Raw genomic sequence first — 144,179 nt, 5'->3', positions numbered from 1 at the left:
TTGGTCCCTTGAAAAAGAGGCAGCTACATTTTAAAGAGCTGTAATTCCTAAACCCTTCCTCAAATTAGGGTGTGAATACCCTCAAATGAAAGCTGAAAGTCTGCACTTTAAGCCAAATAATTTTGGACCTACCTGTAGATAGTGACACACACCCCTGTAGATAGCGCCACACACACACATCCTTCTTTTAGATAGCGCCATTGGGGCTCCCATTAGGAGTGAAATCCCCAACCAGAGCGTTTTTGACACTCTGGCTAGGGATTCCTCTCCTGGAGTAGCCCCTGGCGCACTGTCCATATATGGATAGTGACAACAGGGGCTCCCTCTAGGAGCGGAATCCCCAGCAAGACCATCGTCAACGCTCTAGCCCGGGATTCCGCTCTTGGAGGAGCCCATGACGTCACTGTCCATGTATGGATAGTGATTTCAGGGGCTTCTCCAGGAGCAGAATCCTCAGGCAGAGAGCATCGGCAGCGCTCTGGCTGGGGATTCCGGTCCTAGAGGAGCCCCTGACATCACTGTCTATAAATGGACAGGGACGTCAGGGGCTCCCTCTAGGAACGCTCTGGCAGGGGATTCTGCACCTGGAGGAGCCATGACAGCAGCATAAGCACCCGGCGGCTGAGTGGGACCCCCCATGTTCAATGGGCCCCGGCACTTGCCCAGGTTCTCCGGGTGCTGACACCGGCCCTGCATAACACTATCCTATAATGAGTCCATAGTACTATCCTCTAATGAGTCTATAGCATTATCCTATAATGAGTTCATAGCATTATCCTATAATAGGTCCACAGCTTTATTGCCTAATAAGAATCCATAGTACCATCTCCAGTATTACCAGAGATTCCATAAGATAAGCCTAGCCAGTTGGCAATGATAATTCTGAGTGTAGCTTTAATACCAAATGGCCAGGCCAAGATAATATTGCTTTGGGCAGCATGAATACAAGCTCTAAAATAGTATTGTCTGCTTGAATGACAATATAGTTTAATTGGCAGCAGAAGATATACAGCTATAATAGCATATTCTAAAAAAAAAGAAATAAAAACCACTATATATTATATTTCACCGGGAACCAGAATTGACATGTAACATTTGGAATAAGTACATGAATCTTCCTTTATAACACCTAAAATGCCATAAGGTATAACGTATATCACATGTAATAAAGTAATGATGACATTTCTCATGGTCACGAGCAGTCACACACAACAATTGACAAGATTTACAGTTTGTGTGGTCCTGTGCACTAAGGCGAGGACTGTGCCATAAATATTCAGCAGATGCTGTGACTTAAGAAGTCTGGTTACTTCATTCCTATGCCAGATGAGAGTTACTTTGTTTATACATATAGAATATCCTCCACATTTAAAAGGAAATGCTGGAAAACAAAAATCTTTCATATTTGTTTAATGATTTTGAAGGGTCTTGCATAATCCCTAATACACTGCAGTACACAGGTGATGCTCCCAGATCTCTGTGCTAGTCAGCATAATGTATTAACTTTTTAAAGGCAGTGGAATATCTGCCATAGATGTAGGGCAACATCTTTGCCCCCACATCCCTTTTATTGCCCAGTTTAGGAGAAAACATTAGGTAAAATTAAATTCTTTGTGTTGCCACTATGGGCACTCATTGCATACTGATGCATTATTGAGTTCAATGGAAGCAGTATAAATCCCTATGCAATGAGCTCCCTCTAGTGGCATCTGCAAGCAGACAGAATTTTATCATTGCAAGGGTTATTCACATCTCAGGCATTTATGGTATGTCCAAAGGATATGCCATAAATGTCTGATCGGTGGCATTTCTCCACATATGCACAGTCTGGAATCAGAGGCCAGCAGCCACCTCACCTGGTGGGACGGATGTCGGGTGAGGTATATAGGTTCAATATAGGAGCGGGTCCCAGAGCTGGAAACCGCATCTAGCAGATATTTATGGCATATCTGTGGATATGCCATAAATGTCTGAGATGGGATTAACCCTTTAACTAAATGTTTGTGTGAATGGAAGCAGGGGATTTGGAACTATGTATCAGCTAAATAGAGCCAGGACTCCTATAAAAATTATAGACCCATTTCGATTAAATAAAGAAGAACTTTTGCCGTCTTAGTCAGCACATTTGGAATCCGCCCTTAAAACAAATCCCTGCATCTGCCCTTGTCCTTCGTATATGTGAGGTCATATCGGTAGATTTATATGAAGACAATAACCCTCACACAGTGAAGAATATATTTATTACATCATTCTATAGTGCTGTTTGTCAAGCATGTAATTACACGCCTATGCCCAAAACCTGCTCGCCATGCAGTATGATACTATTATCAGAAACTATTTTGACTAGTTTGAAAAAAAGTATTGAGATATCGACAGACAGCAGCTGTCAGTAGTGACAGCTTTATTATAGAAAATAGTACAGCCTCCTATAGAAGATAAGTGGATTGAATTTTAAATACCTATATCGAGTCTCACAAACTGAAATATTATACACCCGAGTTGAGTGAGAAGACATAGAAATTGATGCAATGACCATATCTTATTCCAGCTCTTAAACATACAGATAATAGGTATTACTGAGACAGGCCCCTTGTAATTGGAGCAACTGTAAAATGCCCTAAAAAATACTAAATAAACTAGTGCAATTGCACCCAGAAAAGTACTAAATGTGAACTGGAATGAGGCACACCATAGTTATGTGGGTGTAAAGTGGGCATAGGTCAGCCGCACTTAAGTTTCTAGTGTCACTGTGTTATGCTGCCACCTGCTGGCAGCACTGATTGTCTCCTCCAAAACAAAGGTGACTTACACTCCTCAACATTGACACTGCAACATCAAGATGGGCAAGTCGTAAGGTTACGCAAATCGAGGAAGCAGCAGGTGTCGTTAAGATCTGCAAATGATCACATTTTAAAGCACCTATTTCCAAACCTGTGGCATGTAAGAGGGACATAAAAGCCAGATTGAAAGCAACGTTTTTCTATCCACATGAAACCTCAAAAATCGGATCAAGTGGTGTGGGATGATTGCGCGATGTCTCCTGTTCCTCGATTTGCTAGCTATCACCACTTGTCGCAAACTGAGAGGGACAGAATCATTGAACTACGCGCCTAGGCCGAGATGTCAGCACTGTTCAACGCTGAGTGGTCTCTCTGGTCTCAGAGCATGCTGCCACACCTGCTCTGCTAAGGTACCTCCCGTATTCCTCACTTGCCTCCTGTGTTCTGCAACACATCCTTACACTCCGTGGGATCTATTGGTCTCTACTTCTCCCCTCTCCCTCCCCGGGAAACCCACCATTGGACCCTCTCCTCCAGATGGGGCTAGGTGAGTTGTCCGTAACAGGCATGCTGGCTCTGGCATCCTGCCCCTGCCCTGGCTGTCATAGTGCTCACCCTGGGCTACAGGGTAGTCTAAGGGAGGCCTTCTTGCGGTTAAGGGGCCCACCAGGGTATAAGCGGGCTCTTCAGTGGGTCAGTCTGAGTCTGGGTGTTTCAAGTCAACACGAGAGCTATCAAGCTGCTAGGTTCTAGGCCCAGAGGAAGAGGAGAGGTGGAATTTGGGATCTGAACGCATCTGCATTTCTGATAATGCACAAACTCATTCACAGTATATAGTAAACGCCATACAGGACTACTGTATTTGTCAAGGATGTCAGGAAGAGAGAAAGCAAAGGGGACTCAGTTCAAAGCCCGCTCCTTGTCCCCGGCGCCCGGTTGGAAAGTACTCATGTGTGAACAGCAGGCTGGTGGGATGTATGGGGCTCACCCTCCTGTCCCCTTACAGCCTGGAAGCTGAGAGACAGTGGCGTAACTACCGCCGTAGCAGCAGTAGCGGCTGCTACGGGGCCCGCGGCATGAGGGGGCCCGTGTCGCCCGCCGGCACGGGCCCCCACCATGGCCGGAGGCTCCGCTAGCAGCCGCTATGGCTGCTACAGCGGGACGCCACTGAACACTACGGCAGAGCAGGGAGGTATCTCCCCGCTCTGCCATTAACTGGTTCCCGACCGCTGGCTGTATTTTTACGGCCAGCGGTCAGGGACTGGTCCTTAAAACCCGAGCCATAGACTTTCTACGGCTCGGGTTTTAACTTGCTGCCCGCGCGATCGGGCAGCTGAATGTCGGGTCTCCGGCTGTCAGTGACTGCCGGGGACCCTGAGGAGAGGATAGAAGCAGCTTTCGCTGCTTCTGTCTTCTCTGATCACTTGTACACAGCGCTGAATGCGCGCTGTGTACAGGAATAGAGACAGCAGCAGCGGTGCTGTCTCTATTGCTCCCGGTGATCATGTGACTGGTCACATGATCGCCGGGTGCCGTTAGTGGCAGGCTGCTGCTGGGTCTTACTAGACCCAGCACAGCCTTATTAGTGACAATCGTCACTATGAGAGGGCTGATTTCCCCTGTAACTGGGGCTGCTGTGCAACCCCAGTTACAGTGGAAAAACATGGTGTAAAATAAAGAAAAAAAATATATAAAGTTCCCCAAAGGTCTTCTTTGACCTTTGGGGGACAGACCATAGTAATAAGAAAAGAATAAAGTAAAGTGCAAAAAAATGTAAATAATAAATACACATAAAATACCCACCCCCCAAAAAATACCGTTCCCCCCCGCCAATCATTGTTGTAACGCTAACGCTGACCCAATTACCCTAATATAGACATGTAATATATAAAAATTTACGGTAGACAATGACGATCACAAATAAAAGGTCTATTTTAGGGTAAGACTATGTTATTACCAAAAAAAATAGCTGAAATGTAAAAAAGCTTATTTTTTTACTATTATTTTCAAACTTTATGAATAAAAATTCTAAAATAGCAAAAAAGGTGCGTATAAAAACGATAAAAAATTAAACCTGCATTGTCTATGGAAAAAACGTCGCAAAAATCACGTCGTTAGCCCAACAAATAAAAAAGTTAGAGCCATTTAACTAACACGTGCTAAAAATGGCTAAACGGTGTCTGGTCCTGAAGGCGCAAAATAGAGCAAAAGACATGTATCCCCACCCCCTCTCCACAGGACATGTATCCCCCCCCCCCTCTCCACAGGACATGTATCCCCTCTCCACAGGACATGTATCCCCTCTCCACAGGACATGTATAGGGGATAGTCAGAGGTTTGTCATGGAGAAGTTCAGGGGACTTTCAGTCCCCCGTTCTCCCTATCGCTGCCAGAGATCACACATGTATCCCCTGTCCTGTGGAGAGGGGATACATGTATTTTGTAGGACACACTGTAGGTCGCATTTTTTTGGGAGGGGGGACGCTGTATGGCGTTCCCTACAGGGGGGCTGTATGGCGTTCTCTACAGGGGGGGGCTGTATGGCGTTCTCTACAGGGGGGCTGTATGGCGTTCTCTACAGGGGGGCTGTATGGCGTTCTCTACAGGGGGGGGCTGTAAAAAAGGCACTATCTACAAGGGGGGGGGGTTGTGTGACACCCAGGGGAAGGGGGGCCCCAGTCAAAAGTTTGCTATGGGGCCCAGTCTTTCCTAGTTACGCCCCTGCTGAGAGAGGAGGGGGCTGTATGGGCGATACATCCCACTGTAATGTGATACAGTGGGATACGTTGAAGCCTTCTGTCAAAAGTATAGGTAACGTATTAGCGCAGTTCAGTTACATGTTATTAGGCAGCTACCAAGTTGCTTCGGTGGTAAATCCATGTAACTACCTGCACATTCTTAAAATCAAATCTAAAATGCTGGACTATGCATCCTGCCATTAATAATTTGTCTATTAATATCATTACTTTTGTGGCTCATGTAGTATACTTTAATAGGTCTGTTTACACAGCTGTAATATACTTCTGTCCTGCCAGAAATACGTGTGAATGCGGTGCGGTCTCATCTCAGTGATCTATACGATAATACATTTCTTTACCCTCTATGCCCCCCTTTCCACCTTGCTGCTATGCTGCGTTGCGACCTAACAAATTTATACCTTGTATCCTTTGCATAATTTACATGACAAATAGTCCGATAGTTCACGTTTATTACTTCAATTCATGATCTTACTGGGAAAAGGCCCCGTAAAGTGGGAGATTTAGAGGGTACTTTTGTCAGCATATTTTAGTGTGTCGTCTGCTTCTGTCGCTATACAATGACTATAGAGAGGGAATCTAATTCTGCAGCAGATAACACCCGGCTGTACGCACCGCTCCACAATCTCATATCACTGTTTATCTTTAATAAGGATACGTTGTATCTCTTCTGCCTTCATTATGTAGATTATTACTTTTATTAAAATCACTCTACAGCGATTCGCAGCTTTCATTACTTTTCCTATATTTAAAACCCAGTCTCCAGGCCTGTAAAGTTACCATGTCTGTAATGTGGAAACAAGATCTTTATATAAATATGAAGCTTCCGCCATAGACTGCAATCTGATCTCTCGTCATGTTTCAGCTTCTGGTTGTTTTCTCCAGAAATATCTCAATACATTTTATAGAAATGGTAAAAGGTGTGTGCATTATTTCATACCTTGTGGTAGTGTGCTGTTCAGTGTGTAGGCAGTATGTCCCGAACACTGAACTTGTAATATATCCCCTCTCCCTGTAGTGTACGGGATGTCACAGATCACATGCTTCTTATCTCCCTACTGTCTCTAGAGGGATGATGTATCACATGCTAGGCAGCACATAGTTAGTGGCGTAATGATCCTGGTCGTAGGGGGTGGAACCGCAAACCGGCCATGAGGGGAAGGGGACCTCCTTTTGAACCCCACAGTCTGCCACATTAGGCCCTGGCACACAAAGTATGTGCTGCTGCGCATACAAGGTCCTGACACAGGGCAGTCTGAGGGGATTTTGGCCGGGCACACTGCGGACAAGAAAAGACAGCGGCGGTACATAAATGCCCCTTTGTTTTTTATGTCTCATCGTGGGTCTGATAGGAGGGAGAGAATTGGGCTCAGCAATCTCGTTACACCCCTGCAAAAAGCACAGATTATAGCGGCAGAACAACAGATATATACTATATGGACAAAAGTATTGGGACATACCTCTTAACCCCTTACCACACCAGTACGCGCCAGTACGCCCTGTATTGCAGTGCTTTAAGGCACCGGGACGTACCGATGCCTCCTGGCTAAAAACTGCCACCTTGTCAAAGGTTATCGGCTGTCTGACACCCCGCTGTAACGGCCAGGACTGGAGCTAGGCTCCGATCTGTCCGATTAACTCCTTAGATGCAGCGATCAAAGCAAATGCTGCCTCTAAGCATCTTCTAGCCTGTCGGCAACTATGACGGTTGCCACGGGCGCGAGTGTCAGCTGTTTGTCACAGCTGACATCCTGCTCTAACGGCCAGAACCGGAGCTAGGCTCCGATCCAGCCGATTAACCCCTTAGATGCAGCTATTGCTGCATCTAGGTGGTTAGCTTGCGCCATATGATTGCTATGGCAACCGTAGCCTAACGATCTCTTCCTAGTACAGAAGCACATTAGGCCCCGCCGGGAGGCGAAGCCTAATAGGCTTGCTGTCAGTGAACAGCTGACAGCTCTAATACACTGCACTATGTAGGTAGTGCAGTGTATTAGAATAGCGATCAGGGCTTCATGCCTGTCCCCTAGTGGGACAAAAAAAAGTTAAAACAAGTTAATAAAAATGTTGTAAAAAGTTAAAAAAATCAAAGTTTCATGTTAAAAAAAACTATAACAGCCTTTTTTCCCATAATAAGACTTTTATTATAGGAAAAAAACATATCTGGTATCACCACGTCCGTAACAACCCAAACTATAAAAATATCATGCTATTTTACCCGCACGGTGAACACCGTAAAAAAATAAAATAAACAACTATTCCAGAATTGAAGTTTTTTTGTCACTACGCCTCCCTAAAACTGAATAAAAAAAGGGATCCAAAAGTTGCATGTACCCGAAAATTATACCATTAAAAACTACAGCCCGTCCCGCAAAAAACAAGCCCTCCCACAGCTTTTTTGACGGAAAAATAAAAAAGTTATGGCTCTCAGAATATGGTGACACAAAAAATAAATTATTTGAAACAAAAGTGATTTTATTGTGCAGACGCTGCAAAGCATAAAAAAACTATATACATCTGGTATCACCGTAATCGTACCGACCCGCAGAGTAAAGTAAAATTGTCATTCATAGCGCATGGCGAATGTCGTAAAAAAAAAAACTGAATAAAAAACATCAGAATTGCAGGTTTTTGGTGACTTGCAGGTTTTTGGTAAAACTGAATAAAAAAAGTGATCAAAAAATCGCATGTACCCCAAAATGGTACCAAAAATAAAAAAGTTCTGGCTCTCAGAATATGGCAATTCAAAATGTGCAGTGTTCCAAAAGCAAATAAGATTGGGCACCATTTATCAGTGCGACACCGGCCGGCCACATATCTATGAATTATTATTTATTTAGCCCATTATTATACCCTCTTATTATGCCCTGATGTTCTCCACACAGATTACATATGCCCCCACATCATAAACTGAAATACCAGCAAAACCCCAAACAAAACTACTATCAAGCAAAATCTGCGCTCCACAAGCAAAATGGTGCTCCCTCCCTTCTGAGCCCGGCAGCGTGCCCAAACTGCAGTTTACGTCCACATATATGGCATCGCCATAACCAAGAGAAGCTGCTTAACAGTTTGAGGGATTTGTCTTAAGTGGCACGAACTGGGCACAACATATTGGGCACAAAAATGGCATATCAGTGGAAAATTGCAATTTTCACTTTGCACCATCCACTGAGCATTCATTTCTAATAAAAAATTTAAAAAAAACCTGTGTGGTCAAAATGTTCACTACACCCCTTAAAAAAATGCCTTGAGGGGTGCAGTTTCCAAAATGGGGGTCACTACTTGGGGTTTGTTTAACTATTTGACCCCAAACCCCATGCCCACTTCAGTTTTTTCCTTCAGGGTGCTAGCCGTTTTTCTGACGGTTAGCACACTGACCCATTCATTTCAATGGGGCCATGCACACTTCAGTTTTTTTGAGGGTCCCGTTGCTCCGTTCCGATCCAAAGTAGAGCATGTCCTACTTTGGTCCGAGATTCCGTGACCGTTAAGCCCATGCAAGTCAATGGGGCCGTCAAAAAAACTGAAGGCACACGGAAGACATCCGTGTGCCGTCCGTGTGTGATGGAGCTATTGCCTAGCAACGGCCGGGCGGGCAGAAAAACATTACAGAAATATTACACTAATCGGCAGCCACTTGTCTCTATCAATCACTGATAGAGAAAAGAGGCTGCTGATTAAAAATAAAATAAAAAGAGGTTCATACGTACCCGGTCGTTGTCTTGGTGACGAGTCCCTCTTCTTCCTCCAGTCCGACCTTCCTGAATGACGCGGCAGCCTGTGATTGGCTGCAGAGGCCGCTGCAGCCTGTGATTGGCTGCAGAGGCGGTCACGTGGGATGAGGCGCCATCCCTGGAGGCCGGCCTTCTGACATCATCCTGACGTGCGTGACCGCCACTACAGCCTGTGATTGGCTGCAGCGGCGACATGGATGAAATGTCATCGCTGTAGGTCGGACAGGAGGAAAGTAAGTATGAACTTTTTTTTTTTTTATTACATTAAAATTGTATTTTCCGAGCGCCGAGCATGGTACTGTCCAGGGTGCTGAAAGAGTTACCGCCGATCAGTGCAGCCCATTAACTCTTTCAGCACTCTGGACAGTACCATGCTCGGCGCTCGGAAACGGAAACACGGAGTGCACACGGCCGCTAAACCGGGCACATGGATCCGTCAAAAACGGCCGTGTAAACGGTGTCGGAAGTGTGCACGAGGCCTAATGCTGCGAAAATCACCAAAATAGGCCTCACATGTGCCTTTCACTCCTAAGCCCTGTCATATGTTCAGGCAAATGATAAATGCCTTGAGGGGTGTAGTTTACAAAATGGGGTCACTTCTCAGGGTTTTCCCACTCTATTCTGGTACCTAAGGGAGCTCTGCAAATGCGACATGGCGCCTGTACACCAGTCCAGCAAAATTTGCGCTCTAGAAGCCAAATGGCTATCCTTCCATTTTGAGCTCTGCCATGAGCTCAAACAGCAGTTTAGGGCCACACATGGGGTATTGCTGTACTCGGGAGAAATTGGGTAACAAACTGTGTGTTGTTTTTTCTCCTATTACCCCTTGTGGGAAAAAACAATTGGGTGCAAATCTATATATTTTTGGAAAAAAAAATTGTTTTCATTTTCACTGCCTCATTCTAATGCAATATATGAAACACCTGTGGGATCCAAATGCTCACTACACCCCTAGATGATTATCCTGAGGGGTATAGTTTCCAAAATGGAGTCACTTCTCAAGGGTTTTTACTGTACTGGTAGCTCAGGGGCTCCGCAAATGCGACATGGCGCCAAAAAACAACCAAAATCTACATGCCAAGTACCAGTCCTGCCATTCTGAGCCCTGCTGTGTGTCCAAGCAGCAGTTTATTACCACATATGGGATATTGTTGTACTCAGGAGAAATTGCTTTACAATTGTTGGGGCGCTTTTCTCCTTTATTCCTTGTGAAAATGAAAAAAATGCAACATTTTATTGGAAAGAATGTAGATTTTTATTTTCACTGCCTAATTCCAATTAATTCAGCAAAAAAACAGTGGGGTCAAAATGCTCACTATACCGCTAGATAAATTGCACGAGGGGTGTAGTTTCCCAAATGGGGTCACTTTTGTGGTGTTTGCACTATTTTGGCCCCTTAGTGGCTTTGCAAATGGGACATGGCGCTGCAAACCATTCCAGCAAAACTTGAGTTCCAAAAGTCAAATGGCTCTCTGTCCTTTCTCCGCCCTGCTGTGTGTCCACACAGCAGTTTATTACCACATATGGGCTATTGCTGTGCTTAGAAGAGTTTGCTTTACAAATGTTGGGGGTGCTTTTTCTCCTTTATCAATTGTAAAAATGAAAAAATATGAGTTAAAACGACATTTTATTAGAAAAAAATTTGATTTTCAATATCACTGCATAATTCCCATAAATTCTGCAAAAAACGTGTGGGGTCAAATGCTAACTATACCCCAAGACCTCTTCAAACCTGACATGGTGCCTAAAATATATTCTAAAAAAAACGGCGGCCCCAAAATCCACTAGGTGCTCCTTTGTTTCTGAGGCCTGTGTTTCGGTCCATTAGGACACTAGGGCCACATGTGGGATATTTCTAAAAACTGCAGAATCTGGGCAATAAATATTGAGTTGCATTTCTCTGGTAAAACTTTCTGTGTTAAAGATTTTTTTTTATTACCAATGAATTTTGCCCAAAAAAATGAAAATTGAAAATTTCCCCTCTACTTTGCTTTAATTCCTGTGAAACGCCTAAAGGGTTAAAACACTTTCTGAATGCTGTTTTGAATGCTTTGAGAGGTCTAGTTTTTAAAATGGGGTGATTTATGGGGACTTTCTAATATATAAGGCCCTCAAAGCCACTTCCGAATTGAACTGGTCTCTGAAAAAATGGCCTTTTGAATTCTTCTTGAAAATGTGAGAAATTGCTGCTAAAGTTCTAAGCCTCGTAACGTCCTAGAAAAATAAAAAGACTTTTAAAAACGATGCAAACAAAGTAGACATATGGGAAATGTTGACTAGTAACTATTTTGTGTGGTATTACTATCTGTCTTACAAGCAAATACATTTAAATTTAGAAAAATGCTAATTTTTGCACATTTTCTCAGAATTTTGGGGTTTTTCAAAAATAAACACTGAATATATCGACCAAATTTTACCACTAACATAAAGTACATTGTGACATGAGAAAACAATCTCAGAGTCGCTTGGATACATAAAAGCATTCCAAAGTTATTACCACATAAAGTGACACGTCAGATTTGAAAAAATTGGCTGTTTCCTTAAGGCCAAAGCAGGATGCGTCCTTAAAGGGTTAATAATTGAATTCAGTCCTATTACTACAGGTGTATAAAATCCAGCACCTAGCCATGCAGTTTGACTTTACAAACATTTGTGTAAGAATGGGTCGTTCTAAAGACCTCAATGCATTCCAGTGTGTTACTGTAATAGGCAGGGCCGCACCTGCCATGAGGCGAGGTGAGGCTGCCACTTCAGGCGGCACCACTGGGATAAAAACAGGGGGTGGCATCTTGTGGATACGGGCAGGGCCAGGGGGGACGTGTGAGGATAGCAGGAGAGAGTACTTTACCTAGCAGACGTGCGGCACTACAGGCGCACGTCTGCTAGTACACTCCCCCTCTCTGACGCTGCATGAGCCGCCAGGGAGGAGCGTAGAGAAGCTGGAGGTCTGCAGGAGGAGCGGCCGAACACTCTCCCCTGAAGAAAAGAAGAGAGCGGCTGGTAAGTAATGAGGTGAGGACAGGAGGCTGAGTCGCTGTTAAAGACAAGAGAGGCAGAGTGCCGCTTACTGCGCTCAGCCTCCTGCCCCCACTAATTTACAAGTAATGGGCCGACGCTGTGTGTGTGCGCCCCCCCTCGTGCCCCCCCCCCCACTCGCCCCCTCTCGTGGGCCCCCCTCCTGGGCCCCCTGCAGACCTGCTGCAACCTCTCCCTCTCCTGGCAGGCTGTCAGGAGAGTGAGAACAGTAATAAAACATTTTTATTCCCCAAATTATCTATCTATCTATCTGTCAATTATCTATCTATCTGTCAATTATCTATCTATCTATCTATCTCATATCTATCTATCTATCTCATATCTATCTATCTATCTATCTCATGTCTGTCTGTCTCATATATATTGATATATAGTTAGTACTAGGCTGGGGCTACACAACGACTTTGGGCACGACACAGGTCCCATGGCCAAAAATCGCTTTGTCCAGTAGCCTACATCGCAAGTTAATGACTGCTGCCATTCACTGTCATTACTTGCCATGTAGGCTATGGAACATAGTGATCTTTGGCTGTGTGAACTGTGTTGTGGCCAAAGTCGTCGTGTAGCCTCAGCCTAGTACTAACTATATATGAGAGAGATGGATGGATGGATGGATGGATGGATGGATGGATGGATAGATAGATATGAGATAGATAGATAGATAGATAGATAGATAGATAGATAGATAGATAGATAGATAGATAGATAGATAGATAGATAGATAGATAGATAGATAGATATGAGATAGATAGATAGATATGAGATAGATAGATAGATATGAGATAGATAGATATGAGATAGATAGATAGATAGATAGATAGATAGTGTAATGGCAGGAAGGAGGTGAAGGGAAAGTGAGCCCTAATCTACCCACCGCCCTGTCCCTGCCTACTTGCAACGACCCGCCCTAGGCGACGGGGTACAACTGGGCGGCGGTCCCTACGCTGTCTAAGTGCACGGGAGAACAAACAGGGAACACGCAAGGGAAGGGGCAGTAGCCCACGGAACGCCGCGAGGAAACGGAGCGGTGAATGAGTTGTCAGGACCAGGATGAAGTGGAGTATACCCAAGAGAGCACGGAGGAGGAAGCAAGCCGGAGGCAAAGCAAAGCGGGTTAAGCAGAACAGCAGCAAGGCAGAAGCACGGCAGAAGCAGGCTGGAGCAAGCAGCAGTGGGGCCAGGAATCCAAAAGAATTACAAGCACTGAGGAGGAGAACACAGCAGGTAATAAAGGACAGGGGGCGGAGCTAACTCCGACTGACCAGGCCGCGATAGGCTCTCCCACTCCTGAGCCTGCCACCCTGGTTGGTGGGAGATGGTGTCAGTCGAACAGGTCTGGCCTCAGGTGTGGATTGATTAATCCCAGGAGTATACCTAGATGTAGTACCTGGCAGATCCCTAACAGTACTCCCCCTTTTATGAGGGGCCACCGGACCCTTACTAAGAGGACCCGGTTTAGTAGGGAAGAGAAGGTGGAACCTCCTGATCAATACCCCAGCGTGAACATCACGGGCAGGTACCCAAGTCCTCTCCTCCGGCCTGTACCCTCTCCAATGGACCAGGTACTGGAGGGAGCCCTGGACCATCCTACTGTCCATAATCTTGGCCACCTCGAATTCCACCCCCTCAGGGGTGAGAACGGGATCAGGAGGTTTCCTCGAGGGGGACCAGGACGGGGAGCAGCGTTTAAGGAGGGAGGCATGGAAGACGTCATGTATGCGAAAGGATGGGGGCAGCTCCAGACGGAAGGATACAGGGTTGAGGACTTCAATGATCTTATAAGGCCCAATAAATCGGGGAGAAAACTTCCTGGACGGGACCTTAAGGCGCAAGTTCCTGGACGACAACCAGACCAAATCCCCGACGACAAACCGGGGGTTAGCAGAACGTCTACTATCCGCCTGAATCTTTTGTGCGCTTTGGGACGCCTCTAGGTTCTTCTGAACCTGGGCCCAGACAGTGCACAGTTCCCGATGAACATCCTCTACCTCAGGATTATTGGAACAACCAGGGGAAACGGAGGAGAACCTTGGGTTAAACCCGAAATTACAGAAAAACGGGGAGACCCCTGACGAGTTACTGACCCGGTTATTCAGGGAAAATTCAGCAAGCGGAAGGAATGAGACCCAATCGAATTGACAGTCAGAGATGAAACACCTTAAATATTGTTCCAGGGACTGGTTAGTCCTCTCCGTTTGGCCATTAGTTTCGGGATGGAAGGCGGAGGAGAAGGACAGATCAATCTCCAACTTTTTACAAAAGGCTCTCCAAAATAAGGAAACAAATTGAACCCCTCTGTCAGAAACGATATTGACTGGGGCCCCATGGAGACGCAGGATGTGTTTCACAAACAAAGAAGCTAACGTCTTGGCGTTAGGTAGCTTCTTAAGGGGCACAAAGTGGCACATCTTGCTGAAGCGGTCTACTACCACCCACACCACCGACTTGCCCTGAGATGGAGGCAAATCGGTGATAAAATCCATGGAGATATGGGTCCAAGGTCTCTGGGGAATGGGCAAGGAACGTAGTAGGCCCGCAGGTCGGGACCTAGGGGTTTTGGACCTAGCGCAAACCTCACAAGCGGCGACGTAAGCCCTAACGTCTTTAGGCAACCCAGGCCACCAATAGTTTCTGGTAATGAGGTGTTTGGTGCCCAAGATGCCAGGATGACCAGATAGAGCGGAGTCATGGTTTTCCCTGAGTACCCTTAGCCGGTATTGCAGGGGAACAAACAGTTTGTCCCCAGGGACGTTCCCGGGAGCTGCACCCTGATCAGCCGCGATATCAGAAGCTAAATCAGAATCCGTGGCAGAAACGATTATACCAGGGGGTAAAATACAAGCAGGATCCTTCTCGGAAGGAGGATTGGCCATGAAACTACGTGACAGGGCATCAGCCTTAATATTCTTGGACCCAGCCCTATAGGTAACCAAGAAATTAAATCTGGTAAAGAATAGTGCCCACCGAGCTTGTCTAGGATTAAACCTCCGGGCCGATTCTAGGAAAACCAGATTCTTGTGATCCGTAAGGACCGTTACCTGGTGTCTGGCCCCCTCCAGGAAGTGCCGCCACTCTTCAAAAGCCCATTTAATGGCTAGAAGTTCGCGGTTGCCAATATCATAGTTACTCTCCGTTGGCGAAAACTTCCTAGAGAAGTAAGCACAGGGGCGGAGATGGGTGAGGGAGCTGGTACCCTGGGACAAGACGGCCCCCACTCCCACTTCGGATGCGTCAACCTCCACAATAAATGGCTCCTCTTGGTTGGGCTGAATCAGCACGGGGGCCGAGATAAAGCACTTCTTGAGGGTCTCAAAGGCCTCAGGGGGCCAATGGAGGACATCAGCACCCTTGCGAGTAAGGTCCGTAAGAGGCTTAGCGACGACCGAGAAGTTGGCAATAAATCTCCTGTAATAGTTGGCGAACCCTAAAAAACACTGTAACGCCTTAAGGGAGGCAGGTTGGACCCATTCCGCCACAGCCTGAACCTTGGCAGGGTCCATGCGGAATTCATGAGGAGTGAGGATTTGCCCTAAAAATGGTATCTCCTGTACCCCAAAGACACATTTTTCAGTCTTAGCAAACAGATTATTCTCCCGAAGGACCTGGAGCACCTTCCTGACATGCTCCACGTGGGAGGACCAGTCCTTGGAAAACACCAGTATGTCATCAAGGTTCACAACAAGAAAATTACCCAGGTAATCTCTCAGGATTTCATTAATAAAATTCTGGAAGACAGCAGGGGCATTACACAACCCAAAGAGCATGACCAGGTATTCGAAATGACCCTCGGGTGTGTTGAACGCAGTCTTCCACTCATCCCCCTCTTTGATGCGGATAAGGTTATATGCCCCCCGTAGATCGAACTTAGAAAACCATTGGGCTCCCTGAACCTGATTAAAAAGATCCGGAATCAAAGGAAGTGGGTACTGGTTCCTTACGGTGACCTTATTCAGGTTACGATAATCAATGCACGGCCTAAGACCACCATCCTTCTTCCCCACAAAGAAGAAGCCAGCACCTACAGGAGAAGTCGAGGGGCGAATGAAACCCTTGGCCAGGCATTCTTGGATATACACCCTCATAGCTTCATGTTCAGGACATGAAAGATTAAATATCCTACCCTTAGGAAGCTTGGCACCAGGCACCAAATCGATGGCGCAATCGTAATCTCTATGGGGGGGCAACACCTCGGAGGCCTCCTTGGAAAACACATCGGCGAAGTCCTGAACAAACTCAGGAAGCGTGTTTACCTCCTCCCGGGGAGAAATAGAGTTAACAGAAAGACATGACATAAGACATTCACTACCCCATTTGGTGAGATCCCCAGTATTCCAATCAAACGTGGGATTATGCAACTGCAACCAGGGAAGACCTAATACCAGATCAGACGATAATCCCTGCATCACCAGTACAGAGCACTGCTCCAAATGCATGGAGCCAACCAGGAGTTCAAAAACAGGAGTATGCTGAGTAAAATAACCATTAGCAAGGGGAGTTGAGTCGATACCTACTACAGGGATAGGATAAGGTAAATCAATAAAAGGCATTTTTAGAGACATAGCAAATTCCACAGACATGATATTAGCAGATGAGCCAGAATCCACGAAGGCACTGCCCGTGGCAGACCGGCCAGCAAACGAGACCTGAAAGGGAAGCAAAATTTTATTGCGTTTCACATTAACGGGAAATACCTGTGCGCCCAAGTGACCTCCCCGATGATCACTTAGGCGCGGAAGTTTTCCGGCTTTTTATTCTTGCGCCTGGGACAGGTGTTCAGAAGATGCTTGTCGTCCCCACAGTAGAAGCAGAGACCATTCATTCTGCGAAACTCCCTACGTTGTCGAGGGGACATGGAGGCCCCGAGTTGCATAGGTACCTCCGAGTCCTCCGTGGAGGGGCGAGGAGACGGGACCTCGGGGGGAATCGCAGAAAAGTCAGAGGGGAGCACATTGAAGCGTTCAAGCTGACGTTCCCTGAGACGTCGGTCAAGTCGTACTGCTAGGGCCATAACCTGGTCAAGGGAGTCAGAAGAGGGGTAACTAACCAGCAGATCCTTCAGGGCGTCAGATAATCCTAACCTAAACTGGCACCTTAGGGCCGGATCGTTCCACCGAGAAGCTACGCACCATTTTCTAAAATCAGAACAGTACTCCTCAACCGGTCTGCTACCCTGACGTAAGGTCACCAGCTGACTCTCGGCTAAAGCAGTCCTGTCAGTCTCGTCGTAAATGAGTCCGAGGGCAGAGAAAAAGCGATCAACAGAGGAAAGTTCAGGGGCGTCAGGAGCCAAGGAGAAGGCCATATCTTGGGGCCCTTCCTGGAGTCGGGATATGATGATACCCACCCGCTGGTTCTCGGAACCTGAGGAGTGGGGTTTAAGGCGGAAATACAGTCTGCAACTCTCCCGGAAGGAGAGAAACGTCTTACGGTCCCCTGAGAACCGGTCAGGTAACTTGAGGTCGGGTTCTAGAGGTGAGGTGAGGGGAACTACTACGGCAGCGTCACCCTGGTTGACCCTCTGGGCCAGGGCCTGGACCTGTAGGGAGAGGCCCTGCATCTGCTGGGTCAGGGTCTCAAGGGGGTCCATGATAGCGTCAGCGTAGGGGAAATGGTAGACTAGGTAAGGGGCTTGTAATTATGTAATGGCAGGAAGGAGGTGAAGGGAAAGTGAGCCCTAATCTACCCACCGCCCTGTCCCTGCCTACTTGCAACGACCCGCCCTAGGCGACGGGGTACAACTGGGCGGCGGTCCCTACGCTGTCTAAGTGCACGGGAGAACAAACAGGGAACACGCAAGGGAAGGGGCAGTAGCCCACGGAACGCCGCGAGGAAACGGAGCGGTGAATGAGTTGTCAGGACCAGGATGAAGTGGAGTATACCCAAGAGAGCACGGAGGAGGAAGCAAGCCGGAGGCAAAGCAAAGCGGGTTAAGCAGAACAGCAGCAAGGCAGAAGCACGGCAGAAGCAGGCTGGAGCAAGCAGCAGTGGGGCCAGGAATCCAAAAGAATTACAAGCACTGAGGAGGAGAACACAGCAGGTAATAAAGGACAGGGGGCGGAGCTAACTCCGACTGACCAGGCCGCGATAGGCTCTCCCACTCCTGAGCCTGCCACCCTGGTTGGTGGGAGATGGTGTCAGTCGAACAGGTCTGGCCTCAGGTGTGGATTGATTAATCCCAGGAGTATACCTAGATGTAGTACCTGGCAGATCCCTAACAGATAGATAGATAGATAGATAGATAGATAGATAGATAGATAGATAGATAGATAGATAGATAGATAGATAGATAGATAGATAGATAGATAGATAGATAGATAGATAGATAGATAACGGAAAGTCAAACTGAAACCACAGCTTCCATTTCCGATGCCATGAAACAGAAGAAGAAGAATTCACACTCTTCTTCTCCTCTTCTGTTCCTTAGTGGTGGCGCAGCTGCGCGCTCGCGAGCACGTGATCTCTCTTCAGCTCTTGCTGTAACGCTGTCCGTAGCTGATTGGGAGGCCATTACATGCTGCACTCAGCTGCACATGTATGGGGAGGTAAAAGGTTCTCTTTAAAAGAAAGGTGTCATCATTTTTTTTTTTCATTTGATGTTTTATTTTATGGGCCTAATTTTTCTAATTATTTTAATATGTTCCCGAAGGTAGCTATTTATTCATATGTTTGTTCGTCTGTGGGGGCAGCCAACTTTATTTTTATTTTTCATACTGCTAATTTTTGTTTTGCAGGTTCCGCTGGACCATTTGGACTACGTCGTAGATTCGTTGGACTACTTCGCTGATTTAAGCTTTTTTTTTTTTTTTTTAATAAAATGGTTAAAGTGGATTGTGTGGAAGAGTTGTCATTTCAATAAAATAAATTTCTTTATGTCTCTGTTTTTTAATACTTCATTACCGACTTAGTAATGGCTGCTGTCTGATTGAGAACGTCCATTACTAAGAAGGGGCTTAGTGTTAGCCAGTAATAAGGCTTTCACTAACCCCTATTATTACCCTGGTACCCACCGCCACCAGGAGTACCGAGAAGAGCTGGGTACAATCCAGCACCCGACCGTCTGAAGAGAAGGGCGGGTACTGGCGTGGCTGCAGGCTGGTACTATCAGGCTTGAAATGGCCAAAAACCATGGCCCTTCCCACCCTGGTAATGCTAGGCTGCTGCTGCTTTATTGTATCTGGCTGGTTATGAAAAATGGAAGGGATCTCACGTATTTTTTTTTCTATTATTTTATTTTTTTAAATGACGTTGGGTTCCCGCTATTTTTCATAACCAGCCAGATACAATAAAGCAGCTGCAGCCTAGCATCCCCATGGTGGGAAGGGCCACGGTTTTTATCCCTTCCCAGCCTGGTAAAACCAGCCTGTGGCCGCCCTGCTGCCTTACCGTCGCTTCAGATGGTCGGGTACTGGATCGTACACCCCTCGCGGCAGTGAGAACCGGGGTAATAATAGGGGTTAGTGATAGCCTTTTTACTGGCTAACACGAAGCCCCTTCTTAGTAATGGACACTCTCAATCAGACAACAGCCATTACTAAGGCCATAATAAAGTATTAAAAAAAACAGACATAAGAAAAACTTTTTTGTTGAAATCTAAACTCCCCCATGCAACCATCTTTCACCATTTTATTTTTTTTTTTAAAAAGTAGATCATCAGAGTAGTCCAATGAAGCTACGACGTTTAGTCCAAACGCTCCAGCGGAATCTACCAAAAAAAAGCAGTATAAAAATGTAAAAAACTTAAATTTGCCACAATAGAAACTAGAGGTCAAGGAAAAATAATTCCCCTTCATGTAACTCTGCTTCCTGTCAACTGAAAAGTCATCCGCCAGAGGGAAAAATGTTTCCCCATGGCGGAGCACAAAAAATTCAAATTCCCAGGTGAGGCTTTCTTGTACTCCGCCATCAAGAAACATTTTTCCTACTGGCGGATGATTTTTCCGTTGACAGGTAGCAGAGTTCTTCTGCAGCCTTGTTAGGGGGGCAAACTCGCCAATTGCCCAGTGCCCCCAGAATGGGCCTCTAGTCTTTGGCCAGTGCTGTGTGCTTGCCCCGCAGACTAAAAATTGCCAGCCAACCCCTGGCAATTGGCTCCCTGCTCCACCGTTTGCTCTTGTAGGCCACAGCCTGATTTAGACCTGCGGCCTACAAGAGATCGGGAGCACGCTGATGACGTCAACTGCCCGCCACGATGACGTCACTGCATCATGCCGTCCACGCCGGGCCACTGAACTCAGTTAAAATTCATAAGTCTATTAGGTAATAAAAAGGGGGCATAAAAAGTGGCATACAAAAGGGGGCATCCTTATTGTGGGGGCATAAAGCAGGCATTTGAGTGTGGCAGAAAAAATGGCATTAGTACTGAATGGGGGCATAAAAGGCCGCATTACTACTGAGTGGAGACATTATTTCTGTGGGGACATAAAGGGGTATTAGTACTGAGTGGGAATTCTATTACTGGGTGAGGGCCCTAAAAGTGGCTCTATCACTGAGTAAGGTATAAAGGGGACACTAAAACTGTGTAGGAGAACAAAAGTAGCCTTTACTGTGTGGCGCTTTTGGGGGAACAAAAGGGTGTGTGTACTATTACTGTGTGGGGCACCTAGTATAGTATGTATAGAGACTTTGTGTAGAGGTAGGTAATAATTAGGGAGTGCGCTAGAAAAGCAAGGAGTCAAAGTTATCTGTGTCATATTCTGCAGGGCTTAGGAAATCGTGTCCGGGAGAAGTTGTCATTGCGGTCTTGGCTGGATGAAGAAGAAAAGGTGAAGGTGAGCGACTTCAATCTGGGAAGACGTCACCTGGGAGTCACTCAATATAACTATACTGCAATCACTTATATGGTCTGCGGATTTCCTGTGTATAACTGGCATCTACCTCTATATGGTCACTGTATGGTGGTAATATTGGTCTATATATAGTGGGTTTTATTCACTAACAGTTTCGTGGTTTTTTTCTGACACTGTGTTGTAGTAATATGTGATCTTGGCTTTTTCCAGTATCAATATAGGGGTATTATTCAGTCACTATATGGTTATGGTGTGGCGGTATTATTCAGTAACAGTATGCTGGTATTATTCAGTCACTATGTGGTAGTAATATGTTCTCATGGAGTGGAGGTATTATTCATTAACACTATGGTGGTATTATTCAGACACTATGCGGTTATGGTGTGGTGGTAATATACAGTCATGGTGTGGAAGTATTATTAAGCCACTATGTGGTTATGGTGTGGTGGTATTATTATTCAGTAACAGTATGGTGATATTATTCAGTCACTGTGGTTATGGTATGGCTGTATTATTCAGTAACAGTATGGGGTATTATTGGTAATGTTGGTCTTACAATCTATGTCAATTACTGTGGTGTGGGCTGTGGGGAAGTGTGAGTGTGGCAGCAGATGATCAGGCTAAGAGACAGTAGTGGAATGTGATGTACTTTGACATGCAGGTGATACTTACGTGTGGGATGTGGGCCCATAACTTGTGTACAGCCCAGGGCCTAAGATCATATTAATCCACCACTGGCATCAAGTCAGCAGAAGCAGACCACAACAATACAGAAGATAGAGCAAAGAAACCATCCCAGGACGTGCCGCTTCAAAACAGCGCTAAGCGCGATCCGTCCTGGACTGGCTTGAATGTAATTGTAGAGAGTGACGCCGCAAATTAAACTGGCTGCCGAAGAAAGATATGGGGCTGTGCATTGTAGACTGTACTATTTGCACTGCACTGATTGGTAGTAAGAAGAATTCTTTAAATCATTTCTTTACTTCAAACATCACTTTAACAAATAAACATCAAATGTTTTCCTATTTTAAAAGTGTATATATTGCGTGTTTGATGTGTAAAGCTAGTAATGAGAAAACTCTGATAGCTTTGGGGGGGGGGCGCCTTTTTATAGTTCGCCTCAGGCAGTAGAGGGGCTAGGTTCACCCCTGGTAATAGGATACCACCGTTGTAACAAGTCAGTTCATGAAATTTCTTTCCTTCTAGATATTCTAGATATACTGTGCATGATATTATTACAAAGTGGAAGCGTTTGGAACCACAGCAATACAGCCATGAAGTGGCAGACCACGTAAATTTACAAAGCGGGGTCGCCGAGTGCTGAGGCGCATAGTACATATAAGTCTGCAACACTCTGCTGACTCAATAACTGCAGAGCTCCAAACCACCTCTGACATTAACATCCGCACAACTGTGCTTCCATGCCGAGACACAAAGAATGCCGTCACTGTACTTTGCAGCAGAGGAAACGTGTTCTGTGGAGTGACGAATTGCGCTTCCCTATCAGGCAGACTGATGGATGAGTCTGGTTTGACGAAGGCCAGGAGAACGTTACTTGCTTAACTGCATTGTGTCAAATGTAAGGTTTGGTGGAGAAGGGATAATGCTATGGGGTTGTTTCTCAGGGGTTGGCCTAGGCCCCTTAGTTCCAGTCAGTGCCGCACCTGCCATGAGGCGAGGTGAGCCGACAGCCCCAGGCGGCTCCACCTACCCAAAAATGGAGGGCGGCATTTTCAGCCAGGGACGGACGGATGGACTGGACCGGGGGGAGGGGGCATGCAGACTTAGCAGACGTTCTGCATGATGGACACGTCTGTAACACTCCTCCTCCCCTCAGACGCTGTACCCAGCACGCGCCGCCAGAGAGGAGCAGGTCTGCAGGCGGAACGGTCGAGTGAAGAGGAGAGGTGACAAGATGCACGAGGTACGTTCCTGCCTTAACTCGGTCGACCGAAGCTGCTTGGACCGGGACCCGGGAGTATACGGCAAGGGGGGTCTGGGCATTTTACTGACAGCAAAGGGCTCTATGGGGCTGGAATAATCCACTCCATAGAGCCCTCACATCACTATAATGGAAGAATGGGGGGGTCTGAGCATCTGACTTACTGCAGAGGGCTATTCTGCCCCCCCTTTAGAGCAATCAGTCAGGTGCTCAGACCCCCGTAATCTTGCAGTATAGTAACTAGTCAGAGCTCTATGGGGGGGGGATAATTCCCCCCTATAGAGCCCTCTGCTGTCAGTAAAACGCCCAGACCCCCCCCCTTGCAGTATACTCCCGGCCCCCCAGCGTTGGCCGACCCCTTTTAAATTAGTAGGGGCAGGAGGCTGAGCGCAGTATAATCCTTCCCCATAAACCTGCCCCGCTAATTCAAAAGTGATCGGCCGACGCTGAAGGGCGGGGGATTCTACAAGGGGCGGTCTGAGCATCTTACTGACAGCCGACGGCTCTATAGGGGGGAATAATCTTCCCCATAGGGTCCTCACTAGCTACCATACTGCAAGGTTAGCGGGGTCTGAGCGTCTGACTGACTGCTGAGGACTCTAAAGGGAATCCGCCCCCTTAGCAGGGGGAGCAACAGGCAGTGGCACGGCAACAGCTTCAGGGGGAAGAACCGGGGGTGGAACAGCGAGTAGATCCAGGCGGACCAGGATAGAATTCACCGCCTCAAGGAGTTGATCCTGACGTGTGCGGAGGTCCTGCATCTCTGTCTGAATCTTCTGTACTGGGGTCTTGGGCTGGCCAGCGGGTTCCATGGCCTGAGCGTACTGTCACGGGCACAGGGTATGTGGACCCACTAGGCCGCTCCGCCGTAGCAGGGAGGCAGCTGACCAGGTCACAGTCTAAGCAGAAGTAAATGACAGACAGTATGCTTGGGTACCTGAAATAGTCCGGGCGGTGGCTGTGGCTTCAGCACGGATGGAGGCAGGTGCGGCAAGTGGCGCCAGACGTGGCGGGCAGTATCCGATGACACTTGACGTGGCAGATGGCACTTGACGTGGCAGAAGACACTTGAACGCGGGTAGGCACAGGAACAACACGGAATACAGGAACGGTAACAGGGCACGGGTAACAGCTGGAACGGGAGACACTACGGAACCATTTGCGAGACAGACTGGGAAAGACTAACAACGCTCAGGCAAGGATTAGAAGGCCAGGGGCCTTCTTATAGACCAGGAAATCGTGGCAGTTGATGGTGATGACGATTTCCTAATTGCGCGCGCTGGCCCTTTATGGCCGGGCGCGAGCGCACCCTACGGGATCCAGCCGAACTGAGCGGAAGTGAGCGCTGGCATCTCCTAGGAGGGAGACGGAGGCCAGCGCTCACAGATCCATGGCTGCGGGCGTCGGGAGGTGAGTAAACCCGACGGCCCGCGGCCATGGGCGCTACACTCAGTACATAAATAAAACACCAGAACCAAGCTCAGTACATATATACAGTACTAAAACTAAGCTCTCTACTTATATACAGCACTAGAACAAAGCTAATAACATAAATACACCAGCACAAATACAGCTCAATTTAGTGCAACCCATGCCATAGGACTGGGCAATTAATCGAAAAATAATCAAAATTTAAATTCACAGCAATTTATCGACGTAATCTTGCGAATTTCTGTTCTATCAATTATTTTCTCCCGGTTTCAACTTTATCTGCATCTTCAGGATGTATATACAGTTGAATCCAATGGTAGAGCAGGGACCATAAGGTCCCTGCTCTATCATTCACTATGTATCGCTGGACGCGAGGCAGTGACATCATCGCACCTGTCTGCACCGAGCTGAACAGACCAGAGGAGCAGATGGACCTCCTCCACTGGTCATTGAAACAGTTTTAGGTGAGTATGAATATTATTTTCATCATGCACTATTGAGGAAGCTGTGGAGTCATTATACAGCATGGGGGCAGCTATGGGGAACTTTATACTGTCTGGGATGCAGCTATGGTGCCAGTTATGGGGACATTATACTGTGTGAGGGCAGCTATAGGGGCATTATACTTAGTGGAAGTCAGTTATGGGGGCATTATACTATGTAGAGGCAGCTACAGTGAAGGAAATAAGTATTTGATCCCTTGCTGATTTTGTAAGTTTGCCCACTGTCAAAGACATGAACAGTCTAGAATTTTTAGGCTAGGTTAATTTTACCAGTGAGAGATAGGTTATATAAAAAAAAAAAAAAAAAGAAAATCACACAGTCAAAATTATATATATTTACTTGCATTGTGCACAGAGAAATAAGTATTTGATCCCTTTGGCAAACAAGACTTAATACTTGGTGGCAAAACCCTTGTTGGCAAGCACAGCAGTCAGACATTTTTTGTAGTTGATGATGAGGTTTGCACACATGTTAGATGGAATTTTGGCCCACTCCTCTTTGCAGATCATCTGTAAATCATTAAGATTTCGAGGCTGTCGCTTGGCAACTCGGATCTTCAGCTCCCTCCATAAGTTTTCGATGGGATTAAGGTCTGGAGACTGGCTAGGCCACTCCATGACCTTAATGTGCTTCTTTTTGAGCCACTCCTTTGTTGCCTTGGCTGTATGTTTCGGGTCATTGTCGTGCTGGAAGACCCAGCCACGAGCCATTTTTAATGTCCTGGTGGAGGGAAGGAGGTTGTCACTCAGGATTTGACGGTACATGGCTCCATCCATTCTCCCATTGATGCGGTGAAGTAGTCCTGTGCCCTTAGCAGAGAAACACCCCCAAAACATAATGTTTCCACCTCCATGCTTGACAGTGGGGATGGTGTTCTTTGGGTCATAGGCAGCATTTCTCTTCCTCCAAACACGGCGAGTAGAGTTAATGCCAAAGAGCTCAATTTTAGTCTCATCTGACCACAGCACCTTCTCCCAATCACTTTCAGAATCATCCAGATGTTCATTTGCAAACTTCAGACGGGCCTGTACATGTGGCTTCTTGAGCAGGGGGACCTTGCGGGCACTGCAGGATTTTAATCCATTATGGCGTAATGTGTTACCAATGGTTTTCTTGGTGACTGTGGTCCCAGCTGCCTTGAGATCATTAACAAGTTCCCCCCATATAGTTTTCGGCTGAGCTCTCACCTTCCTCAGGATCAAGGATACCCCACGAGGTGAGATTTTGCATGGAGCCCCAGATCGATGTCGATTCACAGTCATTTTGTATGTCTTCCATTTTCTTACTATTGCACCAACAGTTGTCTCCTTCTCACCCAGCGTCTTACTTATGGTTTTGTAGCCCATTCCAGCCTTGTGCAGGTCTATGATCTTGTCCCTGACATCCTTAGAAAGCTCTTTGGTCTTGCCCATGTTGTAGAGGTTAGAGCCAGACTGATTAATTGAGTCTGTGGACAGGAGTCTTTTATACAGGTGACCATGTAAGACAGCTGTCTTTAATGCAGGCACCAAGTTGATTTGGAGCGTGTAACTGGTCTGGAGGAGGCTGAACTCTTAATGGTTGGTAGGGGATCAAATACTTATTTCTCTGTGCACAATGCAAATAAATATATATAATTTTGACAATGTGATTTTCTTTTTTTTTTTATATATATATATATATATATATATATATATATATAATCTATCTCTCACTGGTAAAATTAACCTAGCCTAAAAATTCTAGACTGTTCATGTCTTTGACAGAGGGCAAACTTACAAAATCAGCAAGGGATCAAATACTTATTTCCTTCACTGTATGTGAGCATTATCCTGTGGGGAGGGCAGTTATGGGGGGCATTATACGGTGTGGAGGACAGTTATGGGGGGCATTATACTTTGTGGGGGCAGCTATGGGGGCATTATACTGTGTGGAGGGCAACTATAGGGGCATTATACTGTGTGTGGGCAGTGTCAGGTGGTATGTTATACACAGTAGTAAAAGACCAGGCTCGAGGGATTGCGTAGCATTCAAATAGGGGTGTGGCATGCAAAAAAGGGTGGGGCCTAAATAATCGTTCAATAATCGTAATTGAGGTTACATGTTCATTTAATCGTGATTTTGATCTAGGTCATAATTTCCCAGCCCTACTCTGCCATATAGGTTTGTACAGCGTAAAACTACAGCTCCCAGCATGACCCGAACAATGGTAAGGATATGCTGGGAGTTGCAAAATTATACCACCAGTCATCTCGCTGCAGATCATACAGTGACTACAGTGCTGATTAGAGGCAGAATAAACATTTACATGTGACATCTTCTCAGATTCTAGTTGTTCTTTTTCTCTTTTCTTCTCCATCCGATGCAGACACAATGATGACTTCTCCCGGCCACAGCCCATTTCTGCAGTTTGCCGCTCAGATGTCTTCAGCTTCTCACTTTTCAAACATTTCTGCACCTATAAACAAAGATAAAATTCTCATGGTGCCACACACTACGTCCCAAAATATAATAGCGCCATACACTGCACCTCTAATTACAATAGCACCATACACTGTGTCCCTAATTATAATAGCACCATACACTGTCCTACAGTAGATATTGCCCCCCACAGAGCGCCCTGTAGATAGTGCCCCCCATAGAGCCCCCTGTAGATAGTGCCCCACATAGATCCCCCTGTAGATAGTGTCCCATATATAGCCCCCCCATAGTTAGTGCCCCACATATTTCCCCCCTGTACATAGTGCCCCACATATAGCCACACCTGTAGATAGTACCCCACATAATTTTAACAGAAAAAAAAAACTTTACATACTCACCTGATCCCGTTCCTGTGGCAATGCAGGCCTGCTCTCTTCTGAGCAGGTCTGCTGGGGCTTAATGACGTAAGCGAGTCGTTCTGCCCTGCCAATCTACACGTAATACGCATCGTGTGCATTTTCCCTAACGCCTTTTTATCACAGTGCAAATTTGATGTCGTTTCGTGTAATTTCATGTAATTTTTAAGCTAAAATCAGAAACGGAACCTAAACAGAAGAAATATATAAAGGAAGGCCTCTAAGTATATCCTCACCTGGATCCAATTCTGGTTTGGGCTTAAAGAAATATATGCAAAATCTGCAGCACACAAGCTGGATTTGCTGCAGAGAATTTCCTCATAAATCTGCAGGGAAATGCGAAATTTTCCTGCGGTTTCTGAAAAGCAGAAAAAAAAGTCAATGGGGCAGTTTTTTTTTTTGTCTTTGTGCATCAGTTCTGGCGTTTTTTTGTGCCTATTGCCTTGCGCATATATTGAAGGCAAAAATGTACTAATGCAAGCGGCAAAAAGAACATTGATTTGCAACATGACCGGTCGCATACTTAGAATATGGGCGTGGATTTGTAGAATCCGCCAGATTTAACACTTGCATGCGCCAGGATTGTGACGCAGAATATTGGCCTAAAGTATACCGCCCAATAGGTGGTGTAGAGAAGGGAAAGGAGTCTAGCCAGTGTCAAGATCCGCCAAATCTTTTAAACAGGGGGCACTTAATTGAAATATTTGGCGTAAGCACCTCTAGCTTTAGGCTATGTTTAAGCAATTATTAAAAAATCTGTCCCAATGGGTTTAAAATCCACAATTGTGGATTTTGCTGCAGATTCGCAGATAATCCTCTGCAAAATCTGCAACAATACATTTCATTGCGGATTCATTGTGTTTTTTTTACTTCATTCATTGAAGTCAATAGTGAAAATCCGCAACAAATCTGCGACATAAATTGACACCAGGGCTGGCGTCAGCGCCCGGCAAACCCGGGCAAGTGCTAACGCTGCCGTCTGGCTCCTCCAGGAGTGGAATCCCCAGCCAGAGCGTTGCCGACACTCTTGCCTGGGATTACGCTCCTAGAGGGAGCCCCTGTCTAGAAGCGGAATCTCCCCAGAGCATTGCCGACACTCTGGCCGGGTATTTCTCTCCTGGAGAAGCCCCTGACGTCACTATCCATATATGGAAAGTGAGACGTGCTGTGGATAATTTTAACGTCACACAGTTGCTCCAGATTAATGTATATTTATTTGCTCAAACAAGAAGGTTTACAGAAAAATTACATGCGTGTCATTTTGCATGTAAGTAAAATGGCCCATGCTCCTCCCCATACAATAGGAGGAAGTTTATATAGTATATTAATAGTAATATTAAGACGCACCCAGGTTTTAGACAACAGAAAATAGGAAAAAAATTATTTAGCCAAAACTTTTTTTTATATTTTTTTTCATGGATTGAGAAGTGTGAGGGCTTATTTTTTGCGGGACGAGCTGTAGTTTTATTGGCACCATTTTTTGGTACATACGATTTTTTAATTTCATTTTGTAAGCGCTAAGGTGACCAAAAAACTATTTTGATGCTTTACATTTTTAAACTCACCGTGCGAGTTAAATAACACTATATTGTAAAAGAGCTGACTTTTACGGATGCACCGATACCAAATTATTTAATTTTTTACATTGTGCTTGGGGAAAAAAATGGGAAAAGGTTTTTTTTTTAAACTTTTAATATTTTTACACTCCTGAAAATTGATATAACATTTATTTTTTTTACACATTTTATTAGCTCCCCCAGGGGACTTGAACCAGCGGCCACTTGGTTGCATGGGGAGTTACTGAAACAGAGTAACTCGCTGAGCTACGCTGTTTCCCTAACTCCCATAGTAGTGAATGGCAGTTACGGAAGCAGCATAGCATGCGAGCTACGCTGTTTCTGTAACTACTGTTCAGTTCTATGGGAGTTACTGAAACAGCGTAGCTCAGCGAGTTACGCTGTTTCAGTAACTCCACATGCAATCAAGTGGCTGGGAGAGCACAGAAAGCTAAAACGGGGTTTAGGGGGCCCCGTTCTAGAGATAGGTGCGGGTCCCAGAGGTGGGACCTGCATCTATGTGACATTTATGACATATCCTGTGGATATGTCATAAATGTCCTTCATAGAAAAACCCCTATAAATGCCACGGTCGCTATTGACAACGGCATTTAACTAGTTAGACACATGTATCCCCTATCCACAGGATAGGGGCTACATGGGAAATCGCTGTCGGTCCGACCGCTGGGACCCCCAGCGATAAGGAGGACATGGGACCGAAAGTCACCCAGAGCGCTACATGAGAAGCCTGGACTTCCGGGTTCTGTGTCCGTCTTATCTGTTCCGCAGCTCCATAGAGATCAATGGGGAGCCGCTCGTGCATTTGCAGAAGAATCCCTTTGATCTCTATGAAGTTGCCGGACACAGAACGCGGAACTCAAAGCTTCTCATGCAGCGCTCTTGGTAAATTTCGGTCCCCGTTCTCCTTATCGATCACACATGTATCCCCTATCACGTGGATAGGGGATACATGTGTTTTATGGCACAATCCCTTTAAACTGCTAGGAACAGCGAAATCGCTGTTCCTGGCCATTAGAGCAGCGTATCAGAGCTGACACCTGCAGTGTATGGAGTGGGCTCAGCGCGTGAGCCTGCTCCCCAAATCATCCCCCCCCCCTCCAGCTCCATAATGTGCCGGCACGTCATGGGGTCGGGAAGGGGTTAAGTAATGAAGCAGTCATGGGCCCGACAATGCCGGGTCCCTTGACTGCGGAAGACGCAGGGATTTTTTAGCAAAATTTATTCTTGCTAAAAACTGCGTCTTATAGTCCAAAAAATACAGTACATTTCATTTACAATATTTTCTCTTGAGCTTGCAAAAACAAAATGATATTACATTCACAATATTTTCTTGGCATTGCAATATTTTCTAGTAATTCATTATCTAGGATTAATTTTATTTAGTCATTCTTCTTCTCATCATTTGTCTTGTGTAACAGGAAGGTGTGATCTTGAGTCCTATGTTTTCCCTTATTCATTGTAAAGGTATGTTCACACAACCTATTTTGAGGCGTAATTCGGGCGTTTTACGCCTCAAATTACGCCTGAAAAGACGGCTCCATTACGCCTGCAAACATCTGCCAATTGCTTGCAATGGGTTTTACGATGTTCTGTTCAGACGCGGTGTAATTTTATGCGTCGCTGTCAAAAGTCTGCGCGTAAAACGACGCCCGCGTCAAAGAAGTGCATGTCACTTCTTTGGACGTTTTGGAGCCGTTTTTCATTGACTCCATTGAAAAACAGCTCCAATTACGTCCGTAATGGACGCCGCGAAAAACGCTAGTACTTGCAGAAACGTCTGAAATTCAGGAGCTGTTTTCGCCTGAAAACAGCTCCGTAATTTCAGACATATTTTGCGTTTGCGTGTGAGCATACCCTAATAGTTTCTTATTCTTGTCGAGTCATTTTTGGGTTATTCAACAAAGATTTCTCTTACACACAGCAGAAACAAAATTCTCCAAGCATTAATTTTATATTGAAGTCAAAGTGTAATAAAAATCAAGCAGACAAAACGGTGGAGTTAGCTAATTTCTTTCACAGATGTCACTATCAATATAAGGGTAAGGGTATGTCCACACAGAGTGTTTTCAGATGTTTTTCTGGCCATAAACGTCCCGAAAAACGGCTGAAAAATCGGAAGCAGAACGCCTCCAAACATCTGCCCATTGATTTAAAATGGGAAAAACGTCGGGGCCTTTAAAACGGCCGCGAAAAGAAGTGCATGTCACTTCTTCAGACGATTTTGGAGCCGTTTTTCACAGACTCTGCGAAAAACGCGAGATTGCTTTAAAGACGGCTGAAAGTCAGGAGCTGTTTTTCCTTGAAAACAGTTCCGTATTTTCAGATGTTTTTTGCTAAGCGTGTGCACATACCCTAAGGCCACACGGTGCGGACAAGTTGCGTTTATGTTGCGTTTTTAAACCTCAGCAAGTCATTTTTCAATGGTGAAATGTTTGTTATGGACAGACGGCTGCTATTATATTACAATGTGTTTTTTGTGCGGTTGACCGCATCTTCATAATGTCCGACCGCATGCGGTTAATGACCGCGCTACCAATGTTGTTGCCCAACTGCTTGCGTTTATGATAACAGTTCTGCAATGCCTTGTAATGAACTACATACAGGAAGCACCTAACAAACGTCAACACGGGTGAAAACTATGTCCATAAACTATGTGCGGAAAAAAACGCAACAGAACTGCAGCATTAGGGGGGATTCACACGAGCGTGTATTCGGTCCATGCGGGCCGCGTGGTTTTCACGCGCCACGCATCGACCAATACAAGTCTATGGGGCAGTACAGACAGTCCGTGCTTTTTGCGCAGCGTTTGTCAGCTGCACAAAAAGCGTGACAGGTTCAATAACTCTGCGTATTTCGCGCATCACGCACCCATTGAAGTCAATGGGTGCGTGAAAACCACGCAGGTCGCACGGAAGCACTTCCGTGCGAACCGACTGAAACAGCGCACCAGCTGTCAAAAGGATGAATGTAACCAGAAAAGCACCACGTGCTTTTCTGTTTCCAAACATCCAAATGGAGTGTCTTTGAGATGAGCGAACCCGGACAATCGAACCGAACCCGGCAAAAAAAATTCCAGTACGCGACGTCCGGAGATAGTCACTGTCCAGGGTGCTGAAAGAGTTAAACTGTTTCAGCACCATGGACAGTGACTACCGATCCCAATAAACATGAACCTGTAAAAAAAAAACGAAGTTCTGACTTACCGATAACTCCCAGCTTCTTCCTCCAGTCTGACCTCCCGGGATGACAATTCAGTCCAAGTGACAGCTCCAGCCAATCACAGGCCAAGCACAGGCTGCAGCGGTCACATGGACTGCCGCGTCATCCAGGGAGGTGGGGCCCGATGTCAAGAGAGGCGCGTCACCAAGGACGCGTCACCAAGGACGCGTCACCAAGGCAACGGCCGGGAAGTTCTCGGTAAGTACGAACTTTTTCTTTTTTTTTAACAGGTTGCTGTATATTGTGTTCGCATTCACTGTCGAGGGTGCTGAAAGAGTTACTGCCGATCAGTTAGCTCTTTCAGCACCTTGGACAGTGACGGGCGTCGACTAGCCTCATCTCTATGATGGCGGCTGCGCGAAAATCACGCAGCCGCGCATCATACACGGATGACACACGCAGCTGTCAAATGGTTTTTGCGCGCGCAAAACGCTGCGTTGTTTGCGCGCGCAAAAACGCAACGTCCGTCTGTATCTGCCCTTACAGACACAAACAACGCATGCAGTTGACCACATGCGGTTTTCAAACACAACAAAACCGCGTCAACGATGCACCGTGATGTAGCAGTGCTGTGTCATTTAATGGTTTTGTTTGCATATTGTCAGAACTTTCTAAGTGAAGATGGTTTACCTGAAGTCCACACCGGGTTGGGGAAATGATGAGTGCCAAAAGGGAAAATCAGCTGTGAACAATATTATAATAGCCTTTATCGGTTACTCCATAGACTTCAGCAGCCTGCATACTGCCTTACACATATCCATGGTACTAGCTACCTTTCTCCGCAGCATAATTTCTCCTATTTTTTCTATTGACCAGCGGCAATAGAGTTTGGCAAAGGCCAGATTGTGGCCGAAACGTTACTTTACTTTTTCTCTAAACATTGCCTAAGGCCTTATTCACACGAACGTGTCCGTTTTGCGTATAAAAACGCAGCGTTTTTCCTGCGTTGCAGTTCCGTGTGACCTCCATGTACAGTGCGTGTCTGCATTTTTTACGCGCGTATGTCATTCGTATGTCACGCGATTCACGTCAGCAAAATAAACGGAAGCAGGTGTTTTTCTTTTTCTCATCATTTCTTTAGCAACAGTTGCGTGAATCACGCACAGCACACGGATGTGCGTCCGTGTGCGGTCCGTGATTTTCACGCACCCATTGACTTCAATGGGTGCGTGATGCGCAAAAAACGCACAAGTATAGAACATGTAGTAACTTTCACACAGCGGACACACGCGTGAAAAACATTGAATGTCTGAATCGCCCCATTGACTTGCATAGGTCCGTGCGACGTGCATTGTTTTCACGCGCGTATCACGGAGGTGAAATACTCTCGTGTAAATTAGGCCATATTCAAAGAAATCACTTTTGCATATTCATCTAAAGGGGGGCTTGAGTTTATCTTTCAAAATACATTCTGTCTTAGGCTGGTTTCACACGGACGTATTCGGTCTGCACAACACGGTCCGTATTTCCCAGACCAAACACAGTTCAGGGAGCCGGGCTCCTAGCATCATAGTTATCGATGATGCTGGGAGTTCCTGCCACCCCTCGGGAATACTGTCCTAAACTGAAAACATGATTACAGTACAGGACAGTATTCCCACGGGGCAGTGCCGCACCTGCCATGGGGCGAGGTGAGCCGACAGCCTTAGGTGGGGCGACCACCTACCCAAAAATGACAGGCGGCATTTTCAGCCAGGACGGACTGGACCAAGGGGAGGGGGCACGTGCTTAGCAGACGTGCCGCATGATGGGCACGTGTGTAACACTCCTCCTCCTCTTCCTCTCTGACGCTGTATGGAGCACGAGCCGCCAGAGAGGAGCAGGTCTGCAGGAGGAGCACTCGAGCGAAGAGGAGAAGTCACCAGGTACGTTCCTGCCTTAGCTCAATCGGCCGAAGCTGCTGGGACAGGGACCCGGAAATATACTGCAAGGGGGATCTGGGCTATGTGACTGGAATAATCCACCCCATAGAGCCTTCACATCACCATAATTGAAGGATAGCGGGGGGGGGGGGGGGTCTGAGCATGACTTACTGCAGAGGGCTCTATAGGGAGGGATTCTGCCGCCCCCTTTTAGAGCAGTCAGTCAGATGTACAGACCCCCCTAACCTTGCAGTTTAGTAACTAGTGAGGGCTCTATGGGGGGATAATTCCCCCCCTATAGAGCCCTCTGCTGTCAGTAAAATTCCCAGACTCCCCCTTGCAGTATACTCCCGGGCCGCCCAGCGTTGGCCGACCCCTTTTAAATTAGCGGGGGCAGGAAGCTGAGCACTTTATAGCTCCCACACAGCAGTCAGAGTCAGTACCCTCCTTGCAGTATAATCCCCCCATAGCACCCTCAGTAGTTAGTAGTTATTACACTGCAAGGGGGGGGGGGGGGTTCAGTGTGATTGGTGCTACTTTCTAATTACTTTTTGAGATACAGCTGCTTTGTATCCTGTATACAGAGCAGCTGTATATAGCGCTGAATCTTGTATCCGTCAGGTCAGCGGATCGAGCTGTTACCGATCACATCTCATAACTTAGATGTGATCGATAATAGGCTACCTAATGGATTCAGGTCTGAGCGCTATATACAGCTGCTCTGTAAACAGGATACAAAGCAGCTGTATCTCAAAAAGTAACAATAATTTCCAATAAAAAGTAATTAAAACTTGCACCAATCACATTGATAGATATAGGTATATAAAGTTTTTAATGGTGTACATAGCCTTTAAACTGTAACTAAACTTTTATCATGTCATAGTGACATGTCAGAAGTTTTCATCGGTGGGGGACCGAGCTGAGACCCCCACCGATCGCTAAAACAAAGCAGCAGAAGTGCTCGGGTGAGCACTGTGCCGCCTCATTTATGATGGACTTTCAGCCGAGTGAGCGGTGTACGGACTCATAGGCTTTCTATTGAGCCTGTACACTACTCCAAGGAAAGCCAAACAGAATCGAAGCGGCACACCGCTCACCCGAGCACTTCTGCTGCTTCGTTTTAGCGACTAGTGGGGGTCTCAGTGCTTGGATCCCACTGATCAAAACTTCTGACATGTCAAAAGTTTTTTAAAAAGTTGTTACACTTTAAAGAGAACTTTTCACCTCCTTTTTTCCTACCCGCGCCCGATATTTAAATAACCCCCTGTCAATGGGGCGGTAATTGGCAAGGGGGAATGTAACATTGCTGTGACACTGTCCAATCAGCTACGGACAGTGTCAACAGCATGAACTGGAGAGAGGAGTGCGTATGCACTCGCGCACTCTTTAGCTCTCGGCAGGCAAGTACAAAACTGTGTGATCTCTTGCGAGAGATAAGTCTCGTCGTCCTTGTCTGCTGAGAGCTAAAGAGTGAGAGTGTGCGCACGCACAGCTCCGATAACATGGAACAGAAGAAGAAGAGTTCACACTCTTCTTCTCCTCTTCTGTAGTGGTGCCGGAGCTGCGCGCACACGCTCTCCTCTCTCCAGATCTTGCTGTGACACTGTCCGTAGCTGATTGGACAGTGTCACAGCGATTTTACACGCCCCCTTGCCAATTACCTCCCCATTGACTGTTCGTGGGGTTATTTAAGTAATGGACACCAAATATTACAGCACCGATATCTAAATAATGAAGGAGGCTAGCATTTTTTTTTAAAGTGCCCCAGGGTTTGTGCAGCTCAGCTGCACATGTACGGGGAGGTGAAAGGTTCTCTTTAAAGGAAAGGTGTTATAATTTTTCATTTTCTTTTATATGTTTTACGTTATGGACCTATTTTTTCTAGTTATTTTAATATGTTCCTTAAAGTAACTATTTATTCATAGGTTTGTACTTCTGTGGGGGCAGCCATCTTTATTTTTATTTTTCATACTGCTAATTTTTGTTTTGCAGTATCCGCTGGACCATTTAGACTACGTCGTAGATTCGTTAAACTACTTCACTGATTTTTTTCTTTTTTTATAAAATGGTTAAAGTGGATTGTGTGGAAGAGTTGTTATTTCAATAAAATAAAGTTTTTTTTAATGTCTATTTTTTAATACTTCATTACCGCCTTAGTAATGGCAGCTGTCTGATTGAGAGCGTCCATTACTAAGAAGGGGCTTAGTATTCGCCAGTAATAAGGCTATCACTAACCCCCTATTACTACCCCAGTACCCACCACCACCAGGAGTAACGGGCTGGGTACGATCCAGCAAGTGACCGTCTGAAGTGAAGGGCGTGTACTGGGGTGGCCGCAGGCTGGTAATATCTGGCTCGGAATGGCCAAAAACCGTGTCCCTTCCCACCCTGGTAATGCTAGGCTGCTGCTGCTTTAGGGTATGTTCACACGCACTAATTACGGACGTAATTCGGGCGTTTTTGCCCCGAATTACATCCGAAAATAGCGCCTCAATAGCGCTGACAAACATCTGCTCATTGAAAGCAATGGGCAGACGTTTGTCTGTTCACACGAGGCTTATTTTACGCGCCGCTGTCAAATGACGGCACGTAAATAGACGCCCGCGTCAAAGAAGTGACCTGTCACTTCTTTGGCCGTAATTGGAGCCGTTATTCATTGACTCCAATGAATAGCAGCGCCAATTACGTCCGTAATGGACGCGGCGTTCAAGCGCCTGCACATGCCGTTACGGCTGAAATTACGGGAATGTTTTCAGGCTGAAACATCCCCGTAATTTCAGCCGTTACGGACGCCCTCGTGTGAACATACCCTTATTGTATCGGGCTGGTTATGAAAAATGGAGGGGATCACACGTAATTTTTTTTCAATTATTTTTTTAAAATGACGTGGGGTTCCCGCTATTTTTCAGGACCAGCCAGATACAGTAAAGCAGCTGCGGCCTAGCATTACCAGGGTGGGAAGGGCCAGCCTGCGGCCGCCCCGCTACCAAGCCGTCGCTTCAGATGGTCGGGTACTGGATCGTACTCCCCTCTCGGCAGTGAGAACTGGGGTAATAATAGGGGTTAGTGATAGCCTTTTTACTGGCTAAGGCCTTATTCACACGGACGTGTCCGTTTTGCGCGTGGAAAAACGCTGCGTTTTGCGCGCGCAAAACGTCCATGTGGCATCAGCATATGGTGCGTGGCTGCGTGATTTTTCACGCAGCCGGCATCATTATGACACTCTGTTTTTATGTTTACAAACAGAAAAGCATGAGGTGCTTTTCTGTTTTCATTCATTCTTTTTACTATTGTTGCGCGAATCACGCGCGGCACCCGGAAGTGCTTCTGTGTGCCGAGCGCGATTTGCACGCACCCATTGACTTCAATGGATGCGTGCTGCGCGAAACACGTTCAAGTATAGGACATGTCGTGAGTTTTACGCAGCGCACATACGCTGCGTGAAAATCACTGACAGTCTGAACGGTCCCATTCACTTACATAGGTCCGTGCGACGCGCGTGAAAATCACACGCGTAGCATTGACGTATAACACGTTCGTGTGAATAAGGCCTAACACTAAGCCCTTTCTTAGTAATGGATGCTCTCAGACAGCAGCCATTACTAAGGCCATACTAAAGTATTAAAAAAACCACATAAGAATTTTTTTTTTATTGAAATCTAAACTCCCTCATGCAACCCTCTTTCACCATTTTTTTTTTAAAAAAAGTAGATCATCGCAGTAGTCCAAAAAAAAGTTAGCAGTATAAAAATTTAAAAAATTTAAATTTGCCACAATAGAAACTATAGGTCAAGGAAAAATAATTCCCCTTCATGTAACTCTGCTTCCTTTCAACTGAAAAGTAATCCGCCAGAGGGAAAAATGTTTCCCCATGGTGGAGTACAAGAAAGTCTAATTCCCAGGTGAGGCTTTCTTGTACTCCGCCATCAAAAAACGTTTTTCCACCTGGCGGATGATTTTTCCGTTGACAGGTAGCAGAGTTCTTCCGCAGCGGTGTTAGGGGGCAAACTCGCCAATTGCCCAGTGCCCCCAGAATGGGCCACTACTCTTGGGCCAGTGCTGTGAGCTTGCCCCGCAGACTAAAATTTGCTAGCTAACCCCTGGCAATTGGCTCCGTGCTCCGCCTTTTGCTCTTGTAGGCAACAGCCTGGTTTGGACCAGAGGTCTACAAGAGATGGGGAGCACGCTGATGACGTCAACAGCCCGGCACGATGACGTCACTGCATCATGCCGTCCACTCCGGGCCACTGAATTCAGTTAAATTTCATAAGTCTATTAGGTAATAAAAAGGGGGCATAAAAAAGTGGCATACAAAACCCCCAGTAACATCCTTATTGTGGGGGCATAAAGCAGGCATTTTTACTGAGTGGGGGTATAAAGAGGCAAAACTACTGTAGGGGCATTATTACTGAGTGTGGCAGAAAAAGTGGCATTAGTACTGAATGGGGGCATAAAAGGCTGCATTACTACTGAGTGGAGACATTATTTCTGTGGGGACATAAAGGGGTATTAGTACTGAGTGGGAATTCTATTACTGGGTGAGGGCCCTAATAGTGGCTCTATCACTGAGTAAGGTATAAATGGGACACTAACACTGTGTAGGGGAACAAAATTAGCACGTACTGTGTGGGGCCTTTGGGGGGAACAAAAGGGTGTGTGTACTATTACTGTGTGGGGCACCTAGTATAGTATGTATAGGGAGTTTGTATAGAGGTAGGGAATAGTTAGGGAGTGCGCTAGAAAAGCAAGGAGCCAAAGATATCTGTGTCATATTCTGCAGGGCTTAGGAAATCGTGTCCGGGAGAAGTTGTCATTGCAGTCTTGGCTGGATGACGAAGAAAAGGTGAAAGTGAGCGACTTCAATCTGAGAAGACGTCACCTGTGAGTCACTCGGTATAACTATACTGTAATCACTTATATGGTCTGCAGATATCTTGTGTATAACTGGCATCTACCTCTATAAAGGTCACTGTATGGTGGTAATATTGGTCTATATATAGTGTGTTTTATTCACTAACAGTATAGTGTTTTTTTTCTGACACTATGTTGTAGTAATATGTGATTTTTGTTTGGTAGTTTTATTCAGTAACAGTATGGAGGTATTATTCAGTAACAGTATAAAGGTATTATTCAGTAACAGTATGGAGGTATTATTCAGTAACAATATGGAGGTATTATTCAGTAACAGTATGGAGGTATTATTCAGTAACAGTATAAAGGTATTATCCAGTAACAGTATGGAGGTATTATTCAGTAACAATATGGAGGTATTATTCAGTAACAGTATAAAGGTATTATTCAGTAACAGTATGGAGGTATTATTCAGTAACAATATGGGAGGTATTATTCAGTAACAGTATAAAGGTATTATTCAGTAATACTATGGAGGTATTATTCAGTAACAGTATAAAGGTATTATCCAGTAACAGTATGGAGGTATTATTCAGTAACAATATGGAGGTATTATTCAGTAACAGTATAAAGGTATTATTCAGTAATACTATGGAGGTATTATTCAGTAACAGTATAAAGGTATTATCCAGTAACAGTATGGGGGTATTATTCAGTAACAGTATGGAGGTATTATTCAGTAACAGTATGGAGGTATTATTCAGTAACAGTATAAAGGTATTATCCAGTAACAGTATGGGGGTATTATTCAGTAACAGTATGGAGGTATTATTCAGTAACAGTATAAAGGTATTATCCAGTAACACTATGGAGGTATTATTCAGTAACAATATGGAGGTATTATTCAGTAACAGTATGGAGGAATTATTCAGTAACAGTATGGAGGTATTATTCAGTAACAGTATGGGTGTATTATTCAGTAACCGTATGGGGGTATTATTCAGTAACAGTATGGGGGTATTATTCAGTAACAGTATGGGGATATTTTCCAGTAACAGCATATGGGTATTATTCAGTAACAGTATGGAGGTATTATTCAGTAACAGTATGGGTGTATTATTCAGTAACAGTATGGAGGTATTATTCAGTAACAATATGGAGGTATTATTCAGTAACAGTATGGGGGTATTATTCAGTAACAGTATGGGGGTATTATTCAGTAACAGTATGCCGGTATTATTCAGTAACAGTATGGGGGTATTATTCAGTAACAGTATGGGTGTATTATTCAGTAACAGTATGGAGGTATTATTCAGTAGCAGTATGGGGGTATTATTCAGTAACAGTATGGGGTATTATTCAGTAACAGTATAAATGTATTATTCAGTAACTGTATGGGGGTATTATTCAGTAACAGTATGGAGGTATTATTCAGTAACAGTATGGGGTATTATTCAGTAACAGTATGGAGGTATTATTCAGTAACAATATGGAGGTATTATTCAGTAGCAGTATGGAGGTATTATTCAGTAACATTATGGAGGTATTATTCAGTAGCAGTATGGGGGTATTATTCAGTAACAGTATGGGAGTATTATTCAGTAACAGTATGGAGGTATTATTCAGTAACAGTATGGGTGTATTATTCAGTAACAGTATGGGGGTATTATTCAGTAACAGTATGGAGGTATTATTCAGTAGCAGTATGGCGGTATTATTTGTAATGTTGGTCTTACAATCTATGTACATTACTGTGGTGGGGGCTGTGGGGAAGTGTGAGTGTGGCAGCAGATGATCAGGCTAAGAGAGTCTGCAGAGTGGCATGTGATGTACTTTGACATGTAGGTGAGACTGACGTGTAGGATGTGGGCCTTAACTGGTTTCCCACTGTATTTATACGGCCGGTGGTCCATAGTATATCTACGGTGCATGCTTTAGCTGGCTGGCTGACCGACCGACCGACCGACCGACCGACCGGGCAGCTGCAACCTGGCGAGGAGACAGAAGCAGTTTTCACTGCTTTTGTTTTCTCTGATCTCTTGTACACAGCACCGCTGCCTCTAATGGTCTCGTTGATCACGTGACTGGTCACATGATTGCCGGGATGCCATTAGTGGAAGACTGCTTCTAACTAGACCCAGCACAGCCCTAACCGTGACAAAAGTCACTTTAAGTCCACACATAGCGTAAGCACTGCAGATTATATGCAACGGATTTCAATCGAGGAAAATCCACAGCGTTAGGCCTTATTCACACGAACGTGTTATACGTCCGTGCTACGCGCGTGATTTTCACACGCGTCGCACGGACCTATGTTAATGAATGGGGCCGTTCAGACTGTCAGTGAATTTCCTGCAGCGTATGTGCGCTGCGTAAAACTCACGACATGTCCTATATTTGGCCGTGTTTCGCGCAGCACGCACGGCACACGGAAGCACTTCCGGGTGCCGCGCGTGATGCGCGCTACAGTAGTAAAATAAACGAATGAAAACAGAAAAGCAGCACGTGCTTTTCTGTTTGTCAACATAAAACCAGAGTGTCATAATGATGCCGGCTGCGCGAAAATCACGCAGCCACGCACCATATGCTGATGCGACACGGTCCTTTTGCGTGCGCAAAACGCAGCATTTTTTGCGCGCGCAAAACAGACATGTCCTTGTGAATAATGCCTTAGACAGTAGCAGCTGAGTGGATGGCATTTGAAGAAATCTCATCCTCACACTGCATAAAAAAATCTGTCTAAAAAACTTTCATAAATTTACCTGCGGTGCGTTTTTTTAAATCTGCAGCATGTAAACTTATGCTATGGAATCGCTGCTCTCCTGCTGCAGATTTTCGCAACTGAAAAAAAAATAATCTTATACTTACCTTGTTCTCTATACTTAGCCCGGCCTTCTTGGATGACGTTTCATCCCAAGGTGACTGCTGTAGTGGTTACATGGGATGAAACATCATCCCAAAAGGCCAGGCTGCCCGAACTCGTGACTACAGAGACCAGGGTATAAGTTTTGTTTTTTTTCTTTTAACTGCTGCGGACATTCCGCCCGAAAAAACTGCACCACAATTTTGTGCAGTTTTTCAGCCCGAAATTCCTGGGAGTTCCAAGGCGGATATGCTGTGTACTTTTAGGCAACGTATCCGTCCTGTGTGAACATGGCCTAACAGGGCCATGTAACTGGGACTGCACAGCATATTTTTTGTTACTATTATTTTCAAACTAGAAGCCTAAAAATTCTAAAATAGCAAAAAGGATGTGTATAAAAATGATGAAAAAAGAAACAAGCATTGTGTACGAAAACAGTGATTTCAGGTCCCTCCCTAAAGATGTTTGATTGGGTTCAAGTCAGGGCCACTCAAGGACATTCAGCGTTGTCCCTAAGCCACTCCTGTGTTGTCTTGGCTGTGTGCTTACGGTAATTGTCATGTTGAAAAGTAAACCTTCGGCCCAGTCTGAGGTCCACAGCACTCTGGATCAGGTTTTCAGTAAGAATATCTCTGTACTTTGCTCCGTTCATCTTTTCCTCAACCCTGACCAGTCTCTCTGTCCCAGCTGCTGAAAAACACCCCCACAACATGATGCTGCCAGAATCATACTTTACTATAGGAATGGTATTGTACAGGGGATGAGCAGTGCCTGGTTTCCTCCAGACATGACGCTTAGAATGGAGGCCAAAAAGTTCAGTCTTGGGTTCATCAGACACATAATCTTGTTTCTCACAGTCGGAGAGTCATTTAGGTGCTTTTTTTTTTTTTTGCAAACCCCAGGTGGGCTTTTACTGAGGAGGGGCTTATTTCTAGCCACTCTGCCATAAAGCCCAGATTGGAGTACCGCAGTGATGATTGACATTCTGGAAGTTTCTCCCATCTGCACACATGATCTTTGCAGCTCAGCCAGTGACCATTGGGTTCTTGGTCCCCTCTCTTACCAAGGCCCTTCTCCCCCGATTACTTAAGTTTGGTGGGACGGCCAGCTCTAGGAAGAGTCCTGGTTATACGTAACATCTTCTATTTAAGAATTATGGAAAACTCTGTGCACTTGAGAACTTTCAGTGAGGCAAAAAAAATGTTGTACCCCTCTCCAGATCTGTTCCTCCACCGAATCCTGTCTCTGAGTGCTACAGTCAATACATTCTTCCTCATGGCTTGGTTTTTGCTCTGATATACATTGTCAACTGTGAGACCTTATATAGACAGGGGTGTGTCTTTCCAAATCATGTCCAGTCAAATGAATTTACCACAGGTGGACTCCAATACAGGTGTAGAAACATTTCAAAGATGATCTAGAGAAATGGGAGGCCCCCAGAGCTAAATTTCAAGTGTCATAGCAAAGGGTCTGAGTACTTATGTCCATTCGAAATTTGAGTTTTTCATTTTGAATAAATTTGCAAGGATGGTGGAAAAACCTGATTTTTTTTATTTTTATTTTAGCACAATGCCTCAACATAACAAAATGTTAAAATAGTGAAAAAGGGTCTGAAGACTTTCCGAACGTGCTGTAAAAGTGACTGTATTTGGAATGTACTGGCTACAACTGTACGGACCGAGCATAGCGTGACTCGCAGTCCGTGACTTCCCTATGTAAGCTGTCATGTTCAGAGCAGTGGATCACAGCGTGCCATACCCAGCTATCCTGATGTCACTTTTTGTGAGCGGAATGTGATTTTAATATAAAGCTTTCATTTCAACTGCATTCCCTCTGCAGTTAGATCAGAAATATTACAATTATGCGTGCAGATTATATATAGTTACAGCGGGTCTGTCATCTTGTGAAAGGTGAAATATATAAAATTATAGCGCAATCTCAGAAAGCTGGAACATTTTGTATTTAGAAGGCAATGCTAAACTATCAGGTGAATAACCCAGTGTGCCCTCCTTTATAAAAGTTCTCATATTTAGCAGACACTTCTTTTTTTAACTTATGAAATGAAATACTTTTATAAGGTAAATAAAAGTGTCACTTCCAAAATTAATTACAATAGGCCAAATAAAGTATCTTAGAGTAGAAAATGGTGCAAGCACGGGCACAGTAATTATATAAATATGGCCGTCACATTTTTATTCTTTTCTCGTGCCCCATAATGGATTCATGTTGTACCCGAATACCCTTAGAGGTGCATAAGGCCTTACTGTTCAGCTCTTTGCGTCTGATTTCATTTGGATCGTACGTCATATTACAGCGGTACTTTTCTCCAGAAGCATTGCTTCACGGCACCTGACTGAGCATCTTACTCAGGGGACTCTACGTGCTGATGCACAAGTTTATCTTGCTTTGAAGAAATGGTCACACATAATTAATGCAATCCTCCAGTCCAAATAAACAAAATTTGAATATACATTGAAATTGAATAGTCAACCTACCTGCTACCACGCTCCTCAATAACCCAGCCTCCATTCTTGTCCCGTTTTCAGCACTCCAAAATGGCTATCGCACTTCCCTAAGGAAGTCTGGGACAAGCCCCTACCACATCTACTTCCCTCCAAATCGACGCACTGGTCCATTGGAAGACATATAACATCTATATGAAGTCTTGTACGTCACTACTCTCTATGCTCTGTACCTTTAAGACTTTGGCAGGCGTATGCCAATAGTGCCATATTCTCCTAGGCCAAGCTCAATTCTTAAGCATATGAAGCATGTCTGAAATTCTGCATCATTTCTGCTGGTAGAAAATTAATATGCTCAGATGTGGCAAAAAGAAATTGTGATGTAGACATGCCTGCAATAAAAACGGCAGATTTTACTTATTCCATTATATTGGGTACCCTAGGCTATAATCTACACCGTTTTGTCTTTTTTTCCATTGCATTTGGAAGGGGATTTTGTATAAATTGAATTCACATTTGAATTGTGCTCAGATAAACCCATAATGTGTGAACATGGTGAATACCAACAGGTTTTCACCTTTTTTTTTTTTTTTTATGTTTTATATTTGGGGTTCAGTAGAAAAGGTCCAAATATTGGAGGAGCATATATTAGATTAGGTGAGTCATTCACCAAAATAAAATCTAGCAGGGATCAGCCCATGAACATTGGTCTTCTGTCGGTTTGCTGAAACGGCAGAATGTGCCTTTATTACAAATCTCCTGAATCACGCTCACAGGTATACACAAGCACCTTTAAAAAATATCTTTATTCCTTCTTTTAACACTTTGGGTTATTTTGCAGTTTCTTTTCCAATGTAGAAAAGAAAAAAAAAAAAAAACCTGTCAACAAGTTGCGGTTATCTAATCTATCAGTTTCCATAATTTTTTCTTTAAACGTCCCATTAAAATTAATAGGTTCCATTAACTAATCCGACATTAGTTTCCTTTTTTGTTTTTGTATGAACCTACCCTTCATGAGTATATCTGGTATTTATAGGTCCGTTACCCAGGTTGTCTTCAGAATTCACTAAATCTTTTAGAATAAATCTAGGCCACAATAGGATTTATCAACAGCAGATAGTACGCACATAGAAAGACGATATTTTCTCTACAAACACTACATGCCATGCAGGGTTGCCAACCATCCGCTAATTCACGGACAGTCTGTGAAATTAGAGGACTTTTGGCAACTGTCTGTTGGGTCCAGAATAAAAAGAATGTGTCCTTGATTTGTATATTTATTTTTTTTCCAAAGAGCTGCGTATGTGCACATTGCGTTGGTTAGAGGAAGGAGAAGCGTTACACGCAGGCTGCGTGATTTCTCCTGAAGTACCTGGTTATAGTGAGCCTTCCCAGCCTCCGCGCACTACGTCTTGTGTGTAGTACTAGTTCAGTGTGTTATTATAGCAGAAAGGCTGGCACCCAATTCTCCTACTTGTCAGCACAAGCGAGACGCCAAATGTTCTGCTCAGCAATAAATCTCCCCCGCCTTCCCTGGACACAATGTGGAGGTGCAACGCCTGGCCCTGCACAGTAGTCTGCTTCGCTCTTCAAAATCCTGTTAAAGGTCTGTGAGTGGTTTTATACATACACTGCATAGCTGTAAAAAAGGATAGGGGTTCAAGAACCAAGCACATGGCAGAAGTAGAGAGGGTATGGGCACATGGGCAAACTGGATAAAAGTAAGAATTAGAAAGGAAAGGAAATTGTCAGGAAAGGATTGGGATTATAGAATATAAACATTATATTATAGAATACTATATAGTATAATATTATGGGTATATACTCTTTACTATAGAATAGATACAGTCAGCCCCCCCCCCCCTCTTTTTGTTCTCAGCCATCACCTTCTTCTATAACCATTATACTCCGGAGCTGTGGTAAGAAAGTGATGGCAGAGAACAAAAAGAGGGGCGGATGGGGGATGGGTAGGACATAAGCAGGACATCAAGGATATAAAGCTTGAAGACAACTTGAAATGAAAACTTGAAGAGAGGACGCACCAAGCTCTAGGGAGATCGGTGCAATTTATAACGATAGTGTGGCATGGATCACAGGAGATTAGATAGATCGATATCAAAAACATTACAAATAGTAAAAATGCAGACTGAGTTGACCTAACCCTATTATTATGCTTTTTAACCATCATCACTTTCTAACATTATTGTTTTAAGTCAGAAAAACAGGTTATTCTTAATTTTCTAAACAGTCTGTAAACATTTCTGGCAGTCCGTGATTTTGGGCCAACTTGTCCAGAAAAAAAGAAATTGGTGGTTGATAACCCTGATGCCATGCAATAAGTGAAAACAGAAAAAGTAATAATGATATATTATAGTATGCTTTATTAAACTTTTGACCTTGCAGAAGTCACTTTTTAATCAGTCTTCAAATCCATACAGCAGACTAGTTCTTTAGTCTGGATCTCCTCCTATAACAGCATTCTGGCTGTGTAGTCTGACCCTCCCCGTATGACAGCATTCTGGCTGTGTAGTCTGACCCTCCCCGTAGGACAGCATTCTGGCTTTGTAGTCTAACCCTCCCCGTAGGACAGCATTCTGGCTGTGTAGTCTGGACCTCCCCCTATAACCGCAATCTGGCAAGCCGCCTGTAACTTCAGTGTGGTGGTGTAGTGTGCAGCGGTCCCATCCAGTTGACACGAAAAATGTACGACACTGGAAACAGCTTGTGCAGAGTGTTGAGGTTTCTCTTTAAAAATATGACCTAATTATGTTCTGTCAAATTTAACTCAATTATGCACAAGATATTTTCACTTCTTTGTGACGAGACAAAATGTCATAATTTCATTCAATCCTCAACCGAAATGTGATTACGATTTTTCCAGATGACAAAAGGCTATTTGTAATACAAATATAATGGTAGTTTTACCTGGCTCAAATACCCACAATATCTCTCTCAGACCGGAGCAGGTAACACTAAATTGGGTATGATCCAACAAATAGCCTAAATAACATATATAAAGTACAGTGAAGTTTACCGCTCAGACGGCACTGATAACAGTCCAATATCGTTCAGTATGGACTTTCTCTCAGAAAAATGCAGTGGACAGTCCGCAATCCAATGAGGGTGTGGATGATGATTCTTATCCTTGTAGTTCCACCGAGCTCCTTATCGTCTCTCTCCACATTCAAAGAACTCCTGGTAGGAAAAGGATTTTATGTCTCTAATAGATGGAAAAAGGAAGACACATAGTGCAACACCCTCTGCAAAAAGATTGCTCCACGCCAAGTTTAATCCATACTCACAGAAGTAACAAGAAATAAAAGCATCAAGGTAAGTAAAAATCTTTAAAAATTCTAGGCGACACGCCAAACACTCTCGCTCTGTGGGACTACAGGGATAAGAATTATCATCCACACCCTCATCGGATTGCGGATTGTCCACTGCATTTTTTCAGGGAGAGCGTGTCCATACTGAATGATATTGGACTGTTACCAGTGCCATCTGAGCGGTAAACTTAACTGTACTTTATATAGGTTATTTGTAATAGTTTTTACAGTGTCCTCACGTACCACAGATGGCAAATCTGTAAGTTGGGAGAGTCTCCGTGTGAGGGCATCCTGGATATCAGACTGCTAGTGTCAAGGTGTCCAGATGAACAGATGTCACATTATTTATCAGTGCCAATATGGTGCCATATCTTTCTATAGAACCAGCTTACTTACAATCATATCAGGAATGGCCTCTTCAATAACACCATCTATTATGATGTCATCAGTGATGTAGCCCTCAGTCTTCTGTGATTGGTTAAATCTACTACAGTAAAATAATGGATATATTGTGCCCTAGACACAAAAGGCATTGATGATCGGTTAAAATACTCTCCATGAAACAAGGGTGAAAATACGATTTACTTGTTGCCACGTCCTGTGCTGGTGATGCCTACAGCATACTGTAATAATGTGTGGTGAATGTGCGGCCTGTTACTGTACCTTTTATATACAAGTCATGAAGCACGTGCCATAAAGTAAATTTTCTTCCAGAAATCAAATAAATTAGTTTATTGGAAAATTGTACATTTTGAAATGTAACAGATCTAGTGATTACGATATGAACAGGCAAAAACAACAGAAAAAAAAAAAAAAGTCGAAGTATTGGCAAAAGGGGGTAGACATACATGTCTGTAGTAGCAAAAGTATTATTAGTTAAAAGTGGCCTTGTGTATGTTACAACATGTACAAATCTCTTGTAGCAGAGAAACAAAAATGCGAGTTCGAGCGATGAGGGGCCCCAATGCAGATACTAGTCGTCCGGGCAGTGCGAGAGGTTTATGGCATACAGTACATTTTAGCAATACCCATGGTGTTAATTTTGAGCTATGAAAATGCATGTGTGTTTGTAACAATAGGAACCATAAACGCTACTAGTTGTTTGCACATCTGCATGCTAAAGTAGTCAGTGGGTCAGCCCGAGATACAGTAAATACCTCCGACTCCAACGCAGTAGAAAGGATAGCAAATCCAGTCACCCTTTGCCTGTAAACAATCCTCGGCTTATTGGTTAATAGCACTTAAAGCACCAATCTAAGTGCATTAACGCCTGTAACGATCCACAATCATCGCTTGCATAAAAGATCAAGAAGTGCGCCCTCTTGTTCTAGAATATCTACATATATCATACAGCTTGCAGCTCTGTGAAATCACAGTGAAAGCCCTGGAGAAACCAACACTCTTTACAGCAGGACGTCAATCTGGACCAGTAAGAGGAGGTGAATTTAAGCCTCCCATACAAAAATGTATGAGTGTCTTCTCCTTCTTCGTGTCTATTAGAAACTCTAGGCTCGACTTAAAAACCCAGTTGATTTAAAAAGTGAAAACCGACCCTCTTATCTGTCATTTTACAAATCTTTAACTATTTCACTTGCAAATTTGCGGGTTTTTTTTTTTTTCAGCCTGGAAAAAAAAAAAAACCTGAACAAACTGTAGTGCAATTAGTTACTTAGTCCGTAATGTAAAATGTCATAGCTCTGTGGAAAGATAAGAAGATGCTCCAGTAAACAAGAGATTGGGTAAGTCTTGAGAAGTCTGTTAGCGCTGGGTAGTCCGAAGTGGCTTCTTAAAAATGTAGAACTAAAAACTTAAAAGCAGAAATAAATAGATAAAAAGTGACTGTAAACAGATCCACTTTCCATTGAACTTCAGTGAGAAGAGTTCGCATGACCTTCACAGTCGGTAAAATAGTAAGACGAACCTCGGAGCTTCACACCCAGAACATCCAGTCTTGAAAAACTCCACAAGGAGTTACATTCTTAAAACGTTAAGACGCTTCATCCATTGTCTTTAATCCCATCAAGTCATTTACTTTGAGATTTTCTTCAGCAGAACTTTAATTTTCGATTGCTTTTTTTTCTCGCCATTCTGAGATATGTCATGTGGCGTGGTCTTTAGTACAGGAATTCCATGAACTTCTTGAACTGGCTTGCTGTCGTTAGGAGACGTAGGAAAGGAAGTATGGGTTGGTTTGGAGACTGGTAAAACACTGGAGAGTTGGTGTAAGCTGCAGGATTTCTCCAAAATACCATTGTACACTTTACTGGCTGGACTAAAGACCATGCTTTGGCTTTCTGTCAACCCTGTGGTGTCAGGGGAGGAGGCTTTAGAAGCATCTGTGGTCACAGGAGAGTCTGTAGATAAAGACTCCTCACAGGAGGTTTCCTCTTTTGAGATCTTCCGTTTAGGCTGCTGCTGAACCTCCAGACTTGAGGGGGGTGACTGCCTTCTTCCAATTGAAGAGTTTAAAGAATCACATTCCGAGCTCGTATCTTGAGCTTCCCTGACGACACAAAACAAATAAAAATTCAGAAAATTGCTGCGTTTGCAAAAATTTTTTGAAAAAAAAAAAAATCGACATTTTCGTGGAGAGGAGGCCAGCATTTCAGAAAACGATATCTCTACTATGGGTCTCAATATGACATTTTAGGGCAGAGTGGAGTCTCTTGATGGGACTCTGGGTCGGCCAGGTAGGTTTATGCATTACCATGATGCCCACTCATCAGTTCTATGGTTTTCCTTCGCTGTGGGGGTGAAGGGGTTGAGGGCTGTTGTCTAATGGATGCACTAAAGTAAAAGTGTAAGACTTCAGTGCAGCCTTTCCTAAATAGCAACCGCCAAAAATAGTCAGCAAAGACTGATTTATAGAATGATCTTGTGAAGCCGTTGGCGTCTAGACTTGAGTGGGTAATAAAATCTACACTATGCCCAATTATAGCACACAAGTGTTGGTTATTAGTATACATAAGATAGAGACTATATATTAAATAGAGAGAGGTTATAAGGGCAGTTTGATAGAGAGAAGTTTGGTTAATGTCCTGGATTATAATAGAAAGACATTTTTTTCCCCCAGAAACAGCGCCACTCTTGTCTATGGACTGTGCCTGGTATGGCAGCTATACAAAAGCTCATGGAGAAGAGAGGCGTTGTTTCAGGAAAACATAGAAGACCCTTTTTGTTCTTAATCTGGACAGCACAATTATGTTTTGCCAAGCATTTATGCCCCTTCGCTGCCCTAATTTCACTGGCATTCACTTAAGATGAATATCTAAGAAGTCTGCCACTGGTTGCTACAAGCTGCCTGCCTGGAAAAAAAAACCATGGTTGTTAGGCAGAAGAACCCTTCTATATAGCTCATACACAGTCGAGTCACATTATTATGAACACCTACTTTCGACGTCGGCAGCGCGTAGCCCATAAAGGAAGTGATGTGTTGTGGGCCGGCTTGGTGGGTATAATATGTGTGATAGGCTGTCTGAACACATATCGCTCGTTGTTGCTGTGGGTGAAAGGTGTGATTTATCAGAGTTGCAAAAAGGAATGATTATTGGATTTAGGGCACAGGGTGGCAGTATTTCTCAGACAGCGCAGATTGTGAACTGTTCGCGTGCTGCTGTGGTGAAAGTGTATCGTGTCGACAAATGGCACTATTGGGAACAACCGATGTGGAAACTGCGGAGCACCACGTGCCATTGATGTGAGAGGTCAACGCCGGCTACGAAGGTGCGCGAGGGCCAAACGACACATTACGGCGGAGCAGCTCACCGTGAAAATTAACCAGGGGGCTACCATATGAGAGACTAAACCAGTTCAGCAAACACTACTGCATATGGGGCTCTGAAGCGGACGGATGGTCACTGCTCCACTGCTAACAAAGGTGCATCGGGGAAAAAAGGCTTCAATTTGCACGGCCATATTGGAATTGGACTACCGATGATTGGCAAAGGGTTGCCTTCACCGATGAGCCACATTTTCTGTTTCATTGAATGGATGGACGTTGGCGTGTCAGGCGAGAAACAGAGAACAAACAGCCTGCAACCATTCCTGGAAGAGCACAAGCTGGTGGCGGCAGCGCTCTGGTCTGGGGATGTTTTTCATTATATTCTCTGGGCCAATCGCCCATGTGGAAGGCACTCTGAACCGATTTGGGTATGAATCCATCGTTTCAGATCATGTCCACCCATACATGCTGTTTGTCTTCACTGGGGCAGATGGAATCTTCCAGCAAGACAATGCGACATGTCACACGGCTAGAAATGTTCGACAGTGGTTAGAAGAGCACGACCAAGACTTCCAAGTACTTCCCTGGCCCCCTAATTTGCCAGACTTGAACCCAATTGAGCATATGTGGGACCACCTCAATCGTCTTGTTCAATCTATGGATCTTCCCCCATGCACTCTCCAGCAAATGTGGGGTGCACTGCAGTCAGCATGGCGCCAGAGACAACCTACCAGCACCTTATTGCGTCACTCCCAGCCCGTCTAGCTGCTGTCCGTGCTGCACAAGGCGGTTACTCTGGATATTAGCTGCTGGTCATAATGTGACTCTACTGTGTATAACTCTGGAGTTCAGGTCAACGCTGGATTGGCGCTGTACAGATAGCGAAGAAGGTAAAATTGACATGCCAATCCCAATCTCAGGCGGCAGTATTCATCAGTTTATTCTTTATATAAATTTAGATGGCAAAACTATTTCAAGTTTAGATTAGTAGTGTATTATTTTGTGTGCAATGCAATGAACTAAATTGCACAGAATTTACACCACACAATAGTAATACAGCAACATCTTCTCAAATGCACAAGCAGAGGTAGTGATTAGTCGCAGTAAGAGAGTCCACACAAAAGCAAGCAACAGTTCACCCCAAAAAATGTTGGAGCACAAAATAAATTATTTTTTTTTTTGTCAAAATGGTTGCAAACATGCATAAGTAGTAACGTATTTCAAAATCGCCTGGTACGAGGGTTGCGGTCTATTTCTTAAGTTGCCCAACATTACTGTTGGCGCTCTGGTACAGACTTCTTTAACCATTCACCAGATCTTCCGTGTGACCATTATACATGGGTGTGGGATTTGTACTTGCTTCTGTGTTGATGTGAATTCCAGGTAGATTATTGCTACTATAAGCTAGTGAGAGGCATTTATATATATATATATTTTTTTACACAATCTACCTTTTATGTATATTAGCGTGACTTAATTTCTCATACCACTGCTTTTCTGCAATGAAATATATTGCATCCTCTTCCTCCTCAGTGCGGTAAAGAGCAGGACAGCTCGATACCGACAGAATGTCTGGATCAGGTGACTGCAGGACGTGCTGAGACTTGGGGGAAGGTGGAATTACATTACGTCGAGGACGACACATGCTGCTGCTCCGTGCCAATGTTCCATGAGTTTTTAGAATGGAACCTTCAGAGACAGAAAGGGAATTTTAATCACATAAAAGAAAGAAAACAAGAGACCTTTTAATGTGCAACATTAGATCATATCATAAAAAACACCCAGAAAGCAGTTTACAGGAAAGTATTACATCGACTACTATCTAAACATTTTGCATGTAAGCATTGTAACTTATTCATACCAAAATAATTCACTGCTGGACAAGATCCAGAACATTTTCAGGCTGCAGCTTCTGAGTACTACATTTCTTCTGCGTAGTTTGATTGTGTGGACACTAGGGGGCTCTCTAAACAAGTTCAATTGTACACAGGGCTTATTTGTATTACATACAACCTCCAAATCTTTATCTGCAGATGAACTGGTTGTCTGTATCATAATACCTCGTTTGTGAATGCACATAGTGAAATAAACTGCAATTCCCAAAATTTAAGGAAGTCAATTAATAAATTAAAAGGAACTCAAAAATGTTTTGGGGAAATTCATTCATATTTATCCAGGGATCAACGGTGGATAAAAACTTTCTTCTTTTTTAACTCTAAAAATGGTTTGGTATGGTCAGCCTGAAGATATGTTCTCTTTTAGACAGCCAGTGGTAGGGAATATGGTTGATATCTGCCAAGCCTGTGTGCAGGGCCAAGTTAGAGACACGACCATCTACCTCACATGCTTTCAGAAATTCATGTAGGTCAATTTGGGGAACAGGGGTTAGAACAAAACACTGGTGCTGTCCATGAGTTGGGGACCCCACTGATGCCCAGAATAATGAACCTGTAATACTTGATAATGCCCCCAACCCCCTTTGGAGTTGGCCAGAAGTTATGTAAAATGGCAACGAGAAACAGGTGAGCAGCAGAAAGAAGTGGCGTTTCACTTTCATCCCCGGCATTGGTCGCGCTCCCAACACACACTGTAACGGACCATATCCAAATACCTTACAGACTGTGGGGGCGGGAATTTATTAGGTTTACACAGGAGCCGATAATTACAGGTCGATCAGCGCTTCTTTAAAGGCCCTTTACACATTCCAATGTCGTTATTACGATCGTTCTTTCCCATGCCGCTTACATAATGTCGACCGCACATTCTGTTTACACCGGGAGATATGCTGCCGAGAACAATGATTTTCTGAGCAGCATAAAAGATTAAATCAGCCGCCGAACGAGCATTTGCACGATCACTGGCCCGTGTAAATGGGACTTAATACTAGCGTTTTATATGCCAGTTTTAAAAGAAAATTGGGGTAAAATGCGGCTAAATTTATTAAGAGACACACCTCGTAATAAGATAGGAGCATCTCTGGCTGGAGTAGATTTGCGCCATAATTTACGCCAGTTTCTGGTGCAAATTCTGATCAATTTGTCAGACCATGGGTGGCCCCCGGCCTCGGCCAAGCCCTGGTCACTTTTTAGAAAAGTGCTGTGAGTAGCAACAAATGGCACAAAAGACTACATTTTTACCACAATTTACGACTTTTGTACCATTTGTGAAAACCAGCACAGGAAAGTTAGTAAAATCCTCCTGCATGCCGAGTGTGGGCCCCGATTACACAACTGAAGGCCACGCACCCAGCACACCCATGAGAACGCACTGAATGGCAGAATTTTCAAATGCAACACCAAATGCAGTACATCCCACTGAAGTTCCACGTGACTGCCACATTAGTACGGTGGGAAACAGCGGAGGGTCACAGAACAATAAATGTGAATGAGGATCAAAGAAATAGCTCAAATTTTCCCTTTCAACTGAACTGGAGTTCAGGTTTGTGAGAGGAGCGGTCAGCTCTCCAGACAGGTCAGTAAAAACTTGTATTCCCCATTAAATAACAATCCTGGAGCATTTTTGTCATTCCTCTGTTATTCCTCCCGGAAAAGTCTGAATAAATTCACAATTGGATGTTACCACTCCCCTCCTCAATGTGGTTTGTCCTTACACAGTCTGACACTGTAGAAATCAGTGCTGATAGTCTCAGAATGGAGGAACACGCCATTAAAAAAGGGGAACGGTAACGTCAATGAGTTCATACATTTCCAGGAGCAATAACAGAGGAAAAACAATGCATGAATTCTAAGAAAAGATGCTCCAGCATGGTTACTTCATGGGAATACAAGTATTTACTGAAACAGACATGCCAGGAGAGATGACAGGTCTTTAATTCAGAAGGAGATTAGAACATTTGTTAAGCACAGAGTAACTTGATATTTCTTATATTAAAAAACAAACAAACCATTAATCCGTTATCTGGTTACAGCCAAGTCTTTTGTGTGCAAGTCCTACATCAAGTGTTTCAGCAGCAGAAAAAAAAAAGTGTATCAGTAATAATCTATTTGTCTACAGATGAAAGCAATCCAAGCCCTCCCTGAGTGTACGTGACTTCCTAACATCCAGACAAGAACAGATTCCTCATTACTTATAAATGACAGGAGTCGCATAGAACAATTGTTGAGGGATGGAACGTGTCAGAATAAAAAAAAAACTGAAGTATTTATGGATCTAAAGGAGACCTTCCCGAAGATATTAATGAAACAGCTTTTAGTGTACGTTAAAAATGTGAACAGTTTTCTAATATCGCACTTCTATGTGGAGATCTACCGGTAATCACCTGGTACTACAGGCCTATAAGCGTGAGGCTGCACTACTGAAAGATTCCAATGACAACATGAAAAATAATCACCGGGACTTTACCTACTTTTTTAAGGGCAATCCTGAGAAGTATTTATTCCAGACACTGTCCTGCAAAAGCACATAACGGCCAAGATTACCCAATTCTCCTTGTGTCTGGCCCCACCGCACATGGCTTCTTGGTGCTGGCTGCCAAGAAGTCATATGTGGCGGTGCTTAGAGCTACTGAAGAGAAGCCAGGAGCAGGTATTAAAGGGTCTGAAATCATTTTGGGGTCTGGTCTGATTTAAAAAGAGGTAATCCGGGCTTCATAAAAACTGTAACTTTAACAGCAAACGGCGTCGGAGATCACGGCTGTGGCAATCCTCTCCCTCGATTCGTCCCCATTGTAAGGTCCTTACAGTAAGGACAGTATACCGGGAACATTTTTTAAAAATAATTATATTCTTGCAAACCCGGACCCATGTAAACCCCCCCCCCCCTGACAAACTCCACCCTATAACAAGCCACGCTCTGATAAACCACGGTCTGCCAAAGCCGAAGTGTCCCTAGAAAAGGAATTTCAAAAGTTGGCATGACCTGTCCGGTTTGTATTTGTCAGGTGCAACTTAGTTATACGGCACGCGTTTACGGTCATTATTTATTTCTGACAGTGACAGGTCTAATAGCAAGTGTACATGGTGCTTATGTGATAAAGGGATTCATCATTTCCAATGCGAACTAGTGGAAAAATAGCTGCAAATTATATCATGTAGCAGCACGGAAATTACTGGACATGTGATGTGGTTTCCAAAAACTCAATACATAAGGTACATCTCCGGATGAGGAGGGGTTATTCCTTATAGACGGAAGGAGAGCGTGCATACCATGGAACTGGGAAATGATTGGAGGCGTATCTTCATCCAAATCATCCACCCCACCAGCTATCGGGTAAGGAGGAATAGAGACCCTGGGCATAACCACCCAACTGTGGTCAGAGTAAAGTGTAGATGTCAGGTTTGGCAAACCAGAATTGTGCACGATCTGAAAACCACACAGCTTCTCAATCTGTTGCCATCGAAAAAGTCGCTCCCGCAGACACGTGGTTAACTCAGAAAGTGCTTTCCTGTGGAAGACAGATTCAAAACGTCAATGAAGATGGTCAGACTGGCACTTAAAGGGAACCGGTTATCAGTTTTTACCCCTCTACATGACCTAGGGCATGGTGGGACCACTTTAAAGAACTTTCTGAACATATGCCCGTTTGTCCCCGGTAGCGCAGCATACCTTACAAAAATATACCTCAAAACGTTCCGCTTTTGTATGTAAGAGAGGCCTGAAATGTCAGCTGGTTTACTCCGCTCAGAAGTGTCGGCAGTTTTCATCTCTAACCCAAGCAAACAGGAGGTGTGAGCCACGGTCTTCTCCAAATCTGGACTGACGCATGCGTGGAAGGGATTTAAAGCCTCTACCCACAACAGGTTAAAAGTGAAATCCCGAACACTGCCAAGAGGAGTAAACACCCATTGGACAATTGAGGCATTATTTACATACAACAGATCTTAAAACATTTTATAACGGTATGCTACGCTACCTTGGACAAACAGCCATACATTTAGAAAGCGTGGTGGGACCACTTTAGGGGGTAAAAACTGACGACAAGTTCCCATTTACTGAAATACACAAATAAAACAAACTGAATGGAGCAGAGTTTATTATATAGCACAACTTTTCATGGTGTCACCATGTCTTACCTGGTTGTCCGATTTTAGCAAATAAATGCAGAAAAAATAAAAAGGTATAGAATTTTCCAATCTACTTTCTGTATTAATTCCTCAAAGTTTTCAATATTTCTGCTTGCCATCACTGAATAGTCACTTTTGTTTGCTCCTTGGGAAAAAAAAATAAATCTGTCCGTGGCCATGTAATAGAGACACAGATGCTCAGCTTGTTAAAAGACACAGCTCTGATACACATACTGTAACGAGCGCTGCAGCTTTGTGTCCATCACATGACCATGAACAGAATTCTATCCACTGGAAGTAAACAACGAAAGTTCTTATGGAATGACAAAAAGCAGAGATCTTGAAAACCGTGACGAATAAAAACAGAAAATATATCTGAAAATTGTACTACTTTTCACTATACAACCAATAACATTTATTATCAAAACCCAGAATACTGCTTTAAATGACAAACTCAGCTTTACTAGGCGATCCTTCACCAGATATTTATCAGCTATATATAGTGTAATATAGATACAGAATTAGAAGGTGTATTTCGACAATAGACATTTATGACATATTCACGGGATAAGCCATAAATGTCTGATAGATGAGGACCCCCACTGAATAGTAGAACAGGGGTCTCGTGTCCCTGTTGCTCCCTAGAACATGTCTGTCAAAAGGAGGAGACAAGGGGACCCCCTACAGCTATTCTATAAATGTCTATGGCCGGAATACCCTATTCCTTACAGAGCTCCTGTGTTGCTGTCCTCAAATCAATGTGGACCATAAAGGAGAAAGTCGTGGTGAGAATTGACATAACTGTATATTAGTTGGTGATGTGCTTTATATTGTCCCATGAATCAGCAGGCACCCAGCAGTTACTACTAGGAGGTGAACTAGTCAGCGAGCCTTCCAATGACTGATGACGGTATCAAATTTGTTCTGCTCATTTCGGAAAGGGCATTTTGTTAATGACAATTTATAACAAAACACAATAAAATTAATAGTCAAATGTAACCCAGACACAGAGTTCCACTTTAACTGTAATATTAACAGAACTGACTTTGCTTCAAGAATTTTATGGTCCACCTCATCCAGCGACGAGCTGTGCGCAACATGCAATGTTCCAAAAACCGTGCTCCTTTTCTTCTTTATTTTTTCTGCCTAGAAGAGAAATAGAACACAGGTAAGCAGGACACTACCGGATGAGCTGCTCGGGTGAAAGATGAAGCCGCTAGGAAACACAAAATTGTAAGAATTGAATACTCTAATAATGTTAACTGAATAGGACATTTATCTTGTGTTGACCACAAGCATTAAAGGGGAACTCCAATGAGGAGTACATCAACCTTAGACTAGCAATGTAGGAATTGTATTAGCCAGTCCTCACAATGAAGTGCGCCCTCCCTCCCATGCTTGGAGTTATTCCCATCTCACACATTTATGGCATATGTAAAGGAGCTTGGACCACACCTATCTAGCGATCGAGGGTTCCACTGAACTCCCGATCCCGCCTCATTCGTATTCAGGATGAGCAGAAAGGAGATTGTGCTTGCGTGCGGCTTGCTCCAATATGTTCTACGGAAGTTATGAAAAAAGACGAGCAAGTGCTGCTCAGCTGTTTTCGAATGGCCGTTTGCCAACAGTTATTCATGGCCATGTATAAAAAATAAAAAGATGTTTTTCATTTGTCAGTTTTTTTTTCGTCCCAAACCGCCTGAAAACACCACAGTGCCCATGTAGATAGTGCTGCAATGTCCCTGTAGATAATGCCCACATAGTGCCCACAGTAGATAATGCCCACATAGTGCCCACAGTAGATAGTGCCACAGTGCCCCCCTGTAGACAGCACGCCTCCCTGTAGACAGCACGCCACCCTGTAGACAGCACGCCACCCTGTAGACAGCACGCCACCCTGTAGACCGTGCAATTCTAGCTCACTGTAGGAGCGGAATCCCTCGGGCAGGCGATTCCTCATAGACAGAGCCCTGACATCTCTGTCCATATATGGACAGTGATGTCAGAAGAGCAGAATCCCCTGCTAGAGCGTACTCTCTTGCCGGAGCGGGGTCTGGCCGCAGGGGATTGCGCTCCTACAGGGAGCTACAGTGGCGCGCTATCTACGGGGGTTGGACGGGGGGCTTGCTATCTTCAGTCAGGGGGTGCTAGCTAGAAGACTGAAGTCCCCAGCCAGAGATCTTGCGATGTTCTGGCCAGGGATTCCATTGTTGAAAGCCCGACATCACTGTCCTTCTATGGACAGTAATGTCAAGAGCCTCCCCAGGCTCAGCGATCAAAGTAGCGTTGTGGACGGGGAGCCATCGGCTAGGATCAGTTTTTCCCGCCGTAACAAGGATTATTTCCTAAAAAAACAGCCGGTAAAAACTGATCCATTGACTTCTATGGGAGCAGTCTGGCCATGAAAACGGCCAAAAATAGGACATGTCCTATTCTTTGACGGCCAATATTCAATAATGTTAACTGAATAGGACATTTATCTTGTGTTGACCACAAGCATTAAAGGGGAACTCTAATGAGGAGTACATCAACCTTAGACCAGCAATGTAGGAATTTTATTAGCCAGTCCTTACAATGAAGTGCGCCCTCCCTCCCATACTTGGCGTTATTCCCATCTCACACATTTATGGCATATGTAAAGGAGCTTGGACCACACCTATCTGGAGATCGGGGGTTCCACTGAACTCCCGATCCCGCCTCATTCGCATTCAGGATGAGCAGAAAGGAGATTGTGCTTGCGTGCGGCTTGCTCCAATCTGTTCTATGGAAGTTATGAAAACAAACAAGCAAGCGCTGCACAGCTGTTGCCGTAACTCCCATAGAACAGAATGAGACGCGTGAATGCATGACCACCACTCCTCCACTGAGTCTCGACCTTGGATTAGCGGTCCCGTTCCGAATATAGCTTCGGGTCTCGGAGCTGTAACCTGCATCCTGTGGATATGTCATAAATGTTTGAGATGGGTAGAAGTCTCTAATTGATTTACCAATATTTTGGACTAGGGTCACTTGTATTATGGTTGTAAAGCAGAGGCGTCAGAGCGCACGGAGTCCCACAGTATGCAAAACTTAATGCAATAACCGATCAAACTAAAACTGCAATAGAGAAGTTTACAACAAAAGTCATCGTGCACCCCTAATCTTCAAGATCATGGCTGTCTGACCACATTGTTTAGGACCCACTTAGAAGGCCCTACGTGATAATGGGCTATAAAAACTCCAGTTTTCAGCTGTTCAGCATCATACACAAATCAATGTGATAAGAAGGGTTCTCGCTCCGAGTTGCATTACCTCCTCTTTAGCTATTGCAAGTTGCATTTCTGCATGCTGCTTCTTGATGTTATAGTACTGTACTTCCACCTCATGCGTCAGCTGCAGCCATTTCTGGAGCGTATCCGGGACAGACCAGTTACTTCTCAATTCAAACTCCTTTTCGGCTTTTTTCAATGCCATGCGAACCTGCAAATATCAAGAATGTGCCTCCATTTTATAAAAAATTTGAAAAATATGGTGACTTTCTTCTATAATTATCCAGCATGCATTAGCAATAATTTTTAATTGCGATAAGTAACTGGCTAGTCCTTATTAGAAAATAAAGTTTTACACCATGCCCACACATAATATGCCATATGATGGTAAAACCACTTTAGTAAGTCTGACTAGTGAATAATATATATTTGCCACAAAGTTAGACTTGAACTACCTGAAGTAGCCCCCAGAAGACGCAGAGTTCTACTCTGCGAAACGCGCGTCAGAATAGGGACAGTAATATTCTAATAGCGCAGTCTTGCTAAAATTAGGAAATCATAGCTCCTACAAGTGCGGCGTGCAAGACACGAATATAGAGAAGGTCCAGGAATACTTACCGGAAACCATCATCCAGCACAGCCAAATATACTATCCTCATGTACGGCGCACAAACCACACGCTATATAGAGATTAAATATAGCGGACAGACCGTGATGTATTCTCTAGTGGCTAACAATACAACACGATCTCTCTGCACATAGCCCGGCTACATCCTGAGAGGGGATGGTGACTGCAACATCAAGACTGTGAAAAGGGGATTCACAATACAGTGAAAGTATATTCCCTCTACATAACAGAAATACATTTTCTATAGTAAAAAAAAAAGTGACAAAGACTGAATAAAAACTGACCCCTACAAAAATGCTGTATCTAAAGAACAAAAATAACACAATGAAGAGAATGACTGGGCTGTATAAACATACTGGGGACATTCAGCCCATTATATAAACCAGTACCCCAAATCCTGCAGGTGATACAATTTAATGGTTACCGAAAATACATTTTAACACACACCAATAAAAGCTTAAAATCAAATTATTGCTTCACTTTCTTCCTTTTCTTTCCCATTCCTATACAGAATACGAGTCTTTATTGGTGGTGAACACCTGATGCAATAAATACAAAATATCTCTAGGGCCATAGTCACACGAAAGTGAAAAAAAATGGCCATTAAAAACTGATCAACGGTCAGTTTATGCCCATTTTTCATCAATGTGTCTTTACATTCTTTATCCATTTCCAGTCCGTCTCTAATGGCCGCTTGCCATCCGTTATTCATGGCCATTTAAAAAAATTATTAAAAAAAGGATGTTTTTCATTTGTCAGTTGTTTTTTTTGTCCAAAACCCCTGAAAACACCACAGTGCCCATGTAGATAGTGCTGCAATGTCCCTGTAGATAGTGCCACAGTGCCCACTGTAGATAGTGCCACAGTGACCACATAGTACCACAGTGCCCACATATAAAGTGACAGTGCCCATTGTAGATAATGCCAGTGCCCACATAATGCCACAGTGCCCATGTAGATAGTGCTGCAATGTCCCTGTAGATAGTGCCACAGTGCCCACTGTAGATAGTGCCACAGTGACCACATAGTACCACAGTGCCCACATATAAAGTGACAGTGCCCATTGTAGATAATGCCAGAGCCCACATAATGCCACAGTGCCCATGTAGATAGTGCTGCAATGTCCCTGTAGATAGTGCCACAGTGCCCATTGTAGAAAGTGCCAGAGCCCAGATCGTGCCACAGTGCCCATTGTAGATCGTGCCACAGTACCCATGTAGATAGTGCTGCAATGTCCCTGTAGATAGTACCACAGTGCCCATTGTAGATAGTGCCAGAGCCCACATAATGCCACAGTGCCCATGTAGATAGTGCTGCAATGTCCCTGTAGATAGTGCCACAGTGCCCATTGTAGATCGTGCCGCACGCCCCCCGTTAGACAGCACGCCACCCTGTTAGACAGCACGCCACCCTGTTAGACAGCACGCCACCCTGTTAGACAGCACGCCACCCTGTTAGCTCACTGTAGGAGCGGAATCACTCGGGCAGGTGATTCCTCATAGACGAACTCCTGAGATCTGTCCATATATGGACAGTGATGTCAGGAGAGCGGAATCCCCTGCTAGAGCTTACAGGGGATTCCGCTCCAGAAGTGGAATCCCATGCCAGAGCGCGGTCTGGCCGCAGGGGATTGCGCTCCTACAGGGAGTTACAGTGGCGCGCTATCTACGGGGGTTGGAAGGGGGGCTTGCTATCTTCAGTCAGGGGGGTGCTAGGTAGTGGGAGGGGTGCTAGCTAGAAGACTGAAGTCCCCAGCCAGAGATCTTGCGATGTTCTGGCCAGGGATTCCATTGTTGAAAGCCCAACATCACTGTCCTTCTATGGACAGTAATGTGAAGGGCTTCCCAGGGCTCAGCGATCAAAGTAGCGTTGTGGGCGGGGAGCCCTCGGCTAGGATCAGTTTTTCCGACCTTAACAAGGATTATTTCCTAAAAAAAAAACAGAAGTCAATGGATCAGTTTTTACCGGCTATGGGAGCAGTCTGGCTGTGAAAACGGCCAAAAATAGGACATGTCCTATTCTTTGACGGCCAATATTCATAGGCCGTTAAAAAAACGGCCATGTGAATACACCCATGGAACTTTATTGCTCTGAAAACGGCCGTTAGAAAAACAGCCATCACACGGACGTTTTCACTGTCGTGTGAATGTAGCCTTAGTGTAACAATCACATAACAAGTGAAATACCTGAACTAGTTCCTCCTCTGCATACTTAAGTCTACTGAGTTCACATTCTGCTCCTTCCCTCAGTTCTCGGAGGCGCTGAGCTTCCCGCTTCGCGTCGCTGATTTCGTCCATTAACTTGCGCTCCAGATTTTGTTTTTCTACAGCAACAGTCCTGTTTTCTTCCTGGGCTCTTTCTAACCTTAAAGAGAATAAACAAATGTAAAATTAATATAGCAGATAATACACGAGAACAATAGTGAGGAGGATAAAGAAATGAATATCACAGCTTCTTATTCACATTTCTCAGAGGTTCTTGGTATGAACGCGGGAAACCGGACAAAAAAAATTCTCCTAACTAGTACTGCAGCGTTATCTAGTTTCTCTCAGGGTAACCAGCCCGTTGAGTGCATAAGAGTGACCCCAGGTTCCTGACCTGTGAAACACCAATGTGCATGTAATGAACTGTAGTGCCCTGGCTAGAATGCTTGCAGACTATGCAGCCATAAATAGAATAAAAAATCCAAATGCGCAATAGATGTAACAAAATATGTATGGTGTTTATATCAACATCTGGGTGAAATCTTTTCCATTGCTACCAATTGTCCCTAAAATATAAAATTATGTTATCTAGTATGATGTTCCGCAACAAATAATACATAATAAAGTCATCGCGGTCATCTCCAAAATCACCATGGTCCTGGAGAAGTCAAATACACCACTGAAGGTACCCACCACCGCCTGCAGCACCGTGCCACACTTTATATAGTGGTGTAGAATAGTAAAATATAATGTACTGCATTTGCATGTAGAGCGTCTGTACGCCGGTGAGCCAAGAATTTGCATTAGGATGGAATATTGTTTTAAACACGCTTTCAGGTTCCTGCTCTTCACATGCAAAGCGGAAGCTGAGAGGGCGCCATGACGAAATACCAGAGAAAGACAACAAATTGTTGTAGTTTTTTTATATCCCAGTGAGGACCACGTCAGTTCTTACCTTTCCTGCAGCTCCAGAAGACTTATCTCAGCCTTCTGTAGTCCTTCTAAATCTTTCATCATCTGTGATATATGCTCTTTTGAAGTCTTGTTCTGTGTATAGGCAAACCAGCATCCACCAACACCAATCACTATAGAAATAGTCAGTACAAAATCCTTCACCCAGTTATGAGGGGGGCCTGTAAAGAAAAGAATGGTTTCATAAGTCACAAAGCATGAAGAAACGCTCGCTGCCATGTCCTTATGAACAGTCTTCATACACACGTGTTAATGGCCCAAACAGAACAACATCCAACGCCTTCAGGTGAAGTTTTTGTCTGTGGCTTCGATCACTGATCTTCAGGTGCGAGATCATAAATAGCGGCTCGTTCACAGCTATTCTGTTTGCAAAACAGAAGAAAAGCATATTTTATTGTAAGTATATTTATAAGTGCTTCCCGTTTACATTGGATCACATTTAGAAGAACAAGATTATGAATACTGGCAATGCTACACACCATTCCTCTGTTATTTTATATTTGGTTGACCAGTTCAGTCTCCTAAAAATCTTTACAGGACTGAAAAAAAAAACAAAAAAAAAAAAAAAAACACAGAAACGGGCACCAGGTCATTTGGTGGTCAGGCGCTTCCACCTGGTGATAAATGCATGGAGCTGGACGTCACCATTAGCATCAAGCTCCATCTCTTCCTAAGGAAGCGGACACAGACCACAACCATCGGGCAATGAGAGTGCACTGTGTGTCATTTCAGAGTAGGGTCCTGCAGTGACTACTTGGAGGCCGTCCTCCTGGGACTACTAGGAGGGAATCTGGGTTGGTGGAGGCCAAAGTTTAAAAACTGTATTGAATCTTAAAGCTTCACAAATAGCTTCCTGAAACGTTCACCACCCAAGAAAGTGCATGCATTATTCTCTTGTTTGTTCAATTGCTCAGATAAACAATGATGTCTTCATCCAGGTATTTCTAACAGGTTTCTTTCTGAAGTGATTACATAAAATGACATATGAAACTTGCACAATAGTGAAAGAACTTGCGAAAGGCAGTGAAATCACGATTGCGACGGAACTTCAATTGTTTCTTTGAGTTTTCGCTATTTGTCGTCAACTGGAAAGCAACAGGTAACCCCAGCCTTAAACTTAGTAGCGGATGTGAATAGGTGCGTACATGTCAGTTAACTGTAAAATTCTTGAATTCCTTGACGCATTATCTAGTACAGGTACGTGACAAGCGCCATAGGAAAAATGGAGTTCCCTCACGGGCTGCGCTCCATACTCGGCGGGTGTCAGCTATGTATTACAGCCGACACCCGGGACTAACGTACAGGAACCGCGATCGCGCTGTTTCTGGCCATTTAACCCCTCAAATGCTGTGTTCAATCGTGACCGCAAAATCGAAAAAAGAAGGGGACATCTTATAGGTGCCCCCACAATACAATCGGGGGTGCCGATGTTAGTCATGGCAGCCCAGGGGCCTAATGAAGGCCCCCAGGACTGCCTTCTTGTAACGCCCATGGCCACGGACCGTCGGGATTACTCACCTCCCGACAGCCGCAGCCATGGATCTGTGAGCGCTGGCCCACATCTCCTCAAGAGACGCCAGCATTCACTTGCATTTCACTCTGCGGTGTCCCGTAGGGTGCGCGCGCGCACGTTCGTGCCTGGCCTTAAAGGGAAAACTATGTTTAATTAGCCCATGATCACCCTGGACTATAAGAAGGGCCCTGCAACTTCCTTCATTGCCTGAGCGTTGTTGTGTTTACCCGTGTTAGTCTGTGCAAATTGTCCCTTAGTGTTTTCCAGTTCCCAGTGTTCCCATACCTGCTACTTGTATCCTGTGCTACCTTGTTCCTGTGCCATAGAGAGTTGGAGTCGTGTTGTGCCGTATACTACGCCTGCGGTGTTACACCGTGCCTGGTGTCTGCCGGCTGCCAAGGTCCCATCTGAGCCTAACCATTGCTACTATGTGAATTACCACAAGTATCCTTATTCGTACTACAGACATTGACTTAGTATCTTGTTGGCCAGCTGTTATCCCGCTGCGGCGGTACGTCCCAGTGGGTCCACATACCCATCGTGACACTTCTGCTTGCCTCTGGCACGGCTTGACAGAAGCCCGTACAAATGACAATATACTGCAATACATTAGTATTGCAGTGTATTGTACCAGCGATCTAACGATCACGGGTTCAAAATCTCTAGGGGGGGCGAATAAGATGTGTAAAAAAAATTAATGAAGAAAAAAAAAACTATTAAAAGTTTAAAAAAAACAAAAAATTTTCCTCTAAATTGATGTAAAAAATAAAATTAACAAAATTGGCATCACTGCATCCTTAAAAGTCCGAGCTATTATAACATACCATTATTACACTCGCACGGTAGACGCCGTAAAAAACTAATTTTAAACCGCCAAAATCGCTGTTTTTTGGTCACCATGGCTCAAAAAAAAAATTCATAAAAAGTGATCAAAAATCATATATGCAAAAAAAGTGGTACCGATAATAAAAAAAACTACAGCTCGTCATGCAAAAAATAAGTCCTCATACCGCTCAATCCACAGAAAAAAAAAAGTTATGGCTCTCAGAACGTGGTGTATAAATTTGGTATCACCGTAATCTAATTGAGCCGCAGAATAAAGTTGTAATTTTACCGCACGGTGAAAGCCGTAAAAAACCAAAAATGTAGGAATCTGTTTTTTCCAATTTCAGCCCGCAAATAATGTTTTTTCCAGTTTCCCAGTACATGATTTGGTAATTTTAATTAGGCCATTAGAAACAACTTCTCCCAAAAAAAATAAGCCATCATGCCACTCGGACAGAAAAAAAAAAAAGTTATGCCTCTTCAGAGGCGGGGAGTTAAAAACGAAAAAAAAAAAAAAGGCTCAGTCCTTAAGGGGTTAAAGTATATGACACCGTTGCACTGAATTATTTTTTTTTTTTATCTACTTCTCCTGACAGGGCTTACGTAATCTGGGCCATTGGTACAGCCATTTCTCCAGGCCTGGAGTTGTCCTGTTGAAAAATTGCTTCTGGGACACTTTGGAGAAATGGGCGTACCAATGGTTCCACGGCCAAATCAATGTAACACCGAGCGGTTATTATACCTGAAAAGTAGACTAGAGGGGTCCGGCTACCGTACCTTATGCCACCGCACACCATAATCCCAGGAGTAGGACCGGTGTGACGTTCCCTTGTGAGGGCCTCTTCATGGAGATGCCCACTTGGTCTCCAAAGCAATCTCTGCCAATCATTGTGTCAGAGACAAAAGCGGGACTCATCGCTGAAGAGGATAGACCTCCATTCCAGCCTCCATTGCCATCTTGCTGTGCACCACAATATCCTTTGAGAGCAGTGATGTGTGGTCAATGGAACGTCTAACTCGTAGCCCAATGTCGTGCAAACGCCTTCTGATGGTTTGTGTCGACACTGGTTGCCGAGCTAGGCTTGGGATAGGATGTCCAATTTCACTTGCATTCCAGAATGGATCACTAAGTGCCATTCTTCCAATCAGACAATCTGTCCGTGCATTCCCGTTTGTTGTTGATCTCCGAACCTCCGGGACACGCAAATTTGAACCGTCCGGACGTCTCGGCGTGTAGTCATCTGCCGGAGTGACAGACCAAGGTCTCTCAGTTCAAGGATTCTGTCCTCTCAGTTTGCGACAAGTAGCGATAACTGCCACGTCGATGAACAGGAGGCATCGCACAATCATTCCGCACCACTTGATCCGATTTTTTAGGTTTTTAAATTAAGTGGTTTTTAAATCTAAAATCGGCATTCAAGTGGATAAAAGGCCAGGAATAACTTTATACTCACCCCTACCCCAACCATGGTGTACAATAATGTCAAATGTTGATAAGGGGTAATTGTGCAGGAAATACTTCATACTAAAAGCTTATTCTGCAAAAACGACTTGGAGAAAAACTGCAGCTGGAAAACCATTTTCAGTCCCCCAACACTTTGATGCACTATTTCAACTTTTAAGGGGATCACATACATTAATAGGGAGCCATTGACTTCAGGCACATAATCCCGATGGTGGGCGGTACATTGTTCATTAAACCAGAGCAACCAGGGTCCAGGTTTATATTGCACCCAATCCTTTCGATAGGTTGAATTGCTTTTGCTTGTAAAGTGCGTGATCAGTTAATAGTTAGGTATTTGGGAATTGCAGTAAATACAATTCTCTTATACAGAAGCAAAGAATAACCAAAAACATGCATCATGCATAAGTGTTTCAATACTGAAATAGCTACAAGCTGTGGAAAAGCTGAAGGCCAGCACCCTGAAGAAGTAGAAAGATCAGTGGTGTTTACGGTGTGGCTCTCCAGTGGTTGCAGAACTACAACTCCCAGCCTACGGCTGTCGGGCATGCTGGTAGTTGTAGATCAGCAATAGCTGGACAGATGGTGGGAGACTAAGCAAGAGTAATAGAAAGCGGGGAATATCAAAACTAGTGCAAGGGTAAGTGAAAGTTAGCAACCAACCAGATTCCAGACGTTATTTTTCAGAGGCCATTAGAAAATAAATCTAAATAAATGTAACGAATCTCCCCAGTGTATTTGTGTTTGTTTTTCCTCACAGATGCAGCATGAAGACTCTTACCTTGGCAAAGTCGTTCCTTTGACAGAGTTTTCCCGGAATGTCTTCTCATACTGCGGGAGCTCCACAAACTCAAACAACCACTGCAACGTCTCTTCTTCTGTCCAGTTATGAACTGCAAGGAAAAAAAAAAGTAAATAATTCGAGAGGTTGTCCAAGTTTATAAAGCCATTTTCATACACACCATTAGAAAATTCTTAGGTAATAGCAGGGGGTCCGCTGTTCAGGATCCTCATCTCTTGGCCAGAGTGAAGAGCGGTTACAAAGAGTGTCTCTTGCACTGGAGGGCCTGCCCTGTCCTCCAGAGCCAACCACAGACAAACGGTACAACCCACCAACTTGAATTGGAGTGGTGTAATGATTAATGTCCCCTGTGGTGGTGCTGCAGGGAAACTGAACACTTACTTTCAGGTTTCCCCGCAGATGACAACTGATCGCTGGGGGGTTCCAGCAGGGGGACACTTTGTAATCAGCTTATTGTCAATGGACCCTAACTTGTAGGGATTGTTCAAAGCGCAGAACCTATTACAAATATCCTGAAGTCATAAGTATTGGTATAGCAGCTACTACAAAATAAATCACATACATAGAAAGTAATATTTTCAATCTATATTATATATATACACACACACACACACACACACACACACACACACACACACATCCGTTCAAAAGCTTAGGGTCACTTAGAAATTTCCTTTTTGCAAGAAAACATTAAAATTAACATTAAAATTAACATTAAATTAATCAGAAATACTCTATACATTGTTAATGTGCTAAATGACTATTCTAGCTGCAAACGTCTGGTTTTTAATGCAATAGCTACATAGGTGTATAGAGGCCCATTTCCAGCAACCATCACTCCAGTGTTCTAATGGTACATTGTGTTTGCCAACTGTGTTAGAAGGCTAATGGATGATTAGAAAACACTTGAAAACCCTTGTGCTATTATGTTAGCACCGCTGTAAACAGTTTTGCTGTTTAGAGGAGCTATAAAACTGACCTTCCTTTGAGCTAGTTGAGAATCTGGAGCATTACATTTGTGGGTTTGATTAAACTCTCAAAATGGCTAGAAAAAGAGAGCTTTCATGTGAAACTCGACAGTCTATTCTTGTTCTTAGAAATGAAGGCTATTCCATGCGAGAAATTGCCAAGAAACTGAAGATTTCCTACAACGGTGTGTACTACTCCCTTCAGTGGACAGCACACACAGGCACTAACCAGAGTAGAAAGAGAAGTGGGAGGCCCCGCTGCACAACTGAGCAACAAGACAAGTACATTAGAGTCTCTAGTTTGAGAAATAGACGCCTCACAGGTCCTCAACTGGCAGCTTCATTAAATAGTACCCGCAAAACGCCAGTGTCAACGTCTACAGTGAAGAGGCGACTCCGGGATGTTGGCCTTCAGAGCAGAGTGGCAAAGAAAAAGCCACATCTGAGACTGGCTAATAAAAGGAAAAGATTAATATGGGCAAAAGCACACAGACATTGGACATTGGAAAAAAAGTGTTATGGACAGACGAATCGAAGTTTGAGGTGTTTGGATCACACAGAAGAACATTTGTAAGACAATTGAAAAGATGCTGGAAGAGTGCGTGACGCCATCTGTCAAGCATGGTGGAGGTAATGTGATGGTCTGGGGTTGCTTTGGTGCTGGTAAAGTGGGAGATTTGTACAAGGTAAAAGGGATTTTGAATAAGGAAGGGCATCACTCCATTTTGCAACGCCATGCCATACCCTGCGGACAGCGCTTGATTGGAGCCAATTTCATCCTACAACAGGACAATGACCCAAAGCCCACCTCCAAATTATGCAAGAACTATTTAGGGAAGAAGCAGGCAGCTGGTATTCTATCTGTAATGGAGTGGCCAGCGCAGTCACCAGATCTCAACCCCATAGAGCTGTTGTGGGAGCAGCTTGACCGTATGGTACGCAAGAAGTGCCCATCAAGCCAATTCAACTTGTGGGAGGGGCTTCTGGAAGCATGGGGTGAAATTTCTCCCGATTACCTCAGCAAATGAACAGCTAGAATGCCAAAGGTCTGCAATGCTGTAATTGCTGCAAATGGAGCATTCTTTGACGAAAGCAAAGTTTGAAGGAGAAAATTATTATTTGAAATAAAAATCATTATTTCTAACCTTCTCAATGTCTTGACTATATTTTCTAGTCATTTTGCAACTCATTTGATAAATATAAGTGTGAGTTTTCATGGAAAACACAAAATTGTCTGGGTGACCCCAAACTTTTGAACGGTAGTATATATTATATATATATTCAACTTCACTTTTTTCTTGAAAATACAATTTTATTACTTCCTTTTACGTGTTTTGGCAGATTTTTCATAGCAATTATGATGCATTGCAGCTATGTACTTAATGACTCAGATGTACAACCAGCCACCAAGAAATTAAAACATAGAAAAATAAAGAATGACAAAAGGTCAAATTTACAGTTGAGGCTTCTGCACGCCTTGGTGACTTTACATATTCTTATATTTCACTATGAAAGGGGACTGTCAGCTTCCTCATTCATTTTACCATGAAATTCATCTTCACACTAGGGTTTGCCTTCAAAACATGCATTTGTTGTCATCGGTTGGTTCTACAATCAGATTTTATAGACCCGTTGTGATAAAAAAATAAAAAGGATATTGTCATCTTGATCAGTGGTCATTTGTTTTGTCCAAGTAAACGGAATGACTGAAAAAAAAAAAATACAAAAACAAAAAATACAAAAAATCACAATGTAAGGTCTGCTGCAACAGTATTTATCTGTTGTCCCATAGACTGTCTATTAAAAATATCAGATAGGACGAAGGAGGTTTTTTAAAACAATATTGTGAAAAATGAACTCCCATTGGGAATTATGGAATTGACTGTTTCAGGTCCAGCTCGATCAGTCACAAAAATATTTCAGAAGAACTTCCCCAAGTGCAACCTATAGAGTTTTGATACTTCAAACGGTGGAAACTAAAATTTGACCAAATAAATTGACTGTCCACCTCTGAATACCCTTTTACACAATATGAATTAACTAAATGATTATATAAAAAGTTGAGCTACTTTGTAAATATATTGCATTACTTGCGGGTGTTACAGCTTTTATTCTACTCCAGAGCAGCATTCACAACTCTGCAGGCATCAGAGCTAGCTACATTTCTGCACACCACTTGCTCTGGTGATTTGCATTCTGAGGATGTCCTCTCTTTTTAGACCTCATGTACATGACCGTATTCTTAGTCAGTGTGATATCCTCAAATCAGAGAACATGTTCTATCCATGTCTGTTTATGCGGACCCGTGCCGCACATTCAAGTCTATGGGGCCGCAAAAATACCGAAAGCCATTAGTGTGCTGTCCGCATTTTGCGTATACTTGGATGGGAAATGCCTGTGAAATCCCCTCACAGCGTCGCGGAGATCCCCCCACAGCTTCGTTGGGCCAAGTGAGCATTCCAAAATGGCCAGGATTGACCCAGAGAGACTGCTTTTGTGACGCCCAGTCCTGTACGCTCCTGCACAAGAGTAATCAGACTCCTACCACGACCACAAGGTGAAAAGCCAAAAGTCACCAGAAACTAAAGCTAGCCAAGTAGAGTAATCAAAGAGAGCACTCTAAGCTGCGAAAGCATAGAAATGGGTGCTAGAGCGATCACGTGACCTTCCAATGGGTGTTTACGGGGAGGGACGAGACTATTTAGCGACATTTCCTCTTTCTGGGTTTTTTGCGGATCAAATAAACTGATGACACACGGAAACATTGCCATAATATATGGACATGTGGAACGTTTGCAGAAGCGAATCGGAGACATTACGTACCCATATACGGACACTAGGATCCAGAGTTTGCGGCCACATTAAAGGCAACGATCGTGTGCATAAGGCTTTACTGTACAGTGAGCGGATGTAGAAGATACTAACTGTCCCACTAGCTTATACAAGCTCTGGTAAGGTGTTGGGAACGTGTGTAATGTCAAGTGCTTCCAGCCGCAATGAGCAGAGGAGAGAAAAAGCTTGGCAACTTTTCTACTACAGAGCTGCGTTCAAACTACATTGGTGTAGTGTGTCCGTTACCGTACAGGACTAAAATATAAACAGCAGCACAGCTGCCACATGGTGAACATCAGATCCCAATCCTGAAGTCAGGTGCCCAGGCGCAACTGCTAGCTTAAAGAACTAATAGATACACCCCACGTGGATGGGGTTTTGAAAACCCCATTAACATATATTGTACTGTGTATTACCATGGATTTGCGGTGTGGCCAAAAGTTTTATGAACTTTTTTCAACTTTGTAATATATTTTAAATATGAGAATTGCAAATCTGTAAAAGGTGAAAGGATGCGCTGTAAAAAAATCTCACAAGCTGAGCTGGGACACAAATTAATCTTCAGTCATGGTTATTGAAGCCATGATCATCCAAAACTTGCATATAGGGTTTTAGCTGTTTATTTATTATGCGCTAACTTTCAACTCTTCTGCATAGGTTTAGGGGGTCTAATGAGCTCTACACCCATCAAATAGAGAACTCTTGAATTGCCTGTGAGGAACCATTAGAGAACACTTTTTACCTTTATAGTAGTTCACTACTGCTCATGAATTTCAATAAACCACTTAAATACATTTTTGGGGAAATCAACAAAAGCTAGTTTGTGATGAATATATTTAGGCAACTATACATGTTTTATGAATATTGTTTATAAATGAACGGAGCCTTGATATCCATAATTTTCTCTGAAAGTATCCACCCTTAGCAGCAATCACAGCAGTGCCAACGCGGGGCATTCGGTCGGTCAACTTGTCTAAAGCTTTAGCTCCGATTGCAGCCCACATCTCTTGTAGAAACGCCCAAAGGTGATTTGAGCTCATAAATTGCACATCTCAAACACACCTGTCCAGATGATCCGAAAGTAGTTCAATTGGATTATAATCCGGCTTCGGGGTGGTCAAACTAGGTTCTTTAGCACCTATTTTCGCTCTTTTGCAATGACAGGAGGTATGTCTTGAGTAATCATCTTGCTGTAGTGTGAAACCACAACCAATAAGACGGGTGCCGGCAGAAATGGTAGGGCGCACCAGGTGGTATGTTGTGGTATGACTTGATTCCTTTGATTTTTAGTAACATATTAGTCGCACCACCTCCGAGACATCCCCAGACCATAATGGAACCTCCTCCGTGTTTGACTGTGGGCTGAATGAAAGCAGTACGTATGCGTTCACCTGTCACACGACGAATAAACGTTCACAAACCAAACACCTCAAACTTCAATTAGTCTGTGAAAAGAACCTTCTTCCACTAAATTGTGGTCCGGCTCCTGTGCTTTTAGCCCACAATAGCTTATTTTTTATTAATGGGCCTAAGCAACTACTTTCAGGATGCAAAGCATTCCTTCATGCAACTGGCTACAAGGTGGTGTTTGACAGTTGCGATCAGAGCATGGATCTGATCAGCTGTTTTGAATCTGTCCTGTTTGGAATACACGGTGACAAATTTGTCTCCCTGTTTTGTGGTCACTCGAGGTTGTCCAGCTCGTGGTTGATCACGTACACTCTTGTTTTCAGAGAATTTCTTGAGGACGCACTGCACACATGAGAGAAACCTTCTCCAGGTGATCAATTTCCTGCAGACTATACCCTGCATTTCTCAAAGAGACTATGGCATATCGCTTTTCGATTGAGGACTACTTCATAAAAACAGTAGATAGACTCCTTTCTGTGCAAAACACACATATCACATTCATCCTTTATAGAGAAATCGACAAATCTGGGGCTGTAATGAAATGAATGAGCAGCAGTGTTTATGAAGCGAGAACATTTTGTTGCGATTTAATTCCTCAGTGACCGGCCCCAGGTCAGACAAACCCACAGCAAGTTATAGGAGTTAAAATGCTATCACCTCTCCCATCAGGAATGTGAAAAGTATAAAGCGAAGCGCAAAGACTCTCGCACTGGGACCATATAAGGAAGAGTTTCTCCTGTTATTCAACGAAATGGTCTACATCAGTGATTAGACACTAGTCCCACTTTACATGGATTATTTTTCTAGCCATTTACTTTTCCAAACGGTTTCATAAAGTACTGCTCTTAAAAGTGGAAAATATTTCACCAAAAGGTGCGTGCAAAATCAAAAGCTTGTATATGCCTTTGTGCCCAACATAATAGATCACAATCTGAGGAGAGACCATGAATACAACAGTAGAGTAAGAAAATGGAGAATGGGGTGTGTGAACTGCTCGAGAAATGTATCAACTATAAACTTTGCCCCTAAAATCTTTGAAATGCATATTTTTGCCGCCTTTTGCAAATACACAGGATTTGTAGGTCACGGTGACTTTAAAAATACGACTAGTTTGTCAGGTTATAGGGTTGGTGAATATCTATGTGTTATTGACACCCCCGCCCCCACAGTACATACAAGCCACTGCACCTGCTATGACGTCAGTAGTATCGGCTCTCCATTAATAAAACTGCATTATTGAATGTAAAGTACTGTCAGAAAACGTCTTACATCGCGCCCTTCAAGTCAACTTCCACTAAACAGTAACATAGTATATAGGCTGAAAAAAAAAACAAAAACATAAGTCCATTCAGTTCAACCTATTATTCTGCAATGTTGATTCCAGAGGAAGGCAAAAAAACTCATGAGGCAGGACCCAATTTTCCTGAGCATTGGTACCGCTCTGACCGGGGACTGGAGATGCCCCTGACATCTCTAATGTCACTGTCCATAAATGAACAGCGTCGTCAAGAGCTTTCCCAAGACAGGACTCCCCAGCCAGAGTGCTTGCAATGCCCTGGCCTAGGACTCCATAGCTGAAAGCCCCTAACATCACTGTCCATATATGGACAGTGACGTCAGGGGCTTCCATGTGCACATCACTTCAAGTAGCGATGTGCCTGGGGAGTTCGGGCTATGTATCCCACTGTATGACTCCTCCCGACGTATACCTCTGACAGAAGGATTAAAAACACAGTATGAATCAGGACTTGCACTAAAGAAAGGCGACCAGGCCTCTTTTGAACTCGGAATTCACCATAATAACTTCCTCTGGCAGAGTGTTCCAGGGTCTCACAGTAAAGAATCCCCTTCTATGTTTGTGTAGAAAACGTATTTTCTCTACATCTAGCGTATGACCCCTTGTTATAGTTACAGTCCTGGGTAAAACTAGATCATGAGAGAGATCTCTGTATTGACTTTTGATATAGTTATTAGGTCACCCATCCCACGTATTTTTTTTTAAACTAAATAACCCTAATTTGTATCATCTTTCTGGGTACTGTAGTCCACCCATTCCGTTTATTAAAATAAGAATAAAATAAATATTCCATGTGCGGTCTTACTACAGATTTATAAAGTGCTATGTTCTATTATGTCCACCTATGGTCCTTTTCATTTATTCCACTACTATTGCACGCTCTTCATAAAGTGCAGAATTCTAGGAGTGTTGCTATGCAGCTCTTAGAAGTCAGGAGGGTCTTTACCAATATAAAACACAAAAAAAAAAACATACGAGTCTAGGGAAAGAGCGTGTGCTCTGTATAATTGTATGGAGAGCATGTGGCATGGAGCATATAAAGTCTGTGGTGCAATAAGTTTGGATGAAGAGGAAATAGAGAAAATATACACACACACACACACACACACACACACACACACACACACACACACACACACACACACATATATATAGTGAAATTATAAACCTAGGTAAACTGCATCATATTCATTTAGAAAGTCAGAGAGAGGTACACTTAACATCTACATAAAGCTGGGTAACTCGGAAAAACGGTTTCTGGATGTTTTTATCCATTCAAGTCTACAGGTAAAATACAGAAGCACTCCACGTTTTTCTTTTATTGCCCCCTCCATTTGTACATTGGCGTTTTAGTGGTGTGCCCTGTGCAGAAATATGGGAGCCTCGTTCAGACTCCCATAGGAATGCATTGAGAGCCTGACTTCTGGCTTTCTGAAAAGCACACGAGCACAGACAGGTCAGAGTGAAGATCACGTGGGCAGCGCCGGACCCGAACACGACATGATGCAGGGATCAGTAAGTATTTCTGAACACAGTGACCCATTGAAACACCAATGTACAAATAGGGGGGGGGGTAATAAAAGAAAAAAGTGGAGTGCTCCTTTAACAGACTTTAATATGTCTGACAGAACAGTGGAGAGAACCTGCTGACTGTTTCTAAGGGCAACCAGCAGAATCTTGAAGCAGCTATGTATATGAAGAGAGGAAATAACGTTTTCCTGACATGTCCTGTTTAGTGATATAACTGGGATGATAGAATTAACAGGTGAAAGACCTAACAACTTATATAGCCAGATATACATAATAGACTACAATACCGCTAGTCAATAGGACTATGATCAAACCATAACATCGCTCTTACATCAGTACCACCTCATTACACTACAAGAGTCACCATTACTTAAGACTGCAGATTAAGAAGAAAAGTTTTATGTAATACCCCGGTCTGAAAACAGATTTTTATTTTTCATTTTTGGTGTGGAACATAATCCCACAATAACACAAGCCACAGCCTGCCCAGATTTAGTCGCTGAATAATTACTACAATCATTCATTGTACGGACTTTATCCAGATTAATATTCAGAACATTTCTGTGGATCACGCTTACAAGCGGTACTTTAGGTCGGGTATATTTTGTAAGCGCAGATTTCCTTTCATCTTGGACTTCATTCTCTGGTTCTTTACTAGAGGGCTGTAATCCCTTGTTTATGTGAACGTATACTACACTGCGGAGGAATAGGGAGTTAGGAAGTGTCATATCCTGCCAAAGATTTTATGGTGACATTGTTATAATATTTTCTGGCGAACTAAACACAAAACTTCAGCTCTCGTGGACTAAGTAAAATAAACCATTATTTGCCCCCCCCCCCCCAAAAAAAAAACCTGTAGTCGCACAAATAAAACTCAGATATTAATCTCCACTATATACCAGTGACGTGAGAAAACTGATAAAATTATATTAACTACTTCGATACAATCATTGCTGCCAACGCTGGCGCAACAACTTATGCTCAGGGCGCAGGGTCCAGCACAGGGGTGTTTGACAACTTTCTTTATTAAAGGCGTTACCCATCTGGGGATTCGACAGCTGAAACTCCTGGCAACCAAATGTTATCTCTTGGACCACCTACAGACGGCCACACTTTTTTCAGCTGCAGGGAATTCGAATGGGCAACCATGTAATACATAGTCACAATGAGTCCTCCAGAGTGGGAAACGCAGTTTGCAGCAGGTCAGTACACTGGCTCAATGAGGTGGGTCCCCAGCAAAGGACCCCCCCCCCCCTATTACATCCATACACCCTAATAAAACAAATACAGGGCTTGTCCTAATTTCAATATGGATTTAAAAACTGTATGTTGTGCGATTACTCAGGTACCCTTTGTCTAATACCCTTAGTGGCCAGTTTATTATGACCGATAGGATATTTTTTAAAAGTTTCCTTAGACTGGACCAAAAGACCAAAGACATTCATGGTACATCCACCGATCGCAGATGTCCCACCACATCCAGGTGGAGAACCAAGAGAGAGGTGGCCGAACAAGTGGGCTCAGCCGATTCCCTAACTCCCATAGAAACCAATGGCTAGGACGTGGAAGCGGCAGCCATAAATTTGACATAAATGTCGGATAGAAATAACCATTTAGAATAAATTATAATAAACTGGCCAATAATGTTGCTTGTATACGTACAGGTTGTGCTGCGGTTATTGTCGCAAAATAGTGCAGCAAAAATAGTACATGATTTACCACGGCTTTGTAGAAAGTACAGGTGAAGCACAGGGTCCATGTGCTTCACCTGCATTTGCAGCGAAACCGCGACAATTTGTGACAACTGTGTGGACTTTGCCGTGTGATTCTCAGCCGCACGGCACTTACTGCAAGACAACCGGTACGTGTACGAGCAGCACAAATGTATTATAATTGGTCTACAGATTAGAAACCAATCAGCTCAACAAATCCCAATAGAGGACATCCTGAAGGATGGGGAGGGGGGGGGGGGTAAATACTTTGGTGAATATTTGGATATTAAAATGTTGCATAAATCATATTAGAAAATACCCCCCCCCCCCCCTGACGTGGTCAATGCTTTACAAATTGTTTTAGGCTTCAAAAAGCGTACAGAGGGTGCGAGACGTCTTGTCAGCGTACAGAAATTCAAGATGCTGAAAGTCAGCCGAGCTAGCACCACTGCATTTTGCAATTTTTTTTATTTTAAGGCCCAAGGTCTGGCATCCAAAAAGACACAAAAAAAATCAATTCCACCAGATTGATAATGTCACTATTATTTTACAGGTTGTTACGGTTGTGAGCATATCAAATGTGTGTTTTATTGCGTCTTGGTTAAAAAAAAACATGTTTTATTTTTTCCCCTGATATTTGCAACTTTTTTTTATGCTAAATATTTTCAATTTGGACCATTATTCTTTTTTTACTATAATTTACTAGCACCTTCGTATTTGAATTGATTGTGGCATACAAAAGGTTAAACATTGGAAGGGTTTCTCTGGCATTAGAACACGGCTGCCCCGATTTATTATAGCCGTTGCCCCACTCCTGATGGCAGCAGCACAGTAAGCACCAGGGGGAGAATGTTCTTCTTGATGCAGCTACTACCGGCCGCTCGCGATGAGCACACTCGTCATTTGTCGGCAAGAGATTAAATACTGGCTTATAACCCAAGTTAACACAGCAACAAGTAAGGGTCCTATTACATGGCGCGATACGGGCAGTGAAAATGAGCGCCGCGCTTTCACAAGAAGCAAAGCTTGGTTATGTATGGGGGATGGGCGATTGTTACTACGCTCATTCGTCCCCATATATTTCCATAGGGAGATGCGCTGTTGACAATGATTATATGCATCGCTGCATAAAGGAGAAGATCAGCCGATGAAGGAGCGTCGTCTTGTTCATCGGCTGATTGTTGCCCTGTTTTCACAGGCCAGTGATTGGGACAGAACATCTTTATGAACGCTCGTTTGCCGGATAATTGGCCCGTCTCTATAATGCAGACCAAGAAGGAACAGAGGTTTTTTGTGGAGAAGACTTCTCAAGTTAACACAATTAATAATGAACGCTCTACAGTATACAGATAACGCTAATGATATCAGCACCAATTACCCAATAGTTTCTGCAACTTAAATACAAGAACCAAAGGTATGACTGGTCTGGAAGAAATCAGTTATCACAAATTAACATGAAATTTGAAGAAAAAGGCTTAAAAAATAATCACAAGTAAATATAAATCTTTGAGATTTCTAACGGTCAGTGTCAGGTTGTTAAAAATTGTATTCCGTTTCTTAGTTACACCGGGGCAATCTGAATGACAACCAACGTGGCCACCAGTATGGCCCCCCTTAGGGTTTGTCCTGCCAAGTTATTACAATTGTAAAATGATTTCATTGCTTGTAAGTCTCATCCTCTCTCAGCCTCCGTTCACTTCACATTTGAACACTACGGTTGGCCCTAGGGCACCAATCGACCTGATGTATGCAAAAAGAGTATCCTTTTTGCATATCAGGGCAATATGAGTCGGCATACCTTTTTTTTCTTTACTGTATGAAATAGCGTAGTAGACCAGGCTATTCTATACGGAGGCATTCATTAAATAAAGTGCATAAAGCACAGAATACATATTTTTTTAAATAGGGCCACACTGGTGACGTAGAAAACACTCCCTACATATACCAGAGACGAAAGTGTCTAATATGATGTGAACAGAGGCTTAGAGCACATACCCGGTTTAAACGGGGGAGGAGCTGCCAACACGATGAAAGATGTACGGGGACAAACGATTGTATCAACCATTGTTCATAACCATACTTGCCATCAATGCTCCGTTTGAATAAAGTAAAGGAGCACCAATCGACATGCTGTAGGCACAAGAGCAGCAAGAGGCTCTCCAGTATCGGGTTCCTACATACAGCAGCCCACAACTCAGCTTCCAAGTGGGTCCCGTGTAAGTATGGTATTGGGCAGACCGGGGAGGGTAAATAAACTGCCGATCCCTTTTAAATTAAAACGGTAAAGTAACATTAATTTTGTTTTTTGCCATCGTTATTTATAGGGTACCGTATACCAGCATGTGAAAGGGAAAATGTCTGTATAACCGGTGGAGAAGTCACTATCCTCAGAGTTTATAAAATTATTTCTGGAGTTCCTGAAGGCGACGTGCTCCGTACGTTACTTTTCACGGCTGGCTGTATGATGGGAAACGGATCAATATATAACTGCAGGTTACGCAACAAACATAAAATCAATGGTGTACTAATGCTCTAACCCGGATAGACTCTTGAGCTTACTCAAGAGGATCTCATGTTTAACCCTCCACTGAACAAAATGGTTTAGATCTGATATTAGGTGTCTTGAAAAGGAACAAGAAGCTTCTTCTCCTCCGAATTTCCATTCAAGTTTTATGCACAACAATACAACAGAAGTGCAGCAATTCTCAACTAGATCTACAAACTACAAAATGATTGTGGTATAACCAATCTACAAATACTCTGCTTACTAACTCTTCTTAAAAGCTGACTAACCATAATCACATCTTTCTTCATTAATAATGCACATTGGAGGGCATTTAAAAAGGACCAAACTATAAGATTCATGGACTGAGTGACTTGTAATACAATCTCCCTCTCCCCTACTTCTCGTACAATATGCAATCTAGCAAAGCACATCCTAGTCTCCTGCACTGGAACACAATCTGAAAAAATTATAATAACAATAATAATAATCTAACTTTTCTGGCAAACCACAGGACCTCCCATTCCATTTGATCTATCACGGATACCTTTTCAGTATTGAATAATGTGGTAGACTATAGTTTTTAATACGGTCAAGAACCAGTATCCACATATGAAGCTGTCAATCGTATGACAAAAACACACTTTTAGTCATACATTTGGCTACATCAAAGAATACGTTTGGATAATCTCTTTGCTTGACCAAATGCATCCTTTCCATGTAGCAAATAGACATGGGTCCGCTAGCCAAATCCACTGCCCACCCTAACATTAAGGGATATGTGCCAACAGAGCAAGGTTTCACACTACTACTTCCCCTATATGCAAAATATGGAAATCTAAAGTCACATCTCTTTTTATGGTAGCAGATGTAATTGCACTTGATCATTGCCCAAATGAAATATCAGGGCCCTTAGGCTAGGTTTACATATGCGTTCTTCATTTTCATTGTTCTGTCCTATCATAGAAGCAGAACAACTAAAGTGACTATAATGGGGTCGGTCAGGTTTTCGTCATGGTTTCCATCATTTTACCGTACAGAATAGTGCCGCATGCTGTGCTATATTGTCCGGAATTTGTCACAGAAAGCGCGGAGTAGAATCGCCTCCAAAGCAGATGTGATCACACATACAGTATACTTTCCCCGTTTGCACAAAAACATGTCACAAAAAGTCCTAAGTTCCACGATACCCCAGCCAGACATCTCGAGGGCCATGCTGCAGGTGGTGTAAGAACTGCTTGGATCTTTATAGGAGCACTCCATCTTCAAGGATTTCATGATCAGTAGATGCAGCACTTTTTTCTAATAGGAGATGTACTGATGGGGGAACCCTTGAGAGTTCGTGCAGTTACCACCCAGCCTGCAGCAGAGGTCCTGAAAGGGTCCGGCCGCAGTATATTGTATATATATTGAAGAACGCTGCATTATTGCATCAGATTGTAAATTAGAACTTCTGAAAATTTGTTTCTTTTTTAGGTTTTAAAAAATAAGCACAAAAGTAAAACCACATGTAACTTAATAAACGTGAACAAATCCATAACTGTGTGATATTGACAAATGTATGCTTGGCTTCACCTTCAGATGTTTTCCACGTCTTCCACAGGTCCTCCACGGTGATGTGTTTGTCCTCTCTGTGCAAGTGGTTGTGCTTGTGAGAAGCGTCCTTGTAGTTCATGTCTTCACGCAGGAACTAGAAAACAGGAGAAGTCATTCTGGTTAGTTGGAGGGTCTAACACAAATTGGAAGGCAACAGATCCAGTTTACTGAAAGACAACAGCAGCGGCGGCAGGAGAAATCTACTAGAACGAGTAGCTGCACTTCTGAATGCAATTGCACCATGGCTTCCGCTTATAACAGAAGCCATGACGCGGTGACAGATCCGTTGTACGACCAGCGGATCCTATTGACTTATTGTTCCAGCAATGTTCTTGCCATGTTGTGAGCAAAAATAGTACTGCATGTCGCATTATGCTTGCCATCAAAAGTGACAGAACCCCAGCGTAGGCTATGAAGGTTAATGTGAGCAGAGCCTCAAATCTGCATTGTAAACTAATTGATTTTGTCTAACACTCCAACTACATTCAATGATGCATTCAGCATTCTGTGGCCTGCCGCTAGCAATCTGTCAGCACCTTGCTGACAGACACACCCTTAAGAACTTATATGAGTTCCTAGAACACTGGTGCAGTGTATAGCAAGGGATGCAGTTACATTGAAAACGGAATCTTGCACAATGCAAAACTAATCGAATACACTGAACAGACACTGAACCAGCAGGTGACTGTTGGGAGACGTGAACTCAAGGAGCTTGAGGGCTAACAGGAAATCACTGACATTTTGACTGTAGCTGGATACAAAAGTAACAAAAAGTCGATCATCTTTTACAGATGGTAATGTATCCAAGCATTACTAGTTATACTTTACAACTCTTTAAAAGTAACTTCCTGCTGTCAATAAAGACGAACGGTACATCCAACTATTACAATCCACAAAATACAAAAGAGCTTGCAGCAAAAATGCTCAACAAGTCTGGAACACGTGAATGTAACCGAATAGGGTAAAGTTGTACCAGCAATATTGTCCTGCGGTCAGGTGCAAACGAGACAATGGGATACAGGATAGTCTGAGCTGTAAATTGCCTTTATTACAGTACACGGATGGCAGCTCAAATATCTAACCGGGTGGCCCTAAATGTTTATCTTACAGAAAAGAGGGGGAGGACTAGCAGAAAAAATAAAGAGAGAAAGTGAGAAAGGAAGGAGAAATGTAATTCTACATAATAACCAGTTTATTTCTCAAGTTGTGACCTTGACTATTATGCCAGGTCTACACAATTTCATTCAACCGTGACAAACATTAAAGAAAATCTAAAACAAATATTCGTAAGTGCAAGTAGCATGCAATTTATTTCCTCTAGGGAATACAGATCTGGGACGAGACATGTGATTGTCAGGCGGTTTTAGCCTTTAAGGAATGGAAGGAAAGTCAATGCAAGATCTAGAACCGGGGTCAATCTATATACATTAAGAATACAGCCACTCCAAACCAAGTTTCTTTATATAAAAGTTTTCCCGTTTGCTCCTTAATACATATGTAATGCAGATTATTACGTCGGCACATTGTACGCTTACACAATTCATGACAATGACTTCCCGGGCGAGAACAGGGCGAGCAGGCTTCCAGGGCGAGAACAGGGCGAGCAGGCTTCCAGGGCGAGAACAGGGCGAGCAGGCTTCCTGGGCAAGTAGGCTTCTTGGGCAAAAAGGCTTCTCGGGCAACAATAAGTGTGAGAAGGCTTCAGCAGAGGCCTAGAAGACGACCGCAGCGGAAGAAAGGATTCGCAAAACCAGGTAAGGCTTTGTTCACATCTGTCTCATGGTTAAAATTTATAATATAATGGTAACCATGACCCACTCCCGGATCTGTAGTACGACAGACCCCATTTACTTATAATAGGGTCTGTCATTTTAATGGGAAAGAAAGCGCTGTATGCAGTAGTATTCTTATTGTCAAATCTGATGGAATCTGCAAGGGATGCTCCGAACAAAGATTCCAAATCAAATGTGAACATAGCCTAAGTAAAACTTTGGGGTTGAGTTGGGAGCCTAAACTTTAAAGCTGTTGCTCAAGACAACATTCTATGTCTATACGCGCTATTATTAGGGCATATGGATGTCAGTGGGAGGGGGTTCCCATTTTGGAACCCCCATACTCGGGTATGGAGAGCCGCTGTGTGAGAACAGCTCCCACTCTGGCTGACCCAGCACTCCATGCATTACATAGTCAGCCAGTTATTTGGGTGGCCGGCATGTAGTTCTTCATTTCCCCTGCAGAGACAATGTTTAGGCAGGTGCGTCTACCACCGGCAATAACAGATGAACACTGAGGATTAGGGAGGCCAGTCTTGCGGCAGGCAGTTGTTCGCCGGGCCAGCTTCTAAGGGGTTGTGTTTGCGAGACAACATTTTTATATACAAACTTAGAACAATTCCTTTATTCAGGTATATTTCGGACCTCATGGATCCCAACTTATTAAATATTCTGCGTTATCAGCCCGTAACAGAAAACTGCAAACTAATTTGGAAGAGTAGCCAGTCACAAAGAAAGTCCAAATTAAAATGTTTACACAAAATTTGCTATTGCAAATTTCTAGATTAACCGGATTCATCTCCCTCAGCTTGGTCTTGTGCTTCCGGCCTATGAAATTCTGCATTTTACTGCAGTCAGAGAAGGAAATCAGCGACCGATTATCAAACTTTCAGTATTAATTTGCAGGTTCAAGGAATCGCTGTTCTACATGTACAGATGACAAGACAGATGCAATTCCCATAAAAGAAAACTATAAGGCAGCAATACATCTCAATAATAATGCTAATTTCACAAAACATTATTGGTAAATTCAACAGTTGCTAATTAAAAAAATAAAAATTAAAGGGACTTTCCAGGATTAGAAAAAGATGACCGCTCTCTTCCAAAAACAGCGCCACAGTCCACGGGTTGTGTATGATATTGCAGCTCAGCTTCACTGAAGTAAATGAGGCAGAGGTGCCCCGTGGAGAGGTGCAGCACGGATTCTGAAAGAAATTGCCATGTTTTTCTAATCCCAAGCGCTCTCTATGGTAAAATTACTTTGAGTACCTAAGTTCGTGTGTTACATTTGGATTTTAACTTTCACAAATCACGCAACATATTATGGGTTACGGATATTGCTGCAGAGTAACTTTGGCCGCGACACAGGCCGCACAGCCAAAGATTGCCGTGTTGTGCCGCCTGCATCGCAGTAGTGAAAATGAATGCGGCCGAGTTGCGAACCACAGATGGCTACGACTGCAATACGACAGTCTCAAAAAATGCATCACGTTTGGATTTCTTGCAACGGTCGTGTTGCCTTTGTGGAAACTGGCTGTTCTCAATGCGGCCACATTCATGGTAATCATCGCAACGCTGCAAAAACCGTGATCTTTGGCCATGCGATCCGTGTCGCAGTCAAAGTCACCATGTGACCTAGCCTTAAAGATCGGCAACAAGCCCGGCAATTGGGAACAGAAAAATCTCCTACCTGTTAATGGGGGTCTTCAAAACCCCATTGACATGAATTGTACTGTAATCTGCACCCAAAATCTGCCACATCTGAACATGGCCTAACAAAGGGTACATCTAGCTTACATGCTACAACGCCGAGGCTTGGAAATTTAAAATCAGCTGTATTGTATTAGCTTAGTAAATCAAAACCCTATTAACAGAAATGAAATTGAGTAGAGTCATGTTAATGATTATTAATGGATTTTTGCCAACCACATACAAATCAATAGCACTTATGGAAACTACGTATGACACTAATAAAGAGCCATTCAGAAGTAAAAACAGGAAACCCTGTGACATCTGCGGGTAGACTCTGTATATTGTCACTACTATGTTCAAGCAGGAGACGGAAACATTAACATCCATGCGCTTCCTCCTACTGTATTCTATGAACGCACAATGATAGATTTTCCAGCAGCTAACAAAATAAAAAAACCACTCAAGTGTCTCATTCTGAGAAATCCACGGCCATATGACAGCACATACACGCTATGGGTAGAAGTATATGGGACTAACTGCATCTGATTTTAGTCTCTTTTCTTCCACTATAGAAACATGTAACGGCAGCATCAGAACGAGAATTACTCAGGGTCTTAGACCTCATGCACACGACCGCAATTTTTATCCGTAATTGCAGATAAAGATTCTGATCCATTCATTTATATGGGCCACGGATACCTTCCCGTATATATTTACTGGTTGTGTCCGAGCCGTAGAAGTGACCCGCAAAAAAAACAAGGACATGTGCATCTATACTTTATAATGTGAGCACGGCCTGCAAATACGGGTGACAGTCTGCGTCTTGTCCGTGGAGTGTTTAGGGACCATAAATACTTCACGGATGTATGGATGAGGCCTTAGGCAGGAAGTCCTGTCCAGGGTCAGTAGTCGGGCACTTAATATATGTATATTCAACCATTAGAAGATAAATATCGCTTTCGGCAAAAAAAAAAAAAAAGCTGCTGATGGTTTGAGACCGCAATATGCTCAGAACATGTTACTCCCTACTCCAAGTACTGAGAGGTAATATCCTGCATAAAAAGAAAATCAATGACTGAAGCACTTAAAGCGACACCCCGGTCCCCATTAAAGTTTTACATAATATGGGAAATGTAATGTTAAAGTACCTGTGCCCTCCTTTTTTAGAGTTTCTTCCATGGATTCATTGATTCCCGATCCTCTCGGCATTCATCTAAAATGCTCACCAGTTTCTCAGACTATTCTATGCACACTGTGCTTTGGTAGTCAGAGACACTCCCCGCTGCTATCGGATGTACCAATACCGATGACGCGCAAGGGACCTGCAGCAGAAAAAACAGGACAGACACAGTGCTGACATCAACAGCGCTGGTCCATCCCAGAGCAGTAGGGGGGGGGATTACAAGTGTTTCTGACTACTGAAGCCCAATGTGCATAGAATAGTCTGAGAAGCAGGCAGCAAGTTTTGTTGAAAGCATTTTTCCATTACTTTATAAAGATATTCTAAAAAAAAATCCAATATAAGGCCTTAATTCATACAGTGCCGTAGTGCATTAGATGTTTACCCATCTACTACTCACCCTTTAAAATCTGGTATCGCAATACTGGTTTTGGCATTATAAAATAAAAAAAGGGGGGACATAAAGGGACTACAATATTTGAACAAGACCAAAAATTAAAGGGCTGGTCACAACCAGTTTTCAAAAAGGGAGTTACAACGACAATTAGCGGATATCACTGGGGAAGTTGCAGCGGAGCGCATGTTTCCCTGCAGTGGCCACTACAGGGGAAATGTAGTAGTACATGGCACCTATTCAAGCAAATGATCACAATGCAGTAGCTCTCGCTCTGGCTAATAGAGGGGGGTTTAAATTAGAGGGCCGCCCAGACTCCCTTATAGGGCACATTGACAGAGGTTGAGATATCCGTTTAAACATTTTCTTTACTTCACATTCTAAAGGGTAAAGTTGTGTTTTTTCCTAATTAAGTCATAACTGCACAAATCCAAACATTTATTTTATTCATTTCTTCTAAATCATATATAAATATTTTGGCAGACCAAATAATGAGATATCCCTGGTGTACGATATAGAGGGGAAGGTCTTTCCTTTTCAGAACCAGTCACATTGCATCTAATGGATGCAGCAGTAATTCCCTGGATTCTTGCCTGATGGCTACTTGGAGCTGCATTTTCTTTTCTCGACAATATTTACTGCCCCCTATGCTCTGGTACAATGTCGGCCGGCTACAGGTCAGCTTACCATTCTAGAGTTTCTTTTCAATAAGGGGATCAGACCACGACATACCCAGTAAATGAGACTTTAGCACATAACTGTACCCGTCAGGTACCTCTATAATAAACCACATAACATTATACGGAGTCATGTGCAATACTGACAATACACAGAACGACGTGATCAAGGGAGCATGGACATGAGGAGCACATACACACAACACAATGAAAACTTACTTTGTAGCTAGCTGGGAAGCATGAAAGGGAAATCAAAATCATAGTTTAATATCACAAAATGAATTCACAGGTCATGCAAGAGAGGCCTAGAGATCAGAAGTAATGGCAGGCAATCATAGAATGGCTCATGATGCTTTGTGGAGGGGACATTTACATGGGAAAATGGATATAGCATAGATACTGAATATAGCACCTGAATATTCAGCAAAGAACATGATGTTCTATAAAGGAGGCAAAAAAACAACACCACGTTGTCGTCTACGCTATTGATTCCGTCAAAACGACGGAACCCCTGCACAACTGAGACAAACGGAAACCATTGGCACCGGATCCGTCACCATTGAAATAAACGGTGACCTCTGGTTTCCGTTTGTCAGTCAGGACTTCATTCTGACGGAATGTCGGAACGGAGCCCTGACGCAGGTGTGAAAGTCTAAGGCAGATATTCATATCAAGTCCGAAACAACGAGATGGTAGCGAACTGTACAGAATGTACTAAAGCACATTGTGGAGCAGCAATGTCCTGTTCGTTACCTTCTGTAGGTCCCAGAAATTGTAATATATATATATATTTAGTGTCATTAAAAATCCCATGTAAGTTCTTAAGACATCTTCGTTATTTCTTTTCTTGTAAATGTTTGGCCGCCACTGCAGGCCCTACAGCTATTCTCACCAGTTTACGAGAAATATCATGTAAACCATCACTACAGCCAACCTACAAACATTTCTTAATCTATTTATTATTAGAAAATCTCAGTTTATGAACAGGAACGATTCTTATAACCAAGCAAGTTAGCAGCTAAGAAATCAATTCTGACCAATACCACGCCAATCCACCAGATTTCATTAAGTATTTTGCCTATGAAAGGGTAGGTACAGAATATATCCCTTACTTCTTACTAACCTACCGAATATATGTTAGTAAACAGTAGGTAAACTGAGTGCGACTGAAGGAACAGACTACACAGTTTGTTAGTAGTCTGTTACCATGGAAACAGGCCTGCATAGCAGCTGCAGAAACTAAAATCTATAGGATGATTATTTTTTTCTAGACCTATTCCAGTTGCTTCATATTTCACTTTAAATGCAGTCAAACCATAAAAGAGAAATTTGGTTGCGTAGGTGAACATTTGTGTTGGATCAGAGTTCAGAATAGACCTAGTTCACATCAGGTTAGATGGTCTTCGTTGACACATATGCCGGGAAAAGCTTCGGACATATGTTAAACGTAGGGTATGACGAATGCCCAAACAGTGGCATCCAACACCACAGACTACAACGGTATCCATTTAACATATACGTGATGAAAAGCTATTAAAAAGCCTGTGATGTATACATTAAATGTATACCTGTGACTTATGCCATAAGTCACACATAGGCTCCCAGTAAAAAATAAAAATATATTCATGCAGTAAGCGGTTTTTTGTCTTTTTTAAGGGATCTCGCTGTATTGAATAGTGTAGTCTACTACACTATTCCATACATCAAAAAACAAGGCATACTGATGTATACCAGCTGGACAAAGGCCAAAAAGTACATTCTTTTGGCCTCGGTCAGGCTAATCGTGCTCTATTGATCCTAGCTCCAAGTGTTAAACCTGATAATAAATGGTATCTGACTGGCGGCGATGAGCAACACACAAGTCCTTCTATGCATTTCATTTATTAGTCCTCCCGGTGAAGACAGGTAGTTCTATAAATGAACTAGGTCATATCGAATGAGTCAGTTTTGGTTTTGATCACAAGCCACCTCTTAGAGCACATTACTTCAGCACCTATGATTCATATGAAATGCATGACACCGGGAACATGGAGGAAATAAGGACATGAAATCTGCAGAATCAGCCTATGTACAAGAAGTGAACACAACAATGTCAACCACAGAACCAGACCTTAGCAGAAAGGGATACAGGCAGTGCCTGTTACACATGCACGCTCAATTATAAAGCTCCAAAAATCCTGCCAACCATTAGCAAAAGCTGATGTGATTCCCAAACATGTGGATGAATCATAGTAGATAGGGCAAGCTGCTGAATTCTGTCTCACATTACTCAGAGGACTAAAGAGGAGAGAGATCGACATCACCGAGATTCTTAATTAGAAACATCCATATAAAGGCAGTTTACATTGCTTCCAGGTTTTATCATTGTACAGCTACCCAACATCTACCAACTGTCCAACACACCGATCCATACAGAGTCTACAGTTTATGAGCCAGGGGTCCAAAACACGAGGCCCCTGAGGCGGTCATCTGCGGCCCGCGGAGCACCGAAGCTCCCTCGGGAGAGTAGAGAGCAGGCCAAAGGAGGAAGGTGCCGGCTCTCCTTCATGACGTCATGAAGGAGCGCAGTCCCTTTCCCGCGCTGCTGGATCGTTGGTGGTAGGTGTGCAATGACCACACAGCCCCCTGTAGATAGTGCAACCGCCCCCACTGTAAACAGCACCCCACACCCCCACCTCACTGTAGTTCGCTCCATTGGAGCTTCCTCTAGGAGTGGGATCCCCAGCCAGGGCGTTGCAGACGCACTAAGCCAGGGATTCCTCTGCCAGATGATCCCCTGAAGTCACTGTCCATATATGGACACTGACGTCAGGGGATCCTCCGGCACCATCCCCAGACGGCGGCGTGGCAGGCACCTTCCCAAGACTGCGTCGTGGCATTATCTCCAGACGGCGTCGTGGCATTAGTAGTATTATGGTTCTAGTAACGTGGTAGTGTTCTAGTAACGTGGTAGTGTTCTAGTAACGTGGTAGTGTTCTAGTAACGTGGTAGTGTTCTAGTAACGTGGTAGTGTTCTAGTAACGTGGTAGTGTTCTAGTAACGTGGTAGTGTTCTAGTAACGTGGCAGTGTTCTAGTAACGTGGCAGTGTTCTAGTAACGTGGCAGTGTTCTAGTAACGTGGCAGTGTTCTAGTAACGTGGCAGTGTTCTAGTAACGTGGCAGTGTTCTAGTAACGTGGCAGTGTTCTAGTAACGTGGCAGTGTTCTAGTAACGTGGTAGTGTTCTAGTAACGTGGTAGTGTTCTAGTAACGTGGTAGTATTCTAGTAATTATCAAAGTTATTATCGTTTAAAGAAGTGCACATCAGAAATAGAAAATTTGACCTGGACACAACCGCATCAATGACCCTTGGTCATGAAAGGGTTTAAATAGAAAAACTTTTATAGTGCTAACGGCTTTTTAGAAGGCAGACTATTTTAGCAAGGGAAAGTTTACATATAGGTAAATATTTGCACAGGTGTATTCTATTATGCACTTAAATTGTACTTTATTTGCATAAGCAAAAACATGACGTGTTCCAGATAGAAGCGATCAATAGGTAACAACGTGAAGCTAGCGTAATAGCCATCAAGTAACAACTGACATGATGTCGATTACAGACAACATACTGCAGACAGCAGAAGTCACATCAGGAGCCAATCTGACCATCCCTAGCGGACACTTATCACAAGGACTCCTTCCTATAAGAGCAGAAGCAAAATCAAAGCAGCAGGGAAAACAAATGGCAAGCATTGTCTACAGGTCTGTCAGCAGAATACAAGCAATGTGTACAGCAGCCTGTATTCATCCTATGGCAAAGCAGACACAGGCTGCTGTAAAATGTTATGCTAGTAATTTTTTTCCAGAGCATTAGAAAATAAAAGCAATGATCTGACCAAACCTTACTTTTAATACATGGACCTACAGAGTCTGTTGGTGGGCTGCAGAAAGCTTTCCTGTAACAGTATCACTGGTCAATATAAAAGCAGTAACACTGATAGACGCCGCATATTAACATGAGGTGAACCTACACTATCAGCAGCTGTTCTTTTACAGTCTCATTGGCCAACCTCTGTGGCATCTGATTTCTACTTCCGTACTGTAATGTGGATATCACAAGTTCCTGTATTGCAATTAAGGTAACATTATCAGACTAAATTAGAGATTGAACTATAGAAACTGCAATGCATCATTGCCCCTTTGGAGGCGCTGCAGGGAAATTAAACACTCTGCTGGCTTCAATCACAGATTACAGCTGATCGCTGGAGGGCCTTTCTAATAAGCAGGGACTGTCCAAAGCAAACAACCTCTTTAAAAGAGGACATGTCATGTAGAGCTGTAAAGAGACAAATGTAAAAAAAAAATTTTTCTACTGTAGAACACAATACATAAATTATTATCTATATCTGGTCATAGATACTTGTCACGCAGTTATTTTACACAGGAGGCTAACTTATAGATGTGAGTATCATAAACGTGACTGAAATTACATCTGTAAAAGATACCGATCACTTCCCACATACAACACTGCAGAACAGTAAAGCAAACCACTGGTCAAAAATACATATCTCGGCCCCTGGTATCAAGAGTTTAAATTCCCCTGCAACACTACCAAAGAGGAAGAGAAACACTACATGGTGCCGATTGAAATCAATGGACTATCCACGTAATAACTGAACGTATTAGGTCCCCCAGACTGAGATATACTCTTTGTAGACGCTCCCATAGGTAATTGATGGCGGTCCAGAATAAAGGAATCCCCTCTGTTAAATAAGTATCAGGATATTGGAAAATTGGGCTTCTAAACAAGACCATTAATTTAGTTAGGCTTCATTCACAAGAACTTGCTGGAAAGAGAGAAGGGGCAGCCCTTTCGGGCAGAGTTTCCGTAGCGATTGAAAGTAAAAGAAGTTCATACGTACCGCTGTCTTGGTGACGCGTCCCTCTCGACATCCAGTCCGACCTCCCTGGATGACGCGGCAGTCCATGTGACCGCTGCATCCTGTGATTGGCTGCAGCGGTCACATGGGATGAAACGTCATCCCGGGAGGCCGGACTGGAGGAAGAAGCAGGTAAGTTAACTTTTAATACTATTAACTCCAGCAGTAGTCACTGTCCCGGGTGCTGAAAGAGTTACTGCCGATCAGTTAACTCTTTCAGCACCCTGGACAGTGAATATCCCCTGACGTCGCCTAGCAACGCTCCCATAATTACGGGTGCACACACAGTCACCGTAAAAACGGGAGCCCCATAGACTTCTATGGGTCTGCCCGAGCAGTTATTACGGCCTGAAATAGGACCTGTTCCATATTTTTCAACGGCACAGGCACCTTCCCGTAAGCATACGGGAAGGTACCTGTGGCCAAAAGAAGTCTATGGGCCCGTAATTATGGCTCGCAATAATGGGCGTTTTTACGTTCGTGTGCATGAGGCCTAAGGCCTCATGCACACGAACGTATTTTTGTCCTCCCGTAAATACGGGTCCTTGGTCACACGTATTCGATCCGTATTGCACCAGTATTTACGGACCCGTGCCCGTAAATACGGGTCCGGTGTCACCAGTATTCCATCCGTATTTATGGGCACGTATTCGCTGAAAAATTGCACTGCACTAATCGGCAGCCCTTCTCTCTATCAGTGCCGGATAGAGAGAAGGGGCAGCCCTTTCCGCAGTAAAAGTAATTCATACATACCCGGCCGTTGTCTTGGTGACGCGTCCCTCTCTTGACATCCAATCTGACCTCCCTGGATGACGCGGCAGTCCATGTGACCGTTGCAGCCAGTGATTGGCCTGTGATTGGCTGCAGCGGACACATGGGATGAAACGTCATCCCGGAAGGCCAGACTGGAGGAGGAAGAAGAGGAGTTCCTGGTAAGTTAACTTTTAATACTATTAACTCCAGCGGTAGTCACTGTCCCAGAGTTACTGCCGATCGTTTAACTCTTTCAGCACCCTGGACAGTGACTATCCCCTGACGTCTCCTAGCAACGCTCCCGTAATTACGGGTACACACACGTAGCCACCCGTAATTACGGGAGCCCCATAGACTTCTATGGGCCCGACCGACGTTATTACGGCTTGAAATAGGACATATTCTATATTTTTCAACGGCACAGGCACCTTCCCGTAAGCATACGGGAAGGTACCCGTGGCCAAAAGAAGTCTATGTGCCCCTAATTACGGGCCATAATTACGGCTCGTAATTACGGGCGTTTTTAGGTTCGTGTGCATGAGGCCTTAGTTTGTGAAATTCCCTTTAACAACAACTATAATACCCATGCAGACATCTCCCAGTAATGTTAGGCCAGGGCTAGAACTAGAGACTTTTTGTAGCGCTACTGATTGATTTTAAATTTTAAGCTCTAGTAGCAACCCAAATAAAAACATTCAGTTTCATGTAGTCTTGTGGACTGCAGCTGTCACTCAGGAGTTAAAGATCAATCAATAAAACTACAAAAAGGCTATGTGTAGCCCGAACCTAGCCATGCAGCAAAGCCTTCACTTATCTGGAAGAATGGACGGATCAGCAGGATATCATCTGATGTGGATGCAGTCAGGTGAGCAAACTGAATAATGCTTGGTCTCAATATAAGTTGAACCGGTTTACTGACCTGAATAGCGCTGTCTCCCTGATTCCAGCGCAGTTTTTCTTTTTTCCTGGACCCCCGTTCCAGAGATATACCCCCTGTTGTGTTGGCTTCCTATATGCTAAGTTACTGTAGTTAGCCAACAGGGTGGAGCTAGCTAACACAACAGTGGGCCATATCTCTGGAACGGGGGTTCAATAAGAATACATAAACAGCGCTGGAATCAGGGAGACCACGCTATTCAGGTCAGTAAAGCGGTTCAACTTATATGACCGTGACAGGTCCTCTTTAAGTGAACATATTACAATATAATTGACAATGACATTCGAAGGTCACTATATTTCTCTTCAAAAAAATCTGTTTCTATAGCAAATATATGGGGGGGGGGGGGGTTATTGCTCTCACATTGTGCATCTATTTTATTAACAAATGCTTCATGCACCTTTAATATTAAACTCAATAACCCGAGTATTTAAAACCATAAGCTCATTTGTAAAGCTTAAGCATAAACATATTGTAGACTTGGCAACCTACACTGCAGAAAGCTGAGAAGAATTTTCATTTTACCTGTCACTGCCTGCAGAGAGCGGCTTACATCAACACAATGTGAAAGCTCCCCCAGCAAGCGGGCCCCCCGCACCTCACGCTTCAATCTATTTCCATATGTTACCTGTGTTTCCATTTTGCAGCACTTTTGTGGTCTATAATATGTAATATCTTTATAGATTGTAGAGAAAAGAGATACTGAAGCCAGTATCACTTGATATTTCAATCAGACAAGAATATTGATAGGTTCCCACAACTTCCATTGATCTCTACAATAAAAACTAGTATCATAACTCACTCAGCGCCATTGGTGGGGGACCCAGCTCCTAAACCTACCTAAACGATGCGATATTCTTCTGAATAACATGTTGGAAGTGGGTCTCCGCTTTGGCAATCCCTTTTTTGTTAGAAGAGTCAATCCAAAAATAACCTGATCACAGGGTGTCATGCTGCAGGGAACCCCAGCAATCAGCAGGGAAAGTCAGCAGTAAGTGTTCAATCCTCCCTGCATCGCCTCCACAGGAGAACTGAATTATTACACACTTCCCATTTAGATGAATGAGCTGTCTGTCTAAGGCATGGACCTGCAGAGTCCTCCAGAGTTAGGCCTCATGCACACGACCGTATTTTTTCCCACCCGTAAATACTGGCGTAAATACGGGTCCGGTGTCACACGTATTCCATCCGTTTTGCACCAGTATTTACGAACCCGTGCCCGTAAATATGGGTCCGGTGTCACACGTATTCCACCCGTATTTACGAGCACGTTTTTGGCGGCAAAATTGCACTGCACTAATCGGCAGCACCTTCTCTCTATCAGTGCAGGATAGAGAGAAGGGACAGCCTTTTCTGTAATAAAAGTTAAAGAAATTCATACTTACCCGGCCGTTGTCTTGGTGACGCGTCCCTCTCTTCACATCCAGCCCGACATCCCTGGATGACGCGGCAGTCCATGTGACCGCTGCAGCCTGTGATTGACCTGTGATTGGCTGCAGCGGTCACATGGCCTGAAACGTCATCCAGGACGTCGGGCCGGATGTCGAGAGGGACGCGTCACCAAGGCAACGGGCGGGAGACCGGACTGGAGGAAGCAGGAAGTTGTCGGTAAGTATGAACGTCTTTTATTTTTATTTTTTACAGGTTTATACTGATCGGTAGTCACTGTCCAGGGTGCTGAAAGAGTTACTGCCGATCAGTTAACTCTTTCAGCTCCCTGGACAGTGACTATTTACTGACGTCGCTTAGCAACGCTGCCGTAATGACGGGTGCACACATGTAGCCACCCGTTATTACGAGAGCTCCATAGACTTCTATGGACTGTCCGTGCCGTTATTACGGCCTGAAATAGGACATGTTCTATCTTTTTCAACGGCACGGGCACCTTCCCGTGAGAAAACGGGAAGGCACCCGTCGCCAATAGAAGTCTATGAGCCCGTTATTACGGGTCGTGATTACGACCCGTAATAACGGGAGTTTTTACGGTCGTGTGCATGAGGCCTTAGAGACACTATTTCTAGATGTTCTTCTCTCTGACTCATAGATAGGAGCCTGAACAGGAAACTTACCGTGTATTGACTCCCTGAATTCCTTAATAGGGTACATGGGTTTCCTAAACCAGACCATCCATTTAACTACAGGTCACCATCTATATTTTCCCAATCCATATGCATGAGTCAATTTACATCATACTCTACCAAACCAGACTGTCTGACATCTCACATTTCCACGTAACAGCCAGAAACCATTAGAATTGGATTTTGGCCAGTTGAAAGGCAAATACTAAGCTAATGCAACCAGAGATGTGTTCCTACGTCATGAATTAAAGAGCCAAGTTCTTCAACACATGATAAGTTAAAAGCAGTTTAGTAGCAGGGCAGAAAAGTCATTGCCACTGATGCTCACCTCGACACTTTCCTCTACTTCAATCCCACCATCTTTATCATCATCCATTTGCTTATGAATTGTTCTGATCGCTTCCAAGCTAGAGCGGTCCTCTTCTGTAAGACATGGTGGACTCAGAGAAATCAATGGATCTGTGGGGATAAAATGAGAACGATGAAGACTGGAATAAATATTAATAAAATATATATCTGGGCAACATATAGGATTTTTCATGAAGCAACGCAAAGAGTCATAGTTTAATTGCTACAGTAAATCAGGGACGGGCTTATTGTACATTACGCCTCTGCTCCAATGTACTCATCATCAGATGAGGACAATGGTTGACGCCTACCGATCAGTAAGTGACGGCATAACCGATCGAAATGACATACTTTTAAAGTCCGTTCTCCAGAGAGTTTATAGGTAAGTGTAGAAACAGAAAGGCCCACATGGCCAGGCACTCAATAAGCAGCCACACACTTTCACCCTCAATGTCGATGGAAAAAAATTAAGTTATGGCTATCGGGATAAAACAATGGAAAACCGAAAATAGGTGGTCTCCATTGGGTTAAATCACGGCCCTTCTGAAATCAAAAAGGACCATGGGAACAAGTGTGATTCTAAAAAAAAAAAAGCTTTAAGTATATTACGTAAATAAACAAAAAACAAGGAAGTGGGTTCAGCGGTTTACAGAGAGCACAGAGCCCTCCATTCAAGAAACTAGTGGGCGCTCCCGCTTCTGACAAATGAAAGTAGAAATCTACTTTCACTCGATACTTCAAGTTCTATTTGTGTACCTTTTATATACTCATTTAAATCAAGACTTTCTCTTTATCTCCAGCCAAAGCGTAACTGTTAGCTAAACTTTGGAGTCTATGAGTCCGCGCTAGGTCAGGCTTACTCGTATCTGCGCGGATACAGTGACCCAAACTCTGGTAACAGGAAACCGTCCGAAAAAAATCAGAATGGTCAAATATGTAAAAGTAAACTTGTAAACTGAACTTGTTAAGTAAATGGTGTCAAAACTGGAAGCAAAACCTACGTCATATACCTTGAGTTAGTTCATGAGAAAAGGCTTTCCCATCCCCTGACAATGGACCTTCCAGTAGAGTATTAAATGTCTTGTTATATACAATGGCAAATCAGTCAAAAGTCACTTTCATGCTGGGAAATTTACGGTGACCTAGACATGCAACAAAGAACTAACTGATCCAGAAACGTCTCCTGTTACAGTCAACCAGCAAAATGTTTATGTAGAGACACATGGGGGCGAAGAGACATCATAACCTCAGATCACCTTCTTGATAGCTGAACGCTCACAAGTATAAAAAAGCTTCAACTCATCCACAGGCCAAATGTAGGAGAACGCAGGCATTACGGTGCTTCACTTATACATAGACACGTCTCATCACCGAAGAAAGCCGAGTAAGCAAACTGGAGCCCGAAGGAGCATGGATTTCAGCAGAGGGCTGGATTTTCTGTTTTAGCTACAACTAAAGGGGGCTCAGCACCCAGACCCCCACCAACCACAACTTCTGGCGTGTCTTCAGAGAAGTTCTAAATTGTGTAAATGAAGTTGAATATTCTAATATACAGTTACAAAACATAACAATCCAAGTTTGTATCAAAAAGGTGTTCCTTCAGTTGAGTGACTTGTGTTTTGGGGGTTTTTTTGTGTTTTTTTTCCTCCTACCAATTGTGTGACCTCTTTGGTTTCCCAATCTGATCCTTGTAAATGATCGATCCTGATGGGTGCCGATCGATTATCAGCCTGATCATACGGTGGGCACCACAGATCACAGTAAGTCATGAAATGGAGCCCTTCTTGAGACCTGGTAGGAATCCATTCACAGAGCTGCACCCCTAGTGTGAGTGTATAGGCCCCAATAGTGTATACGAGAGATGACATTACCAGTGTCATAAACACGAGACAAATTTCATGTTCTAGAACAACATTTCCACGCTTGCTAGCAGGTTTGCAGGTGCTCGGTTTCCCAGCCCATTAGCAGCTAGGTACACTAGAAAAGATGAAGTATTCACGCACATTATCTTATCAGCCTTGCCAAGATTCTTTGAAACTGCTTTTTCCAGCCAGTTTGAGAAACAGCAGCACACAAACATGGGATTAGGTGTCAAGAAACTAAAAGGTTTTTTTTCAGAGAAACAAAAGTATAATGAACTCACAGACAACCATAAAAGTGCTGGAGGGGGCACCTATCAGATGTCATACAGCTGCACCACACCGGTAGTAATAGCTCATGACCGCTTATAAAGCAGAGGTAAATGTGATCTCTTCAATGTACACGGTGTGATCGCCAACATCAGCAGTCCATACAATACACAGAACATCTCTGCACCCCCAGAGTCCTAAAACACAATCCTAACCTCAATGGGTGAGAACTAGCACTGCAGTATTTTCGTGTCATTTTTGCAGTCAACACTTGAACCTACTTTACGCCTCATCAGGCTAAAAACAGTTTAACGATACACCATAGTACATGCAAAAAAAAGTGCGTAAACACAAATGGTCTAAAAATGTATTAGGTTTAAAGACAATGCATCAATCTGCAAGGAAAGTCTTTATACCGTTGTCTATATGGATTCCCCTACAAAGAGTATGCCGGACTTTTCCATTACATACATTTATGGCATATAAAATAAATGGCATCAATTGCGCAAAAAAATAAATAATTGTGTTGATCTTCAATGTGTGAGCCCCTTCGGATCCAAAAAGATACAAGGTCGACGCAGTTAATGGGCTGACCCTGCATCAATAAGGTCAGGCATATACGACAAGAGGCAAAGGGGCACAGTACTGAGAAGAGTACTGCAAGTCCTTCGCTAGTGATCACTGGACGTCCATGTGGTCTAATCCCAATCCTATCTATAGGCTATATCTGATGGAAAACTACCTTAAAAATAAAAGAATAAAAAAAGAATAAAAAAAAAAAAAAGTACAAAAGGTTTTCATGGCCTTTAATTAAAATGTATGTAATTGGTGGGAGAAAAACGTTGAGAAATTCAAATTCGAAAAATGTTTATAATTGGTTTGAGATACAGCTTCTATATCCTCTATACATGGAAAATGCATTGGGCACTTTAAGACGAATCCGTCAGTTCAGCTAAACTGACGGCTCGGCTGAGAGAGCAGCTCCTGTGCAGGTCCAACACAGGGGAAAACCCTAATACCGATCACATCTAACTTAGTGAACTTGATGTGATCGATATTAGGGTTATCCTGTGTGTTAGGCCTTATTCAGACGAATATGTGCGATTTGCGTCTGCAAATAACAGACCGTTTTTCATGCATATGAATGCCCATGTTGCGTCTGCATTTCTTTAGCAACCGATTCTTTAAAAACGGACAGCACACTGATGTCGTCCGTATGCTGACTTTAATGGGCGAGTCTGGTCTGCAAAAACTGACCAGAACAGGACATGCTGTGAGTTTCTCGCAACAGACACACACTGTGTGAAAAAAAAACAGGTGTGTTGTACAGCCCATTGAATTGCGTGGGTCAGTGTGGTGTCCGTTGTTAAAACGGACAGCACACAGACGAGATACACGTTGATGTAAATAAGGCCTTATAGACCCAAAGGAGCCACTCTCAGCCGAGCTGTCAGTTCACCTGAACGGACGGCTCGGGTGGAAAAGTTTAACGCAGCTTCTATGTATAGAGGATACATAGAAGCTGCATTTCAAAAACTATAGTAACATTTTAATAAATCTAAATTAGAAAAAGGTTTATAATCATTAACTACATGCATTTCATTTAAAAAAAAACAATATCTACAAAAGGTTTTCAAAGCCTCCAAAAAAAACAAAAAGGAGGGGGCCCCAAAAAACAATGCATTCTGTATAGCAGAACTTGAACATGAAAATAGTGTACCACAGCAGATTTGCCCACAAGAACCAATTACTTGCATATATGAACTTTATATCAAATAAGATGAATGAGATCAAACACTTCCTGTAAGCCGATTCTCCCCTCACTAATCTTATGACATTGAGAAAGGTCACACCACAAAATACTGCAAGTGTGGTGCGCTGCCGGGAACATCTTGAGGACGGCTCATCACAAGGCTGAGGATCTTCCACTACAGGTTATTTTACCTCCATCCACATGAAAACGTGGAGAAATCAGACAACAGGAGCAAAGCATTACATACAGTAAGGACCTAGATGTCAAGAAACCTTACAAGTGTGAACAGATGCACAGGAGAAGGACTCAAAGACAGTAAAGATACAAAATATAGTTTGGATTCTGCACTGACAGAAGTAAAGCTAGAAGTTTGCCATTAAAGGTATGATATTAGCGATAATCTCCATGACACATTTTCCCACGGTAGTGTCAGAAATCAAGGGGTGGAGTCTCTTAATCATTATAAGGACAGCTGGAAGGTACAGTCACATGACAACTAAACCCCTGGGAAGGAAATATTAAGGAAAAGGAAGTAAAAAATAAAGTGTCATGTGACCAATTAATAAGATAAAGCAGATTCTTTTTTCATTATTGTAGAATTTTGAGACCCTTTTGGGTGTGCGGGTGGAGTCTGACATGTAGCTCTATGGGATGAGAGATTTCCTTACATAGGTTGCACGTCTCTAATGCATTTTTAAACATTTTAATTTCGGGAGGACAGGGCCAATTTTGGCCTTGAGGACCAGAATTTTGTATTTTTCCTCTCTGCATTCTAGCGAGCATACCTTGTTTTTTTCTTTTTATTTGACGTAGCTGTAATAGGCTTCGTTTTTTGCCTGACAAGTTCTACTTTATATAGATGCCATTTTTTGGCACATAACCATTAGCAAATAATGTTTTTTTATTTAAGCAAAAAATGAAGGGGAAAAAAAGCAATTTTTATTTGACAGCATACACAGATCAGAAATGATGCTATAAATGTGTTGTACCGGTTGTTACAGACGTGACAATACCAGGTGTCTACAGTATATGATTTTATGTTTATTTTAATTACGTTTCAGGTTTCTGTATTTTAAAAAAGTGTTGTTTTTTTTCTTGTAATCCAGATTTATTTTTTAGATAATAAATTTCCGTTTTTTGCCCGAACAGGAAACATGGTCAAACAACCCCCTGGGGTACTGCTATGGACCCTAGGCAGTCCTGTCCATCCAAGGTATGTGCCCCAATCACATTACAGGAATTCCCTCTGAAGTGATCAAAGGGGGTTCTCTCCCCCTCAGGTTCTACCTTTGAACTCCATGATCAGCCTTGATCGCAGCATTCAAATGGTTAAACAGTGGAGATCAGAGGTTCCTCTGATTTGCCCCATTAGAGAAGAGCTGCAGCTGTGTACTACAGCCGCTACCCCCGCTCCTAATCACGTGGCCACAACGGCTGTGCCCGCACGATCAGCATGACAAGTATGCTCGTCCTTATGCAGCTACTGATGCCGTATACTCATCAGGCGTCGTGAAGTGGTTAACAGCTCAGACAAGAGTGCAGTGGACGCGTTAACCGCGACAATTGGAATGAAAGAATTCACTCTCACAGTATCATCCCGTACATAATGAACACATTATCCTGCATAATGAAACCCAAAGTGCTGAAATAACACACTGTTCTAGTGCCAAGCAGCAGAGGTATCCAAAGCCATGAAAGGAAATACAGCCATGTCAACTCGTAAGACAAAGTCCCTCAAATCCAAATAGTGCAGTCCGGAAGGGGGAAAAAAGTCCTAATTAAAATCCATTTAAAAAGTTTTCATCCAGAACATAAAAAGGGGCCGTGTGTTATTGGTGGACATAGAATAAGCTTCTCTACAGGGGACGACCATCTGTTACTTTCTCAGCAAGTACTATCAATAAAGAGGTCACATCTGGTCGTCTGTTGCTGAGAAGCTAAGGCTGGGTTCACACGAGCATGTTCGGTCCGTAAAGGACGGAACGTATTGCGGCCGTAAGTCTCGGACCGAACTCAGTGCAGGGAGCCGGGCTCCTAGCATCATAGTTATGTACGACGCTAGGAGTCCCTGTCTCTCCATGGAACTACTGTCCCGTACTGAAAACATGATTACAGTACGGGACAGTTGTCCCGCAGCGAGGCAGGGACTCCTAGCTTATCTGGAAGTTTAACCCCTATTTTAAATACCCTATTAGAGCATTTAAAGTTAAAAAGGATTTTTCATTGAGAGAAAGTTGATGGTCTATCCCCAGGATAAGCCATTAACCCCTTAAGGACACAGCCTGTTTTCGCTTTATGGACCAGGCCTTTTTTACAAAATCGGACATGGGTCACTTTATGGGGTAATAACTTTGGAATGATTTTACCTACCCAAGCGATTCTGAGATTGTTTTCTCGTGACACATTGGCCTTTAAATTAGTGGTAAAATTTGGTCAATACATTGTGTTTATTTGTAAAAAAAACATCAAAATTTAGAGAAAGTTTGTAAAAATTAGCATTTTTCTAAATGTAAATGTATCTGCTTGTTAGGCTATGTGCACACGACCTATTTTCAGACATAATTCAGCCATTTAACGCCTCGAATTACGTCTGAAAAGACGGCTCCATTACGTCTGCAAACATCTGCCCACTGCTTGCAATGGGTTTTACGATGTTCAGTTCAGACGAGGTGTAATTTTACGCGTCGCTGTCAAAAGACGGCGCGTAAAAATACGCCCGCTTCAAAGAAGTGCATGTCACTTCTTGGGAAGTTTTTGGAGCAGTTTTTTTATTGACTTCAATGAAAACCAGCTCCAATTACGTCCGTAAAAGACGTCGCAATAAACGCGAGTACTTGCAAAAACGTCTGAAATTCAGGAACTGATTTCGCCTAAAAACAGCTCCGGCATTTCAGACGTATTTTGCATTTGCGTGTGAACATACCCTAAGGCCTCATGCACACGACCGTGGTGTTTTTCTGGTCCGCAAATTCCAGGACCGTGTTCCGTGGAATGTCATCCGCAGTTCATCCGTATGTAGTCCGCAGTTCATCCGTATGTAATCCGCAAAAATGCGGATGGAAAAAAAAAAAAAAAAAAAAAAAAAAAAAGGGACTTTGAAAGAGGATGCCAAAAGCTTGGTCAAACCCCCTTTAAGGTCACATGATCGCTCTGGAGCCATTTCCTGCTGCATTTTCCCTGATCTTTGCTTTGTGCGAGTTCAGTGAGATTGCGCTGCTGATATAGCTGTGGTTTTTGACAGTTTTACTCACTGCGAACATGTCTTCTGATGATGTGGATGATGTACTCCTGCACTGGCTCCTCTCCAGGCGATTTGGACAGCAACCACCAATGCTGGACGAAGAACCGAGGAGGAGGAGGAGATATTGGGTTCACCCCATTATCTCACAACGGCTTAGGAAGGGTCATTTCAACATGCTGTACTCTGACCTGCGGAAGCACCCGGACAAGTTCCTCAGCTACTGCCGTATGTCCGTTCAAAGTTTTGATCGTCTGCTGGCGGACCTTCGTCCTGGACTGATCTTCCAGGACACCACCATGAGACGTTGCATTTCTCCAGAGGAACGCCTGATCGTCACTCTGAGGTAAGAAAACCTAAATCCCCTTCTACGACATGTCTCTACCCTGCAAACAATATTAGTATAGTTGTCCCCTGGTCATATTGACGCCTTGCCACCGTGCTGCAGATATTTTTCCTGTCTGTGCATATTTTGATATATATGTTTTTGGTTTTTTTTACAGATTTCTTGCTACCGGCAACTCCTTTGCCTCCCTACATTTCCAGTTTCTGCTGGGGTGCTCCACTATTTCCAAGATTGTCAAGCTTACCTGCGAAGTCATCTGGCAGCAACTTCGAGCAGCAGTTATGCCAAAGCCCAAGCCAGAGGACTGGATTCGGATTGCCGATGGCTTCTTCCAATCAGCACAGTTTCCCAACTGTGTTGGTGCGCTGGATGGTAAGCACATCCGCGTAAAAAAGCCTGCTCACTCAGGGTCTCAATATTTTAATTATAAGCAGTTTTTCTCGGTGGTGCTGTTGGCCTTGGCTGACAGTGACTATCGGTTTATAATTGTCGATATTGGGGCCTATGGAAGCTCTGCGGATGCTGGCATCTTCAGGGCTTCCAGAATGGGTGAACGGCTAGCATCTAACCAGCTCGACCTTCCGGAACCTAGACAGCTTCCAGGATCTACAGGACCACCAGCACCCTTTGTCATTGTGGGTGATGAAGGTTTCGGACTGTCCCCTCACCTGATGCGTCCATTCCCTAGGCGTGGCTTAGATGAACAGAGGCGCATTTTTAACTACCGCCTTACACGTGCAAGACGGTATGTGGAGTGCGCCTTCGGAATTCTAAGCAGCAAGTGGCGTGTGTTCCAGAGCTCCATTCAGTTGAATCCTGAAAATGTGACAAAGGTTATCCAAGCCTGTGTTGTCCTCCACAATTTTCTGAGGATTCATGAGTCGGCAGTGGACGCAGAGCTGAACCATTTCTCTACGAATTACATCCCTTTGGACTACACACCACATAGAAGACCTGGAGTGTCTGGACTGGCAGCCCGTAATTTGTATACAGACTATTTTGTATCACCTGAGGGAGCCGTTCCTTGGCAAAGGGATGTGCTTTGTCTGCCAAATTAAAATGTGAGAGGGACTGTTGTATTTCCGGTTTATGTTACAAATGTTAGTAGTTAAAGTTGCAGTAGTAGGTAGAGTAGGGACTCGCAAGAGAATGAGGACCCTTGACGCGGGTTGCGAGCTAATGTATTTCTGTTTTTTTTTTTTTAATTCTTGATTAAAAAAAAAAAAAACGATTATTTTCATTTGGCAGAAATGCAGACCAATACCTCATTATGTTTTTCAATAATAATAAAGACAAACACATAATTTAACTAGAAACGTATTTTATTTCTTGCATAAAATAGTGTCAAACATACATTACCAAAACTATGTTATATAACTAAATTATAAATTGTAAAATGATTGCGAAGGTGCAGGTTCATGATGTGGTCGTGGAACTGCCTCCCCCTGCTGCATTTGCCCATACTGTTGCTGAGAAGGTCCTGGCATGCCATAAACTGAACGATCGTGACTGAATAGCGGCATTGAGTCTACATATGACGGATGCTGGATGCCTTGCGCGGTTGCTGCAGGTGCTGGAGGGACAGAGTTGTAGGTGCTTGCATCACAACCCCGTCGATGAAACTCGATGGCCTGATGCATTGCACGTGGGTCCGGATGTGTCGCAAATATTTCCACGACTTCCATTAGTGCTGTTTGGCACCTTATCTGTCTGGCAATTGGCACTCTTTTAAGAATATTAGATAGAGCGCGACAGAAGGTGCCCTCTTCCGTTTCTGTAGCTCTTCTCTCCAAGTGCTCTAATACGCGCAAGTCGACTTCCTGCCTTGGCTCTGTACGTGTTGGACCTTTTGCAGAACGTCGACGTTTACCTCGGGGTAGAATTTCTTCGTCCGCGGCACACACTGGATTATCCTCTGTTGTTGGTTCTGCTGTCACAGGAGTGGAAGTGGACCTACCAGCCCCCAAAGCTACGTCAGGCTCTTCAATTTGAGTCACATCAGAGTCTTCTTCTTCCTCCAGATTATCCTTGGTTCTGTTTGAAAATGAAAACATAATGTTAGGGAATTTTTGTAGTAATTTAACGTCATGTCTACAGCTGGGCAAATAAACTATGTATGCATCACTACATGCAGAGCCCTAACTAGGAAAGACAGGGCCGCATAGCAAAGTTTTAACTGGGGCCATCCCTCCACTGGGTGTCACCCCCCCTTGTAGATAGTGCCTTTTTTCCTGCCCCCACCCCTGTAGATAACGCCATACAGCCCCACACTGTACACTGTATGGCATTATCTACCGGGGTACTATATGGCGTTATCTATAGGGGGACTGTACGGCGTTATCTAGTGAGGGGGCTGTATGCCGCTAACGCCATACAGGCCCACCTCCCCGCCCCACGGACAAATGCCACCTAGAGTGTGTCCTACAAATACATGCCTTATCGCTGGCAGCGATAGGGTGAAGGGGGGACTGAAAGTTCGCTTAAGTTCTGCCGTCTGCACATCTGCCAAAAATTGAAAGGAGCGCTGGTTATGTATGCGCACAAGCACGACTTTGGCTCCATTCATTTTGACGGAGGTGGCGAAAGTACGAGGTTTGGGATGGAGAAGTTCAGGGTACTTTCTGTCCCCCGTTCTCCCTGTCAATGCCAGCGATCACACATGTATCCCCTATTCAGTGGTTAGGGGATACATGTCTGTTGTTTAATGTCAGAGCGGGGAGATACCTCCCTGCTCAGCCGTAGTGTTCAGTTGCGTCCCGCTGTAGCCGTCATAGCGGCTGCTAGCGGAGCCTCGGGACATGGTGGAGTCCCCTCATGCCGCGGTCCCCGTAGCAGTCGCTACGGCTGCTACAGCGGTACTGACACGACTGGCTACATGGCCAGACTACAATGATCAAAGTATATAAGCAATACTTACGGGCCAACCTGCATTACATCAAGAAGAAACGAAAGCTGTTTGGTGTACATGTACGGCTTTTTTTTCAGACGTCCGTCTCCGCTCTTCCCCTTGTCATTAATCTCACGCTTGAATTGGTCTCGGCACGTGTTCCAGCGTGTTTTGACGTTTTCGACTATGATATAAAATAAACCAATCACAGATCAACATTTTAGAAGAGTACATTACTAGAGATTATGAAATGTTGTTTATTATCTGAAAATGATGCTGCAAATTTTTGTTGTTTACGCAACAAATCTGCACCTACATTTGCATATTTGACAGGTAATTCCAACGTTGCAGAAACTACAGCAGACTTGCCACGTTTTCCATGTGCACACACGACAGCGTCCGTAACGGCTGAAATGACGTTGCTGGTTTCAGGAGAAAACATCACCCGTAATTTCAGCCGTAAAGGCATTGTCAACGCTATTGCGTATTGTCAACGCTATTGCGGCGTATTTAGCGTGCGTAATAGAGCTCAAACACCACAGAATTACGTACGTAATTAGTGTGTGGGAACATACCCTCATAGTGACATGTCACGTTTTGATCGGTGCTGTTCAGAGCCATGAGACCCCCACAATCTCACGTGCACTTCTGCAGCTTCATTTCAGCGATTGGTGGGTGATCCAACTGCCAACAATCAAAACGTCAGGCATGTCATTATGACATGACAGGAGTACTCAGAAACAGCATCAAGTTGTGAAACTTACCCATGCGCTTCTTTTGCACTTTAGTTGCCTTCTCCCACTCAGGATGCACCTCACTGCAGACCTCCTGCCAGGCAAGATCTTTCATATTCCTGTCTGCATAATCTTCCACCCGCTTATTCCACAGACAGGGCTTGTGCTGGACCAGGATGATTAGTTTCTCTACGTTTATTGAAGCCATGCTGCTCTCTGCTGCTCTCTGCTGCTCTCTGCTGCTCTCTGCTGCTCTCATGCACTCTCTCCAGACTTCACGACGACAGAAGTCATTCCCGGTCGACGCCTAGCAACACTTCCGGACAATCCACAAACTGCGGATGACACACGGCGGTGTATCCGCAATTTCCACGGGCCCATTGACTTCTATTGGCATGTCCGCACCGCATTTGCGGCCCATAATAGGACATGTCCGTAGTTTCTGCGGCACGGATGTGCGGACATGCGGAGAGCCGTGAAAACACGGATAGTGTGTATGGGCCCATAGAAATGAATGGGTCCGCAATTTACCCGTGGATTTGCGGTTGAATTGCGGACGCAAAAACACGGTCGTGTGCATGAGGCCTAAGACAAATAGTAATACCACACAAAATAGTTAGTAGTTCACATTTCCCATCTGTCTACTTTATATTTGCATTGTTTTTTGAACATCCTTTTATTTTTCTAGGACGTTACAAGGCTTAGAACTTTAGCAGCAATTTCTCACATTTTCAAGAAAATTTCAAAAGGCTATTTTTACAGGGGCCAGTTCAGTTCTAAAGTGACTTTGAGGGCCTTATGTATTAGAAACTCCACATAAAAGACCCCTCAAAGTATTAAAAACAGCTTTTAGCAAGTTTATTAACCCTTTAGGTGCTTCACAGGAATTAAAGCAAAGTGGAGGTGAAATTTACAGATGATTTTTATTTTTTTTTTGCAGAAAATCAGTTTTAATACATTTCTTTCCTATAAGACAGAAGATTTTTACCAGAGAAACAACTTTAATATTTATTGCCCAGGTTCTGCAGTTTTTAGAAATATCTCACATGTGCGATAATGGACGGAAGCACCGGCCTCAGAAGCAAAGGAGCACCTAGTGGATTTTGGGGACTCCTTTTTATTAGAATATATTTTAGGCACCATGTCAGGTTTGAAGAGATCTTGTGGTGCCAAAACAGTGGAAACCCCCACCCCAAAACTGACCCCATTTAGGAAACTACACCCATCAAGGATGGTATCTAAGGGCATAGTGAGCATTTTGACCCCACGGTTTTTTTTGCAGAAATTATTGAAAGTAGGCCGAAAAATGAAGGTAGGTTTAGCAAATTTTCTCTCAATTCCACAAGAACTAAAGAAGAAAAAGCACCCCAATATTTGTAGAACAGTTTCTCCTAAGTATAACAATACCCCATATGTGGTCATAAACAGCTGTTTGGACACACGGCAGGGCTCGGAAAGGAAGAAGTGCTATTTGGCATTCCGATTTTGCTGGATTGGTTTGTGGAGGCTATGTCGCTTTTGCAAAGCCCCTGAGGGACCAAAACAGTGGGAACAGCCAAAAAGTGATCCCATTTAGGAAACTACACCCCTCAAGGAACATATCTAAGGGTATAGTTAGCATTTTGACCCCCACAGGATTTTTGCAGAAATTATTGGAAGTACATTTCTTCCAATAAAATTTGGATAAAACCTACATTTTTTTCATTTGCACAAGGACTAAAGGAGAAAAGACACCCCAACATTTATAAAGAAAATTCTCCTAAGCACAGCAATACCCCATATGTGGTTATAAACTGCTATTTGGCATTCAGATTTTGCTGGATTGGTTTGCGGCCCCATGTCACATTTGCAAAGTCCCTGAGGGACCAAAACAACGAAAAAAAAAACAAAAGTGACCCCATTTAGGAAACTACACACCTCAAGGAAATTATCTAAGGGTATAATTAGCATATTGACGGCACAGTTTTTTTGCGCTGAATTTATTTGAATTAGGCCGTATTTACTGGTATTTCAGTATATAATGTGGGGGTGTGTGTAAGTTGTGAAAAGCAAATCAGCGTATAATAAAAGGGTACATAAATAATAAAATTAATAATTCAAAGGTGTGTGGTAAGCCTTCAATCACTCCTTCATGCACAGGCCAGGTCTTTCGGCCAGGTGTCGAACTGATCCCTCCTTATGCCTTTTGCTACACACTCTGCACCTTTTTTGGGATCTTCCCTAATTTGCAGTTTGGGGAACGAATCCGGCAAAGTGTTGCCCTGGTACAATCCGGGCGCCCTCGCTTTCAGCAGATGTGCTTGGGCCCTCCCCTGCCTGGTTTTCAAAACACAAGCACCTTGATAATCTCTTGAAAATTAAGGAATGACCCTGTCCGGCCTGCACATTGAAATAGCACGTAAAGCGTTCTATAATGCCATCTGTATCATGTGCACGGCCACCTTTTTGTACCACACCCTTGTTTTTCTCATGGCACTATACGGCTTCAGCACTTGATCTGAGAGATCAACCCCTCCTATTTACTTGCTATAGCCCACGATGCAATCTGGCTTGTGGGTCACTGTGGTGGTACCTCGTACAGAGACAGGGGTGCTGCCGTTCCCATGTATTGTGGTCAAGAGAAGGACATCCCTCTTGTCCTTCTACTTGACGAACAACACGCTCTCGCTGCATAATGCCCTGCTCTCACTCCTAACACGTTGGCCAAGCAGTGTGTTAAGGAGGCCTCTCTGGTTTTTGCGCACCGTACTGCATGCTGTAGTATTTCTGGTGGAGAGGCATTTAAATAGTGGGATGCTGGTGTAGACGTTATCCACGTAAAGGTGGTGACCCTGGTCCAGCAGTGAGTGCATCAAATCCCACACTATTTCCTACTAACTCCCAGGGGGGGGGGGCCTTCTGGGGGTTAAATCCTGGAGTCGTTCCCTTCATAAACCCGAAACCTATAGTTGTACCCCGAGCTACTGTCGCAGTTTGGAAATTTTTATCCCATACCTCGTCCTCTTACTGGGCAGGTATTGGTGTAATTTTAGCCTCCCCTTAAAATGTACAAGGGACTCGTCTATTACAACGTTCTTTTGGGGGGTACACGCCTCTTGAAATTTGGTGCAGAAATGATTAATGACTGGCCTGATTTTGAATAGGCGGTCATATGTGGGGTCATCACGGGGCAGGCACTGTGCATTATTATTATAATAATGAAAACATTTAAGAATAGCTTCAAAGCGTGTCCGGGGCATAGGCCCATATGTAGCGCAAGGACACAAAATTTGAGCATCTCCGCTGCATCTAAGGGAGTCCACTTGAAGGGTCTAGCATATGACGACGTGATGTTCAGGGCAATAAATTGCTGGGCATATAAATTGGTCTGGGCCATTATTAAAGAGGCTCTGTCACCAGATTTTGCATCCCCTATCTGCTATTGCAGCAGATAGGCGCTGCAATGTAGATTACGGTAACGTTTTTATTTTTAAAAAACGAGCATTTTTGGCCAAGTTATGACCATTTTCGTATTTATGCAAATGAGGCTTGCAAAAGTACAACTGGGCGTGTTGAAAAGTAAAAGTACAACTGGGCGTGTATTATGTGCGTACATCGGGGCGTGTTTACTACTTTTACTAGCTGGGCTTTCTGTTGAGAAGTATCATCCACTTCTCTTCAGAACGCCCAGCTTCTGGCAGTGCAGATCTGTGACGTCACTCACAGGTCCTGCATCGTGTCGGCACCAGAGGCTACAGTTGATTCTGCAGCAGCATCAGCATTTGCAGGTAAGTAGCTACATCGACTTACCTGCAAACGCCGATGCTGCTGCAGAATCATCTGTAGCCTCTGGTGCCGATGTGTCCTCGCTCGTCTGACACGATGCAGGACCTGTGAGTGACGACACAGCGTGATCTCTGGAGAACACGGCTGTGTCTGCACTGCCAGAAGCTGGGCGTTGTGAAGAGAAGTGGATGATACTTCTATGCACAACGCCCAGCTAGTAAAAGTAGTAAACACGCCCCGATGTACGCACATAATACACGCCCAGTTGTACTTTTACTTTTCAACACGCCCAGTTGTACTTTTGCAAGCCTCATTTGCATAAATACGAAAATGGTCATAACTTGGCCAAAAATGCTCGTTTTTTAAAAATAAAAACGTTACTGTAATCTACATTGCAGCGCCTATCTGCTGCAATAGCAGATAGGGGTTGCAAAATCTGGTGACAGAGCCTCTTTAAATTCACTAAATCCTCACTGAAAAAAACCTTTAAAAAAAAATCTATTTCTGTGAGGCCTTCAGTCTCAAAATTAGTTCCTGAGCTGCCTATGAAATCAGGGATCTGAGGCTCATAAGTCTCAGGGGGGGTTCCACACAGGATCAGTTATCTGGGGGGTTGCCTCAGCGTATGTCCTGGATGGCCTTTGCGGGGGTTCCTCATCACTGGAGGAAGACGACGACAAGATGAATGGGGCGAATTCCCCTTCTCCCTCGCTGGCGGAATCAGTGTCAGAGGCCAGGATTGGCGTATGCCTCCTCTGCTGAATAGGCCCTTTGGCACGATTGGGACATTTTTATTAGGGTGGTGTGTAGTGCTTGAACACGTGTAACACTGACTTTTTTTTTTTTTTTTACACACAGGGGGTGTGTGTTGTGTATTTCAAAATAAAAAAAGGAGAAGAGAACAAAGGAAATAAATGTTTAGAAAAAAATGAAGTGTAAAAAATGCACTGAACAAACTTCAGTAACAATAAACTATGGCAATATAAATCTGTAAAAGAATTTCCTGACTACCTGACACTAACTAAAATTTTGTGACGTTGAATCTGCTAAAAAAAAAAATGTAGTATAAAAACTACTGCAGTAAATTTAGGCTAAAACTATAAAGCTACGCTACGTAAAATTTAGTGAACGAACGTCAGTAAAAAAACTGAATGTCCGTCACTAACTGACACTAAATATGTAACACTATATATTAGTGCTAAGAAAAAACTGTAGAATAATTATTATACTGCAGTAAATTTAGTCAAACTATAAAGCTACAGTAACCGCAAACTAAATAACGCTATATTTTAGAAAAAAAACTGTAGTATAAGAAATATACTGCAGTAAATTGACACAAACTTTAGAAAAAACGTATAGCTAAAACTACCTCAAATGCTATGTAATTTTATTCTATTATAAAATGTACGCTAACCTAAAAGTCTGCTACCCTAACACCCTACCAATGCAGGTACTAGCTACCCCTAAACTACCGCTACCCTAACCCCCTACCAATGCAGGTACTAGCTACACCTAAACTACCGCTACCCTAACGTCCTAACTATGCAGGTACTAGCTTCAGCTAAACTACCGCTACCCCAACGTCCTACCTATGCAGGTACTAGCTACACCTAAACTACCGCTACCCCAACGTCCTACCTATGCAGGTACTAGCTTCAGCTAAACTACCGCTACCCCAACGTCCTACCTATACAGGTACTAGCTACACCTAAGCTACCGCTACCCCAACGTCCTACCTATGCAGGTACTAGCTACACCTAAACTACCGCTACCCCAACGTCCTACCTATGCAGGTACTAGCTACACCTAAACTACCACTACCCCAACGTCCTACCTATGCAGGTACTAGCTTCAGCTAAATTACCACTACCCTAACATCCTGCCGATGCAGGTTCTAGCTACACCTAAACTACCGCTACCCTAACATCCTGCCGATGCAGGTTCTAGCTACACCTAAACTACCGCTACCCCAACGTCCTACCTATGCAGGTACTAGCTACACCTAAACTACCGCTACCCCAAGGTCCTACCTATGCAGGTACTAGCTACACCTAAACTACCGCTACCCCAACGTCCTACCTATGCAGGTACTAGCTACACCTAAACTACCACTACCCCAATGTCCTACCTACGCAGGTACTAGCTACACCTAAACTACCGCTACCCCAACGTCCTACCTATGCAGGTACTAGCTACACCTAAACTACCGCTACCCCAACGTCCTACTTATGCAGGCACTAGCTACACCTAAACTACCGCTACCCCAACGTCCTACCTATGCAGGTACTAGCTACACCTAAACTACCACTACCCCAATGTCCTACCTACGCAGGTTCTAGCTACACCTAAACTACCGCTACCCTAACATCCTGCCGATGCAGGTTCTAGCTACACCTAAACTACCGCTACCCCAACGTCCTACCTATGCAGGTACTAGCTACACCTAAACTACCGCTACCCCAAGGTCCTACCTATGCAGGTACTAGCTACACCTAAACTACCGCTACCCCAACGTCCTACCTATGCAGGTACTAGCTACACCTAAACTACCACTACCCCAATGTCCTACCTACGCAGGTACTAGCTACACCTAAACTACCGCTACCCCAACGTCCTACCTATGCAGGTACTAGCTACACCTAAACTACCGCTACCCCAACGTCCTACTTATGCAGGCACTAGCTACACCTAAACTACCGCTACCCCAACGTCCTACCTATGCAGGTACTAGCTACACCTAAAACTACCACTACCCCAATGTCCTACCTACGCAGGTACTAGCTACACCTAAACTACCGCTACCCCAACGTCCTACCTATGCAGGCACTAGCTACACCTAAACTACCGCTACCCCAACGTCCTACCTATGCAGGCACTAGCTACACCTAAACTACCGCTACCCCAACGTCCTACCTATGCAGGTACTAGCTTCAGCTAAACTACCGCTACCCCAACGTCCTACCTATGCAGGTACTAGCTTCAGCTAAACTACCGCTACCCCAACGTCCTACCTATGCAGGTACTAGCTTCAGCTAAACTACCGCTACCCCCAACGTCTTACCTATGCAGGTACTAGCTACACCTAAGCTACCGCTACCCCAACGTCCTACCTATGCAGGTACTAGCTACACCTAAGCTACCGCTACCCCAACGTCCTACCTATGCAGGCACTAGCTTCAGCTAAACTACCGCTACCCCAACGTCCTACCTATGCAGGTACTAGCTACACCTAAACTACCACTACCCCAATGTCCTACCTACGCAGGTACTAGCTACACCTAAACTACCGCTACCCCAACGTCCTACCTATGCAGGTACTAGCTACACCTAAACTACCGCTACCCCAACGTCCTACCTATGCAGGTACTAGCTAGACCTAAACTACCGCTTCCCTAACGTCATACCTATGCAGGTACTAGCTAGACCTAAACTACCGCTTCCCCAATGTCATACCTATGCAGGTACTAGCTACACCTAAACTACCGCTACCCCAAACGTCCTACCTATGCAGGTACTAGCTTCAGCTAAACTACCGCTACCCCAACGTCCTACCTATGCAGGTACTAGCTTCAGCTAAATTACCACTACCCTAACATCCTGCCGATGCAGGTTCTAGCTACACCTAAACTACCGCTACCCTAACATCCTGCCGATGCAGGTTCTAGCTACACCTAAACTACCGCTACCCCAACGTCCTACCTATGCAGGTACTAGCTACACCTAAACTACCGCTACCCCAAGGTCCTACCTATGCAGGTACTAGCTACACCTAAACTACCGCTACCCCAACGTCCTACCTATGCAGGTACTAGCTACACCTAAACTACCGCTACCCCAACGTCCTACTTATGCAGGCACTAGCTACACCTAAACTACCGCTACCCCAACGTCCTACCTATGCAGGTACTAGCTACACCTAAACTACCGCTACCCCAACGTCCTACCTATGCAGGCACTAGCTACACCTAAACTACCGCTACCCCAACGTCCTACCTATGCAGGTACTAGCTTCAGCTAAACTACCGCTACCCCAACGTCCTACCTATGCAGGTACTAGCTTCAGCTAAACTACCGCTACCCCAACGTCCTACCTATGCAGGTACTAGCTTCAGCTAAACTACCGCTACCCCCAACGTCTTACCTATGCAGGTACTAGCTACACCTAAGCTACCGCTACCCCAACGTCCTACCTATGCAGGTACTAGCTACACCTAAGCTACCGCTACCCCAACGTCCTACCTATGCAGGCACTAGCTACACCTAAACTACCGCTACCCCAAAGTCCTACCTATGCAGGTACTAGCTAGACCTAAACTACCGCTTCCCTAACGTCATACCTATGCAGGTACTAGCTAGACCTAAACTACCGCTTCCCCAATGTCATACCTATGCAGGTACTAGCTACACCTAAACTACCGCTACCCCAAACGTCCTACCTATGCAGGTACTAGCTACACTTGATTTAACTTTTTTTTTTACAGTTTCATATATAAAAAAAGGCCCAAAAAAACCTGCATCAACAAATTGCCACGGAGACTGATTAAGGACTCCGCACAAAAAGATGGTGCAGTAATAATAGGTCAAAAAATAAACCTGCGCCAAAAAGTTAGCACAGATGGACAGTGATGTTGGTCACTGATCAGCGATCAAGGGCTGCAGGGCGCACACACAGACCGTGCTGGCAGAAAAATGGGGAAAAAAAAAAAAAAAAAAGACCCCAAAAAAAAAAACCTGCGTCAATAAATTACCACTGAGGCAGATTATGGACTCAGCAGTCAGTGGCTGCAGGGCGCAGACAAGAAAATAGTGCAGTAAAAACAGGCCCAAAATCAATAAACTGTGCCAAAAAATTAGCACAAATACTGATCAGTGATGGCAGTCACTTTTGCACCGGAGATGGTGCAAAACTGCCAAAAAAAAAAGTCCTGTGCCAAAAATTGCTTTTCAATTATGGCGGTCACTGATCAGCGGCTGAGGGACGTACACGGAGGAGGGGGGAGGTGCAGGGGAGTTTGGGGGGACTGGAACAGGGACTGGGAAAGGGAAATTCAGGAATCGCTAGTGCTGCTGCTAAAAAAAATAAATTAAAAAAAATCAGCAACAGTACAGTTGATGATGGTCACAGGGAGTGATCACACAGCAAGATGCAGGAAATCTTCAGAGTACTTCATGCTTAACTCTGCTGACAAGTTTTATGGAGATGCGGATTTCATTTTACAGCTGGACTTGGCACCTGCCCACACTGCCAAAAGTACCAAAACCTGGTGTAATAACCACAGTAATCACTGCGCTTGATTTGCCAGCAAACTCGCCCGACCTAAACTCCATAGAGAATCTATGGGGTATTCTCCAGAGGAAGATGAGGGACACCAGACCCAACCATGCAGACGAGCTGAAGGCCGCTGTCAAAACAACCTGGGCTTCCATAACACCTTAGCAGTGCCACAGGCTGATCGCCTCCATGCCACGCCGCATTGATAACACCTCAGCAGTGCCACAGGCTGATCGCCTCCATGCCATGCCGCATTGATGCAGTAATTCATGCAGAATTGGAACCCTGACCAAGTATTGAGGGCATATACTGGACATGCTTTTCAATAGAACATTTCGGTATTAAAAATTATTTTTAAATTGGGCTTATATAATATTCTAATTTTCTGAGACACTAAATTTTGGGTTTTCATTAACGGTTAGCCATAATCATCAACATTAGAAGAAAAAAATATTGGAAATAGATCACTCTGCGTGTAATGAATCCTATATAATATAGGAGTTTCACTTTTTAAATTGATTTACTAAAATAGATTAACTTTTTGATAATATTCTAACTTATTCAGGACTAGGATCTGCGCTGTACACAAATGTATTGCACATTTTAGTTCACCATGTTCCCCGTCGTTCAGTCAGCTTCACAAGCAGGTGCATCTATTGCTATGTCCAGGAGACATAAAAAGACACGAGGACAGAAACTAGCGCTATTATAATGAATGACACGTAACAGATGCGCAGCAGGTGCTCCCACGTGCCGAGTTTATGTAAAGTGCATTCCCTTGGCAAGGAGCAGGTTTCTTAAAGAAATGATGTCACAGAACAATGAAGGACACCCTGCTCTCACCCAGGAGAAGGTTCTAGAATTGCGGATCTCCAGAACCTTGATCTTCGCTGAACATAAATCACCCAAGGTGGAGGTGAAGTAACGAAGCATGTAATACTCAAAACCAGACCAGAAAACAAGTCTTTCACCACATGTGCCATAAGGATAGAATGGGTTCAGAAGAATACCCCAGCAGTACGACTCCTCCGTTGTGTCAATGGTCAAAGTGCCTTATCAAAAACCTCCAGAAATCTTCCGTGTATTAACGACATAGGTTTAAGTGTACGATGACACTCTGGATACATTGGTAAACGAATAGACGCAATAACTACACAATGACAGGACACCATATCACATCACAAATGACACTAAATGATCACCTTACAACAGAGGGTGACATGTTAGCCATATATCTAATTAAAGGTCTATTAATGCTAATGGCCATCTGTAGATGTGCCCCCAAAGTCAGGGTTGATCCTTCTACCACTAGGTGACCCATCAATACTTAGAATAAAGGGGCTGTGGTGCTCAAAGTGTAGCTGCCCCTTCAACGTCTTCCCGAAGCTGCCCCACTCCCAACCAGGTGCTATGTAGGAATTGCAACATCGCCACTTCACTTGCAGGAGACTGTTGAATTTCAACGCAGTGCTTGGTCGGTAGGCGTGCTGTATGGCGGAGAAGCTGGAACCTTCGTTCTCTAAATAAAGGAGATCCAGTGGCCCGACTCCATTGATCAGATACGGACGGCTTATATAAAACACATGCAAATCGACATCCCCCTAGCAGTTTTCTCTGCCTGGTAAACTGTAAACCCAACATGAACAAAGTGCTGCATATTTGCTTTAAGTGTTGTGAAACCGTAATAAGGACAACGATCGTTCGCTTGAGACCTTAAAGGGAAGGTGTCATGATTTTATTTATTTATCATATTGTTTTTAATATCATATTAACATAAATTGTATTTGTGTTCTCATGTTCTACTTTTTACTTTGTTCTTACTTCTCTATGGGGCTGCCATTTTTTTTTCATCTCTGTGTGTGTCTATAAACGACACATACAGTGATGGAATGCGGCACATACAACCCCATAGAGAATCTGAACGGGAGCAGTTCCATTCTCTGAAGCGTACGCCGTCTGGTAAATTTATGTTCATGTATGTGTGTATTATGCTCGTGTATGTTCGGGTTATACGGTCGTCAGAGCACTGTATCTAATCCTCCTACACTGTGAAGTCGCTCAGAAAATGGCGGCACACAGTGTAGGAGGTTTGAAGATTCAACCCCCTCCTTCTCCTGGCACTAGCCAGAATAAGGGAGGGGGGATTGTGGGAGGACACTAGAGCGAGTGTGTCTATCCCAAATTTGCAGCATAAAGCAATGAGGTTACGTTTCCATAAGAAGGAGTTCCACTTCATGCACCACTATGGGTGCCTCCATACAAAATGCAGCCGTAATATGGCGATGGGCATGAGGCCATAATGTGATTAAACAGCATTGACTTAAGATAACGGTGCAATAAAGAATCTGAGTATTCTAATCCGCCGTGCACAGGTCACTTATCTTTGGTGCATCTATATCTTATAACATTACCAGCTGTTCACATCAAAACTATCTCATTTGCATGGCGGGTAAAACAAAGCTTTCTTTTCATTCAGAAGAAAATATCACAAGCTCCAGAGCAAGAGGCTGCAAATGGTCAGCTAGTTACAAATCTGTTACCAACAAATCGTGTTTACTAAGGAGCGTCTGACAAAATTGTAACGATCTCGAGATCAGCTAAAGCAAACAGCCAAGTAGTGTGTATACCATCCCATATTAAATCCATGGGTATTAATATGGAGTTGATCATTACAAGATTTTGGAGTGCGTCCGTGGGAATTTTTGCCCATTCATCCAGAAGAACATTTGTGAGGTCAGACACTGTTGTTGGAGAGGGCCTGGCTCGCAATCTCCGTTCTAGTTCATCCCAAAGGTGTTCGAGGAGGTTGAAGTCAGAGCTCTGTGCGGCCCAGTTAAGTTCTTCCATAACAAACGCACCCAACCATGACTTTATGGACCTTGCTTTGTGCCCTGGGGCAGTGTCATGCTAGAACAGAAAAGAGCCTTCTCCAAACTTTTCTAAAATTTCCCTTCACTGGAACGAAGAGGCCTAAGCCAACCCCTGAAGAACAACTCCATAGCATTATCTCTTCTCCACCAAACGTTACAGGTGGCACAACGAATTTAGGCAGGTAACATTCTCCTGGTATTCGCCAAACCCAGGCTCGTCCATCAGACTGCCAGATAGAAAAGCGTGATTCATCACTCCACAGAACATGTTTACACTACTTCAGAGTCCAGTGGTGGCTTTACATCACTCCATCCGACGCTTGGAATTGTGCTTGGTGATGTAAGACTTGCATGCAGCTGCACAGCCATGGATACCCATGCCATGAAGGTCCCAGGGCACAGTTTTGGTGAAGTTGTTAATACCAGAGGGGTTTTGGACGCCGTTATCGAATCAGCAAAGCGTTGGCGACTATTATGCGCTATGCGCCTCAGCACTTGGTGACTCCGCTCTGTAACTTTACGTGGTCCGCACTTAATAGGTGAGTTGCTGTGCTTCCTAAATGCCTCCACTTTGTAATAATACCACTTACAGTGGATTGTGGAATATCTAGAAGAGAAGAAATTTCATGAACGGACTTGTCACAATGGTGGCGTCCTATTACAGGACCATGCTGGAATTCAGGGAGCTCCTTACAATGACCCGTTCTTTCACAAATGTTTATAAAGGTGACTGCATGGCGAGTGCTGGATTTTATGCGCCTGTGGCAATGGGACGGAAGAAAACACCTGGATTCAATGATTAAGAAGTGTGTCCCAATACTTTTGTATGAACATTATATATCTCAAATAGGGAATAAATCACAGGTATTCAAATTCCTGGAGTGCGGCCGTTTTTTTTTTCTCTATGTAAATAAATACGTTTCAACCCTCACGGGGACTTTCCATATAGCTTTATTTAGGTAAAATGCTCTTTTCCATGAAAAATATTTCTGACCAGACACTTGTAGTAAATCAGAATGATCCCATCGCCTTCTCTCTCCACTTTGCCTGTGGTTATGTGGGCTTTCAATGTAACCAGGAAAAAGCAAGAGTAGAAGCAGAAACTCATTTGGTTTGTATGATCTTGGGTAGTGTCCTTTTGGCATATGTATGTATATATTATGAAGTCTACTGAAGAGACCGCAAAACTTGCTACACCTGGAATAGACGGACCTCTTCTGCTCCGCGATGCCGGAAGTCAGTCTCTTCTGGGTGAAGTCTGACATCATTGGCGCATGAGCAGTAGTGCCAATTAGAACGGTGAACGTAAAGTGTGTACTGTGCACGTGCCAATTATGAAGCAGAGCCACATGCGTTTAGGAGACTACGGGGTCAGGCATGAACTTGCTTATTACACTGCCTGGCCCCTGTCAATCAATGGAAGAAGGGAAGGAGGGATGGACTGGGGAAAGAAGACGTAGCATTTTGGAGAATCGACAACGCCCTCGTTGGTCCAAAATGCTCATTTGCATATACGGAAAAAAAACTATTTTCTCTGCAAAGGAGCCACCCATGAGAAAAAGGAAAATAACGTTACATTCAGGTGAGATTACTGTATATTACCTTGTTGCTAGTTTTATAGGTACATTTCTGGTGACAGAATCCCTTTAAGAAAACAAGGGGGGGGGGGGTGAGGAAAGGAGCCTGATAAGGGAGAAAAGGAATCTTTCCCTAATATGATATATTATAAAGTTTCCTACATCTGCTTGTACTATTGATTTATGTGAAGTTATTAATAACCGCTGGTACGCTCTAAATAATAGAGGAAGGTTGTGGTTAGATATACCGGAAGCAGAGAGTTTAGAGAGAAGATGTACAGATAATACTAAGTAACACACAAGGGATCAACGTAGGGTAGCTGCAGTTTTGTTCTCCCTTCCAACCGGACATGGGGCTTGGGGAGACCCTACTGCACGGTGGAAGATCAGAACTAGAGATAAACATTAAACTGAATTGCAATGCAAAAGATGTCCCTTCACTGGGGCGAAAATGAATAAAATCTTAGCCTTTTTGGTTATTTACTTAGAGTCCAAGCACAAAGTAATTCCATGTACATGCACGCAGTAAGGCAGCACAATGAGTCCAGAATACAGACCTATAGGCAGTCCGTGTGCTGCTATATGGAGCCTACGTGGAGAAATACTCAATTACTGACCTGTAAGATCTTATCCACACGTAACAGAATTGCTGCAGAAAATTTCTGCAGCAATTCCGTTAAAACTAGCTGACATTCCACTGCTGAAAAACCGCCTTATTTCCTGCTTTTTTTACTGCGGAAAGTGGTGCGGAGTTTGCTGCGTTTTTCTCAATGCTGGGAGATGGTGACACTTTCCGCAGCAGGAGTTGACATTATGCGGTATGAAAAATACGCACCACAGGTGAAATTCTTCTCGGAAATTTTACGCGGCGTGTCGATGAGATTTGTTATGCTGCGTATTTTCCGCCCGCAATTCCGTACGGAAAGTACGCAGCAAATCAGTCACGTGTGGACAAGGCCTAATGCAGTCAAGTGCAAAAGACCTCCGTATGTTAAAAAAATAAAATAAAATAAATTGTGATGGAAAGCAACAACACATCTGTTACTAGTTACCAGGAATATAGTAGAGCTGGACAAATCGCAGGAGCCGGGCAGCCAATGTGTCTGGAAATCTTCTACTGGTGCCTAATGTTGCGGGCAGTTTCTATTATTGACTATGAGGGTGCTTATTGCTGGACAACAAAAATAAAAAATAATCCGGCTCCCGGAGTGATCACAGAAGTACGTCTGATATAATGTATCACCAATCATGGATTCCTAATGATATATGTGGCTGTAAGTATATGGCGCGCCAACGAGGAAATATTGGATTTGTTGTCACGCGGTAAATGCCGCAATATTGGCCCCTGTTATAGGTTACATTTTGATTCACATGTTTTGCAATTCTGTAATATTTCATGGTGAAGACCACAATGTGCAGTTGATCTGGTTCATACATTTATAGTCCTAATACTAGTAAAACATAATTATACTAAGACGAGCAGAGTCCATCTGGAGTGGGATCGAGGATGCCCCCACTTGTTTTGCAGTGATCACAATACATAGATGAGTCAATAGAAAGAGGAGGTGGGAGGAGGATAGACAGATCGCTATTATAATGCAAGAGAACACAGAATGATCGAAGACAGAAATTGTACGTTCGTCAAATGAGATTAGAACCAATTATCCGGAGAAATTACACTTGCGTGTCACAAGCTACGTTCTGCAGGTGTCCTGTGTACAAAGCGGACATGACCGATAAACACAATCGCCATCCATTTCACATGTTTACTTACCACAGGAAAGCAGAAGTTTGGCCGACCACAACTAATTACAGAACAAGGGTTCATGCACATAGCAGAGCTGTGCCCGCGATGTCTATATACCAGTGCCATATGTACACAGCGATCCTCCCCTAGAAGTTACATATGGCATATGATGGAGCTTTCCACTATTTTTTTTTTCTGACTAATTCGTATAAAATATGATATTAAAAAAACCTCTGTATGCCATTGTATGTCTGCACCTCTATGATGGCTCTGTACAAGACCGCCATAATACTGTGTGCCCATGTGGATAATGGTTAGAGGGAAACCTCCAGCTCACCTTGAATGAAGACTTGCACAGATGAACCCGCACGGATCCTCGTGTCGGCACACGATGAGTGAATAGCAAGAAAAAAGAGAGGGTTGGATCCAGCGTGGTTTGTAGATGAAATGGACACTAGTTCTGATGTTCATCAGCCATGACCAAGGACGCAGGAAGCGTCTGAAACGCGTAGGCTCTCTACACCTACGATACCTCTCCCCACACTCCAGGACTTCATTTTTCCTTTTGATCCTGTTTTAACTCGACCCAATTAAACTTGGAACTAGTTTCCATTTTATCTACAAACCACGCTGGATCCAACCCTCTTTTTTCTTACTGTGTGCCCATGCTCTTAAAGGGTCATTCCCAAAATCCACAGCATATGAAGTAAATGTCTGGTAAACGCACCCATCTCCAGAACGAGGGTCACCCAAGGCTCCTGCCGCATCCTGGCGGAGTGACAATGAAGAGGTGGAATTGCATATGTGCAGCTCTATCTATTCCCATTGCTTGGCCACCTCTTATTTCTCTGCCTGGATGTGGCGGCCGCTTCACCGGGTGGCAGGGAGGTCTCTGTTCTGCAGAGAAGTACAGGCCCCAGAGCTGGGACTTACATCTACCAGACGTTTATTGGATGTTCCGTGGCTATTCCATAAATGTCTAAGTTGGGAGTACCCCTTCAAGTAGACTCCATAGTTATATGTGCATGGAAAATAGTAACAAGTCCTGTGGGTAAATTCAGCTTGTTGAGACTGATCACAGAAGACTGGAGCCCAAGCCGTTTTCCAAGCTTAGAAAAGAAGAAACTCTGAATAAAAAGGGTCAGAATAATGTTTTAGATTTTTTTGCTTACATTTAACGAATACATTGGGAAAAACTCCCGACATACGCTACTGTAAACGTAGGCCGAACAGTCGTATCCTTCACCATAGCCTTAATGGAGTATCTGTTAAATGGATATGTCATGAACTGCGGTCATGAAGGTTTATGATGTATCGGTTAAACGGATACTATTAAAGTCTATGGGTGACGGAGGCCACTGTTAGGCATCAGTTTGACAGATTCGTCACCCACAGACTACAATGGTAACCATTACACAGACACGACATTAAAGGCTATTGGAAAGACCAAGACATCTCTGTTAAACGGATATCGGTGATGTATACCTTACAGCAGAATATGTGAAGAAAAAAACAAAACACATACCACACCTGATCTGGCAGGATGGAATAGCGCAGTCGATTATAAAAAATTTTTTTTTTTTATACTTACATATACCAGCCAGACGGAGGGCAAAAGCACACGGTTTTGGCCTCTGACAATGGAGCCCTATGGACACATTTAGTGTGGAGCTTTCCCTGACGTACACACGAAACGTAGGGCAAAAATGTGATGTGAACACGGGTCATCCATAGTGATGCCACGCGACTAGCGTCCAAACGCTCTAGCAGTACACAACATTATTACTGACGCCCTCCTCAAACAACGGACCTGGTAATGTGGTTTTATTAGTAGTAGTTGTGGGGGGGGGGGGTACTAAATCAGCATTTACGATACATACGGACTTGAGAAAAAAAAAAAACACACAACAATATGAGGAGCAGCTTTAGCTTTTACCAACTGGAATAGGATATGAAACATTGTGAAACGTGCTGTGCCAATAGTCAGTCTTAATAGGACAAGCAGATGGCGAGCATTCCCTGACAGCGCTTACTCATCACAAGTCAATCCTGCAGAATATAACCAAACACTCGTCTTGTATTCAGAGCTGGAGCGTTACCAAGCAGGAGACAACCATCAAAGCAAAGCTTCTCTAGAAATAAATACTACGGATTTTTACAGCCATTGTTTCCCAGGTTGTCCCCTCCACTGAAATCAACACAAACCAGAGGGGGAGTTTGTCAGACAATTGACAGGGTAAATAAAAAATAAAAAAGCTTTCCTATGGTGGCAAATTACTGTCCTCAGCTACAGGAAGGACAGCTCTGGAGTGGGGATGTCACCATACCAGAATTTGGACTCGATAACGATACTTTGTGTAGTATTGCGATTTCGATACCAAAACGATACTTTGACAGTAATTAAAATAAAAAAATAAAAAGTTCTTCCATTTTCTGATGTGAGGCGCGAGGTGAGATGATGAATTTAACCTCCATGTGTCTCACATTAACAGTAATTAACCCCATCTTGTTTCTCAGTCAATGGGTTAACGTGTGAGGTACATGATGGGGTTAATTGCCATTACTGTCAGGCATACGGAGGTTAAATTCATCACACCTTGTGCCTTATTAATGTAAGTGAAAGAAGTTTTTATTTAATCTTTTTACAGCGTACACATCACGACGCAAAAAAAAATTGTTGTGCAGGTTATTACGGCCGCGCCAATACCGAATATGTGTATTTTATGTATGGAGACTTCTTTTAATGTTTATTTTTTTAAATTTAATATTACTTTATTTTTTAACTTGAATGTACTGGCATATATCAGATCTATGCCAGTACATTAGCCTGTGTATGTACAGTACACAGGCAGTTGTTAGGACATACCTAAGTATGCCCTAACAGGAAATATGGTAAGACAGCCCTGGGCTGTGTGGCCATATATTGTATGGCCCTCGATCGCGTGGCGTGATCCAGGGGCACCCCCCCTTCTCATTTTCCCCTGAATGCTGCAGTCAGCTTTGATCGCAGCATTCAGGGGAATAACGGCGGAGATGAGGTTTCTCTGATCTCCGCCGTTATAGAGCGGGGCTGCAGCTGTGTAATACAGCCATTGTCCCGCTCCTGACAAGTGCGCGCGCGGTCAGCATGAGGTGATGCGGCCGGCGCTGCGCTAATGAGTGCAGGCACTGAAGACAGAACATGGAAGTGTTTTGCATAGCGCCCGCCATGTTCTCTTCAGTGCCGCCGCTCATTAGTGCAGCGCCGGCCGCATCACATCATCCTGACGGTACGCACTTGTCAGGAGCAAGGCAATGGCTGTATTACACAGCTGCAGCCCCGCTCTCATACATTCATGCACAGCTTAGTATCGAAATACATTAAATAATGGTATTGAACCGTTTGGGGATGCACAGCATCAAAAAAGTATAGAAGTTTCGATGCATCCCTACTCTGGAGTGTAAACTGCTGCGCTATGGGGGGGGGGTGTTAAATACTTTGGAATATTTAAGGGTAGAGCAAGATTTTTTTTATTAAGGAAACCAAACGGCTCTAGAATTGTTATCACTAGAAAAGTCTTTCACCAGTGCCCCCATAATAGCAGAACACTGTATACAGCAGGTTATTTTCAGAAATCAGCCAGTCTACACGGAGATCCCCAAAAACTACAAGCCCACGGAAGAAAACCACAGGTTCTTCTCAGAGCACTGAACCCTCCATCAACGAAAAAGTCTCAATGACATATCAGATGTTTAAAACTATCATACTAAAAAGGGAATTTTAAAACTTCCCTTTTTTATAGAATCCCAATATACATTTTTTTTTCTCCAATTTCAATCCCCCTAGACAACTCCCCTTTATAGTCACATCCAGAGATGTAAGAGTATAAACCAACCCCCAGAATCTGCCTAGAGTCAGAAATCAGACAATTCTGTGACTAAAAATGGCCAAACACATTAGATGTAGGTCAGTCGTAACTGCCAATTTTGTCCGACCCTCTAATGTGTATGGGGACGTCCCGACTGATGGCAGATGTTGGGGGAAGAGATGGGTCAGGAATGTTCAATTTCAACCTGTCCGATTCTTTTGTTTGCGAATAGATTTAGAAATTCTTAATTCTCCCTGTTAAACACACATACATGCGAGGCTGAGCCGAGTGAACGTGTATGGGGGACTTGGGTTCGGCCGACAGCTCTCTCTAGTGTATGGCCAGCTTAAGACCTAAGCAGAACGTGTCCTAAAAAATTTTTTTTAAAAAGTCATGCAAAAACAAAATTGTCACATTCTAAAGAGAGTACGTATTGCTAGTAATTTTTAGCGCAATTCGGTGGAAAATATAGTCCAAAGTACTCAAATGTAGCAAGTACCAGAACTCAAGAAGTCAGGACCCCTTCAGTGCCGCTCAGGAACCTCACAAACCAGTGTCTGCTCCAGTCTATTTACTACTCCTAGCAATCTAAGGCAGAGTTCACACGGGGCGGATACGCTGCGTAAAACGCAGTTTTTCACCTGGAATGTCCGCTGCGGAAGACTGCAGCACTGACGTTTCATCCCAGGAGACTGTGCAGCAAGTGATTGGCTGCAGCTGCGGTCACTCTGACGTCATCCAGGCCGGCCTCCTGGGATGATGTTTCATCCCATGTGACCGCCGCTACAGTCGGTGATTGGCTGCAGAGGTCAGATGAGATGAAATATCAGTCCAGGGGGCTGCGCTGGAGGGAGGAACACAGACTTCTGGGTAAGTAGGAGCATTGGTTTTTTTCCTGAGTTGCGTTTTTTGCTGTGGAATCACTGCGAACCCACTGCAAAAGAGGCAACTACTGCTATTTGTTGCGGGTTTTACCTACCCATTGAATTCAATGGGGAAAACCCGCAACAAATAAGCAGAATTTACGCAAATACAGTGGACATGATGCGAAATAAAACTGCTCAGCAGCACAAATTTCAGAGCGTTTTTTCTGCTCATTATTTATACGCAGCGTGTGGATGAGATTTGTTTTATCTCATTAAACTTTGCGGCTACTGTTTTTGCTGCTTATTTTCCGCAGTATTTACACGTGTGAACTGACCCCAACAGTCTGTATAACAGAGGCAGGTAGCGGATCATAAACTTATCCTGTTGAGACTCCAAATAAGTCTTAAAGCACCTCTGTCAGGTCTCTTATCTGAGGGCAGCATAATATGAAGACACTGAACTCCGGAACATACATCGGTCTATGAATTGATTCTGTATTTTCATGTAAATATCTGTAAAGATGTTGCCAGGACTCCGAAAGCCAGCTCCCCCCCCCCCCCCGCCCACAGAGTGATTGACAGCTCTTAGATGTGGGACTCACATCAATCAGACAATAACCATTTAATGGGATCCACTAGTTTTCCTTTATTTTACTGTGTAAAACGCCATCGCAGACTTCTCTGTTCTCACCGCCAAAAGCCTGAAACCGAACGAAGCAGAGGATCACTGAAGCCAACTAATCGTATTTGCTATCAGAAGATTACCATTTTCTCAACTTCATTCAGGAAAAAACAACAATATAAATGTAGAGAACAATTACCAGTGTAAACAACGTCTAAAATAGTTCCATAGAATGGCTAAGAACAGTAATAACCAGCAACGTTCACTCAAAGATGATAATCAACTTTACTCACTAGCAATGAACAACGTTCCTTGGATTGAGGTATAGTAAGGTATTATCCTGAGACACAAGACTCGAACTAAACATTCATATGATAGACCAATGTCATGCCAAGAAAGGAACCGTTCACACCAAGTACTAACCCGTATCTACCGGGACTTCCACATCAGCGCTTCACAATGAAACACGCATAGAACAAAAACACAGAAGATGAGGGTTATCCCTGGGACAGCGGGTGAGTCACACTAGAAGGCTTTCATGTGTGCTGTATACACTGGCGGAAAATGAATAAATGTTATTTCATACAGTTGTATTGGTGCACTGCAGTGTATGAAATAGTCGCTCACGGTGTCATGTGAATGGATGATGATTTGGCTTCGCCCTTTGTGGTCGGTGGGTTGGCTACGTAGCTCCTGGGATTTGTCTGGCCACGTTAGGGAAACAAATAAAGAAAGCCAATGCAGTGTAGAACTCCAGTGCTTCCCGTATGGAATATAGTCTATATGACAAGCCAGTCCTCGAGATATCAGGGACCGCGGCTCTAGACAACACATCCAAGGAGGAGGTCAATATGCATTCCTTACAGTCTATATGACAAGCCAGTCCTCGAGATATCAGGGACTGCGGCTCTAAACAACGCGTCCAAGGAGGAGGTCAGTATGCATTCCTTACAGTCTGTAGTCCCCACAATCTCTTCTATGGCCTTCTAAAGCCTACAGTAATTTGTCTAAGACAGACACTCCATGGTATGTCTCTCTTCCGACTGTATATTTTATTTCTATCAAACTTCTATTCCCATTGCGGTTCACAATATGGAAAGTTTACAATACGCGGGATATTGGCATCACTAATATTCTTCCTTAATGTTTTTGGTTTTATCTGGATCAGAAACTGTAAGCATGTGCTGGCTGCTAACTGAACGCCAGCTGTCAAGTACAACAAATGGTGGGGTCTAAAGGAAGCAGCTTTGCCAAGACATTCTTCTAAGGACGGGAGGGGGATTGCAAATATTCAGATTTAACTCTTGAACTCAACCATCCTTACTGCACCAGCCCAGGGTCATTTATACTAGACTCCCATGACATTGAATACTATCCTGCCAGCCGGGCAGTGCCCCCAGATGCCATTCCCACCATTTCTGCTAAAAATCAGGTAACCCAGATCCAGTGTGAATGAAGTCTCAGTTTGTTTCTTGCACGCTGGCCAGAAACAGAGGAAACACGGGACATTGACTCTGACAATAAAGACGGAGTGCGGGACAGGATACAAGGAGTAAGCTTTTCCCTTCCACCTTATTCCGGTCCACCTTACGCCCTAATGTTATTACAAGAGCTGGCTATACAGGGGAAGCGCTGACTTGCTGCAGCCAGCTATGTACAATGGTTCAGCAGTGTCCGTGCCACACAGGGAATCCATATTCACATTTAGAATACAGCAGCCACTTGGGGGGAATTCATTTTCAGATCGGGGGCCCCAGTTGTACTGATGACCACAAGGGCAACCACCAGCTTGGAAATCTGACTCCTTTTTCCTGCAACTTTGTGAATGACTAAACAATGACGCTCCCTTGTTTACATGGACACTTTTTTCTTTATGTAAACTTGACTTAAGCAAACGTGGGAAGCAAATACTGGAACAACTCGTCACCTCTCCTGACATGTCTGTTTTAGTAAATCCTGGTATTCCCTATGAAAAACAAAATGATGGAACATCTTTTTCTAAAATTTTGCATTGCGTCATTCCTCGGTTAAGCCTCCTGGAAATAAATAAATTGACAACTAATCGTTACCATTCCTTGTAAGGCCCGGTTGCTCTGGTCGCATGAATATACAGGCACGTCATCACTGCAGCAAATAAAGACCACCGGGGGGGGGTGGGGTCGGGGGGTGGTAGAGAAGAATTGGTTTTTATCATTTGAACACATTTTCTGCTTTTACCCCATTTTTTCGAGACACCTGTCAATATCCAAACACAGTTTTTCCTAAGTAAGTCGATCACTTATACAACTGGTCACACTTGGCCTAGAGCTTGGGACGATCTGCACCAATACGTTTCGGTCATCCAAAAACCATAGACTTATTTTTTGTGGTTTCCCCACTTTCGTCAGTGTGTTAATGACAAACTCTCTAACTTTCCCATGCAAATATTCTCCAAAGGCAGACGTTCTCTCGGGATTACTAGATGACTTTAATCCTTCCTCCAGTTTGTAATTCTTGGATAAGAACCAAGAGCTCAATTTGGAAATATACTATGGATTATTGCAGAGGAATTACATTACATATTAAATGAACATTTTGAATTGAATGTGATAACCTTAAAGTAAACCATACTTTTGGAGGTAGATGCTCAACAAAATGTAAGTGATTTCTGGTTTTGTTTTAGGATTTCCTTATTTGGTTTTGACTTAAAAAAAAAAATTATATTTTTGTGTAGCCACATTTTATGTCTGTATTCGCTGTGAGTCCGGCGAATTTATTCGGCGGTTTCACATACACTAGGGTCAATCTCATGGGAAACCATAAAAATTAACCAGTACATGTTTTCCAAATCACCGATAAAGCATAGTGATGGAGAAAATACAGCAGGACTTCTTGATGGTCCTCACAATAAAGCCTTATTCAAACGAGCATATTATACATCTGTGTGCTGTACGTTAAAAAAACGGACAGCACACAAACCCATGCAATTCAATGGGGCTGTTCACACAGCCGTTGTTCTAACGGACCGTGTGAAGGGCCCGTGAAAAATAGGACTAGTCCCATTTTCACGGATCCCTCAATATACTCAAGTCTATGAGGGATCCGTGAAAACAGGTCTGGCACGGGTGCAACTCGAACGTGAAAAAGTTTACACTCGTTCGTCTGAATAAGCCCTAAAACATACAATCCAGAAAGTTAGGAGCTGTATACCGAATTTCTAGGAACACCTGGCTCCTGAGAGACGGCCATTATTAGCTTCCCTTATTTAAAAATAGTAAGACTAATTCTATATACTGCAATGTAAACTACAGGGAGACAGATCATTGACTAGAGGCGATTAAAAAGAGTCGTGGACCAAACACCAGAGACTCATCACAAACATAAAAGGGAGCATAAGTCATTTTTAACATGGCACTTGGATTTTTTCTTGGCGGTGCTCCTATCACATTTATAAAGGAAAAAGGGAATTCTTAAACTACTCGGGAGGACTCAAATATTTTACCTGCCAAATAAAAAAAACAAAAACATTTCTCCACATTAAAAGGGTTTTATTTTGCTTTATTCGTACAAATAGTGCCTATCTGGCCCCAGGTAAGTGATGCAATCAGAAAGAAAAGTGCCCCCTTTCCTGCCTTGGGTCCAAGCTACGAAAGACGCAGTGACTCCGAAAAGCAGGACATGGTCTCCCCTTCCTGCAGCAGTAACAAAGGAAAAGCTAAGAGGACAAGGAGACACTGCCAAGTTTAAAGAAGTTCTGTCACCAGATTATAAGTGGCCTATCTCCTACATAATGTGATCGGCGCTGTATTGTAGGTGACAGCAGTGGTTTTTATTTTGAAAAACATTTTTCACCAAGTTATAAACAATTTTAGATTTATGCTAATTAGTTTCTTAATCGACAACTGGGCGTGTTTTTACTTTTTACCAACTGGGCGTTGTACAGAGGAGTGTCAGACGCTGACCAATCAGTGACCAATCAGCGTCATACACTTGTCATTGTTGAAAGAAGCTGGGCTGGAACAATGAGGCATGTATGACACGGATTGCTCACTGATTGGTCAGCGTCATACACGCCTCTGTACAACGCCCAGTTGGTAAAAAGTAAAAACACATACATAAGCATAAATCTAAAATGGTTTATAAAATGGTTTATAACTTGGTCAAAAATTATCGTTTTTTCAAAATAAAAACCACTGCTGTTATCTACATTCCAGCGCCGATCAGATTATGTAGGAGATAGTCACTTTGAATTAAAGAGGCTCTGTCACCACATTATAAGTGACTATCTCCTACATAATCTGATCGGCGCTGGAATGTAGATAACAGCAGTGGTTTTTATTTTGAAAAAACGATAATTTTTGACCAAGTTATAAACCATTTTATAAACCATTTTAGATTTATGCTTATGTATGTGTTTTTACTTTTTACCAACTGGGCGTTGTACAGAGGCGTGTATGACGCTGACCAATCAGTGAGCAATCCGTGTCATACATGCCTCATTGTTCCAGCCCAGCTTCTTTCAACAATGACAAGTGTATGACGCTGATTGGTCACTGATTGGTCAGCGTCTGACACTCCTCTGTACAACGCCCAGTTGGTAAAAAGTAAAAACACATACATAAGCATAAATCTAAAATGGTTTATAAAATGGTTTATAACTTGGTCAAAAATTATCGTTTTTTCAAAATAAAAACCACTGCTGTTATCTACATTCCAGCGCCGATCAGATTATGTAGGAGATAGTCACTTATAATGTGGTGACAGAGCCTCTTTAATTCAGTCATTGCCAAAGGTGCAGTAATATATTCACAGTGTGAACTCTGCTCAGCACTTATTGCTGTAAAGCCAAAAAAAAGCACAACTGCAGTGTCCAAAGCAAATGAAACATCCCGCCTGCTGGGTCGTGTTGAATAATATCTCCAAATACGTATTTATGACACCAAATTATCTGTTAAAATGGATGCGGTTTACTGTATGAATATGACAAAGGGGCAGGTTCATCAATTCTAGTAAAGGTGAAGTGGTGGAGTTTTCTTGGCAAACAATAAGGCCTTAATCACACGAACGTGTGCGTTTTGCGCACGCAAATAAAACAACGTCTTTGTGGGTTGCAGTGCCATGTCATCAGTAGTTGGTGCGTGGCTGCGTGATTTTCGCGCATGACATCGTTATGATGACACTGTTTTTATGTTAATAAACAGAAATGAAGGAGGTGGTTTTATTTGTCCCTTCATCTCTAACAACTGTTGCGCGAATCACATGCAGCACACGGAAGTGCGTCTGTGTGCCGCGTGTGATTTTCACGCACACATTGACTTCAATGTGTGTGTGATGCGCGAAAAACACCCAAGTATAGGACATGCAGTGAGTTCTACCCAGAGGACACGCTGCGTGAAAATCACGGACTGTCTGAACGGCCCAATTGAGTTACATAGGTCCATGCGACGCGCGTGATTTTCACGCGTGTATCACGGCTGTGAACTACGTTGGTGTGAATAAGGCCTAAGGTTAATGCTCCATTTCCAACAAGGTCTCTGCTTTTCCTTCATCAGTTTCTGTAAAGTGTTATTGACATGGAGAACTAAAACGACACCCGACAGAGTAACGTCACAGCCTTTGCTAGGTGTCCAAAATTGAAAATTTGGTTGTAAATATGGGTGAAGTGGATTACAACGGCCCTACTGCCTCCCTAATATCCAACGCATCAAAATATTAGGGTGATTTATCAAAACGGTCAAACATAAACCACTTGCCTAGCTGCCCAGAGCATCCAATCACAATGCAGGTACGTTTTCCAAATGAAAGCTGCACTGTGATTTGTCATTATGGGTAACCAGGACAGTTTCCTTTCAGACACTCTTATTAAAGGGTTCTTTCAATAACTCATATTTATGACCGATCCACAGGATCGGTGATAAATATCTGATCGATGGGGGTCCAACCGCTGGGCACCCCACCGAACCCGAGAACGGGCAAAAAAAATTGCCCACTAAGCAGTGGAATTGTTTGTATAAGCAGATTTCTTTCTGTTCAAAGACATAAACCGTAATCCATATGGTCCATTTCCATGAGAAGTCAATGTTTGTGTCTTTTATCTTTGCTGTTGTTGATAACTTATATACATGGCATTAGGTCCGCTGAAATCAATAGGAAAAACATGGGTCAGAGGTAGCAGGAGGCATCCATCCAAAATTAATTTCAGATTCAAGAGAAGATCAAGTATCCTGAGCTTTCCTTCATACTTTTTCTGTGTGCCACGAAACTGGGGCACAGAGAGCGCCCACACGATAGGGATGCCACGTGCTCCTATTTGCTCGTCTATAGAAGTGGCCGGCGCACGTTCTAGCATGCGCGCTGATGAGACCTTTGGCCATCCTACTACTACATGCTGGTACAGAACGCCGCAACCATGGCAACCATTGCAGGACCCCAGCGATAGCCGATTCCATAGGCAACAAGTATTAAACTATAAGGGTATGTTCACACGGCCAAATTTCAGACGTATACGAGGCGTATTTTGCCTCATTTTACGTCTGAAAATAGGGCTACAATACGTGGGCAAACATCTGCCCATTCATTTGAATGGGTTTGCCGACGTACTGTGCAGACGACCTGTTATTTACGCGTCGTCGTTTGACAGCTGTCAAACGACGACGCGTAAAAATACAGCCTCGTAAAAAGAAGTGCAGGACACTTCTTTGGACGTTTTTGGAGCGGTTTTCTCATAGACTCCAATGAAAACAGCTCCAAAAACGGACGTAAAAAACGCAGCGAAAACGGCGCGAAAAATGCGAGTTGGTAAAAAAACTTCTGAAAAGCAGGGTCTGTTTTCCCTTGAAAACAGCTCTGGATTTTCAGACGTTTTTGTTGACTACGTGTGAACATACCCTAAAGAGGCCCGACGGTGTATGGAGAGGGGTGTCCTTTTTTATATCGTCAGGCTTCCTGTCCAGCGAATGGGATGTCTCTCCAGGGGTGCTGTCACAGGTGAAAGGGTAAATATTAATATCTAGGGGGCCATCTAACAATTGAAATGGAATTAACAAGATGGGAATACCCCTTTATAATATGTATAACTCAACTTCAGTGACTGGACAGACAGCTTATATGAATCTCAAACAAGGTAGACTTTGAATGTGGAGTGACTTCAGCTCTGAAGTCTACAGAATTGTGAATGCAGCTCTGGAGAATAATAAAGGATATCACTCAGGATTAGTACAATTTAAGGAAAGCAACTTTTTACATAAATTGTTTCTATAAGTAAACAGGTGTTCAAGGGTGTAACGTTCGAAGAAAAAATAAAAGCATTATATAGGTCAATTTCTGCTCTGATATAAGAGCGAAGTAAAAACAACATGTTGTCACGACCTAGAAGCTGTAAGCAAATAAACGGAACATAAAGCCACGTTCCCATAGACTGAGGGCACGCAGGCAGCTCCTCGTACTCAGCACTTTCCCTGTGAAACCTAATCATTTGCTTATGTCTCTGCCCGCTGCTTCCTCATTCCACCAGGAGGATGCTGACAATTACAGCAGATGACAAAGGGGTTGCCTTACAAGAAGGAATCCTGCACACAGGGAGCCCGGGAGGATCCGCTTCTATGTCCCCAATCCCTATTATACATCTGCTCCCTAGAAAATGCTGAATGTAACGCCGGCTCTGCCAGGCGGCCCAGCACTCACTATGTGCAGCAGTTATTCCCAGATTGCTGAATACCGCAATGCTGCTTATTTGCTCTATGCAGTCCTACATAGCAGAGTCCCCTACAGACAGGCTGATACCAAGAGGCTACGTAATAAAGCCACCGCATCGATTAATCATCAGAAAAAAACAAACAATTAGGAAGAAACAGGGAAAATCCATTTCTACCACAGGAGGTTTCCAGGAAGAGTGAAAAAAAAAAAAAAAACACTGACACATCAGAGGCAAATATTGAGTCGTCACAATTACCTCCTCTATCCACAGCAGCGGCCAGTGAACCAGGTTGCATACACAGCTCAACTTCTCCCGGGTGAGTTAGGACACCACCAAACACACCTTTATCAGGAGGGAGAGCATTAAAATCTGATGAGGAGATGCCGTTACACCAACCCAAGTATAGCACCGGAGTCCTACCAGTAAAAAGAAAGACGGACTTCCTAATGATGTGAAAAGACTGGAAGACTTCAAAACCATGATCTGTGCCCCGTCTTTATCCACTGCACCCTCTGTGGCTATGTGGGGGCTACACGGGGGTCACATACCCTCAGGCGTCCATTATACAACCGGGTTATATGTGGGCTAGATGCCAACAAGGTGTCCATTCTAGGTCCTGTGTTTTTGGTAGTTAGGAACCCACTGGGCCCATTCTAGGTCCTGTGTACTTGGGGGTCAGGTGCCCATTCTGGTTGCGGAGGATGTGGTGTCAGATGCCAACAAGTGTCCATTGTAGGTCCTGTGGGATTAAGTGACCCTCATCTATCCATACATGAAGAAAAAAAAAAAATATTGAAGAATTTGGTTCCCCCCTAAAAGATCCCGCTGTCCAGCAGCGACGTAGCCCCCCTCATTTCCACTGGGATTAATATGGACAAGAGGAGCAGCAGAGTATTGGGGGCTTCATATTAAGAGCCATCTGAAGGGCCTTACTTGTAGTTTAGGGCCGGCTAGAAGATCCAACTCCACTATTCAATGGATAAGCAAGAGATAAGCTGCTGTCCAAAAGCTCAATTGCCGCTTATCTGGATGGTACACACAAAGACTGAATCATAAAATCCACCCTAAAGATCTGTTTCCATGGACAACAGTCCTCGGCCTAGAGTCAGCCGGGCCCCAAAAACTGCAAATACAGCGATTATTGAAACATTAGGACACTCGACATATTGGGGACAACCTTCTGCTGGAGGACCCCACAAACAGGTGCCCAAAAAAAGATCTATTGTGTACGATATACGGCCGGTCTGCCCAAAAGCCTTGAAATGTAACGACAGCAGAGAATACAACCAGCGTGCCAGTCATCAGACCATACCACCGTACACATGCCAGGGGCTATGCCCAGCTCGCCACAAAAACTGACAAAGTAACAGACAAATTCACTTATTACAGAGCCCAAGAAACAGGAGGAGGCAGAATATAAAACGTCCGTGCCAGTCCATGCCCACAGATGAGGCACTGGCATTATAGTCCACCTCATGCCTCTGCCTGGTCCTATCCTGCGCAGGGAGCCGGTGAGGTACGAGCTGCCTCCTCATATAGAGAGAAGTCGCACAGAGGATGTTACCCGGGCGGGTCACCTGCTTGTGCCCACCGCCTATTCATCACCACTAACTTACCTGCCAGCAGCTCCGGGGTATCCCGCCTCCTCCGGGCACCGTCCCCCTCACACAGCGTGCACACCGAGGCCGGGGGAAGCAGCAGCAGGACAACGATGAGCAGAGCAAGACACAAACCGGGAAACTGGCTCCAACCCCCGGACGCCCCATGCTTCTTCCTTCTGCTTCCGCCTGCCGCATCCCAGCTCCTCATGATTGCAGCCCGTGTAGCCGCCGCTTGAGTCATCACATCTCGGGCACCGGGAACTCCGTTCTCACCCGTCACACACTCACACCCGCCGCCACCGCGCTCGTACACCCGGCTTTCCCACACGAACGCGCCCACACACGTCAGCAAGAGGGGCGGGGACACCGCAGTATGTGGATGCCTAGAAGTGGGAGGGGCAATTGCCTGGAGTGGGCGGGGCCTAATGAGTTACTGACTGCCTGGCTGAAAGGAGTTGGAGGAGCTATAGGGAGGGGGCGGAGCCATGGGACGCCGGCATGCTGGATAATGGATGGTGAGGTAGCGGAGGCGGAGGGTGAGGTAGCGGTGGTTGCAGAGGCGGGCTGGCCGGATAACTGTCGTTCAGTGTAGTGAGGTATACGGGTATAGTTTAAGGTCGGACTGGGCTGCTGCCGTTGACTAATAGCAGGAGAAGGTGTGTGAGGTAACGGGCGGCTCTAAACAAACTGCTGGCAGACTGAGAATCAGCCCCCCACTCCCGTACCAGGATGTATAGGATTAGATACAGTGGCTCAGCGAACTGTATCACACATGATAGGATTAGATACAATGGCTCAGCAGACTATCACACATGATAGGATTAGATACAATGGCTCAGCAGACAGTATCACACATGATAGGATTAGATACAGTGGCTCAGCAGACAGTATCACACATGATAGGATTAGATACAGGGCTCAGCTCGCTGACATTGCGGCTCCAATGGCCGCGGGCAAAAAACGCAGCGAAAATCGGCGTGCAGGGAGAGGAAAATCTGCCTCAAACTTCCAAACAGAATTTTTAGGCAGAAATTCCGCCTGCAAAAAAACTCTGTGTGAACATAGCCTAAGAATAATAATTGTTTTGCTTCTTTATGTGTTACTAATTATTTTTGTGTGTTTGTGTTTTTTTACAGGTTCGGTTGTTGGACTACGTCTGATTCCAGGACTACTTCAATGACGGCTTTTTTTTATTCTCAATAAAATGGTTGATGAGGGTTGTGTGGGATTTTTCTTTCAATAAAATATTTTTTCTATGTCTTTGTATTTTTTTTAAACTGTATTACTACCCTAGCTGCTGGCTGATTGACAACCTCCATTACTAAGACGAGGCTTAATGTTAGACATGAAGAGGCTAACACTAACCCCCGTTATTACCCCGGTACCCACCAACACCAGGGGTATCGGGAAGAGCCGGGTACGATCCAATACCTGAGCATCTGGTTTCAACTGTGTTTTTATTGAACATTTTTCAAAAATATACATATAACTTAGAGCAGCATGAAGGGCCATGCAATTCACATAGTAAGACAGTAACTTTCAATAGACAGACAAAACATCTGGGAAAAAACACAGGGGTTTAAGGGGGTGAGGGGGGGGGGATAGTCGGAGCTCCACCTACCACCTAATCTTGAGTTCCCTGTATCCAATACTTGTCCCACGGGTCCCACACCACTTTGAACCTGTCCAGTTCATTGTCAATAGAGGCCGTCATATGCTCCATTGTACGTATTTCCCTAATTCTAGTTACTAAGTCGATGTGGGAGGGAGGGGTTGTCTGTCTCCATTTCCACGCTATCAACGTCTTAGCGGCTGTGAGAAAGTGTCGAAAGAGTCGAGCTGGTGATTTCCCCAAAGACCTAGGGGGAACATTTAGGAGGTAATGAAGAGGGTCTAAGGGAATATCCTGCTGCAACACCGCCAATGCCAAGTTCTTAACTTCCAACCAATACTGTTGTACCAGTGAACAGCTCCAGAAAATATGGAACAGATCACCTCTCTGACCTCTACATCGCCAGCAATCCGACGGAATACCCGGATTGAAGCTATGCAAAAAGGCAGGGGTATGGTACCAAAACATAAGGATTTTATATTGGTTTTCCTTATATGCAGTGCAGATGGAGGTTTTAGCTGCTTGCGACCAAATAATCTGCCACAATGAGAGCGGGATGGATTTATTCAGTAAGGCCTCCCACTTCAACATGTATCTATGCCCAGGCGGAGGGGAACCCTCCGGGGATAGCAATAATGCATAAATGGCTGAGATAAGCCCCCTAGTGGTGGTAGCATACCGACATAACCTTTCGAAGCTTGTAGGTGCAGTAACCCGCGTGGATCTAAAAGTTTGCTGCATGTAATGTCTAACCTGAAGATAGTGAAAGAACGCAGCGGAGGGAATATTATGATGTTTTTGAAAGTATGAAAACGGGTGAAGCTCTTGCGTGTGGGGATCAACCATATCAGCCAGGTGAAATACCTCAATTCCCGTCCACAATCGGACTATTCGGGAGGTAGTGCCCCCCGGAATAGTGGGAGTGTAGAGTACCGAAGTCAAGGGCGGGCAACCCGATGCCAAATGGAAGCGGTTTTTACAGGTTTCCCACACCTCCCTTTGAAATCTCATGGGACCCAATAAAGATGCAGTCGGCATTACCAGTGGGTCACCCCATAACAGGGAGTTTGGGTGGACCGGGGCCATCCATAGCTTCTCTATTTCGGTCCATTTATTGTACGCCCTTAAAGACACCCAGCTGGGTATGCGACGGAGGTGTGCCGCCCAGTAGTACTTCACCACATCAGGGACCGATAGCCCACCCGCAGATCGACCCGATAATAAAACTGATTTCGGAATTCGATGTCTGCCGGAATGCCATATGAACCTGAGGATAGAAGACTGCATGGCCCGCAATTCCTTCATAGGTACTGCTACCGGCAAAGTCTCAAAGTAGTACAGTAATTTAGGGAGCAAGGTCATTTTGACCGCTGCTATGCGCCCAAAAAATGACATGGGAAGAGGATCCCACCTGGCCATTAGCTGACGTAGCTCTACAAACAGAGAGGGGAAATTAGCCTTGTAAACCGACGTATAGGAGGGAGTGAGTTGAACTCCTAAATAAGTCAGGGAGGTTTCCTTCCAGTTGTAGGTGTAGTTGTGTTTGAGTAGCTGGAGCTCCTGGTGTGGGACATTAAGAGGGAGCGCTTCCGTTTTAGATGTATTAGTTTTATATCCTGACAGCCTCCCATACCTACGGAGAACTGTAGTAAGGTTAGGGAGGGAGGTATGAGGTTTAGTGATAGTCAAGAGGACGTCATCTGCAAACAGGGAAACCTTAAACTCTTTATCTTGTATCTGGACCCCCGCTATATCCCTGGATTTCCGTATTTGAGCTGCTAAAGGTTCTATGCATAGCACAAATAAAAGTGGGGATAGGGGACACCCCTGACGTGTACCATTCCAGATTTGAAACGGAGGGGAGGTGGAGTGTGGGAGTTTAATTGCCGCTGTCGGTTTGGAGTAGAGACCACGCAGTGCTGTCAAATAAGGGCCCGAAATCCCAAATGAATTTAGAGTTTCGAACATAAATGGCCATCCCAAGCGGTCAAACGCCTTCTCTGCATCTAGACTAAGAAGGATCGCCGATTCCTTTTGCTTTTGGAGGGCATCAATGAGGTCAAGGGCCCTTCGTGTGTTGTCTCCTCCTTGCCTAAGAGGCACAAAGCCCACTTGGTCTTTGTGAATCAAAGAAGGGAGCCAAACATTGAGTCTATTAGCTAGAAGACGGGTGAAAATTTTTAGATCCGAATTCAGAAGGGCTATGGGTCTGTAATTGGAGCACTCTGCGTGGTCTTTACCCGGTTTAGGGATCAGCGTGATATGAGAATGCAGGAATGTTTGAGGGATGGGAGAACCCTGTAGGAATTCATTAAATAACGAAGCCATCCGTGGAACCAAGATCTCTGCAAAGGTCTTATAATACCCATATGTAAAGCCATCTGGTCCAGGGGCCTTACCACTAGGGAGGTCCTTCAATATATCAAACAATTCCTCCGCAGAGATCGGGGCATTCAGGGATGAAAGCTCCTCATCTTTCAGTTTAGGGAGAGCACAGGAAGAGAGATATGCTTGCAGCGTTTCCCTCCGACGAGCCGGATCAGGTGGTAAGGTATTTGGCAGGTGGTATAAGGATTTATAATAGTCATGAAAAAGTGTGGCTATCGTGTCTGGGTGATGCTGGAGTATGCCCGCCTTATCCCGAACCGCCTGTGGAGTACGAACAGTCGCCTGATCCCGCAATAGTCTGGCCAGAAGCGAGTGCGCCTTATTACCTTTGTCGTAATATTTCCTTTTTGTGTATAGTAATGACTTTTCTACCCCCTTCATAGCTAAGTCCTTGAGTTGTGCTCTAGCCTCTATCAATTTCCGTAGTGTCGGGACCGCCGGTTTAATCCCCATTTCTCTCTCCAACTTAGTAATTGTCCGATGGAGAGCCACCCGCTTGGCCCGAGAGTCTCTTTTCAATCTAGATCCCATTACTATGCATTGCCCTCTCATCACCGCCTTATGCGCCTCCCAAAGAGTGGATACTGAAGGAACCGATCCCTCATTAAGTGCATAAAATTCCCGCATATGTCCGGCCAGGCTGTCCCTAAGAGAAGGGGACTTAATCAAAGTTTCGTTTAAGCGCCAATGACATACTCTCGTATTTGGTTTCCCTATCTGTAGGGACACAGAAACTGGTGCGTGATCTGACCAAGAGATGGGGTCTATATTCGCCCCCTGGAGCGCACGGAGGGCAGGGACATTACCAAAAAAGTAATCTAAGCGTGTATGAGTGCTGTGCGTATGGGAGAAGAAGGTATAGGACCTATCACCTGGGTGATCCACTCGCCACAAATCATAGAGCTGGTGCTCTCTAATTAGTTGCCTAAAACGTGTAGAAAGTCCTGTAAGGGTGGGCGTCGGAGTAGCGTGTGTAAGAGAGACCCTATCCATGGACGTGGAGAACGGGACATTAAAATCTCCTCCCACCAGCCATGCCCCCCTAGGAAGCTTCTGGAGTTTAGAAAGGAGTCTACGTAGGAATGGAATCTGTGCGGTATTAGGAGAGTAAACGTTACATAAAACAATGGGCTGTCCAAGCAAAGTCCCCTCTATTATAACATATCTGCCTTTCGGATCTAGATGTGAGGTGTGAACTTGTATGGGGCAGGAAGCTGCTATCAAAATGGCCACCCCCTCCCTTTTGCGACCTGACGAGGCAGAGTACACAGCAGGATACGCCCCTCGGGCAAATTGGAAAGTTCCG

The 144,179-nt window shown here is 43.9% G+C and overlaps 1 protein-coding gene across 2 annotated transcripts; it reads right to left on the bottom strand.

Annotated features, from left to right (window-relative positions):
- Positions 1–48,665: 48,665 nt before the first annotated feature.
- Positions 48,666–139,231, bottom strand: STIM2 (stromal interaction molecule 2). Of its 2 annotated transcripts, none has more exons than XM_075858876.1 (12): positions 138,889–139,231; positions 97,924–98,054; positions 83,174–83,288; positions 69,326–69,437; positions 64,991–65,106; positions 64,728–64,905; positions 63,755–63,932; positions 60,984–61,151; positions 58,738–58,838; positions 56,835–57,073; positions 53,121–53,358; positions 48,666–50,451 (listed from the first exon to the last, which is right to left on the bottom strand). In XM_075858876.1, exons 1-12 carry the CDS (start codon positions 139,112–139,114, stop codon positions 49,977–49,979), a joined length of 2,277 nt encoding a protein of 758 aa, XP_075714991.1. In that variant the 5' UTR covers positions 139,115–139,231; the 3' UTR covers positions 48,666–49,976. The 2 variants fall into 2 exon arrangements, with proteins under 2 accessions (XP_075714991.1, XP_075715000.1); XM_075858885.1 differs by having other exon boundaries at positions 53,157–53,358.
- Between the last annotated feature and the right edge of the window lie 4,948 nt (positions 139,232–144,179).

Source organism: Rhinoderma darwinii, chromosome 1 (assembly GCF_050947455.1).
Source record: "Rhinoderma darwinii isolate aRhiDar2 chromosome 1, aRhiDar2.hap1, whole genome shotgun sequence".
Taxonomy (NCBI): Eukaryota; Metazoa; Chordata; class Amphibia; order Anura; family Rhinodermatidae; genus Rhinoderma; species Rhinoderma darwinii.
This window is presented reverse-complemented; position numbering and strand designations above follow the sequence as displayed.

Bases quoted from the DNA above. Each gene is read 5' to 3' on its own strand.
- STIM2 (XM_075858876.1), bottom strand. From the start codon at position 139,114: ATGACTCAAGCGGCGGCTACACGGGCTGCAATCATGAGGAGCTGGGAT. The intron at 58,839-60,983 runs GTAATGCAACTC...TTTCTCTTCTAG, and splicing joins TTGCAATAGCTAAAGAGGAG to GCAGAAAAAATAAAGAAGAA. The intron at 57,074-58,737 runs GTCAGTTCTGTT...TGTCTTCCACAG, and splicing joins CATAAAATTCTTGAAGCAAA to GAAAGCACTTTCTGAGTTAA.